At 50.2% G+C, this 128,623-nt stretch overlaps 3 protein-coding genes across 4 annotated transcripts; 2 read left to right on the forward strand and 1 right to left on the reverse strand.

Annotated features, from left to right (window-relative positions):
- Positions 1–17,148: 17,148 nt before the first annotated feature.
- SLC37A1 (solute carrier family 37 member 1) lies at positions 17,149–85,328 on the reverse strand. The gene is made up of 20 exons (XM_060098452.1): positions 84,786–85,328; positions 78,213–78,402; positions 69,839–69,920; positions 61,599–61,731; positions 60,872–60,950; positions 56,793–56,928; positions 55,225–55,301; positions 54,138–54,304; positions 49,360–49,397; positions 43,666–43,746; positions 38,636–38,767; positions 35,310–35,400; positions 33,553–33,615; positions 33,019–33,104; positions 32,277–32,325; positions 30,613–30,686; positions 29,108–29,186; positions 22,947–23,044; positions 19,172–19,236; positions 17,149–18,088 (listed from the first exon to the last, which is right to left on the reverse strand). The coding sequence occupies exons 2-20, from the start codon at positions 78,266–78,268 to the stop codon at positions 18,073–18,075; spliced, it is 1,602 nt and encodes a 533-aa protein (XP_059954435.1). The 5' UTR covers positions 78,269–78,402; positions 84,786–85,328; the 3' UTR covers positions 17,149–18,072.
- Positions 82,578–101,043, forward strand: LOC132491104 (basic proline-rich protein-like). Its single transcript, XM_060099943.1, has 5 exons — positions 82,578–82,646; positions 84,082–84,190; positions 84,970–85,134; positions 85,178–85,982; positions 100,554–101,043. The coding sequence occupies exons 1-5, from the start codon at positions 82,578–82,580 to the stop codon at positions 100,603–100,605; spliced, it is 1,200 nt and encodes a 399-aa protein (XP_059955926.1). The 3' UTR covers positions 100,606–101,043.
- Positions 101,044–106,179: 5,136 nt separating this feature from the next.
- On the forward strand, positions 106,180–117,920 carry RSPH1 (radial spoke head component 1). 2 transcript variants are annotated; one of them, XM_060099999.1, is made up of 9 exons: positions 106,180–106,233; positions 108,893–109,006; positions 109,109–109,214; positions 111,488–111,578; positions 112,063–112,198; positions 113,691–113,762; positions 115,998–116,157; positions 116,922–117,062; positions 117,868–117,920. In XM_060099999.1, exons 1-9 carry the CDS (start codon positions 106,180–106,182, stop codon positions 117,918–117,920), a joined length of 927 nt encoding a protein of 308 aa, XP_059955982.1. The 2 variants fall into 2 exon arrangements, with proteins under 2 accessions (XP_059955982.1, XP_059955983.1); XM_060100000.1 differs by lacking the exon at positions 108,893–109,006.
- Positions 117,921–128,623: the final 10,703 nt, after the last annotated feature.

A 128,623-nucleotide genomic window follows, 5' to 3' on the forward strand; every position in this document is an offset into this window, starting at 1 on the left:
CAGTCATCCTTGAGGGTCACCATCCCCTCACCGGGCTGTGTTCGCTGTGCTTGTCTATTGACCATTTGAACTGGACATAGGAGAACAAAGATGCCCCAGGGGATTAGATGGGTACCAAGCACATCTTTACATGTCACCAGCCCTACAGCCACATGACGATCAAGGTCAGTTATCCTGGCCAGCATGGTGATACCTTTCCCTGCCCGTTGGTCTCTTGGCGTGAGGAGCCCCAAGTGCTGTTGCCACCCTGCCTGTTCCCCCTGGACCCTCTTTCCTACAATTGCCAGGAAGCCCCGGGCTGCAAGAGCCTGCCCACCACCTGCCCTGTCCTACAGAGGCCGGCCCCCACGGACCACTGGGATCCCCGTGCTGGGTGCATTTCCAGGAGACCTAGAAAAAAATCAACAACTATGGCAAAAACTTGTCAATGTTTGCAATGTGGGCAATGTCAAGAGCTTTTCAGGTCCAGTGGACAAACCGTACAGGGGCAGGGCGAAGGCTGGGAATAAGGAATCCACTGGGACCCACGTGCACTGATGGGCACGTGAAGACCTCCTCCATCTCACCAGGAATCCCATCCTTTACCTATCAAATTGTCAAAGGTTGAAGAGAAGTTTGGAAACTTGGAGTGTGCAGTTGGCTTAAAAGCTTTCGAGGGCTTCCCTGGCGGCGCAGTGGTGGAGAGTCCGCCTGCCGATGCAGGGGACGCGGGTTCGTGCCCCGGTCCGGGAAGATCCCACATGCCGCGGAGCCGCTGGGCCCGTGAGCCATGGCCGCTGAGCCTGTGCGTCCGGAGCCTGTGCTCCACGACGGGAGAGGCCACAACAGTGAGAGGCCCGCGTACCACACACACACAAAAGTTTTCGAGTCTGTTTCCTGCTCTCGCCTCTCTGTGCGTCTGTTTCATCTTGGTCCCTCTGTTACTTTAACTGCCACCATTCAGTGAGCTTTGCTGCTTCTCGTTCACAAAACAGCATTCATTTCATCTGGGCGCTCATAATGCCTGGTGGCCAGTATTACACCCTTGATTGTGCTACAGAGCAGGATATCACACCGGGCAGGAGGAAGAAAACGTTCCTGATCAGAATGATACATATTGGTGGAGATAGAAAAACGATTAGTGACCAATGCAGAGATGAACTTGGCCACGGACGAGTGTGTGTATGAGTGCACGTGTGTGTGAGAGAGATCACACCCAGCCTTGGCACGGCGAGGAGGCTAAGTGGGCTGGAGGGGTGGAGGGGTGCATGGCGGGAAGTCTGGTCCTGGCGCTGCTCCCGGCTTCCTTGGGATTCTGAGCAAATCATTTAATCAGCTTCTGCCTCTGAAGCCCCTAAAACCCCTTTCAGCTCGGGCCTTAGTTCTGTTACCTTCAGGGATGGGTCAGCATTGGGACAAGCTTTGCCACAGAAGGGCTGTTCTGGGGCCTGCCCCTCGTGGGGCCCCATAGGTCATGCTGGCCAGGCTAGACCTCAGATGAAGTCCAAAGCAAGGTCCGTCATGAGGCCATGCCCGCTGGGAAGCACAGGCACGGTCACTGCATACGTGACCTCTGTCCACATGACGTCTTCCATTCTCCTAGAGTTTGCCATGTCGTTCTCAAAAACCAAACTGTCAGGGAGTAAACTCTGCCCAGACCTGCAGTGGGCCATGAATGTGGTTTTCTACCACAGACACTTTGATCAGACACCCCTGTAAACCATAAGAACACGGTTTGCAGAGAAATGCACACGGTGCTGTAGAGCCGTTGGGGGAGGGCCCTGGGCGGCAGCCGTGACCTGCAGGGAGGCTGGCTTCCAGGAGCCTCATTCCTTTACCTATAAATGGGGGAAAGCCACGCTGATCCTGTAGGGGTAGGGGCCAAGCTTGGCCATCAGGGAAGAGTTGTAAACCGCTCAGGTGCTCCAATGACCCTCCACCTGCTTACAGTGTGAGCTCCTCTTGTGGTTGCAACAAAACCAGGCAGGTTTCCAGCTTTCTAGAAAAACTGAGCACAATAGAATTGTCCACTAAATAAAGCGTAGGCAACCGAAACCTGCTTGATTTTGATTTGTTTGTAAACTGATAATAATAAGGAAAAAAACCCCAAAGCCCCAGCAGCAACACTGTAGCATGTAAATCAAATTTGATTCAGTCAAGGCAAAAACCTAAAAAATGTGACTCCAGATAATCTCAGCCTTACAGACGCCTGGTTTATTAACACAAATAGCTACAGAAGCCTCAGAGCGGCCCCTGCCCTCTCCCATTCTCTGTCTCCTCATCACTGGTCCCCTTTGATACAAGGCAGACACTGCTCTGCCCTGGAGCAGCTGAAAAAACATCCAGACTAGGATTCAGAATTGGAGGGAGAGAAAGCACTGGAAAAGTAGGACCTAATTAAGGGAATTGAATAGTTAAAGTAGAGGCACCTCAGTGACTGTCTCTCCTATTGTCTCCCCCCCAGATAATTTCACCAACTTTCTCTGCAAGCGTTCTATCCACTCTGTTACCTCTGCTGCCTGAAATGATAGAGTCATGTGTTATAACAGATGCCTTTTTACAAACTTGGAATTAGTCTGAGCGGATTCCTCCCTCTGTCAGCTATGAGCTGAGACGGGCTGCAAAGGAGGCGTATGAGATTTTATGATGAGATGAATTGTGAGTGTGGGGCAGGAGGGGTGACAGGGTGCTGGGGACCCCAGGAAGGCACAGGGCACTGGGGACCCCAGGAAGGCACAGGGCACTGGGGACCCCAGGGAGGCACAGGGTGCCTGGAGGCTGAGTGCTCAGAACATAGAGAGGTGGGCAAACACCAAAGGCAGAGTGAGCCTATTAAACACCGTCTCCTGGGCCCTCCTCCTACTTGGCAGACAGGGAGCTGTCCCATCTCTGGCTCCTGTAGTTTTCCTCCCATCTGCACCTCTGATGCTGTGACACAGAATTCATGAGGCCTCAGTGGCTCAGCCCCACTTCAGGGCTCTTGTGGGCTGGTTGTCCTACATGGGAACACACACTCTGAAATCTAGACAACCCACTGACAGGTGAACTTTGAAATGCAACCTATTCAGAGTTCTAGGTCAGCTTGTCCTCAAGCTTCTGAACTTCGTACAAAGTTTGACTATATTTTTTTTCCCATTTTTATTCAGAGTGTAGAATGACGTAGTCAGGCTGACAAAATGAGCATATTTGAAGCTTTGATCTCTTGGTGTCAGAAGAGTGAATTGTTAAATTTATGCTGAGAACAACAGTGTAAAGACTTGTGCTTCCAGGAATACTGACCTAAACAATTTGGACCAACCCTCCCTCAGAGGACAACAAGATATATTTGAACAAAATACCTGAAAAAAATTCTTGACTACCGATGGACTAATAAGATAGTAAAAACCACGAGGCCAACATCAGGGAGAAGATCAAAATTTGGAAAGATGAACCCAGCTTCTGGGGCAATTTTTCCACTAAGAATGTTTGCCAGTCATGGAAGAGGCCACTGAGAAGTTGAGCAGTGCCTGTTGCCATCCCATAGGAAGAGAGGATGACATTTAGAGTTCAAGGTCCTCCAAGTTTGGAGGTCTTAGCAAGCCTTCTTCTTTGGGCTGGGACCCCAAAGTGTTACGCCTAAGGAAAAAAAGTGAATTGGAAATAAACAAGCCTTCACGAAAAGTTCAGTCCAGTTTTCAGACATTAGGATGTCTCAGAAAATCTCATTTATTACAATTAGATTAAAATGATTCCAGATTTTGCTAATATAACCAGGAGCCTGGCAGTCACAAAAAGTTCTCAGAGAAAAATATTTTCATCAATTATTTCTATAAAATATTTTTTCTCCAAGTGCATTGTCCAGTACAAAATCTAGAATAACCAAACACACTAAGAGAAAAGATAGTATTGACAAGAACCAGCAGAAACAAAGGACAATGAAATTAGACAGACCCTCAGGGGCTCTAGATATTGGAATTGACCAGGCAAAATGTTAAAGTGAGTAAGAATTGAAAACTATAAAAAATGATATAACATAAATGAAGATAACCAAATACAAATTTGAGAATAACAATATACAATTATTGAAATAAAAACTCAGTGGATTGGTTTAACAGAATGTTCGATTACCTCATGAGAAAATGAGTGAATCTGAAACAGGTTAAAAGCAAACATCCAGAATAAAGCAAGGAGAGACACAGGACCGAACATACAAAATAGGGGGTAAAAGACATAAAGGCTACTGTGAGAAGATTTTGTAAATATTTACAGGAGTCTGAAAAGGAAGGGGAAAAAAGAATTGGCAGAAGCAATATTGAAGAAATATTGGCTAAGAATTTTTCTCATTGAAGAAAGGCATTCAAGACCCAAAATGTTTCTCTAGACACTGCTTTGTTGCATCCCACAGTATCTAAAAAGTAAGGATAAAAATGGCTTAAAACAAAAGAATGAAAAAAACATGCCAGGCAAATACTCACAAAGAGAAAACTAGTGTATATATACTAATTTCAGACAAAATTGACTTCAAGATTAAAATCACTAGAAACACACATTTTCGAATGACAAACGGGGATACTTTGATGCACCAGGAAGATATAGAAATTCTAAATTTGTATGCACTTAATAACATGTTACCAAAATATATTTTAAAAATTGACAGAATGAAAATAAGTAGAAAAATCTACAAATGCAACGATAGCGGGAGATGTTAACACACCTGGCTGGAATGTGTAAACTGTGTAAGCCCCAAACCTACGAGATGCTTCTTTTCCTTGGGAAGTCCTGCAGGTCACACCATTGACAATAGGCACATGAAATGCGTTGGTGAGACGAGAACCAGCCTCACGAAGAAGTCAGTAGCGGCCTCGTCTGTGGAACAGGCTCACCAGAGGAGGGGCCATGAGAACCAGGATCACCAAGAACAACAGAGACAAGGACATGAAAACCACAAGATCAGGTGTGGGTGAGGACCCGTCAGAACACAGGTGGACAGAATCATTGCAGAGAGCAGAAGGGTCGGTGTGGCAACCTGTGGACCTCTGAAATGGTTAATAGAGCATAGCATCCTCAGGGGCAAAATGTACATGCAGCCAACAAGGGGACCACTCAACGCAGACCATGAGACAAAAGCAAGGATGCGTATCTGGAGGGTAAAAACAGCTGCCCCATTAAAGAGTCATGATCCTTTGCCCTCTTTCCAGACCTGAGAAGCCTGGGTCCCTAGGAGAATGGACCATGTAACACACGAGCTTGTTACAATGACTTGCAGCCATTCCCTTGTGGGCGGGGGGGTCTCCAAACATTTTAAGGATCGCTAGACATAGGTTAGAATTTACTTTGGTACCTAAGGACCCAGAGCACCACAGTGGCCCCCTGTTGGGGGGTGGGTATATAGAAGCCAGGTAGCAATTATAGGTGGTCATGGCCAAGGACTGGCTTACAGTGGGTCCACTGGGTCTCTGACCCCCTATGGTCACGTCCCCCAACCCCAGATTATAATTAGGATAGAGGCAAACTTGGAGCAAGGTGTCTTTGGGTCTTTAGCCTGTGGGGTAAAAACAATCACAGTGGGACATGACAGGTGGAAGCCTCTGGAAATGCCCCTGACCCTGGTCAAGATAGTAAATGAAAAACACTCCCGGTGAGCAGATACAGGAGGAGAAGCCCCGCCCAGTTCAGGGATGGGTCCATTCCAGCCAAGACAGCACGGCTGCCACACGACAGCCTCTCTCAGGTTGCTCCAGGGAGAGGGAATGTTCTCCCCGTGGGCAGAGCTTTGGGCCCACCTGGTCCTCCGCTCTGTGTGGAAGGAGAAGCAGCCCCAAGCTTAGAAGGTACTGGAATTCACGAGCGATGGGGAAGGACTTGGACACTGAACAGAGGTGGGGAGGGGGGACGTGAAGGGGGGAACACGGAGGTGTAAGTGGAGGCATTGCTGGGTAGACACGAGTGAGCAGAAAGAGAGGCTCTCTGGGCAGCAGGGGGCATCGGCAAGGGGGAGGCAGCCAGCAGCCCAGCAGGAGGACCAGGCCCGCGTCCCAGACCTGAGGGCCGTCCTTGCTCAGCTCCCCGCCCGGGGACCCAAGGCTGTGGTCTGGTCTGCACAGCAGCTCCTCAGCGCCCTTTGCCACGTCCTTCTCCGCCCCTTTTCCACCGCGGCTCGGTCCCAAGGGAACTCCTGACAAACGCCCTGCGTGCTCAGCTCCGTCTCAGGGTCTGTTCCCTGGGAGCCCGGCTGGGCACCTAGTGGAGAGAACCGAGGCCATTGTGAGCAGCACTGACGCCCACGCATCTGCTCCACTGCCCAAGGTTCCCTCTCCTCACATTGGAAATAGCGCTCTGCCCTCACCACCCCCAGTCCCTGTTCAGTCCTGGACAAAGCTCTCCGGCTCTCTGGGTGGTGTGTGTGTGTGGGGGTCTCTGCATTGGGGGTGATGCCCAGCGGTTCCCATGGGGTCAGAGATCTGGATGAAAAGGCAAATTATCCCCTCCACATTCAATATAAAATGTCGGAACTGGGCTGGGATGACAGCGATCCTCGCACCCATTGGAAAGGGGCAGGAGGACAGGCACACAGGAGTCCCGGTGGGGTGGGAGGAGCCCCGTCCACGTGCTCTGGCTGTGGCTCCGCCTCTTGGGTGTTTTCCCTTTGCTGTTGCTGTCTTCGGTCACATCTGAACTGGACATGGGGGAACCGCCCTCCTGGGGGCTGCGCTGCTTTCCCAACCTGTCTGCTCCTATGAGAACAGGGTATGTTTAAGTCCCCATCAGTCTCAACAACAGCTGGTCCTCGTTATTTGTGGATTCTGTTTTTAAATTCATCTACTCGAGAAAATTTATTTGTAACCTCGAATCAATACTCGAGGAATTTAGGGGCCTTTTCTGACATGCACAGGGGGCAAAGGATCTGAGTGGCTGGATGTGCAAGTCCCCAGCTGAGGGTGACAGGGTGACTCTGCCTGCTTGTTTCAGCTCGTGCTGCAAACCAGCATCCTTTCCAGGGCCTATTTAGTGCCATGTTTTTCACATTTTGGTGCGTTTTGCTGGTGATTTTGCTTTTTAAATGGCCCCAAGCACAGCGGGAAGGGCTGTCTAGTGTCCTAAGTGCAGGAAGGCTGGGATGTGCCTCCCCGGAGAAAACACGTGTCAGATGAGCTTCGTTACAGGAGTGACTTATGGGGCTGCTGGCGTGGGTTCAGCAGAATCAACAGCACGTATGAAATTAGCTGTGTTTGCGCAGAAACACACACCAAAGAGGCTCATTGACTGATGAAAATGTAGTGACCAGAGGTTCGCAGGACCCTGACCCTGTGTTTTTTCCCTTTGGAGCAAAAATGGCTCAGATTTCACTAAATCTGTGTTCACGGCGACTTCGTGCAGTGTAGCTGCTGCAAATGATGAGCAATGGCTGTTTTCCTCCTGGTTTGTAGCCTCTTTGGGGGATCATCCTCTTACCCTGACGGTGGAGAGATGGCTGTGGTCTGTGAGCCTACGAGCCGACATGGGGGACACGACCTTCTCTTTGCTTGTGTCCACCTGGAATGACTCCCTGGGAGTCGCCTTGGTCCACGGAGAGGTTTTAGGAACGGACGCGAGGCTGTGCCCTGATCTCACCCTCGGAAATGGCTGAGGTTCATGCAGCTGCTGCTTCGGGAATTTCTCGGTTTCACCACTTTGCCGTTGGGGTTTGAGAATCAGTAGCTTCTTTCCGGTCCTGAGAGTTCCTGAATGTGTTGTCTCTCTGCCTTCCATCCCGCTTACAAACCAGAGAATTATTTTCCGAGCTCATCTTTTTGTATGTCTTTCCAGCAGCAACTAAACCCACACACACTAAAATCCAATTTCCAACCGTGTCCCCTAGAGCTACGGTGTCCTAAGGTGGAGGACCTGATTCCCACGGGTCACATGTGACAGTTTTACTAAACGAGTGATCAGGGTAGAGAACAGAGAGAAGACTCAGCAGTTTTGATTCCAGTTCTTAGTTTTGGTGGTGTGTTTGCAGGAGTTTTTATTATTTCTCATAACTTACAAACAATTAAATATATTCTTTTGTATATTACCTAATAATATTTTAAAAATCAAAATCCATTGTATACCAAAGATAACCCCTAGACATTAATTATAGAGAGTCCACTTTGAAACAACATATATAGTTACTCATAAATCTTCTGTAGTTGAAAGCTTTTAGCTATGAAATTCTTCCCCCTTCATATGAGGACTTTATGTTCCATAATGAAGGAAAATTGTTCCTACTTTGGGACAATTTGCCTTCTTTATTTAAGTGATACTAGTCCTTTGGCTGCCTAGAAATTTTAAAAACAACTGATAACTACATCTACTGCCTGCAAGAGAATAAAGGAAAAGGAGCATAGGAGGCAACCTCATACATTATTGATAAACACATACAAAGACAATATTGGTACAAAGCTATTTATCCATATAGCAACTCTGAATTTTATTAATAAATACATATATATATATATCAAACATTAATAAAAGAATAAAATTTAAAAAAAATGAGTGACCAAGCCCACCAGGAATGACCCTCTTCTCGCATCTGATGATGGTCTCTGCACGGCCCTCCTGCTAGCCCCTCAGCTGTGTAGGTTTTGCAGCGGGGACCTCGCCCCTGGGCCTGTCAGGGGCTCTGCTCACATCTAAGCCAGGCTCACAGAGCAGCCAGCATCTCAACGTCACCAGCCACAACGGCAGAGAAAAAACTGCTCTGGAGGGTCACACTCGGGCAGTTAAATGCTTCAGCCCAGAAGGGACACGCATCACCCCTCTCACAACATGTTGGCTGAACAGGCAGGGGACTGGCAGCACAGTGGCTGCGTGTGCTTGGAAGGGGCGAGAATATTTGGTAGAAAATGCGAATGACTGCCACAGAGGACTAAAGAAGCAGGAGTACTTTTAGGGACTCCAGGGGAGCAGACGCATCACAAGCCTGCTTGATGTAGCTTCAGGGCTGGGAGGACCAGCTCTGTAGGGCGGGCTTGCCAGGGTGGTCAGGGTGAGCACACACGGTTTCATGGTCCAGCCCCTGCTCCAGTTTGTGCTGGCCACACACGGGGCGGTGTCTGAGGTGTGGTGACTCAGCTCTCGGGGTTGGGTAAACCCTGGCACACACCCGGCCGTGTACCTGCAAGCCCTTTGGGGGTCCCTCCATGGGTCCTAGCTCAGGGAACAGGCCTGAAGTTTTGTTCCCACTTGACTCAGGAGCCCCAGAAGTACTCAGCCACCACCGTTCCTCACGCTGCATTTGCTTTGGTGGAGAGCGAGCTGATCTTTCCTGGAGGATGTCATTAACACCATCAATTTTTTGCTGAATTGCAAGCCCTGCAGTGGTTCCCGGTCCTGATCAAATCCCGCCCCCAGGCCCCTCTGAGTCACGGGTACTTGGATGGTTTCCTGGCATTTCATACGATTTGGAGGCATCGATTTATCATTTCCCCTACTTGGTATTCTAGAGACACTCATTTTTCATTTCATGCTGCGGTTTCTAAAAATGAACTTAGTGGTATCTTGAGTTTCTTACTCATTTCTCTTCCTTTTCAACCCCAGGCGACTGGATTTATGAAATCTTGGGGCCGAGGAGGCGAACGGAGGACCTAGTTACTCAGCACATGTGTTGTCACCCTTCTGCTTCGGTCCAGGTGGCACCTGTGTGGTCACCTGCAGAGGCGACACCACGTCGGTGGGGCTCGCTCCTTGCCCTTGGGGTCAGGTCACCAGCAGGACCCGTGTCCCCAGGGGTCCCAGCTCTGAATCTCGTGGACGTGCTGTGGGAAGCTGCTCAGGCTCTCGGGCCGTCAGTGACTTTGTCTGGACAGTGGAGATGAGCGTCTGGTCTTTGCTCCTACAGGACAGAGCCGAGCAAACGGCTGGTGAAGCCAGTGAAGGTGTTTGCGTGCAATATGATTCCAGATTTTACCTAAAGATACATAACGTTATAAGAGGAAAATGAAAATGCAAAGGCGGAGAGGAAACAGGAAATGCGCCGGGATGGCTGTTGAGGCCGGGGACGGGAGTGTGGAGCTTATTACATTATCTTGTCAATTTCATGTAGGCATGAATATTCCCTTAATAAGAAGTATTAAAAAAAAAAACCCATAAAACAAAATCACAAGGATTTTGCTGGTTTGCTCCGGCCTCTCTGGGGAAGGACAGACAGACGGTGAGCTGCGGGCAGACACGTGGATGCTAACCTGGCTCAGGGAGCTCGAGCAGTCAACCTGTCTAGACCTCGGTCCCTTCGTTATTTTATTAAACAAAGGGGAAGACGGGGCCTCACAAGTGTTGGGAGGAGGGGGTGGTGACTGGACGTGATGGAGCTTCCCCCCGCGGTGGAGCTGAGCTTGACAAGGTCAGTGCCTCCCAGGTCCCCCTCCGCCCCCCTTCCCCGGCTGCACCGGGCCCAGCCCCTCCCCACCGCCTGCAGGTCCAACTTTCCCCTTGCCAGGCTGGCCATCTGACACACGGCACCTGCCCTTTGGTTTCCTGTACCACATTAAATGTGACAGGGAAGCAAAACGACCCTCTGAAAACCCAGCCCTTGAGGGAAGCCTGGGGGCTTGGCTGGGGGCCCAGGGAGCCCCTGCAGAGGAGGCCCCCAGGGACGTGGCCGTACTTCCCCAGGTCCTTCTGTGACTCAGCGCAGGGAAGCCCTCTGGTGGCAGCAAAAGATCTGGGTTCTATTAAATCAGAACAAAAGAAAACACATAACAGGGGTCTTGGCCTTTCAGACCCTCAGGCTGGCAGGTCCTGTGAGCCCTCCAGCCACTTGGCTGAGGGGGAGCCCCTGGCGGTCTGTCAGTGGCCGGGACCCGTGGAGCGTGGGCGGTCCCATGGGTTGCGAGGCATGAGTCACGGCAGCCGGAAGGAGCGCTGTAAAGACAAGGGCGTCTCCGGGGCTACCGGTGATCAGAGGTCAGCTGGACTCGGCATTTATAAGGGACGGTGGGCAAAGCTCAGACCAGTGGCCGGCAGGCCTGGGATGGTCTCCACTGGGCCTCTCTTTGGGTCTCAGTGTCCTCCATCGTCAAGTGACCTCTGTCAGCTCTGAGCTTGTGATCTGTGCCCACGTCAAGCCTGCTACTCTTCACCCAGATCGGCTTTCCTTCTGGACCCTCCGTCTCTAACCCTTGTCTCCCGATCAGCTGCTGCCCAGCTTGGCCCGACTCCCCCCATGTCAGCCCCCGTTTCCGCCATCACAACCTCAGCCTTGCTGTGGCCAGGATCGCCACCACCTCCCGAGTCTCTGCTCTGAGGCCCGCTGACCACCTCCTCTGCCTGTCCGGACCGTGCAGCACTGTCCCTCCATCAGGTCCTCAGTCCCCCTACCACCCGCCCCTTCCCCCACCGGGGATCCCGTCCCCCCTCCCCGCCTCCCCCTGCACCTCCATCCCTCCTTCCCTGGCCCTGCCCGTCCTAGTTAAGGCAGCGTCCACTGTGGATGGTGCCCGCTGACCGTCCTGCCAGCTTGCCCGGGTCCCTGGATGGTTCACTCCATCCCGTCACTGAATCCTCTGCTCAAGTACCCCTTCTTCAAAGACGACCATCCGACGTAACATAACCTCTTCCCTCCGGTCCCCTCGCGCTGGTTTAGTTTCTCCTAGAACTGGCCCCCTGCGGCACCGCTGGTCTGTCTGCTGCTCTGGTCTGTGTCCCACACAATCAACCCCACGAGGCAGGGGCTGCACTCACCCTGCTTGTCACTGGTTCTCTTCAGCGCTGGGAGACACGTGTGGTGGATGAAACAATGACTCCAGTCTACCGGTCGGGCTTGACGTCATGACTCCAGGCACCCGAGAGGTGTCTTCACGGGTGTGGCTTCCCGGCCGGGGGTTCTGAACGCAGCGCTTTGTGCAGCTGGTGACATCTGATGTCCCTGAGGGTGTGGCAGGGTCCTAGGCTCCACAGCCCTGCTGCTGCTGCTGCAGCCCCTGGAAGAACGTGCTGAAACACAGCTGGCCCGGGAGACCACAACCCACAACAGTGGTCTTCACTTTCTCTCTAGTGTTATCCCTACTTTCAAAATTAACTTTATTACTTGTTCTGATTATAAAAATAAGACATGTCCCCTTAAAACCTGAAGACAAGAGAGGAAGACATTGTACAAGTCAGGGTTCCAACAGACACCCAGAACCAGTAGGGGACTACACATGCACACCCACACACAGACACACACAGACACACACCCGCCAAGCAGAAAGCCAACCATCAGAGGCGGGGACCGGCTCCAGGAGGTACTCTGCCAGGCAGAAAGAAAAAGGCCAGCAGCCCAACAGGAAAACGGGCAAAAGCTCTCAAGGGGCCGGCGCAGGTGCCCGGGGGCCGCGGACACACGACAGGAAACACACCCTCACTCGCTGCAGTACAGGAAAACTGGGAAGGTCAGAATAATGTTGACTTTTAGGGCAGGGAGGCCTGGGGCCCTCTCCAGGGTAGGGGTGACCTTCTACCTTTTGCCCTGGATCCCTGCTACGTGGCTGTGAAGTTACAGTCATTGATCAGTTGTACATGAAGGGGTGAGGGGCTCCCCTGGAACGGGGCTGGTTCTTGCTTAGGGGGTAGAGGGAAGGCATTACTGGCCTCAGCCTTTTGGGGTCAGACACGTTTGTGGAGAGAATGCTGTAGCCCTTGCCCTCTGGAGCAAGCCACCTGCTTCTCCTGCGGCCCCCAAAGCACCCGGCTTTTCTGGTGCAAATGCAACCCACGCGGGGACCTCAGTCATATCGACTTCCATACACAAAGATATGTTTTGGCCAGGGTTTTCTGTTTTTGGTTGTAAGTTTAGTTTGACTCAAAGTAGTAAAAATAGTTAGTCTAAATCGATCTATTTTAAACACTGGTGGACCCGTGCACACTTACACGCATGTGTGATGTGTCCCAGCCGGACAGTAAGCCATTTGGTGCTGTTGGGAAATCATCAATAAGTAAAACCAATGGGAAGAGGAGAGGAAATGGTGTTTAGGACACAGGTACCGAGGCATCCGACTGAAAAGGAAAGGGGGGACGAGCCCATCAAAAGGGGCAAACCTCTAGCAGCCTGCCCGCCTTCTGAGCTGCGGGACATGGCCCAGCTCTGCCCGCGGGGTACCCCCTGCAAGGGCTCAGCGGGACCAGGACCCTCCATCAAGATGTCACAAGGTCCCCATTTGGCTCGCAGGGAGTTTGGAGGTGACGCCCCTGCCTTGTCACGGAAGCATCTCAGTTGGGATGGTGACTCACCAGTTTCAGGGTCAGGCTTTGTTTGGGTCTAGGGTGCCAGCTCCTGTGCTTTATTTGGGGTGTGGGGAAGTCCGGCTCCTGGCGTGGAACCCCTTCCCCGTGGTGGTGTCACTCCCATGGGCCTTGGTAAAGCGGCCCTGGTCAGTTAGCACCCTCGGCAGTGGCCGGGTGGGAACAGGCCGGGGATGGGGACACTTAAGCACGCTTCCTTAGAAGCATATCAGGAAGTCTGAGCCTTCAGGGGACAGTGACACCAGGCTGACTGGTGAAAGGGTGACTTGAAAGGAACTGAGTGGCTCAGCTGGAGAAGCAGGTCAGCCCAGCCCCTGGAAGGACTGAGACAGGCTGGGACCCAGGACCCTTTGCTGCAGGGCTTGCACCTGGACAAACGTCTCCTCAAGCAACAAAATACAAAGAAACTATAAGGGACTAAACATAACTGCGTGCACGCACAGCTGGGGCAAATTAATGACAGCAAGGTATAAAAAGACCAAAACCCAAGTGCCACTTCTGAAGAGCCAAGAGCAAAAGCAGGGCACTGCGCATACCCCCTGCGCACACCACCACCTAAGGGGTGGGCAGACCACCTAAGCCACCCTCCGGCCTGACCCCTGGACACACCCCTCCCCTCACCCCATGTAAGGAACAGCTCGTCCCCCCTCGGGGAGCAGGCAGGCAAGGGAACCTGCGGTCTGTTGCCGATCCCGCCTGCTGCAGCAGGGGCCCCAGTAAAGCCCTGCCTGAATTTCTTGTCTGGCCTCTGATCAACTTCTATTGGTTAAGGAAGCCAAGAACCCTGGTCCGTAACAGGACGAGCCCAGAACCCGTGTCCGTTCCTGGTGTGGGGGGGTACATTTCAGACACCCTAGAGGAGGGCGCCCACAGGCCACCCTAACCCGAACGGGCCGCACGACGGGCAGGGGCCGCACAGTGGCAGGGAGGGCACGCGAGCCCCCTCCGGCTGACTCTGGCCCCGGGCTCCCCGTCTGGCCTGCAGGTCCTGTCTAAGCCTGGGTGGGGCAGCGGCATCCCCGTGATGGCTTCACGGGCCCCGGCCGCCACAGCCAAGGGCCGCGTGCATGGGTTTCCTGCTCTGCCGTTGCAGTGTTGAGCCCTGCAGGGTGTTCTCTCTGGGTCTGTGGTTTGTAGTGAAGCCCGGTGGGGCAGGGTTAAGGGGCCGTAGGGCTGGATCCTCAGCGGCCCCGGGATCCTGTCTCCTACCGCCCCTTCCCAGGGAAGAGGGAGAACGGTTCATATTCTAGTACTTTGAACAGCACTTTCTTCTGACTTCTGAACAAGGGGCCATGTGTTCCTTTCACACTGGGCTCTGGTTGGAGAAACAGAAGCCTGCCAGCCCGGCCAGTCAGCAGAGGAGCTTCCGGCACTTCCCAGCCTGGCAGACCTGGGGCGCCCCGGAAGCCAGGCTGCTGAGGCTCCTTGGGGACACTCTGCATGACGCACAGTGTGTGTCACTCACAGCAGCCCCTGCACCCCCACAGCCAGCCTCCAAGCCATCCACCCTGGAGCCCCCATCCCCGGGGTGGGGGCAGCCACGCAGCTCCCTGCCCTGCAAGTTTCCCTGCTATTCCGGGTCTGTCTGGTGGGTCACTGGTTACAGTTCAGGATAAGATGAGCAGATTTCAAAAACAAATGGATGGTTACTGAAGGGGAAACGTGGGTTGCGGGGGAGGGATGAATTAGGAGTTTGGGATTCACATACACACACGACTATATATAAAATAGATAATCAACAAGGTCCTACTGTAGAGCACAGGGAATTCTACTCAATATTCTGTAATGACCTATATGGGAAAAGAACCTGAAGAAGAATGAATGTATGTGTATGTATAACTGAATCACTTTGCTGTACACCTGCAACTAACACAACGTTGTAAATCAACTGTACTCCAGTAAAATTTTTTATAAAGGGTGAGCAGAGAGGGGAGTAAGCATTCACAAACTTCCACAGCAATGTGGCAGAGTGCTTGTATGTGTATTGAATCTAATGATAAAAATATATGACTTGTATTCTTTTTCCAGTTCATTTTTTCCAGTAATTTATTTTCATTGGATTTTACAAGCTGGTGATCGGAGGGGGTTCTGGTGTTTGACTTTGAGGGGGTTCTTTATTATGGCGAGTTTCTAGGACCAGTTTCGCTTTCCTTTGTGATTGGAGGGCTGTAGCCCTGCCCTTGGCTCCTTCACTGCCCCTGTCACAAGCTTGCATTTCAATCATTCTGGGCATTTTTTATGGATTTGAATAGGACAATCTTACTGACATATAAATTCCAGAAGGGCAGAGTTACATTTCCACATGAATACAAGCATGCAGGCACCACAGCTGGCTATCTGCAGAAGGATATTATCCCAGCTACTGCGCGGAATGAAACGATGATTTTTTTTTTTTTTTTTGCGGTACGCGGGCCTTTCACTGCTGTGGCCTCTCCTGCTGCGGAGCATAGGCTCCGGACGCGCAGGCTCAGTGGCCATGGCTCACGGGCCCAGCCGCTCCGCGGCATGTGGGATCTTCCTGGACCAGGGCACGAACCCGTGTCCCCTGCATCGGCAGGCGGACTCTCAACCACTGTGCCACCAGGGAAGCCAGATGATATATTTTTATACTGAAATCATATACTTTTTTCCTTAAAAGTCAGGATGAAACCTTCCATTCATGGATAGAGAATGCTTCAGCCAAGCTGCTTTAAAAAATAGCCGTGTGTGAGCCTCCTTTTCTAAAGGGGTCCACTCTCCCCTCCAAGGGCGTTGTTTGCTGTCCCTTTGCAGGCTCAGAACAGCTGTCCGTCTTCCTCTGTGGGTTGTGGAAGATTTTCTTCTAATACCTTAGTGCCCTGGGTTGGGAAAAACAACGATCGCCTCCTAGAAAGCTTTCTGTTGATGAACCACAGCAGAGGGTAGCTATTCTTCTGGGAAGGTGCTAAATTGAATTGGGTCAGCTCAAGGCCTCACCTGGGCATCTGAGCAGCTCAGGCCCCAGACAGAACTGTGCTCTGAGGCAGGAGCTCTGAGTCTTTTCCTGCCCTTGCTGATGCAGTTTAGTAACGAAAGAAGGACAGAGGCCGTATGGTAGCAAGGGGGCCGCAGCCCGCAGGGCACAGGCAAGCTCAGGCCACCACGATCCCTGGAGGCCAGGCGAGAAGGAGGCTTACAGCCCTTAAGGGCAGGGAGGGAGAATGACGTGTGGGCCAGAGGCAGAGGATGAAACACAGGATGCCGGAGGGACAGGAGGATGAGGCTGAGGGAACCGTGTGCGCGAAATGGTGCGGAATCCACTGGGCGTCGATGGAAATTTTATCTTTAGTGGGAGGAAACTTTCTAACTGTGTAAGTAACTCTGGTTAATGAAAAAGCAAGCTCCTTGTGAGGACCAGTGCTCAGAAGAGCCCTCACCTCGCCTGCCCTCCACTGGAGAGCAGGGACCACAAGATGGCCGTGATCTACAGCCAGACCCTGACCACGGCCCCAGGGACAGCCTGCCTTTCAGGGCACAGGTGTTAACACGCGGCACCCTGTCTGACAGAGACGTGTGTCACCTTAGAAGATGCCTGTTCTAAGAAGGACGTCTGAAAGCCTGCCCTGAACTGTGCAGTGTTCAAGTGCAGCCCTGCCCCTGCTGGTGTGACATTTCATCGTCAAGGACAAGCCTTGGGGTATTCCTTGCATCACATGATTTACAAAATCTCCAGCCGCTGGGTTTGCTGGGGCCTGGGCACGACCTTCTGTGTAGACTGGGGACTTGTCCGCAAGCAAGTGACCCCCTCTCTGCTGGAAACGGTCTCTGCTTCCAGCTGCAAAACCCCGGACTGTGTCCGACCCTAAGAAAACCAAGACCACGAGGCTCTATTTGGAAGTTTTCTTTTTTGAATATAACGGAGATGTGAGCAGAAATAACTGACATTCTGCCTGAGTTTTTTTTTTTTTAAACATTTTATTTCAAAGGTCAACAACCGAGAGGCAACACCCGAGGCAACAAGTGGTCAGAGAACAATCGGAGTTTGTCTGAATCAATAACAAGATGCCACGTATGTTCCCTAAGCTTCTGTAACTCATTACCCATTTCAATAAATAAATTCGCTCCAGTGCTGTGTCGCCAAGGACAGGCCCAGGTCTGTGCGTGGCGTCATGGGGGAGACAGAGGGCTGGGCTGGGGGCCCGGCCTTGCCGCATCCCCCCCGCGACCCCACCCGGGGCCAGTGGCTTTGGGGCCCTTGGGGCTCCGGTGACGGGAACCCCCGGGGCTCCGGGGCGGCCGCCTGTCCTCCAGCTTGTCCACAGGCTTTGACGGCTTCACCGCAGTCCACCCTGGACCGTTTCCGGGTGGGTGCAGAGCAGGGGGAAGCGCTGGGGACATCTTTTGGGTGACATGATGGGTCTGAGCTCTTTCTTGGTTTTGATGCAGGCGTCAGCTTTGTCCTCGCAGAGGCGTCTCTGCTGTCCGCACCCCGACTGCCTGCAGCATCCTGACTGTCCCCCGGCATGTTCCTGCCATCTGAGCTCCACCCACTCCGACATCCCGCGCTGAAATACCTGAGAGAGACCGAGGCTCCCCTGGGCGCCGCACACCAGTCCTGGCCGCTGACACGCAGGATGCAGAGGGGCCACCCGGCGCCCCGAGGTGCCAGTGCGTGGGGCTCAGCGGGCGGCAGCCAGCACTGCCCACGAGCTGCTCCACCACTGCCGGGGAGCTCCACGGCCCGGCTGACATAGTACCAGGATTTCTCAAAGTGGCTTGTGTGTCTTTCCCAGGTGAATGTGCAAAAGGCAAGGGTAAATCACTCTTTTCAACACAGGATCCTTTATTTGAACTCTTCCTTGAAAGACAGTTTGTGGAGGACTGGCCCAGCCTCCCTCCACGGGACTCGAGGGGTCAGTGCTCCTTAAACCTGCAAGAGGAGGGTGAAACAGCAGCTGGTCACCCAGCCTGCAGCGCTCAATGCATGCCCCAAGCGCAGAGCCTGGAGCTTCTCCCTTCCCGTCCTGAGGCCTTGGGGACAGAAAAGGGGAGAGGACACAGGAAGGCGGAGCAGAGGCAGGCTGAGCCTGGGAGCTGCTCTGTTTGTCCGAAAGCTGCAGCTCAAAGAACAGAACAAAAGAGGCAAATTTCCCACATTTTTCCCCTCCATTTTGAGGAGAGATTGCCGGGATCGTATCCACACCAGGTATTGATTAGGAAAGGAAAAATGAGCGTGAATGAGGCGTGCGGTGCCAGGGACCACGGAGGAGGTGTGGTCTTTTAGGAGAAGCAGGTGCGGCAGCAGACAGGCCGGGCTGGTGCTCAGAGGCTGAGGGGCGCAGGGCGCAGGGGGCAGGGGGCAGGGCGCAGGGGGCAGGGCACAGGGGGCAGGGGGCAGGGCGCAGGGCGCAGGGGGCAGGGGGCAGGGCGCAGGGGGCAGGGCGCAGGGGGCAGGGGGCAGGGCGCAGTGGGCAGGGGGCAGGGCGCAGGGCGCAGGGGGCAGGGCGCAGGGGGCAGGGGGCAGGGCGCAGGGGGCAGGGGGCAGGGGGCAGGGGGCAGGGCGCAGGGAGCAGGGGGCAGGGGGCAGGGGGCAGGGCGCAGGGGGCAGGGGGCAGGGGGCAGGGCGCAGGGGGCAGGGGGCAGGGCGCAGGGCGCAGGGGGCAGGGGGCAGGGGGCAGGGGGCAGGGCGCAGGGCGTAGGGGGCAGGGCGCAGGGGGCAGGGGGCAGGGGGCAGGGCGCAGGGCGTAGGGGGCAGGGCGCAGGGGGCAGGGGGCAGGGGGCAGGGCGCAGGGGGCAGGGCGCAGGGGGCAGGGGGGCAGGGGGCAGGGGGCAGGGAGCAGGGCGCAGGGGGCAGGGCACAGGGGGGCAGGGCGCAGGGGGCAGGGCGCAGGGCGCAGGGGGCAGGGCGCAGGGCGCAGGGGGCAGGGGGCAGGGCGCAGGGGGCAGGGCGCAGTGGGCAGGGGGCAGGGGGCAGGGCGCAGGGGGCAGGGCGCAGGGGGCAGGGCACACTTACAGAGGTTGGTTTCCCGTCGCCGACCCCGGGCAGCTCAGCTCCTTGTGTATGAGGCGAAGCAGGAACTGCACCCAGAGCAAAGACAAGGCCACGGTTACTGCCGGGAGACCCTGGGGGTGGTGCCTTGCTGTCACCGGGAGGGTGCTGGAGCAGCCCCAATCCCCGGGAGCCCAACCCAGCGGGCGCTCAAGGTCACTGTGTCTGCGGCTCTCCCGTGGGGCACTGGGGACCAGCTGCCCACGGAGGGGCCTCTTCCTCAGAACGTAAAGAACTTAAAAGCCTCAAGCAGAGCGGCGGGAGTGCCCCGCACAGCTGCCCACGGGCCAGGTCCCAGGGCAGGGCTGCTGGGCACTGAGTCCCGTGTGTCACTGCGGAGGCCGTGTTCCTGGGAATAAAGCCCTTAGGACAGATTCCAGCCAGAAGGATGTCTGTTTAAAAGGAAACCAGTCCAGTCATAAAGTGTCCACATGGGAAAAAGACAGAGAGTGAGGACAAGGTGACCCATGGTCACGGTGACACTGCGGGAGACTAGGGTGACGGAGGACCAGGCGAGGGTTCGCAGCCAGCGGCACCGGAGGCTGCCCGGCCACCCTTGGAGCAGCCCTGTTTCATGGGGTAGCTTCCCGGGCCGTGCCACCTCAGGGCCTCCTGGTCGCCCCACCAACTTCTCAGACGTGACAGAAGCGGCCGTCTGTGTGCACTGCCCAGCAGGGAGAGGGCCTCTTGGCCCCAGAGCCCGCCCAGGTGGCTGCAGCCCCGTGTGACGGGGGTCAGAGGGAGAGGGGAAGGCCCGGGGCTCGGAGAGCAGGGCCCCAGGCGTGATCACAGCCAGACAGTGCGCAGGCCCCCAGGGTCACCTGCCGGGTTCATGGAGGTCCAGCCTCAGACGTGGCAGGAGGTGAAACTGGCCTACTGACCCCAGAAGAGAAGAGGCGTGTCTGGTCTTTAAGGCTGAAAAGACTGTCCTCAGGGGAACCACCAGCCATCTGCTGACTGTCCTTCTTGCTCTATCTCCCGCAGCGATTCTGGCTGTAGTCTCTCATCTAACCTAGCCGGTGCCTCAGCCTCACAGTTATTGTTTGCCTGTGATGTTTTCCCTTTCGTCCTTTCTGACATTTCAGGTGAGTTTCCTGTAAGTAACTGGAGTCGGGGTTTCCAGGCCAGTGTGCCGTCCGCTGGCGACCACAGATCCGCTTGGACCCTCTCCCACACCCCTCACACCTAGCTCCTTTCTCTTCAACGACTGCTTCGACCTCAGGTTCTCCAGTTTCTTCCTCTGGGACTCCTCCTGGACGGTGCTGGGCCGTCTCATCTGAGCCTCCAATCTCTATCTGCTCCCTAGTATTTTCCATCTTTCTCTTTCTGGGCTGCATTCTGGATGATTTCCTTATACCTGTGTGTCACCAGCTCTGTCTTTTTTAGTTCTTGTTCTTTGCACATGAATTCAGGTCCTTCTTTGCCATCTTTAGTAATTTTTTTTTCATCTTTTTAAAATTGGAGTCTAGTTGATTTACAATGTGGAGCCAGTCTCTGCTGTACAGCAAAGTGACTCAGTTATACACATATAGACAATCTTTTTTTTTTTTGCAGTATGTGGGCCTCTCACTGCTGTGGCCTCTCCCACTGTGGAGCACAGGCTCTGGACGCACAGGCTCAGCGGCCATGGCTCACGGGCCCAGCCGCTCCGTGGCATGTGGGATCTTCCCGGACCGGGGCACGAACCCGTGTCCCCTGCATCAGCAGGCGGACTCCCAACCACTGCACCACCAGGGAAGCCCTAGACAATCTTTTTTTATATTCTTTTCCATGATGGTTTATCACAGGATATTGAATATAGTTTCCTGTGCTCTACAGTAGGACCTTGTTGTTTATCCATTCTATATATACTAGTTGGCATCTGCTGACCCCAAACTCCCAATCCTTCCCTCCCCCACTCCCCCTCCCCCTTGGCCACCACAGTCTGTTCTCTATGCCTGTTTGTTTCTGTTTTGAAGATAGGCTCATTTGTGCCATATTTTAGATTCACATATAGGTATTATCATATGGTATTTGCCTTTCCCTTTCTGACTTACTTCACTCAGTATGATCATCTTAGTAATGTTACAAGTGTTTATTTTTACAGTTTATCTGATAACCCTTTTGCCTGCCGCTTGGGGGTCTGTTTCTTGTGCGTGTCACTCCATCACAGCAGGCCGTTTCCTACTGTTTCCTGATTTGGGAGTGTGAGCTCATCTGCAGCTGGGTGTTAGAGACCCCATGCAGCGGGGGGTGAGCTTTGTCCCTCTCACATGGTTTGGGATTTGCTTCTGCCGAAGAACCAGGTATATCACCACCCTAGAACCAACTTTACTTAATTTTTTGTAGGTGTTATGTAATATTTACATAATGCTAAGTTAAAAAATGGGAGGTTACTGTAAGCAGGTCCATGGCTAAAAGTTCTCAGGGAAGACTTCCCCCCAGTCTGGCGTGTGGGCTGAGATGGCACAGATCCTGGCTGTCTTCTGTACCACTGTGCAAACATGCATGCTTTCACTACACGCAGGGACCCCCGACGGTCCAGGCTTGACGAGGGGTCTCCACTTCCAGCTCCGCATCCTGGGCCAGCCCAGCACCTCGCCTCTTAGTCCCAGGGCTGTGGGAGGGGAGGCATAACCATCCAGCCCCTCAATTCCTGAGACGGACGACTCACCCTGGCTGCTCCAGCATCAGCTTGGGTACTTATTTTAGTTATCTTTACATTCTGGGGTCCTGGGGATATCCTTTCCTTTCTTACGAGTTTAGCTGTGCTTTAAAAGGAAGTTTAGTGTATATATTACCTGGTATTTCTGAAATTGAAGTGTTTTCGGCCTTAAACAGCCATAATGATGGAAGTTTCACTGCTACTTGGCGGAAATAATCTGGGGACTTAATTGAAGAGCTGCTTTTAACACCTAACAGGTTCATAAGTTGAGAGTCGGTATTTGATTCTGTATGAAATGGGGGGAGCTGTGTCTTAGGGCCTCCGGGAATGAAAATATAAAAGTTTCATTTAATTGATGGAGTTGATGTTTCCAAGATCCTCAGCTCATTTGTAATGGGATCAACATTCGGTTTTCCGGGTGATGCGGAGGAGACGGTGGCTTCAGGTCTGGGACCCTGCGCTGGGTGACCAGTCGGGGGGCGCGGTGGCCACTCTTGCAGGTGGCCGCTGCAGGGCTGTGCCGTCGGGACCGGCCTTCTCCATGCCGGGGAAAGCCTCCGACCTTCGTGTGCAGGAGGGGACACACGTGGGGCGCAGAGACCGCAGTGCTCAGCGCTGCATGGGCGGCCCTGGCTCCTGTTCTGAACTCCAGCCCTTTGGGTGCGGGAACTGGCCGCTTCCCCAGTGCGGCTGACTGGGGGCAGGAGGGGTACGGGAGCAGTCGTGGCACCGGGTGGGAGGCCAGCTCGGTGCACCGTCCCCTTTAATCCCCACAGTGATCCCGTCCCTGGTGCTGTTATTCTGCCCACTTCACAGGTGGACGCTTCAGAGCAGAGGGGCTCAAGAACCCGCCCGAGGCACACACGAGCCCCCTCTCAGCCTCTTTCCCATCCTGCTGGAAACCACCTGCTGCTGCTTCGGACATCTGTTTAAACCAGAGAAAGGGCCTAGGACCACGAACATTTAGGGGTCTGTCACCGGCCCAAACTCTGCCAAGAGCCGCAGGCGTCTGCAGGAAAAAGTGCCACTGGTGTTTGGCGGACAGCCACAGAGACACTCGTGAAAGCTGCTTGGGTGAAAAGCAAGATGACTCACCACTAAGGCACAGGCGTCTGCAAACATCAGCATGTAGAACACGTTGCTCCATCCCGACGGGGAGAGGAGCCCGGCCAGCAACGGGCCCAGCGCTGCTCCTGGAACGAGGCAAAGGGACACGCGTGGTGCTGTGTGCAGAAAACTCTGGAACCGTGACTACCCAATACCCAGGCCCAGTAAATATACAGGAAGGTGCTCAACACCGTACTCCTAACTTAAAAGAGCACATTAAGGGGACTTCCCTGGCGGTCCAGTGGTTAAGACGTCCAGCTTCCACTTCAGGGGGCACGGGTTCAATCCCTGGTTGGGGAACTAAGATCCCGCAAGCCACGGCACATGGCCCAAAAAAAGAAAAACCACATTAAACGCTAAAATTTCACTCTCACCTGTCAGATTGATAAGGGATAAAAAAGCCTGGTACTTGTACTGGTGAAGGCAGAATTGGTACAAGCTTTTTTTGGACGTAAATCTAAAAATGTGTCTTCACTTTACAATAACCATTCTTTTGACCCAACAATCCCATTAAAAAATTATTATAAAGTAGTCAGAACCTAATGCACAACCTTAGACATTCTTATGCTATAAAAATATTTGGTTAAATATGAATAAGGTTCGTAGATGTTAATACTGTACCACTGTTAACTTCCTGATTCTGATCATTGTACTGGGGTTATACCAGGAATTCCTTGTTTTGGGGTAATACACGCTGAATACATAGCTATTGGTAAAAGGGGCAGCATGTCTGCAATTTACTCTTAAGTGGTTTGGGAAAAAACATGCACGTGTATATTCATAAGTATATACGCATGTGTGTATACATATGCGCCCGTGTGTGGGTGTGTATGTATAGAGAGAGACAGAGAAAAGAGAGAGGGAGGGAGAGGGAATGATAAAGCAAATGTGATTTCTTTGTACTATTTTTGAAACCTTTTTGTAAGTCTCAAATTATGTCAAAATAATTTTTTAAAAAACGATAAAACAGGGCTTCCCCGGTGGCGCAGTGGTTGAAAGTCCGCCTGCCGATGCAGGCGGTCCGGGAAGATCCCACATGCTGCGGAGCGGCTGGGCCTGTGAGCCATGGCCGCTGAGCCTGCGTGTCCGGAGCCTGTGCTCCACAACGGGAGAGGCCACAGCAGTGAGAGGCCCACGTACCGCAAAAACAAACAAACAAACAAACAAAAAAACCCGATAAAACAAAAGAAAGCAAATATTCCTCAAAATATCCAAAGATATCCGTTTAAGAGTGTTTGTTGCAGCAGTTGTTTATTTTCCTAAGAGAGACTGGAATAAGTTATGAAACGCGCGTAGGATGGTTCAGTGGCTTGCAACAGGAAGAAGCACGGAGAATTCACACCAAGTTACTGAGATTTAACTGCTGAGAGACAGGATGATGAGGGTCTTTCCTATGTTAGACGTGCTAGTGTTGTTCTAAGTGCTCACACAGCGTGCTTACTACTTTTACAATCGGAGAAGCAATCGTGTTTTTTGAAAGTCACAGAAGGACTCCAGGTAAACGTGGATTGTTCACACGGCTTATCTCTTCCCTCCTGAACACCCCAGGATGAACCATAGCTGAGTTAAAAAAAATTAAAACCCACAAGGAGACGGGTGGATGAGAGAAGGCACTGCTTTTGAGGATGGGATTTAAAGGGCGTGACTGGCACGGTTTTCCTTGCTCACGAGAAGGGGCCGGGGACTCCCAGCTCAGAGCCAGACTGCCCAAGTGCACGAGGCAGGGGAGGGGGGTCAGGAGGAGAAAACAGGATCTGGCTGAGACTCTTCTATAATGAACTGTTAGATACGACCCTCTGGCCCCTCTGATCCCAGGTTTCTCCTCCTCAGCATCACTACACAGTGATCACCCCCGCACACACCCACCCCCCAGGAGAGCAGAAGCTTAACCTTGCCTCCCAGTGGCAGTGAGGTCACATCCCTGTGGGTCCTGGGGGGGGTCTCCTCCTCCAGACCCCAGTCGGACCCCGAAGACCAGCAGTTGACATGCCCCCCGTGCAGAAAGGGCTTCTGACGAGTTCTTAGTGGCTCCGTCTTAAATATGAATATATGACGGGATGGCCAAGGTTCACCTGTGTAGAGGAAAGCCTCAATGTGAAAGCAAACAACCTGGGAGGAGGAGGAATCTGGAGGAAATAAAGAAACTGTGGAGAAGAACATTCCCAGGAAAATGTCATACCCTCCGAGAACTAACAGAAAAAGAAGTTGAGTCATGCGAAACTCCCACTTTTGTGTCTGAAAACCATCCAACTTCAGCAATTTCACAGCATTCAATCTCACAACACCGCATCCAAGAAGTAAGAACAGGATGCACTAAAAGGGCAGAATGACACTAAGGAATATAACATTGTGATGCCTGAACTAAAAAGTTCAGTACGGAAGTTGGAAAGGAAAGCCAAGAACATCTCTGAGAAAGTAGAGGACAACCTCAAAGACATCGTCAGGCAAGGAAAGAAGAAAATTGAAGGATGAATCCAGAAAGTTAAACATCCAACAAATAGGTTTCCTAGGAAGACAAAAACAGTAGAGGAGACTCGTCAAAGAGAAAACACAGCACACTTTCCCAGGGATGCAGGGCATGTGTTTCCAGACTGGGTGGGCCCCAGGCGCCCAGGGCATGGGGGATGCAAAGAGGCTGCAGAGGTACAGCGAGCCCGGGGGCTTCCAAGAGGAAAGACCAGAGGTCAGAGGTGGAGGCCTGGGCTAAGGGTGACAACGGGCCTCTCTGTGGTGACTACGGGAGCTAGAAGACACTAGAATTCTGGAGAAAAAGGACGCTCAGCTAGAATTCTATACCCAGACTATCCACCAAGGGAGAGAACTGAATCCAGACCCCACAGACTCCCGAGCTCTCAAATCTGCCTCCTGCAAACTATTCCTCGGAAGCTACTAGGAGACGATTTCCACCAAAGAGGAGAAGTAAACACGGGATCTAGGAAACAGGAGTCCACGGTGGGCAAGACATGAAAGGGGCTTGCAGGAGGGCGGTACAAGCAGCGCTGGGATGAGAGCCGTGTCCTAGGCAGAGCACAGGGGTCACGTGGCTGCAGAGCCCCTCACAGGCTGCCGGCCATGCTGGAGAGGAAGGAACAGCCGAGACAGAAATGTAAACAAAAGGGAAAACAGGACATTTGTTACTTTGGGGAAAAACAAAAATGTGCATATTAAGGGTGTGCAGTTAAAGTTTATTTCTGGGCTCAAGAGTGAGCGAAGTGAAGCAGTCAGGATGGCTGGGGAGGGGGAGAGGAGGGGCTTGGGGAGCAGGGTCCCCAGCTTCCTCACCAGGAGGACAGCAGTGAAGGTCGAAAGGTGATGGATCAAGAAACCTGTGAATGTGTATGTGGGGAAGACTGGAAAGAATGGTCGAAAGTGGTGGCTTCTAGAAAGAGGGGGCGGAGGGGGCGTGGGCAGGGGCCTGGCATTTTGCATTATAGCAAGTTTCTAAGACTGCTATCTGGTTTCTAAAGTAACACTGTGTGTTACTTTGAGAAAATAAAAATTAACTTGAAGAAAGTCAGGGCTCTCTTTAATCGCTCTGCATAAACATATAGAAACAGCTAGCCTTGCAGCCCACCGGGATGCCGTTCTCAACCCTGCGAACGCACCACACACATGAACTGGTCTCCCTGCAACCGTCTGGCTCTGGTGAATTGCGAGAAGGCACCAGCTTGTTCACAATTAGTCGAGCTGTCTCCGTCGGAACCAACATTTACAACATTTAATAAATACATCAGGGTAAACGCCTTGTGAACAGAATTTCTGCTGGAACAGTGTGCATTCCCGCTTGAGCCTGGCTTTGCTTCCATCTACTTGGGCAGCACTTAGGCAGAGAAACAGTGGGGGAGACACAGTGGTGTCTGCATGCCGTTTCCATGGCGACCACCTCCCCTGTCCCGGTGCACTGGGGCTGCCAGAGCCCATGGAGTCTCAGTCTCAGCCAGACCCCGGATGCAGGACCTGCAGCGAGCGCAGAGGTCAGGGATGGTCTGAGTTAGCCTCTGCCCTCCTTCTGTGAGGGGTGACAGGCATCCAGAGCTGGGCTTTGGTGCCTCCTGCAGCTCAGAGCCTGCCCCCGATTAGAGACGCAGAGATTCTGCCCTGGGCCAAGGACTTCTGCTTCCCTCTTGTTTTGAGAAGGAGATCAAGAAAAATGTATTCTTTAGGCTACTTCATAATTTCCTTCTTTTTATTTTTTTATTTTATTTTATTTTTTTTTCTTTTTTGCGGTATGCGGGCCTCTCACTGTTGTGGCCTCTCCCGTTGCGGAGCACAGGCTCCGGATGCGCAGGCCCAGCGGCCATGGCTCACGGGGCCAGCCGCTCCGCGGCATATGGGATCCTCCCAGACCAGGGCACGAACCCGTATCCCCTGCATCGGCAGGCGGACTCTTAACCACTGCGCCACCAGGGAGGCCCGGTAATTTCCTTTTTTTTAACCCCCCATCTTCTGCTTTAAAATGCAATCAGGGCTGCTGGCCAAGCTCCCAATTTGCTTTCAGAAAAGGGTGTCACAGTGGACGCTGGACTGACTCAGACAGAGGCCTCTGTGGACAGAAGGTAGAGAGGATGCTGCCGGGTCACACAGCCCCTCAGAGCCGTGCTCAGCCCAGGAGTCTCCCGACGGCGCATCTTCCAGGCTGTGGGAAACTTCTCAGGGGCCATGTGAGCCCGAGGGGGCGTGCTGGCAGGCTGCGGACACCCGTCACACGGCACGGCCCCCTGCCCCACCTCCCTAACCCCAGACCTGTACCCCGATTCCCAAGAGGTGCCCCCAAGGGGATGATCTCACCGAGAACATCAGAGTGGTGACCACTGTCACAGTGCAACACGAGCAGGGACTGGGGAGGCCCCGTCCCACGGAGCCGTGCAGGCTGAGGCCTCTGCTACCCGGCCCCGCATCTTCGAACCCGACAGCCTGGATGGGAGACCGCCCGGCCCACTTGCGATCTCCTGTCTTAGAGCCACCGGGCAATTCCTTCCTCACCCACTTACTGAGTGCCTGCTCCATCCCAGGCACCATCTCAGGACTCAGAGTACAAACGAGAATGAAACAAACTCCTGTCCTCCTGGGGCTTCCATTCAGGTGCAGGGATTGAGGACAGTACAGAGCAGACAGGTGGACGGTGCTCCAGAGGAGGGTGGGCCAGCGGGCAGAGGCCCTGAGCCTGGGCAGGGAGGGGTCCGCACACCCCAGACAAGGTGGACCGAGGAGGGCCCATGGAGAGGCCAGTATCAGGTGGAACTGTGCTTACAGAGCCGCTTTTGTCCGGGAAGCGCTTGGTTTACTGCTACAAGGGTGATCCAGACCCCCCAGGGCCCCTCCCCACCTGGCCTGCCCTCTCATTGTCCCCCTACTTCAGGGGCCTGGGGCAGTAGGTGACACATCAGGATGCAACCGAGATCCTCCGCAGCAGCCATCGGGGCCACTCCAGCCCATCTCCCAGCTTCAGTTCCCGTGTCTCCAGAGAGGGGCCCTCGCCGACGCAGGAGCCCGGGGCAGGCAGCTCTGGGGTCTTGGCGGGAGGGGTCCCGCGGTCTGTGTGCTCCTCCCAAGAGGCTCAACAAAGGTCAAGGACGTTGCTGTCAGCCTTCTGACTCATGGATCAGGACGGGCTTGCTGTTTACCAGCTCCCATCTGCCCAGCTCAGAGCGGTGAGTTGCTCATTTTGCTCCTTTTCCCTCCAGAACATTCTACTGCATTCTCTCCAAGATCCTTAACGGGGCTGGTAACACTCGGAGGCTTGTGTGCCATGGGACCCACAAGTTCACCTGTCACTTATATTGAAATAAGATTCTATCTCCCTTGAAATGACTGTGATAAACAGTCAGTGGCCCAGCGGCCCATGAGCCATAGTCTGCCCACCACCGGCTTGGAAGAAAACCTGGGTCCACCTCCTTTCAGACCGAGGAAACCTTGTTTTGCCAGCCACGTGCACAGGTCTCCTCTGGAACCATCCGAACAAAGAGGATAGGCAGGGCCAGCCACCTGTTTGCTCTGGGTTTGCATGTGCTTTTGATCTGCTCACCTTTTAAGAAGGCCAGCTGATCCTGATATCACCAAGGCAACTGGAATCCTGGGCGTCTGTTAACTAGGATGTGACGATGTGTCTCCCCTAGGGCCACAATCATGGGCTAAAAGCATCCACGTACCTACAGACCCAGTTCCGTCAATGATGGCGGTCACGGTGGCCAGGGCGTGGGAGTTTCCCTTCAGACTTTTATGAGTCCCCTAGAAGAGAGGGAAACACAAATGTGAAACACGTCCCAGCAACAGCAGAGCAATTGCTCATGATTTTAGATATGCTTTTAATTTTAGAATAGTCTTAGAGTCACGGAAAATTTGCAAAGAGAGAGCAGAGTGTGGCAAGCCCTGCTCCCACTTTCCCCCGTGTTAACATCTTACACCTTTCGGCTGTGTTTCTCATGGTGAATGACCCACTACCGAAGCAGTACTCAGGAAAATCTACACTGTATTCAGACCCCCTGGGTTTTTACCTAGTGTCTAATTTAATCTCTCTCTGTCCCAGGATCTCACCCAGGACACTGAATAACATTTAGTCGTTGTGTCTCTTGGGGCTCCTCTTGGCTGTGACAGCTTCTCAGACTTTATTTCTGGGACTTTCCTTGTTTCTTGTGATTGGATGGGGTGTGGGTTCTGGGAGGGGACCACGGACGTGAAGGGCCGTGCTCATCACCTCTTACCCGGCATCCGTGCGTCAGTGCACACCTGCTGGTGTTGATGGTGACCCCTGGCGGAGGTGGGGCTGTCAGATTTCTCCCCTGAGAAGTTACTCTATTTCCCCCTCCCCACGCTGCCCTCTGTGGGAGGACATGCCTGTGCACAGCCTGCCCCTTAGGAAAGGGGAGGTGTTCTTCCTCCCCCAGGGCAGAGGACCTGCATAAACCCTTCTGTGCAGGACACTTGCCTCTTCTCTCCCATTTATTTATGGAAACTACCTTCTAACAGGGGATTTTGTATTTCAGTGCAGTGTGTCCTTCAGATGTCCGCACGTGGCCACCGCACGAAATGACCGTCTTTCCTATCAGGTGGATGAGACAGCCCTGCTCTCTCAGGGCCCCTAAGGTCGACAGTCAACTGTCATCTGTAAGAAGCCTCCCCTCCAGGGAGAACTGGTCAGGAGCCCCCATGGATTCCAAGGCCCTGGGTGGCCCTGCCGTGGCATTCACAACCCTGTACCTGAACTACTTCTTTACCATGTTGGCCTACTACCTGGAGTATGTCCTCCCAGGGCCAGGACCCCACTGGGCTTGTCCCTGAAGTCCCCAAGGCCAGCAGGGGGCTGGGCACAGAGGGGGCACCCGGGATGGGCTGGACTCTGCTGAGGCCCCGAGGCGGGGCTCTGGGGCACACGGCCACCAGCCTCCGGGGCTGCCAGGGCAGCTCAGAGGAGCGAGCCAGATGCTGGCTTCGGACCTCGGGCCTCAGACCATCTCAGCCCACTTGTTTATGGGATGGGACTGCCATGTCCCCTTATTTACTTCAGAAGACTCTTGGCATCCTTACTGGTCATCTGCAAAAGAGTGCTTATAGAAACAGACCATTTAACTAACAGAGACCACTGCGTCATGATGGAAGGGGCGGCTGCCCCGGGCAGCATCTGGCCCCGGCTCTGCGCTGAGCTGCCCGCACTCACCAGGTCGGCGGAGACGGCGGTCGTGATCAGTGCGTACGGCCCACTGACCAGGGCCCCGCTGAGGAGCAGCATGGCTGAGGGAAACAGAAACCGGGAGCGGGGATTCAGCCAGAAGAACAGGGCCCTGCGGGAGAGCCTCTACCGTCTTAGCTACTTCCTAGGTGGGCACCCCGGCATCACACACGGGTCGGGACACAGGCCGGTGCGGGGAGTGGCCACTGCTGGGGCAAGCGTCACAAACATCTTCCTTCAAACTTGCCCTGAGGTGTCCCTAAGTCCAATCACACTTTCCCAAAGATCCAAGCTCTGTTCAGAGGACCTGGTCCCTGCCTGCTCAAACCTGATGGGCAGCAGCTGTTGTCAAAAGCCAAGAGGGGGCTTCCCTGGTGGCGCAGTGGTTGAGAGTCTGCCTGCCGATGCAGGGGACATGGGTTCGTGCCCTGGTCCGGGAAGATCCCACATGCCGCGGAGCGGCTGGGCCCGTGCGCCATGGCCGCTGAGCCTGCGCGTCTGGAGCCTGTGCTCCGCACTGGGAGAGGCCACAGCAGTGAGAGGCCCGTGTGCCACAAAAAAAAAAAAAAGAGAAAAAAAAAAGCCAAGAGGAACCGAGAGCCCCGGTGCCCGGGCACAGACGGGACCACAGACGTAACCACAGACATGACGCGGGTGAGCGCCTGGATGCCACCACCAGCCACAGCCTCGTCTGCAGCAGACAGGGCTTCCTCTCTGCACCCGCAGCTGCACAGCCCAGCTCCGCCTGGGCGGGGCCACTGAGCTCATAACCTGTCCCCTGGGCTCACTTTCCCAGACCATCCTCTGGTTCACATTCCTCTGTGCGGAAGCTTCTGGACTGAGGGGTCCCAGGAAACTCCATGGTCTCCTTGGATCAGGAACCTGCCCTCTGGATGACTTTTTTTTTTTTTTTTTGCGGTATGCGGGCCTCTCACTGTTGTGGCCTCCCCCGTTGCGGAGCACAGGCTCTGGACGCGCAGGCTCCGGACGCACAGGCTCAGCGGCCATGGCTCACGGGCCCAGCCGCTCCGCGGCATATGGGATCCTCCCAGACCGGGGCACGAACCCGTGTCCCCTGCATCGGCAGGCGGACTCTCAACCACTTGCGCCACCAGGGAGGCCCTGGATGACTTTTAATGGGATCCCTGCCAAGCCCCACTGATGTCATGTGACAACAGAAGAAGTAGTTACTCAGGGTCAGAGCCATAATTTGATAGCGCTCCTTGCAGGACGTTAAAGATAGCAACTGTGCCCAGAATGGCAGCTGACAGAGCAGCTAAGAGGGGACGGTGCCCCTGGGCTGGTGATGCTGGGGGTGCAGGTCTCCGCAGCCCCGCCTGCTGCCTTCCGAGGCATGTGCGGCTTCTCTGAGTGCCTCCTGCACTGGGCACCCAGAGCTTCTCGCCGCCCCAGCCCAGGGGCCTGCACCCTCCCACGCTGGCCCTTAAACCTGAGGCCTCAGGTCCAGGAGCAGAAGTCTCTATGGTCCCCTCCCATCTGCCCCCCCATCCCCCAAAGAGGGACACGGGGACAATTTTAGCCACATCGCACAAACTGCATGCTTCTTTGTTGATTTTAAATTTCATTTCACAAGGCTGTGTGGACAAAAAAAAAACTGTGTGTGAAAGAAAAGAAAGGCCTCATAGACTCACCGATGGTGGCTTCTAGACCCATTTTGCTGATGGCAGAAAATACGTAGAGCTGTGAACGGTGTCAAAACCAGAGAAAGACAAAGGTTTACGACAACTGGCTGAGAGGTTACCCAGGAATCTGTATTTCTGAAAAGTGATTCTCAGGCAGCCAACCAGACAGTGGAAACCCCGAGAAAGGAAGGAAGGCCACACCGCCCTGGCAGGCTACCCAAAGACGGGCATCCAGAGTGCTCGGTAAACTGTCCCCAGGCTTGTCTCAGACACACAGGGTCTGATCACCCTGTGAGCTGGGAACCCAGGGGTGTGTCCCCACTCTGAGCTCCCAGGGGAGGGGCCTGGGTTTGGGGCAGCTCCCCCTGAGCTCCGTGTCCCCTCCCAGGCTGTCTGTCCTGAACACCAGGGCCTGGGTGGCGAGGGGGCCACACTCAGCACTTCTGAGTCAAGGTTCTTTGAGTGTCTGTGCTGGGCAGTGTCCAAGGCCCCAGGACTGTGCAGGGAGCAGTGTGCAGGGAGTGTGCAGTGTGCAGGGAGAGTGTGCAGGGAGCACTGTGCAGTGTGCATGGGGGAGGGGGAGAGTGAGAGGGGGCGGGGGGCACTGATTGGGGCTGAGGTGATGCCAGTTCCCAGAAACCAGAGCCCTGAGAGGAGGGGGCCCGGGCAGCTGGCGTGTGTGCTGGGGGGAAGACAGAGAAGCTGTTTCCAGAGGCACAGGGGCCCTGATGAGGTTGGGGGCTGCTCTCACCGTCGGGGCTGCGAGCAGCAGCATCAGGCCGCAGGTGGAGGCCCTTTTCTCCAGTCGATCGGAGATCACACCTGCCAGGATCCCACCTGCAAGGGAGAGGGAGGGTCCTGAGGGGCGTGTGTGGCCAGGGCAGGACCCCGTGGAGAGGGAGCAGGACCCGTGTTGCAGCAGCGACAAGAAGAGAATGAGCTCCTCTCCAGACCCGTTTCCAGAGCCCGTGAGCAGGAAGCTGCCTCAGCGCTGGCGACCCGTGACCCAAGGGCACCTAGGTCCAGGGGTCGGCTTTCAGGCTGGCCTCAAAGCCCCTTTGCCTGTGAGGGTCCTAACACCGCCCGTCTGTCGCCCACGTGAGGCGTGCCCTGGTCCCCAGGGAGCACCAGCTCACGGCCCAGGATGGGGAGGGACCTGCCCTCAGAGGCCCGGCTCGGGGGCCTCCCAGTTGGAAGTCCACTCAAAGAGCGTGCGGGCCACGGGCCTTCTCGCAGCACCGCAGTGGTGAAGGCTTTAGTCAAAGTACAACAAAAATGAACTCACCGAAGATCCCGCCCACATCAAACAAGGTGGAGAGCTCCCCGGCCTTCTTGGCATCGAGGTGATCTAGTCACGGGACAGCAGGGCGTCACCGCAAGCAAGTTGCAGCAGCGCGCGAGCCTCACACAACATTCTTTTGTTTCAGAAGCGTGATTTAAACCAAGCAGCAGTTATTAGATCCATTATCAGATTAGAGTCAAGGTAGTAATTACAGAGGAGAAGGGAGAAAAAGAGTCCACTCTGCGGGCAGACACACAGAAAGGATGGAAACCGAACACTCTTAACCGTAAGGTGAGGATTCCCCGGCTCGGTCTAAGCATCACCCCGCCTTTGCTCAGGGTCCCCCTCGGGGCAGCCGTGAAGTCAGACACGGCCCGAAGGCGAGGCAGGGCCCGTGGGGCACCACCTGGGGAAGGCGCTGGCCTGCAAGAGCGCTCTGGACACGGACCATACGACCCCCAGCGTTCAGGCCGGGGGTGGGGGCGCTGGAACCTTCTCCTCCAGAGGAGGAGACCGAGGTGTCCTCACGCTCAGCTCAGGATCCGTCGCTGTACTTAGCACAAAGCCTGAGCTTCAAGCTGGATTCCGGCTGGCCAGCGCCTGGAGGTTTGGGAGCCTCTGGCCTGTGAACCAGGTCGTGCCCTTCCGAGAGGCCCGAACGGCACGTACTGGGAACTCCGCTCCTTTCAAACAACCCCTCAGATGGTAAATGACGGTAACTCATGATGTGAGCCCTTCGCAGCCACAGGAGACTGCTGGGGTGGAAGGCGCAGGGCCGGCCTATCAAGGGCCCACGTGTCTACGCTGCATGTGCCTTGCCTGCGGTAATGAGTGGAGGTTGCTAGCCCGGGAAGGAAGCTCCGAAGCCCCGCCTTGACCGGGTCCCTGCTAACACAGGGTGGTCCCCTCACCGCCTCCACAGCCTCCATCCCCGAGAAACTCAGCCCTCTGGCCTCGGGCTCACATCCACCTCTGCTGGTCCTACGACACTGCCAGGAATTACTGGTCTGTACTCTGGAGCCCCCATGTCCCACATGTCTCCTCTTTTCACGTTCGCTAGAGCCCACTCCTCCTGGGGACCCTGGTTTCTTTGCTTTGTCCTCACACTCCCTGACCCCGGGGCCCAGAGCTCGGGGCCCTCCTTGACCATCCCTGTCCCCATTTAGCCACGGCTGCAGCCCCTGCACAGGACCTCTCCCTGGAGGAGCTGCTGGTCCCTGCCCATCTTCCCGTGTGGTCACTCACGGGACAGGGAGTGGGCGTTACTGCGGGGCGAGTCTGCTCTGTCAGAATCTCCAGCTTCAGCCCCTGCTGGACTGGAAATGTGAGACAAACTGTCCGCTCCCCAGAATTAGAGCTCATCTCCAAGAAGCAATTTCCAGGCCAGTTCCTCAGCCTTTCTTATCTCAGATCCCTCAGGCCTCTGCTCCTGTTCACCAGCTGCTGTGACCCAAAGGCCGATGCAGCCTACATTTAAAAGCACGCTGCCCCAGATAGGAAGAACCCCGTGGAATTTGTAGCCACAGCTGGGATATACCGTGTCAACCCTTCACACCCCATCCAGGTTATCATTACGGCAATGAAACGTGGCTGTCTGAATTCTTTTTGTCTGTACGTTTCTACTAATCATGTTGTTTGATTCAAAAGCATCATGCATCCCTTTCCTTTCCAAGACTGTAGACACCAGTGGATAAAAGGGAGTCCCGATCACAGACCCTGCCCAGAACCTCCCAGCTGTGAGGCTAGCCGCAGGTACTCACCTACATTTGTGATGTACAGTGGAAGCCAGAAGAGGAAAGTATAGCTGACCAGCTTGGCAAACAGCAGACACAGAGAGAACTCGATCACGCCCTGAGAGAGAGAGAGCAGGGGTTCACCCCGGAAGTGGACTCAGCAGGTTTGCTGAGATATGCAATAGAATTACACAGCACTTCATTCCCGTAAAAACAGCCCTCATCTTGGGTCTGGTTTTAGCACCTCCAGATGCACGGATACTGTATCGCTGTGGAGGACGTGCGGTAACTGGAGAACTGACCGATACGGACTCTTACCTTTTAAGGTTGAAATTCAATGTCTTTACATCGGATTAGAGTCAATAAAAATACTACTGGTTTAATTCTCACCCCACATCTCTCTGAAACTTAGCTATTAAAGGGGTTCTCAAAGGGCACAGATGTTGTGCAGAGTCATCTAGTTACTGAGTATTTATTGGCTATGTCTTTTTCCCCTAAAACTGAAATCACTACAAAGGATAGAGATCTGGAAACACACAGCACAAACAATTCCGACTATTCTGTAAGATACACAGGCTACCCCCACCTGCCTGGGACTAAGCAAACGAGTGGGTGTTGGGGAAACACCCAGGGAACCAGGCAGAATCCTGTAACACCCCCTCCCCCTCCAAGTACAAAGGCCCCTCCATGCCCCTGCCTCTTGTTTGTGGAGAAGCTGAAGTCTCCCAGGCCTCCCGGAGTCACAAGGGAATAGGCTTGAGCAGTTAATAACTAGGATAACAGAGTCACAGAATCTTTCAGTATCTGATGCATATTCCTGAGTTGTTTTACAGATACTGTAACTGCCACCGGAGGAAAAAGCTGACTGCATGATGACCAGACTGTAGCCATGACAAAGCTGCTTCATCTTCAGCAGTACTGGATCTATGGTTAGCACAGTTCCGAGAACTGGCCTCAAGAGAACGGGATTAACACTATCGCACATAATAATCTCTGTCTTTGTGGGCATCAAAATATTGCATTGACCAGAAAATTCATTTGGGTCTTTTCGTAAGGTGTTATGGAAAAACCTGAAAGAACTTTTTGGCCAAGCCAATAACTGTAGCTTGTTCTGCCCATGAACATAAGCAGGCAACTAAAATTGTCAGCAAAGAGGTGCCCCATGTCAACTTCTCCCACTCCGAGAATATGGCATCCTATGTCAGCATGAAGAAGTTATAGAAGATGGACCTTCCCCCATGAACCCACAGAAATGGGATGATGCTCTGACAAGGGGGCTCTGTCAGCAGCTTTTGGAAGGAAAGAGCTCTCTGCAGGAGATGCCCCGTCTCTCGTCACTTTAGCAGAGCTGTACTGTAACTAACCTTAAACCAGGCACCCCCATGGTCTACGCGTCTCTGGCCTAAGCACACCTGTCAAATCTTTTGATTACACAATACCTTGCCTAGCCTGTTGGTTCTTTCTTAGATCAAAGAAGTAAATATGAAGAATAAGTAATTAATATCGATGGAGGACCAGATCTCTTCCTTAGCTTCCCTGTCAGTAAGCCTGTGAACAAATTGTGTGAACAAGAGAGCATCTAAAGAAAGACCACAAGAAGTCAACAGGCCTGCACACAAGCCTGCACACACTGGGGGATGGTGACAACTCGGACCCCTTATCTCAATGATTAACTGAGATTTCTTCTCCTTTTCTCTTTAAAAACTTTCATGGCCGAGCAGAATCTTTGGAGTTGGTTTTGGGGACATGAGTCCGCCTTCTCCCCGGGTTGTCAGCTTTTCTGATTAAAGCGACTTTCCTTTCTAACCGACACTCGCCTCTTGAGTACTGATTTTCGAGGGTGAGCAGCAGGACCTGAGTTTGGTAACGCCCAAAAGGGAAACGTAGATCTTGATGAGGATACTGAGGTTTGGAGTCTCACGGCTACTGTGAAATGCTTGTGTTCCACCTTATGTCTGCGTTTAGAAAGAGGTGGCCCTTGTGAGACAATAAGTCCAGATATCACTTGGGAAGTTTGAGTGAGAAATTGGATAACACTAAGGTACTGACCCCCTCCCCTGCTACTCCCAGGTTATACTGCATAGTTACAAACATCCCTCAAAACTAGGCAAAGCACACAATATGCAATTCATGTCAGTGCCTTTGAAATTAAGCAAGTTATGTTTTCACAGTCAGAGCCAGTATGAGGGTGTGTGTGGGTGAGGTACTGCATGCTTACCATGTGCCTGGCATTGTGCTTATTGTGTAGTTAATGATCTCATTTGATCCTCAGAGCAGCATTAAGTAGTAATTCAGGTCCTGAGCCTGTGTTACGGCGAGGAAGTGGAGGCCCAGAGTGGTTAACACCCTTGCCAGGCACACCCAGCTCCTCTGTAGCAGGGCCAGGTCAGGCCAGGCCAGGGCTCTGAAGCCTGTTCTCTCCACCACCCCACTTCTATTTATAGTGTGCACCCTACTTTTTAGCAAAAGTATTTGAGGTGGCTACACAATAAGGTACAACAGAAAAGTTACTTCTTGTTATTAGCAACATTTAAAAAATAACTTCTTAATTTAGAACCAGCATGTCCTCTGGCCAGCCCACAGAGATCGTTTTTAGTGACCCCAGGAGTCCAGGCCTGGCCTTCAACATTCTCTTCTGGCAAGAGACCGGCAACAGGGTCCTCCACAGCCCAGTTTCATCTGGGTGCTGGCAGAAGTTTCTGTTCGAAAGCCGAGGTTCTCAGTTCTTTCACTTCTGGGCCATGATTCTAAGGCTCTGGGTGCACTGTTTAGCTTCCAGCTCCCACATGGTCGCTACGGAGCCTCTGGGTTCTCTCGGCTGGTTTTCCCCGAGGCCAGCATGAGGGAAGCGATCTTGCTGTATGAGACCCACGTCTGTTCCCCTGAATAGGACCCAAGGGCAGGAGCCCAGGTGTTTCTGAGTGTGGCCCATGGGGTCGTCCATCCCGGCCCCCAGGGGCAGGGTGTGCTCTCTCCTCTCATCCTGCCTCTGTTCTTGGCTCTGTCTTCATCGCCCTCCACGGGCTCCCCATTAGAAGAACACAGCTCCTCAAAGTCCTCTGCATGGCTCCCCAGAGGCTCTGCTGAGGGAGCCCGTGAATTTTGTATACATAATCTACATATATAATATATTTTATAACTATTAAGAGGCGAACACAACTCTGCAGCCTTATTCATTCCTGAGCTGACCTGTCGGCAACTTCTGGTTCATGCTATGGATTTCTAATTTATGGATTACGTGATCCGGAGAATCATGGATTTCTCTTTTTAAGCTTGATTATCAACAGGCCAGTTTCTGTTCATAGTAAGCATAAATGCCCCCGTTTGAAACTCTCCTGGGCACGTGTACTCACGGGAATTTTCAAGGCCCCTACGAAGCTGATGGCCGTGACGCCGCCCCCGCCGTCTGCCGGGAGAATGACCACGTGGTTCTGGTGGCCGGAGCGCTTTCCATCCGACAGCAGTAAGCACTGCATCTCTGGGTCCTGGAGACAGATCCCGTTGAAAAGATAAAAGAAAAGAAAAGAAAAGGTGTCACCAGGTAGTCTATTTGGTCGAGGTGTGGTAAGCTGCTCCACTAAAGGTCTTGGGGAATGGCTTGGATAACACCCTCACTGTGGCCATTGCTTTATGACCATTAACATTCACGTGGTTTTGGGAAATACTAACTAAAAACACACAAAATCCTATCCTTTGATCCAACAATTCTAGGACTCTGTGAAAAATAATTTGGGAAGTGGAAAAATACTTATATCATAAAATTAATGTCACACCATCACTGAGAAAAATTGCTAAAGTACATCCATATAAATATCTTGCAGTTGTAAAAAAAAAAAGTTTGTGAGATTTGATGACATGGGAAGGTGCTTACGATACATTAAGTAATAAGACATCATTCAAAAGCACATTTTCATTATGATCTCAAAGAATGTTTAAATATGTACCTATGTAAGTAGGAAACTAAAGGATTTATTTATAGGAAAAAAGAAGCTAAATTCTAAACCGACAATGGTTATCACTGAATGGTAGAATTACATGTAATTTGTATGAAATGTCGATAAATTCTTTCCATGATCCTGTATTTTTTAAGGAGTTCACAAAGGACATATACGATCAAAAACAATATTATTTTAAAATTCATAAACCAATTCCACTATTTCATAAATTCTGATTCTGGACATCCCTAAAGGACAAAGTTTATCTTCATTAGGGCTTCCCTGGTGGCGCAGTGGTTCGGAGTCTGCCTGCCGATGCAGGGGACGCGGGTTCGTGCCCCAGTCTGGGAGGATCCCACATGCCACGGAGCGGCTGGGCCCGTGAGCCATGGCCGCTGAGCCTGCGGAGCCTGTGCTCCGCAACGGGAGAGGCCACAACAGTGAGAGGCCTGCGTACCACAAACAAACAAAGTTTATCTTCATTAAAACAAAGAACAGTGGTCCTCAACTCTGGGGGGGATATCAAGTCAGAGCAAGGATGATCATCTAAAAGTGTCCTTCATGAGGGCACTATATAGGTCAAGGATTGAAAAAGAAATGTTTCTATGTATATTGGACTTACCACAAAACCAAATAGGTTTTATTGTACTTATCTCACTGTAATCTACACGAGTTAGATTAAAAAATGCAGTTAAATTTAACAAAATAACAATGCATTGCAGTATCCCACTCTTGATATTAGAATTCTCTTCTGGTGAAAGACAGAAATTGGGAAACGGGCTGGCAGGCTACAGCAACTGCAGCCCTATGGGCACTGAGCACCCAGCGCCTCACCTCTCGGGCAGCAAGGGCTGCATCACTGAGAAGCCCAGCGCCCACCATGACTCAGGCATCGAGAACTGGCCTTTGGTGAACATGGTCGCAGGTAACCACGTGCCCTGATGTTTCAGGATGCAGACAACAAACCCCCGTGTGGAAGCAGAACATCCTCCTGACGACAATTCCGCAAAGGTATATGAAGACAGAGAATTATGATTTGAGTTTGGAAATAAAGTTTTCTCTCGTGAATTACACCGGCTGTCCAGTGTAGGAGACGAAATCTTTAGTTCTCCACCCTGGCATCTCCTGGGGGCTCTGAGAGACCCTGGTGCCCAGGCTGCACCCCAGACCGAACACTGCAGTCTCAGGGGCAGGCCCCAGGAGAGCCCGATGTGTACTCAAGGCTGAGAACCACTGGAAAGACTTTTTTAACACTAAGTGGTCTGACTGGTGGACCATGAAACGCAGCCAGATAAAGAGAAAAAAGAAAGTGAAAAGACTCTGCTCAGCCAGGACAGTAGTAATTGCAGGTCCAGCACAGAAACCCACCAGGTCACAGCCCGGGGTCAGCACCTGGCCCTTCCTTGTTCTGTAAACTGGGCTGGTTGGCCGTCCCAGCCACCCAAGTCCAGTCTTTTGCAGTGCCTGCAGGAGACAGAGGGATGCGTGAGGTCACGGCGGGTTTTCCAAAGCAAATGAGGAGAGCAAGGCTGCCTCTTCCTCGGAGCCAACAGAGACCTGCCGGGAGGACAGGGCAGGGGAAGCGGTGTGCCTGGAGCCCCCAGGGGATCTGCTGGGGTGGGGAGCCCTCAGTGGGCTGGGGGCTTATTCAGCTGGGGACCCGCCTCTGAGGTTTATACATGCACAGGGTGAAAGGGCTCCGTGTGATGAGAGCAAACGCACACAGGGAGTTTGCACGGATGACGGCTTGGCCTTGCCTCACACGTGCTGGCCTCACACGGAGTCGCGCTGGCACGCTGGGTGGAGAAACCTTCAGCATCAAAACACCCGCTCAGCGGTCTTTAAGTGGCCGCTGAGCCACAGCCAATCAGAAAGGCCCTCAGAGGGGTGGGAGAGGGTTGGACTGGGAGGTTGGGGTTAGCAGGTGGAAACTGGTATACAGAGAATGGATAAACAACAAGGTCCTCCTGTAGGGCACAGGGTACTCTAGTCAATATCCTGTGATAAACCATCACGGAAAAGAATATGAAAAAGAATATATATGTATGTATAACTGAGTCACTTTGCTGTACAGCAGAAACTAACATGACATTGTAATTCAACTATATGTCAATGAAAATAAATTTAAAAAAAGATAAACAAAAATAAGAACACAAAATGGAAAGAATGTAAAAAGAAAAAAAATAAAGAAAGACCCTCAGAGAAGCCAAGGATGACATGAAGGACATGTGACTACAAAGACGACAGAGGTCGACATCCCCAAGACGACATGATAAACACCCACGAGGGCTGGACGCAGGTCCGCTGCGTGGCAAGAGACCCCGGAGCCTCTTTCTCTTTGTTCACATTCTCTTCCTTGACCACCCCCTTCTTTATGTATTTCCCCACGAAGTCTAAGAACCATGCCTGGCATAGAAGGGAATTAAGCAGTCCCAGCTGAAAAGCAGTCGTGATCAGGGTCCTGGGTAAGGCTGCACTCTGAGCCCATGGATCTGAGCCAGGTCACTCTGGGAAGGGTGACACCAGTGTGTCTTGCCAAACGTGTGGGACATCCTGCCTACTGACCCAAGAGCCACCTCCACCACGTGAGCTCTCCACGCTACAGAAGGGCAGGGACCAAACAAAGCCTGGTTAGCACGCAGGGGCCAGCTGAAAGGGGACACCCATCCACTGCGGCCAACACCTGCCCGGTCATGTCCACATCAAAGTCAGCCTGCGGCGTGGCCGGGCCTGAAACAGGACGTACGGGGGCCTCTAAATATGTAACTGTCTCTTTGGTGACATGTTAGTAAACAGACTTTAATAGAAGGAACCGAAAAAAGGAAGAGGGAAGTTATGCTCAGAAGACAGAGCTAGCTTTACTGGTCAGTAACTACATTAGAACACAGGGCCTGGCTCTTGCCTCAAGGAAAAGATAAGTCTTCAGTAAGAAGTGGAGAGGAATTAGAGCCATTTGGACATTGATTAAGACCTGATGCTGTGGACTGATATTTGCGTTCCCCACAGATCTGTACGTTGAACCCCCATCTCTAATATGATGGTACTGGGAGGTGGGGTCTTTGGGAGGTAATGAGGCCATGTGGGTGGAGCCCGCACGGTGGGATTAATACCCTTATAGGAAGAGACAGCAGAGAAGTTGCTTCTCTCCCTACTCTGCCACCTGAGGATCCACAGAGACGGCGGCTGCCTACCAGCCAGGAAGAAGGCTCTCACCAGACATCACACCTGCTGGTGCCTTGATCTGGGACTTCGCAGCCTCCAGAAACAAATGTTTGAAATGCGAGAAATAAATGTTTACTGTTTAAGCCACCCAGTCCAGGGTATTTTTGTTACAGCAGCCCAATCTAAGACACCTGCTTCTGATGTACACTCAGAAGTGAGTAGAGATTTTAAAGCATTTCAGTTGAATTTCACTAAGATCTAAGAACCAAGATGTATGAGACACCATTTTTCCCTCTTCCATTCTTTCAACCACCAGAAATAACTTCCTTGGGCAATAAAGAAGAAAAAGTAAGAAGCCTGTTTAGTACATGTATCCTTTAAGCTAACTGATTTAAAAAGAAAAGAGAATATCTTATACTTTCAAGAATTAAAACCAAACCTAAAATGCCCTTGCGGCTCCATGTGGTCAGCTAGGCAGAAGTAATGGGAGGAATTTCTTGGAAGGACAGTCACCCTTTGGTACCTGGGATCCGCAGGGGATTGGTCCCAAGGATCCCCCGCCGAGACCAAAATCGGCAGATGCTCAAGTCCCTTACGTACAATGGCTTAGTACAGTCAGCCCTTGTATGGGCGGGTTCGCATCTGTGGATATGGAGGCTGACTGCATCTTGAAAGGAGAGGGAAGGGTGAGCCCAGCGCCGGGGAAGAGCCCTGGGCTGCATCCTGGCCTCCCCACTTGTGAAGAGGACCAGGCAGGGAACTGAGCATCTCCGTGCCTCAACTTCCTCTTCTGTACAACGGAGGGGCAGTGAAGGGGCGGGGGGCTGGAAGTGGACTTTCTATGTTGCCTTCGGGTCGCTCTTCTTATTCCCAGACCACCCTATGCTCTCTCCACCTGAAACCCCCTTGGGCCACGTGTGTGCACACTCACTCCTCACCTCCTTGACAGCTCCACGCAAAGCCACCAGCTTAGGGAAGCTCCCAAGACCAGGCCTGAATGAGTGCCTGCTCAGTCCTCTCTGGGTGGCTCTGTGTGCTGGTTTTCTCTCTACCCGACACTCGTCCCGCCCCAGGATGTGAGTTCCACATCCTGGGACTGATGTCCATGGCACAGGTGCTGCAACCCTGAATGCTGCAGACAGTTGTCGGATGAATGAATCGCTGACAAATTTGATTTACAAACTAACAAAGGCAAACTGAAGAAATACAAGACCCTGGATGTCTGTGACAGGTGTCACCGAGGCAGGACTCTGCTTTCCTGCCAAGCGGCCTCGTGTGCAACTCACCAGAGGTTTGCCCCTCTCCTCGGTTAGCACCTGCTTCTGCAGCCGAAATCTGTGCGTGCCGTTCTCGTAGCCTTTTGGATGCTGGGAGAAAAACATTTAATTAGAGCAATTACCGAATCAATGGACAGAAATTACACCTAAACTCACTGCAGCAAGGACACTAAATATCTTCACAAAAATGCTATCAAGGGAAAATAAGACAAATGATTAAAACAAAACAAAGGCTAATCAGTTTAATCTCAAGGCTCCAGACTCTCAGACAACAGAGGGTGAAAATAAAATCCTTTCCTGAAGAATAATCCAAGACTGAGGAATAAAGAAACGTAAAACTGCCGATTAAGGCAACTTAAATTTCCTTAACGGCTTTGACATTTCTAAACGACTTTTCCTCTAACCAGTGAAAAACAGAGTCCCTTCCTACAACAGCAGATTGATTCAGAAGGAAGAAAACACCCTCCATATAGAAGGAAAGCATGGCTTGCCAGACAAGACAGAGATTGACCACTGGGGCCACGGTGTGTGTGTGTGTGTATGTGTGTGTGTGTACAATGAACGTATGTTTTAATTTCTCTTGGATATACCTAGGAGTGAAATTGCTGGGTCATATGGTGACTCTATGCTTAGCCTTTTGAGGAATTGCCAGACTGTTTTCCAAAGTGGTTGCACCATTTTAACACCCCCACCAGCAGTGTATGAGGGTTCCAGTTTATCATTATCTGTCTTTGATTCTAGCCATCTTAGTGGGTCTGAAGTGGTATCTCATTGTGATTTTGATTACATTTCCCTGATGGCCAATGATATTAAACACCTTTTCATGTGCTTACTGGCCATTTATTTATCTTCTCTGGCAAAATGTCTCTTCAGATCCTTTGCCCCTTTTTAAACTAGTTTGTCTTTTTATTACTGAGTTCTAAGTGTTCTTTATGTATTCTAGATACAAGTCTTTCATCAGATATATGATTTGCACATATTGTCTCCCATTCTTTGGGTTGTATTTTCACCTTCTTGATGGTACCCTTTGAAGCATAAAAGTTTTGAATTCAGCGAAGTCCAACTTATCTATTTTTCCTTCCACCCCTTGTGCTTTTGGTGTCGTATCTAAGAAGGCTTTGCTTAATCCAAGGTCATGAAGATGTCCTCCTATATTTTCTTCTAGGAGTTTTATAGTTTTAGCTCTCACATTTAGGTCTTTGATGCATTTAAATGTTGTGTACGCAGTGACAAACAGTTCCAAATTCACTCTTTGCCTGTGGATACCCAGCTGTCCCAGCACCACATGTTAAAAAGATTATCCTTTCCCCACTGAATGGTCCTAGCGCCTTGTCAAAAAACAATTGACCATGAGGGTTTAATTTCTGAATTCAGTTCTATTCCATTGATCTGTACGTCTACCCTTACGATAGTAATACAGAGTCTTGAATACTGCAGCTTTGTAATAAGTTTTGAAATTGGGAAGTGTGCATCCAACTTTGTTCTTTTTCAGAATTCTTTTGGCTACTCTGGATTCCTTGAATTTTCATATGAAATCAAGGATCGGCTTGTCAATTTCTGCCAAGAAGCCAGCTGGGGTTTTGATATAGATTACACTGAATCCATAGATCAATTTTGGGCAATACTGCCATCTTGACAGTATTAAATCTTCCTGTCAGTGAACACAGGGTGTCTGTTCACTTATTTAGGTCTTCTTTAACTTCTTTCAACAATGTTTTTGTAGTTTGCAATGTATCAGTCTTGTACTTCCTTGGTTAAATTTATTCCTGAGTTTTTTATTCCTTTTGATGCTGCTGTTAATGAAGTTTTTTTAATTTTCATTTTTGGATTGTTCATGGCTAATGTATAGAAATATAATTGATTTTTATATACTGATCTTGTATCCTGCAACCTTGCTAACTTTTTAATTAGCTCGAATAGGTTTTTGGTGGATTCCTTGGGATCTTCTATATACAAGATCATGTCATCTGCTAATAGAGGCACTTTTACTTCTTCTTGTCCAATCTACATGTCTTTTATTTTACTTTCTTGCCTAAATGCTCTGGCTAGAACCTCCTGTACAACATTAAATAGAAATGGTGAGAGCTGGTATCTTTGTCTTGTTCCTGATGTTATGGGGAAAGCATCCAAGCTTTCACCATTAAGTATGACATTAGCTGTGGCTTTTTATAGATATTCTTTATCTGGTTGAGGCAGTTCCTTTCTATTCCTAGTTTGTTGAGTGTTTCATTATGAAGGGGTGTTGGATTTTGTCGAACGCTTTTTCTGCTTCTAATGAAATGACCCTATGGTTTTTGTCCTGTATTCTATTCATGTGGAGTATTACATTAATTGATTTTCAGATGTTTAACCAACTGTATATTCCTGGAGTAAATCCCATTTAATCATGATATTTAATCCTTTTTAATATGTTGCTGGATTAGTATTTTGTTGAGTTTTGCATGTACATTCATAAGAGAGCTTGGTCTATAGTTTTCTTGTGATGTCTCCTTTCGTTATCAGGATAATACCTCAGAGAGTGAATGGGGAGTGTTCTCTTATTTTTTGGAAGAGTTTGTGAATAGTTGGTGCTAATTTTTCTTTAAATGTCTGATAGAATTCACCAATGAAGCCATCTAGTCCTGGGATTTTCTTTGTAGTCAATTTTTAAATTAATAATTCAGTTTCTTTCCTTGTTATAGGTGTATTCAGATTTTCTATCTCTTGAGTCAGTTTTGGTAGTTTATACCTTTCTAGAAATTTTCCCATTTATTCTAAGTTATCTAACTTGTTAGCATACAGTTGTTCATAGAATTCCTTTATAATTCTTTTTCTTTCTGTGAAGTTGGTAGTAACGTCCCCTTTCTCATTCCAGATTTTGGTAATTTGAATCTTTTTTTCCTGGTCAGTCTAAAGGATTGTCAATTTTGTTGATCTTTTCGAAGAACAAATTTTGGCTTGTGGACAAAAAATGTTGTCTGCCGTTTCAGTAAGCAAAGAATATTGCTGCCACCAAGCTATCAGCCACTGCAGTTCCCACCTCAGCCCCTCCCATCTGTGTGCCCTGAGGGGAATTCAGGAAGGGGAGAAACAGGACACTGGCCCTAGATAGTTAAGATGCATATCTAAGGAATAATTTCAATGAGCCCAGACCCCAGCATCTTCCCATACAGAGACAAGCAATAAAATCATTAACTTGAGATGTCTGTTTTTTATGATTAACAGTAATCTTTAGATGTTTGACCACATGGCTTTTTTTTTTTTTTCAGCGAAAGCTCCTTTATATCCTGGCTCCTACCTTACCTCTTTGGAACAGTTCCTCAGAGCTATGGAGAGGCTATCTCCTGGGATACAGTCCTCAGTAAGGTCCCTGAATAAACATTACTCACAACTTTTAGGTTGTGTGTTTCTTCAATTGTCAGGCTTAATTGATTATCTTTATTTTTTTTTTTCTATTCTTTACTGTTGGTCTTTAGGTGTGCTAATGGTATGGTAATGTTTTTTTGTTGTTTGTTTGTTTTTAATAAAAGAATCCTTAAGAGTTTAGAAACATATACTGAAATAGTCGGAGACAAAATACTACGATGATTGGTATTTGCTTACAAAATAAATCATGAGGAGATGGAGGGAGTATTAGAAGGGGTACTGGTGAAATAAGACTGGCAGGGTGATGGGTACACGCGGGTTCATGATACTATTCTTTTTACCTTTTTACTTGTTTTAAAATTTCCATAACGAAAACTTCAAAGAACTGGAAAAGGTAAGAACTTGATGCTGAAAATAACACCTTCAGATGGGAAATTCCCAGGACAAGGCTCTACTTAGAAGTCAGCACCTGTGAAATGTCTTGCAGGTGCATCCGGCTTTGCACAGAAGCTCTGCTTATGATAAGGGGGAGGTGCAAAAGGACAGAGCAGATAGAGAACCAGCCAAGCTTGCCCTCAGTTCCCCAGGCTCTGGGGCCCCTCGAGGAGGTCCTGTGACACGGGTCTCTCCAGGGCCCTACAGGAAGTGAGTAGAGTTCCTGTGGGAAAGAGAACTTTGGGGCTGTGGTAGAAGCTGATGAAACGCCCCCAGAAATCAGTCCAATCTCTCCCTCTGACCGGCCCCTGAGAGGAAGAAAGAGGAAGAGGAGCCCCAGCTCCGTGGGCCACCCCGCCCCATGTCTCCTGGGGAGGCTCAGTGAGCTGTCAGGGAGGATTCAGCAGGGGAAGATGACACAGCCTGGGCCCCAGGTCACACACACAAGTGCAGGAACACCTCTAGCACAGGTATGCTTTCCTGTACGTCTGAAGCTGTGCACAAGGATGATTCCATACACACATGTGCACGTGCACACACACACACAGAGCTGACGGGCCTGGTGATGGATGGGCCACGGGGCTGACGGAAGGAGGAGGTGGGATGAGTCCTCTGGATCCAGCCTGTCCAAGGGGCGGAGAGCGGTTCTCCGACTGACACAGGGAATGCCAGGGGCCTAGCAAGTTTATGGGGTGAAAATAAAGAGAACATTCTGGTTGTGTCAAGTCTGGCAAGACACACAGACGCCTCTGTGGGGATGTCGGGTGGGCGGTGTGACCTATGACCACGGAGCTCAGGGGGGAGGACCATGCTGGGGACTCCACATCAACGCACACAGAGGTGCTGTGAGGATGCTGAAGGCCCCGCCCGCACAGGATCTCCTATGCTGAGCAGGAACGAGGGGAGAAGGGGCCAAGGACCAGGCCGGGGGGCTCCCACGTTTGGGGGTCTCGCAGAGTAGGGCCAGCAAAGCGCTCTGCATGTTACCAGAGAAGCAGCAGAGCGTGTTACAAGCCCCCAAAGGGAGCCTCTCATGGAGGGAGGAGACCACTACATCACACGCTGGTGACAGGCCAGGGGTGAGGCCAGAGTGCCAGCCACACGCGGCCAGACCATGCTGCTGGGGGCCCTGGCGGGTGGCTTTGGCAGAGCGGGGGAGGCCGGAGGACAGGAGGGGAGTCAGGCAAGGGCAGTCAGGGAGCATGACTCGGGGGGTCTACTCTAAGGTAAGCAGGAAACCGGGTGCGAGGGCGACAGCCATGCTGGGATCGACAGAGAAGACAGGGCAAGCCAGAGGCCAGGGGAGGGGACTGCAGGAGCAAGGCCCTGAGGCCAGGGGCGGGGAGCTGGCCTGCGCAGCTCCCAGAGTTACTGTCACCTGGGGGTAGGCAGAGACCTCTGCGGACGCTGGCGGGGTAAGCGCCCTTCCAGGGCCGCGAAGACCACAGGGTCGCTCACCAGCTGGGCATGAGCAGGTCAGGAAAGGGGTGGCAGTGAGCAGTGACAATGACCCGGGGAATGTGGTCCTGGTGCTGGGCGATCCTAACAGGCCACCTGCCAGGTGTGGACGCCAGTTTCAAGTGATGTCAGCCAGCTTAGCTTTGCATCATCCTGTAGTCACACCACGACACCCGCCCAGGAAAGGTATGATGTCCCCGCTCCTTGTGAGGCCCGGCCGGTCCCCAGCTCCTGGTCACTCTCTGAGTCCTTAACCCAGACCGCACCAAGCTTCTCGTCTGGTTTTGGTTGTTCTCATTATGATTAATCTTTTTCTAAAACTGCCGATATTTTGAGGGAAGGACCTGTGCCCATACTTTGTTACCCACTGACAGGACAGACAGGGCCAGGATGGTGACAGTCATCAGACACCTGGCAGACGGCACACCATACTGAAGACACGAGAAGCAGGGAGCACGTCCTTACCGTGGCCAGGGAGGAAGAACAGGCGATGTCCTTCGGATCTGAAATACCAAACACGAAACAGTGTGAACCACGGCTGGGTGTTTCCTCCGACACAAGAAAGTAAACCAAAACAAGGCACCCTCTGATGCTTTTACTAAATTAGCAACAATTTAAGAAAAAAGGCAATGCACGAGGCAGCATGTTTGGTGGGGTGAAGGCGCAGCTCGGCCACCCCTGCGAGAACCCACACGCACCCCTTCCCTCACTCGGGCCCCGTGACTGCCTGATCCCCACGCGCTGAAGCCAGGAGAGTATGAAACCAGCACCGACAAACGCAAATTGTCACGAATATGAAGCTTGCTTTCCAATATGGAAGATAGTTTACAAATAAAAATAAGCAGAGCATCAGTACACTATGGTGACAAGCCATGTAAGATACATTTAAAGGGTAAGTATCAGAAGGAACTAGAAAAACATGACCAGCAGATCAGAGTAGTGGGTTCTGAATAACATCTGGGATGTCACTTAATGTTATGGAATTAACTAGAAATAAAATTAGCGGGCACAAAACATCTACCTTGAAATCGAACAAAATGCCTTTTACCTAAATGCAAGGCGGTGTGAAATAAAATTCATGTTTTACAGCAAGACAAGGAAAACTTACACATAAAAATGATTCTCTGCCCTTTGGCGTCCTCTCCCCCACACCGTGCATCATGTATCCGCATTAGGCATCAACCCAGCCTCCCCCGTGAGCAGGAATACCTGTGCAGCCAAGAGGAGCAACATTCTCCCAGCATCCACAAGACAACTCCTTAAAGATCACAGTCCTTCCTCATCTTGTAAGGGGTCACATGACCCACCACGATGCCACTTAGACCTGGATTAGGTAAACTGTCAATAACCCCTCGGGCTCAAGAACCTTACATAACTGTGCCTTGACTTCTAATGGGCGGAACAGTCCTCAGAGCTTTCTGCGATGCTCTTCCTGGGTTAGAATCCTCAAATTTGGCTTGAATAAAATTTTCCCATTTTTTCTTACATCCACTGCTTAACTTTTTGTCAACAGAGGGAAGGACATGAGGAAGCGAACAAAACCAGAAGCTAGGCTTTTTTCATCTTCGTACTTTTTTTTTTTTTTTTTTCCATCTTCGTACTTTAAAATCACGCTGGTGTGACCCGGGAATGAGAGCCAGGCTTAGGGCCACGAGTAGCCCTGGCAAGCAGACTCCACTTCTTGAGGATCTAGACAGCCGCCTTTTAACAGCTTTGCTCCTTCCCCATCACCCAGAACCCGGGTCTTTTTTATAATTTTTGGTGAGACAGTTTAACCGCCCTGAAACACAAACCGAGCCACAGGGCTTTAAACTTCCCACAGCGGCGTTCCCTCCCGCGAGATACAGAGGGTGACACCGCGGAGGGGCCCCTGGACCACATGTGCTCCTGGGCTGGAGGCTCCTCCCCGCTGCCCTCTGCGGAGGGTGGGCCTGGGGAGCCCTGATGGTCCCGATGGCCCTGGGGGTGTGCAGTGACATCAGCAGTTCCCCAGCCCGTGGCTTTCCCCAGCTGTGCTGTGAGCCCCAGGGTCAGTCTCGATGGGGTATGGCTGGTCCCCAGGACATGGCTTTTCCTGGGCTTTCACCCTGCAGGACATTAGTACCAGTGACCCTTGGCTGGGACACGTCTGAGGGCAGCTTCCCAGGCAGCCCTGGAGGGGCCTGTGGATGGGGTGCCCTGTCCCTTGGGCCCAGCCCCGGCAGGAAGGAGGAACGGGTGAGCCGGTCCCTCACTGCTGGTCACGAGAAGGGGCGCTCCTGGGGCTTCCCCGCGCACCCTGCAGTAGGGGACTGGGGACCGGGAGGGAGCCGAAGCAAACCACCGAGATGCACGTGGCTCCGGTCTCCCCTCTCTGCAGTGTTCTGCCCTTGGACACAGGATTTGCCGGTCACTGCCTGCAGCTGGCTTTCATCGTCACTCATACAGACGCCACCTCCTTGTCACCAGGGAAGTACAGGTACCAATCCCCTCAGCAGAAAGGGCCCGGCGGTCTGATTCTCGTTCTGCCGTGGAGGGTCTCTGTTAGAGCAGCAGGCCTGTGCCTGCAGTGGACTCAGGCTGACAGGCGACGTCGGGCCCAGGAGGAGGCCTCGTTCCCACGGGCCCGGCTCGTGCTGAGCGAGGAGGAGTAAGGGTGTCCGAGCCTGCGAACCGGCTTCTCTCCGTTCGCTGAGACACTCGTGGACACGGGGCCCTGGGTGCCGGGTCCCAGCGTGGGAGGGTTAGGGGGCCACAGAAATGCCTCCTCCCGTTGAGGCCGGTTGCAGGAGCTGCCCCCAGAGGGAAGCGTCAGAGGCACGGTCGGCCGGCGTCCTGTCCACGTCATGTGCGCAGAGCAGTGCCTCCAGGGCCTGAGCTCAAGAGGAAGACGTCCAGAGGCAAGGTGGAGAAACGCGAAGTCCGGAAGGTGCCCCAGGCCGCACAAGCTGGGCCCTGGTGACCCGGGCGGGGGCCAGGCAAGGACAGAAGCAGCAGCCGGGGGCGGTCTGACAAAGCCGGCCAGCCCCGGGGAGAGGTGACCGGCCCAACGCAGAGACAGCGAGGACCAGGTGACTGAGTGATGCTCGCGGGACAACAGAGGGCCCTGCCCCAGCCATGGGGAGAGCGGGAGGAGGGCGCAGGCGTGAGGGCAGGAAAGGAGGCCCAGTGGGAGGAAATCCTTGGCGGCCTCGTGAGGAACGGGGACACGGAACTCAACGGACGATCCTGCACCACCCTGAACATATTGACCTTGAACACCTGACGGCTAAAGGCTAAGACCCCAGGTAAAGAGAACCAGCACGGCCCAGGGGAATGCGATGGGCTGAGGGAGGAGGAGAGAACGGCCTCTGTGGCCCGGACCTCAGCCCACAGCGCCCTCCCCGCGGCCCCCAGGGCCCCGTCCGTCCTCACTGCCCGCTGAGGCCGGCGGCCCACAGGCCAAGGGGGGGCCCGAGTGCTCATCTGTCCTGAGTCAGTACCAGTACATCTCCCGGGAACACCTTACAGTCCTGGGGGAAGCTGGGCGAGTGCATTTCATCCCAGAGTGGGCCTGGGCGGGGCGGGGCGGGGGTGGAGGGGGGAGGGAGGCAGAGCCCCACGGTCACCATGGAAACAGGAGAGGGGGTGAGAGGATGGCCGGCTGTGGGAAAGCAGCCTCGCCCGCCCCCTCGGAAGCTACAAGAGCGGCGGCTCAGTGGGGAGGATGCTCTCATTTTACTACAAAAGACCAAACCAGGGCTTCCGCGTTCTTGGAAATCCTGCCCCGCCCAGGATGACTGAGCCGAGTGGTGTTCGCGCTGAGAGCCCTGGCCACAGCAAACAAGCTCCCGTCCAGTGCCATGCCCTCCGTTCCTTGTCACTCCGCCCCTTTATCAGTTGAGGAAGAAAATAAAAGCCACCGTGGACTCTGGACCTCAGGCCGAAGGCACGCCGGGGCGGCGGGGGTGGGGGCGGGGGGGTCCCTGCCCTAACATAGAGGAAGCGCGTCGTTGACCAGGTGATGGTGTGGAAGCAGCCCCTGGAGAGTCCAGGTGACACGATGATCCTTCCCGGAACTCCGGTGACTCACAAGCGACAGTTAATGCCACAGGTCGGCATGTCGGCAAGGAAGTCACAATACCCACCCTCCCCCCGGCCCCCTATCTGTTTAACAATTCACTTGTTTGGGCCATTTCGAGATGTGGCTAAAAGCTTACTGGGCCCCCGGAGAAAACGGTGAAGACGGGAGCTGAGCAACCCCGTGCCCTCTGCTCACACCCAGGGGAGGGGGGCGTCTGAGCCCTCATCTAACCTTGGCTTCCTTCTTCACTGACAGGACACACTGGCCTGAGAGCCGCACGTGTGCTCCACTAAATGGCGGTTATTTTAAAAATGAAAAGGTTCGCATTAGCAACAAGAAGAAGGAAGTGAGAAACTTCACAGTGCCTTAACCTTTTGGATGATAAAACCGGCAACTCCGCATGCAAAGCTGAAGCTACAGTTAACGCTCCCCAGGGATGAAGTCATCTGAGTCCGGAGCATCCCTACCTGGGAGCTGACAGTGGGAGCTACCTAGTACCAAATGGTTTTATTTGGCTTTAAGCCAAATCAAAGAGGCAAACGCGAAATGTAACTCATCAGAGTAGCTCGTGGGTTTAGAGCACCCTGACATGTAACAGCTAAAGCAGCACCTGCTTCTCTATCATTAGCGTCATTGCTAGGAATGCTTGTCCTGCCGATCTCTATTTTAAAAATTAATTTAAAATTCAATTAAAACAAAAGTCTGGGATTGAGTCTAGGATGGAACAAAGGCTTGGATTTTCTGGTACAACACTACCTAACTAAGGTATATGATCTTAAGTCATGTCACGGTTTTAAAACATTGTCGAGGATATATCTTATCAGAAGGCAAACAAGCTGGTGAGGCACATTTCAGTTTGTGACGGCAAGACTGGCGTGAGCAGGTGCCGCCACGTGGGCTGGGCAGTGAGCAACGTGGCGGAAGGCCATGCATGCCCAGTGCCGCGGGGCCAGAGGACAGGGCGGGAGGAGTTTCAACACTGGTTACTCTAGAAATCAGGAAACAGCAGAAAATCCAGCAAGACCCGGAGAGCAACGGCTCATCAGGGAAGCCTATACCTAAGAAGGAAGTCTTTCTGGCAAGGGAGAGCTGGACAATCCCAACCCTGCCTGGGACGCAGCAGCAGCAGCCTCTTCTCCTAAGCTCGCCCCCCCCCCCGCAAAGCCCTCCCGGGGAGAGGTCATCATCCACCGGTACTTACGTTCTATGAGAAAGAGAAAGCACACTATCCCCATGGCTGCCACGATGGCCCCGGGCACGACGAAGGACAGGCCCCAGCAGGTGGACACCCAGTAGCCAGCGATCAAGGACCCCAGAATGTTGCCCACAGAGGTGTGGGAATTCCAGACCCCCATAATCAAACCTCGCCTGCAACACAGCAAAACACAAGGTGGCAAATGACGCCTCGGGGCTTACCTGGATCAGTACGTGAGGTTACAACGGTGCCTGCACAGCGTAAGAGCTGGTGTAGAAATAAAAAGGGCAACACGCCCCCTCTGCAAGGCTTGGGACCAGGGGTGCTTACACGAGGACAGTATCTTCACTTACCTCCGGCTGCATAATTACATCTCTCTGAGCTTACTCGTTCTATGATTAAGAGAAGAAAGAGGCCTTTTCCTAGAATTCTTGGAAGGCCCCCAATTTAAATTTGTGCCTTTGCAATCTAAATACAATCATTTGATGAAATATCCCATGAACCAAAGTTCACGTTGAAGAACCTGCCAGATGAACGGGGCTTAATAAGACTGGATGAGTGAGTTTCCTGTTTTAGTTTCCCCATCTTGTCCGGCATCTTGGACCACTTCCTAACCGTGGGCCTGGCCGTGCTGCTTGTCACACAGACGTTACGATGGAATCTGACCGCAGTGAGGTCACCAGAGGCTGGGTACAGCTCTGCTACCAGGCCCTGGGTGACCTGGACAGGTCACACTTCCCTGTGTCTTTCAGTCCTGTGAAAATGTAGCTTCTGCTTCGAAAGGCCTGGGGCAAGGCCCTGACTGCATTTCTCCCAGGTTCCCAGGACGCCAGGTGAGGCCCGGGCTGCTGGCTGGCTGCGCAGATGACCCAGACTCCACCCTGCCCACAACGGGGGCGCATCTCTGGGACAGAGGCCCGCCTGAATTTTAGACCCTCAAGACCCAGAGGTTTCAGTCATCTTATTTCATACAGTAGCCTGACGTGTTTTTTTTCTGTAATGAATCTAAAGAAAAACTAAACATAAAGCGGTCTGCTTTTCATCAGAATCTTCTGGAAACGAACGCTGCTGGAAGCAGGGCTGCCTTCCTCACCTCCCTTTTCCAAACCAGTTGCCGAGGCAGGTGACGACGCTGGGCCAGCCGGTGGTCTGTACCAGTCCGTTGATGATCTGTGACAGAGGGCAAAGGAAGAGACCACTGAGGCGGGGACACCCACACCCGGGAGCCTGGCCTCAGGGGTTTGGGCGCCCAGTGGGGACTCTCACAAAAGGAAGGAGCAGAACCCGATTCGATATGAGCCTCGACAGCCAGACGTGTATTTTAACAATATACGCAGACATCTTACCACGAGAGTCGTACGTGCCTGTTGTGAAATTTTTAGAGTAAGTAGAGAAAAAAAAAGAAAAGAAAATCTCTTGCTCGGAGATGAACTACTGTTAACAGCTTGGGGTCAAGCTGTCCGCTCTCTTTCCAAGCTAAAACTTTATGAAAAGAGAAAAACCCTCTCCTTTTTACAGAACTGTGATGATACCATAAGGGTGGCTTGTAAATTGCACGTTTTCCCTTCTTACGTCGTGAAGAAGGTACTGTTGCTAAGGATCCACCGAAGGGAGCAGAACCTTGACCTAGTGCCTAGAGAAATGATTTCTGCAACTTGCCAAGAGCCCCCGGAGCTTTTGTTTGAAGAAGGGATTTAGGAAGTGTATCAGCAACTGGCTCTGCTTTAGCCTCGGGGGCCTCAGGGGCAGCCTCCTCCAACTGCCTCCGGGAAGGACCAGGCTCCAGAGGCGGACTGGGAGACGCTGGTCCAGCCTCAGGGCCAGCCAGGCTCAGCCTTCCCTCCAGGAACGTGCTGGGACTCTGGGAAACAGGTTTTTCCTTCTCTCTGATTTTCTGTATCACCATAAAGTGTGCATCGCTTTGGTAATTAAAACAGCCAAACTCTTTCAAGTCCTATGGTGAAAATTTTACAAGCGAATTACATACAATTTGCCCTGATGACCTTGCAACATCTCCCTGGGCTGTGTCTGGAGAGCCTCGGAAGCTGAGCATTGTTTCAAGTCATTTCCCATTTCTAGCCAATATTATCCACAGGGCTGTGGGGAGGGGCAAAGCCAAGAGTTCCAGGAACCGCTGGAAGGGCCGGGCCGCATGCTCGTCTGGCCCTCACTCCCCTGCAGCACCCTTAGGCCCTCGCCTTTCCCTCCCCCCGCCCCGCTGACTGCCCCCAACCCTGCCCGACTGCCGACTATCCCCGAGTCCCCTCAACCTCCTCCCCTCACCACGCCCCTCATCCCCCCAACCCCAGAGCGGTCAAGTCTGACACAAGACAGAACATCTCAAATGCACCCAAATTAAGGCAGGACTCAGAAGGGCCTCCTGCTTCAGTCCCCCTGCTGGGGTCCCAACAAACAGGATTCTTTAGGCGGCAACTCCTGAAACTGAGAAGCACTGCGCGGCTGCTGGCATTTCAGAGCAGAGCAGAGAAGAGGGGCTGGATGTGCCAGCGCTGACCCTGACCTCAGCCAGGACACAGTTCTGCGCCCACTCCCACCACCTGCCACGTTCTCTCTTGGCAGAGCTGGGGACCCGTGACATTAACACCCCGTCTGGCTCATCACGGAAATCCCATGCATGGTGAGCCGTGGACCAGACCTTACCTGGGTCACCACGTAGAATCCAAAACTGTGGATGTTGTAGAAATACCCTACCCCAAACAGGGCAGTAAAAGTACCACTGGCCACCATTCCGAAAGTCAGGTAATACCTAATTGACAGGCGTTCCCCTATTATGCCACTGAGGAGGGAGAAAAAAGAGAGACAAATATGAGAAGACAAACACACCCGTAATGTAAATGACCCAGCGATTCCTTTCTGGATGCTTTCACGTTCTGAGCTTTTAGAACCTGAAAGCACTCCCATTTCCAGTAAATTTTAATCGCAATTATTTTCCAGTGGAGCATTTATTAACCAGAAACTGGCAACACCTTTTAAGACTTTCTATTTCTAACAAAAGTCACTGTTAAATAATAAAACTGAAACGCTCTGACATATATGATGCCTGCCAATGAAAAAAACAAAACCCAAAACTTGTCCTGCTAGCTGATCCTGTTTTTTGTTTTTTTTTTTAATAATTAATTAATTAATTAATTTTGGCTGTCTTGGTTCTTCATTTCCGTGCGAGGACTTTCTCTAGTTGCGGCAAGTGGGGGCCACTCTTCATCGCGGTGCACGGGCCTCTCACTATCACGGCCTCTCTTGTTGCGGAGCACAGGCTCCAGACGTGCAGGCTCAGTAGCTGTGGCTCACGGGCTCAGTTGCTCCGTGGCATGTGGGATCTTCCCAGACCAGGGCTCGAACCCGTGCCCCCTGCATTGGCAGGCAGATTCTCAACCACTGCGCCACCAGGGAAGCCCTGATCCTGTTTTATATAAACAACAGCCCGTGAATGTAGAGAGTATTTTAAGATTTCCACTGTCGAACTGTAGACAAATATGAAAAGGGGTCACCTGTGACCTTGAGCACGTCTCTTGGCCCTCGGGCTGGCATTAAGCCGCGGCATCAGCGGCCAGGCCAGAGGCTCTCTTGCCGACGACCCTCTGGCCACAAGCACTGTGATCTGGTTTAAAGACAGAGCCTTTTCCTTAAGGTAAAGTCTGAAACGTGGGGCAAAGCCTCCATGCTTTCTTCGAACAGCAACGTGACGCCATAAAGAGCTAATCCCTCTGGAGAATTGCTTCCTCGAGCTGCCCGGGCGCTCAAACGAGATAAGTTCGGTTAAGTGCCTGGCAGGGAGTGGGTGCTCAATCAAACGGCTCCAGTGCTGCCAGGGAGGGCGAAAATCTCCAGTTTCATACTGGGACATACAGTCAACAGGCCTTTACCACCATCACACCTCACTACCCAATGCCATATGAAATACGTCCTTTACTGCCTTGGAGGACATGTCACTATGGAACAGCTTGACACTGTGACTTATTGAGTGAATAAAGGGCTGAAGAACAATCACAAAGGACTGTGAGCCTTTTGCAATCCTTACATACACTCTGTGGGTCTCGTTTTCTTCCACATAATCATTCTAGGAGTCAGATAAATAGGAAACGTAATGAAGGATGATGCCTGCCTGTCCGTGAACAGTACTCTGGGAGCCAGCTCCAAAATTCTGGTCTTTCATCTCAAGAACAAATACCCCAGAGAGATCTTCCTTCAGAATTTACCAAAGAAAAAGAAGATCAACCTAGTATCATGCAAATGACCTATTAAACACTAAAGCAGGAAGTAATTTAAAATTGTAAACAGCATTCAGGTCCAATTTTAAGCTGAGTAGAAATTGATCACATACAAACTCGAGAGCATTCCAGAGCTAAAGGAATTATCTATTTCATCTTGCTCAGGTCAGAGAAGAGGGAACGTGTCCCAGAGGAGGTCGCGGACCTGCCCAAGGTCACGGAGTAAGTGTCAGAGTCAGATGGGCCTCCTGCAAGCTAGTGCCATCGGCTGGGGCTTACAAATGTCCTCTAGTCTCGCTAGACAATACTGGGACTCAATTTGGTCTCTATTTTAAAGTTTTAAAGAAAAGGCCTAACGGAATGGACAGCATTCCACATCGTATCAGGCTCCTACAGGTAAGAAAGGCCACGCCACACCTGCTTGAACCTGCCGGCAATGACCTGGGTTAGCGAAGGTGCCACCACGTCTGAGTTATCTGCTACACTAACACCATCCATCTCGCTAGCAATGTGTCATGATGTCACTACGAAGCCATGCAAGGAAGCATGCAAGGAAGCAGGGTACACCCTCATCCCCGTCATGAGTCCACTGCGGATTTCACATTAGGTTATTATGAAATAAATAATACTACTTCATAATAAAATAAAATTATTTAATAAGAACGTTCGTTGGCGAGTTGCATGAAGAATGATCTTTGCCAATAAATAAGCACTAAAAAAACCACTTTATTCAAACCAGGTTTCTTAGCCTCAGCACCCTTGGCGTGTTGGGCCGGGTAACTCTTTGTGGCGCGGGGCTGTCTTGTGTCCTGTAGCACACTTAGCGGCACCCCGGTTTCTGCCCACCAGATGCCAGTAGCAACCCCTTCTCCGGCTGAGACGACCAAAACCATCTCCAGATATTGCTAAAAGTTTCCTAGGAGACAACATCACTCCCAGCTGAGAACCACATTTAACTAGTGTTTTCTAGTAACTGAGAAAAACACACTCCAACCTTGGGGTCTTTTTATATTATTGATTATTGGTGTCCAGTAAAACTGCGGTTTTTAGAACATAAATATTTGACCACAGGATGGAATACAGCTGGCGGCCGGTTGCAGCTCACGCCCTAAGTCGCCTGAGGCTTACACCGTCCTTTTCCACAGCTGGGCTCCCATTCTGTGCGGCATCCGTATGATTCATTCCGCACTCAGACAAACCCTGCAGCTCTATGCAGATGTGCAAGTTCAACAAAGGGGTGACAGCCACTCCATCAGCAGAAACCGCCTGTCTGGGTACCAGACACCCAGACGGTCCTGAGCTGGGGAGGGGGTCCAGGTCTCGGTGATAACACAGTCTGGGTGGATCTCAGGGAAGAAGGTAAACATTTACAGGGATTCCAGAGATTCCCAAAGCTCTAAAACTCTGTGTCTCTGAACAAAGCCCTCTTTGGATTAAAGGCCTTAGTCCCTGTAAGTTTTGTTTTGTTTTTTTTGTTCAACCTGGCTGGACTGACACCATAGCAGTTTTTAACCGGCCGACTGCATGTCCTGTTATTACCCACTAATATTTACCACCTCCCTAGGCCAATTCAGAACTGGATCAAGAATGGGGTAACTGGCTTCCGTGGTGGCGCAGTGGTTGAGAGTCTGCCTGCCGATGCAGGGGATGCGGGTTCATGCCCCGGTCCGGGAACATCCCACATGCCGCGGAGCGGTTGGGCCCGTGAGCCATGGTTGCTGAGCCTGCGCGTCCGGAGCCTGTGCTCCGCAACAGGAGAGGCCACAACAGCGAGAGGCCCGCGTACCGCAAAAAAAAAAAAAAAAAAAAAAAAAAAAAAAATGGGGTAACGATCGTATGTAACAGACGCTGGGAACACAGCACGGGCCAGGCCCTGTTCCGAGCATTCTGCGTGTACTAACTCATTTAAACCTCACCACACTCCTGTGAGTTAAGAACTACTGTTTCTCCCATTTTGCAAAGGGGAAACTGAGGCCCAAGGAGGTGTGGTAACTCGTCCAAAGCCCCCCAAGCGGGCAGTCAAGCCGGGATCAAATCCCAGCAACGTGCCTCTGGGGTCCACACCTCCCACCGCCAGGCAGGACGGCCTTGGCGCTCAGGGGAAGCTCTGTTCCAGCCTGGCGGGGCATCCAGGTGGACATGCCAAGCACCCGCTGTGTGAACTGCTCTGATGCCAGGCGGGGCTAGGAGAGAGACGGCGGCCCCTGAAACCAGAGGAGAGGAGGCTCTGCCGCGCTCGCCGGGTGGGGAGCTGCCAGTGCCCTGCTCCTGGGTGACCGGGTCCCGGCAGGGCTCACGGTGCATCCAACCCCGGGGCCAGGAAAGCCGTCTGAGGACAGTCTGCCCGATCAGCAGGACACCCGGGCCGTGCGCTGGCTTCCATCTCATCCTTGTCTCTGAGGAGAGACTGGAGGACCAGCCACCCGCGGACGGGGCCGCGTCTTCAGCGTACCTGAGCCGCGCTCTGCATCCAGCGGACCACCTGGGTCTTGCAGTCTTGGCCAGACCTACCTCAGGTACATGCCAACAGCGTACGCACACAGGAAAGAGTAGTCCAGGGCGCCGAGCAGCTGCTGGTAGTTTTCCTGATCTACACGGGGCGAAAAGCAACAGGAAAAGGAGAGTATTGTTTACTCTTCACTGAATACCAATTTATGTCCAGGAGAGGTACAGTGACATACGAGGCCTCTGCCCTCTACGTCTGGGTGGCGTCCTCAGAAGGGAACACAGAAAATACAGCAACTGGAAATCGAGTCACCATGTTTCCAATAATCGCTACATAAACATTACTCCCATTAGGTCAGATCCCCATTGCTGGCGGTGAGCTTGTGGGTTCTGTTCTGTTTCACATGTTACGCCGGCTGTGGTCCGGGCCCCCCAGGCCAGCCCCACACCACAGCTCGGAGATTGCTCTCTTCTTTCCACCCACAGCTTACGCTCTGTAAGTCCTAACTTCCAGCTTGGACAAATGCAACCTGCAGATGACCTTCAGCAGATCTGACCACTGAGCGACACCTGTGCACATGGGCACGGGAAACGTGCGGCCGCTGAAGGTGCGAGGCTGGTTTGCTGGGAGGAGAGGTTAGTTTGCACCTGGACGCGCGGCTGCATCTGACAGCATCGTCACCGCTGCTGAGACCAGCCAGCCGGCTCGGGGACTGCCACCTGGGGAGGAGGCCTGCAGGGATGGCCAGCTTCGGCCACGGGAGGAAAGCAGGGGGACGAACGGAGAACTCACCAAATGGGGCCCAGCCGCAGTCGGTCCCGTTGTCTGGGAGCTGGTGAGTGGGGGTGTCCCCGGCTTTTCGGCTCTGGCTGTTGAATCCGACCTCCCCCTCATATGAAGCCGTGCAGTAGCTGTGCAGCTCACCCTGGGATATCCATGGGGAGGACAGAAGCCAGAGAGAGAGAGTGCACTCAGGTGGGGCTCAGCCGCCCCTCTCCTTACAGCTGTCCTAGGGTGACTGCGTTCTAGGGGGATACGGCACCTCTAGGGCGGTGTGTCTAGGGGACCCACAGAGTGCCTACCAACGAGGATGGTTTCTCGAGCTCCCTAGTGGCCGTCCCCTCCTGAGCACAGACACAGCCGACGCAGCCTGTACCGGGCCACCCAGAGACGACTGCTCAGAGCAGCTGGGCAGCATGGGGGACCAGCTGCCCAGAACGGAAGAATGGATTCATCTTGCTGGATTTATGTAACTGACTACAAGTTACAGGTCCACACAAGGATGAGGACGAATCTCGAAACAAAATAAGCCTGACACAAAGGAGCACAAATGGGAGGACTCTGTTTATGAAGCTCAGGAGGAGGGAAATAAATCCAGGTGACATTGGCGAGAATGGTGGTCACCTAGAGAAGGGTAACAGTGACGGGGACCAGGCACAGGGAGCTGGACAGGGACCAGACCTTAACCTAGGTGATTTCCCAGGTGAGCATGTAAATATTTGCCAGGCTAGACACCGCAGATCTGTGCACTTTACTATGTGCAAATCACATGTCAAAACTCCCCCTAAAACTAGCTCAAGGTGCTCCTTAAGGAGGCATCCACACTTCCAGAAAAGTGCCGCAGGGCAGCCGGGGCTGTCCTGTTATGGGGACCTGAGTAACAGGTGACTTGTTCCTTAAAATACAAGGGGGGCTTCCCTGGTGGCGCAGTGGTTGAGAGTCTGCCTGCCGATGCAGGGGACGTGGGTTCGTGCCCCGGTCCGGGAGGATCCCACATGCTGCGGAGCGGCTGGGCCCGTGAGCCATGGCCGCTGAGCCTGCGCGTCCGGAGCCTGTGCTCCGCAACGGGGGAGGCCACAACAGCAAGAGGCCCGCGTACCACAAAACAAACAAACAAACAAACAAAAAAACCAACAAAAAAGCAACACAAGGGGCAGCAGACAGGACTCCATGCGCCTGCGGTGCCACCTGGGGGTCACACGTGTCCCCTCCCAGGTGGCCCCGGGCTCCCACTTCTCCCCTGCTGGGTGCTTTCTGAGGTTTCCGCTACACGGGGCTCAGACGAACCCATCCATCAGGTGTGAGCGAGGGCAGAAAGGAGGCTTCCTCAAGGTCAAGGAGGTGGCCCTCAGCGGGAGCAGAGGTCCTGAAGGGGCGTCCTTTAGTGAGCTGCGACCTGAGAGAGGGCCTGGGGGGCTGTGAGGAAGGCTGGCCCCGGAAGGAGCATCTACCCCGGGGTCAAGACACAGGGCAGAGGGCAGGGAGCTGCACCCCAGTCCACCAGGTGGGGGGCAGCCAGAAGGCCTGTCCACCACCCTCGCTTTGTGGGTACCCCGCCTCTTCAGGAGGGGGTCACTAAAGAGGCTGATCTCCTTTAAAAGGCCGCCTTGCTAGGGCTGTGGTCAGCCACGGTGGGACACCTGATTTTACATGGACACACGCCCCCGAGACCTGGCCTTGGCACACGGGACCCAGCCACTCTGTGGTCACGTGGCTTTGTCATCATCGCTGGGCTGCTCTGTTGTAACTTAAACACAAGGTTCCGCTAAAACTAGCCAAGGTTCCGCTTTCCAAACTCAAAGTAACACTTTGCAAATAGCTTTCCTCAGCCCAGCTCACACTCCCCAGTGGTGGAGGCCGGGCGCTGTCATCCTGGGATCCTCAGAGCCCCTTGCCTGCCCGCCTGAGAAACTGTGGACGTGGCTGTGAATTTGGGACGGGGACACGGGGAAGCCCTGCCTTTCTGCTGGATTTCCAGCACTTCCCCCCCCGCCTGAGGTGATAATTTCCTTCTCCTCTTTGCCTTCAGAAGTCAGGTGTGTCCGCCCACCTGTCTCTGCTGCTTCTCTTGGAAGCCAGCCGGGCCCGGAGGCACCAGTGATGCTGTCTATTCACCTTTCAATACGGGAGCCACAGGCAGGACGCAAGGACCCCCACGGGCTGAGGGGGACCCCCTAACACACGCCTTACATGGAAGCCCGGGAAGAGGACCGTTAGGGACGCGGCTCCCACTGGCAGGTCCACACCCTCCTTCACCATCCACGGGGGATATAAAGGATTAGAAAGCATCCCTTCTTGTTTCATAAACAAGCAGAAGAGGCTTTCTGTTTTGGTTTGTCCCGGGATGAGAGGTGCCGGTCAGGGACACGGGCTCTGAGCCGGGATACTGGTGCTGCTGTGCTGGTTTCCAACCTCGGCCGACTCACGGGGACTCCCCATGGCCCCTTAAGAAGCCAGCACAGTGCGGCCCGTCCGGCGCTGCTGTAAAGATGAGCACGTGGAGGTGTGTGCAGAGAGCTCCTGTCCGGGTCCCTTGCCCTCAGAAAGGCTCAGCGACTGGCAGCTGTTTGGGGTGCACACACACCGGGGCACCCCAGGGCCTCCAGCTGGCCCTAAGCTCATTCAGCTCCCTTCTCCCCCCAGCCCTCCTCCTTCATATGAGAAATGCAATCTCCAGCCCACTCCACTGAAAAGCGGAAGCAACAGCAATAAAATACTTAACATTACTTGAGCATAAAGAGTTCTGAGGATATTTAAAGGACCACATGTTAGCTTTTAATAAGACTGCCATATTTTAACTTTTCAATGAGTTTTATTCCCCAAACCTGGTGTTTGCAGGAAAATTAAGGATTAATGAAACTAAGATAAACTTAAGTTTGTCAGACAGAAAACTCACCAGGTGAACTGATTCTTACCATGTTATAAAATCATTTCGGGGGTGGGGAGCTAGTCCTTTGCTTTCATAAAAGCAGTCTCCTTTGCACATTTCTTACACGTGCCTTTCCACAGATAACACATAAAATTAATCAAAATACACCAGGCGTGATTAAAAGTCGATCAATCAAAAGACAATGTGGCAGCCGAGAAACACGGCTGTGAAACGACAAGGGGGGAAGAGCAGAATGGAACATTCCAGGTGCCTGGGGCTCGTAAGTGTTTAAAAATGTCTGTGTAATACACAAAGCAACGGCAACAACACAATAAACCGCAAGACACCAGTGACTGGAAGGGGGGCGGGGGGGGGAGTGAGAGAAGACAGGTGTGGACACGATGGAAGGATGCAGAAAACAGCCATGACGTCACGAAGCACCGTGTGTGGGGAGGGGCAGGGACACGGGGGTGTGCACTTACCTCCCATCTACAGATCCCCTCTCTAGCGCCCTCCACCCCCAGCGCTGGGCAGCTGGAGCTGCAGCAGACATGTTCCCCGTAAGCTCCACACACACCAGCCGGTGCAGTCACTTAGGCACCAATGTTCTTATATAAATGTACATTAATGAAGACTCTACACGCTAAACTCTGAACTTGAGCAGCTTCACCCTGAGAAACTCTTTATTCGCTCATTCATTCCAAAAACATGGGCTCTTCGGTTCCCTGGCCAAGGCTACAGCGAGCTGCTCGTTGCCTGTGACGGAGGAGACAGCCCGGTGGGAATGGGGAAGGGGTCCAGAAGATGCTGAGAGGTGACAGGGAGAGGGGCAGGAGATGGAGAGCCGGGGATTCGGGCCTCATCAGGAGGAGAGGGGTTGTGTCAGCTTCACTTCACCTCTGAACGACACACAGAGTTTCGTGTGTGTGCACGTACGTGCACGCGTGTGTCCGTTTGAGTGTGTACATAATCTATACAGAGTGCATATGTTTAGTAAATTTTCTAGGGTTCCTTAGGTTGTGTGGGTCCATTTATTTTAACTAGTCCTTTAGACGCCTTTTATAAAGCTCTGGGTTGAAAGAACTCTCCAAAGCATTATGCAAAAGAAGTCCTAGAAGAGAAATGAAAGTTCTGGTGCCGGCTATGCTCTGAATGCTGGTGCTCCCACAAAATTCATGTGTTGAAACCGAACCCCTGAGGTGACGGTATTAGGAGGTACGTAGGTCATGAGGGTGGAGCCCTCATGAATGGGATTAGTGCTCTTTTAAATGGACTCCAGAGAGCTCCTCAACCTTCCTCCAAGTGAAGCTACAAGGAAGCGGCCGTCTGCAAGCTGGAAGAGGGCCCTCACCAGAAACTGACCGTGCTGGCACCCACCCTGATCTGGGATGTCCAGCCTTCAGAACTGTGAGCAACAAACGTCTGCTGTCCACAGCCACCCAGTCTATGGTATTTTGTTACAGCAGCAAGAGTGGATGAGACGGTGCTCAAAACAGGAAGAACAGACAACCTGGGCCCCATCTACAATAGCACCTGGAGGTGGTCAGTTCACAGGAGCCACATGAAAACAGACCAGACACACACCTGCATATGCAAAGGTACACCCACTCACAAAGGTGTACAGAAATACACAGGGAAGCTTTTGGGTCACTGTCTATTTTTTTTTAATAGGATCATTCTACATGGACTTATGTCCACCTTGACTCTTCTTACTCAAAAATACCTGCTGGGAATCCTTCTGAGTCAACTGGTTTGGCTCTAATGAATTCTTTTAAGTAGTTGCACATATCAGAATATGGATGTGCCATAATTTATTCAAACTTTCAGCTGCTGATTAAGTTCACATAATAGCCAGGTTTTTTTTTTTTCCTTTAAAAAAAATTGCAGACAATGCTACAAAAAAGATGCTTACGCAAATACTCCTAAGTGCTGGCGCTTTCATTTTTATGGACAAGATTCCCAGAAGCAGGACTGAAGGACAAGCATCTTTAATTTCAACAGGTGTTACCCAGATGCTTTCCAAAAGGCCGTAACGCTTCACATCTCTATCACCCACACCTGAAAGTCTTCTCCCGCCATCACTGACAGCAACAGGGGCTATTACTCTTTTAGGTGTTCTGTCACTTTGTGGGTATAAAGTGGTATATCCCTTGTCTGTGAACTGCCTCTTCACCCCCTCCGCCCATCATTCCTTTGGATTTCCCAACTTCATACCCCTAAGATGGACATCATCTTGTTCTTGGATTTTTACTTTCTATTTTTTACATTTAGATCTCTAATCCATCCATCTATTCTTTATAAGATCGGGGTTCAACTTTATTTCTTCCAGATCAATCTGCAGTTGTGTCAACACCATTTATTTAGATGAACTATACTTTTCCCATCACCTCTGTCAGCCATTCTACTGTATGTTTCCACAATATTTTCTATACTTTTCTACTGACCTCTTTGTCTATCCTCATGCAATACCATAATAATTTGATATAGTGGCTTAAAAAATGTTCCCTTTTCCACACTTTCCTTGGTAATTAATTCTTGGTCATTCTTTTCACATAAACTCTAAGATTATTTTATTCAGTTAAAAAAGACATTGCTGAGATTTTCATTGGAGTTGTGTCCTATTTAAATACGAATACTGGGAACAGTAGAACTTTCCAGATAGCAAGTTTCCCACCCAAAGCCAAGGTACGCACTTCCAGCCTTTCAGGCTTTGTTTTCTGTCCGCCACTGAGGATTTCACGGCTTTCTTTTCCTGGGTCCTGTGTGTGCAGAGAGGGCTGGACGTTCACACTCAGGCCGGTCAATGGGACGGCTCCTCTCGGGGACCTTGGATCCCCTGCAGCTCAGGCTCTTCCCGAGAACCCTCTGCTTTCAGGCTTTTGTTCTGGCCCACCCTGGGGGTGGGGGGCCAGGGAAGAGCCACCCAGTGTGTCCCTCGGGCAGCGTGCAGACCCCACCTGCCCATTGGCCGCCAGTTAAGAGGCAGGGCTGGGGCTGGAGCAGCTCTCAGAAGAGAGCGGGGTTGGAACCCCACCTCCTCCCAGCCCTGTTTTCATCACTATCACTTATTTTTCCTTTTTGCTATATGCTAAAATCAGAGAAAAATGAAAGGTTTCATCAGTGGTTAAACTAAGTCTAAACAGAGTAGCCTCATGCCACCACGACATGTCACGTCACTGTAAGTGACACTAAAGAATATGAATCACTTTATGATTCGTCACCCCTGGTGATCAATTCCAGGTATGCAAATATATTTTGTTTTGCTCATAATGTGCTAATAAATATAGGTTATAGATAATTCAGACTGATCCTTGGGTCAACAGCACCATTACTACTTCTAGTTTTATAAATAAGATGAGCTAAATAAAGCATGTGAAAGCCTTGTAAGGCATTACAAAGAAAGTTATCATATGTAGTGTGACATCTTATTTATCTCAGAAGGCAAAGAAGCCCCGGGGTTCTGCGTCAGGCCAATCCACATCCAGACACGTCTAAGGTGCTAAGTCAGACAATCTGCGCATTGAAGAACATCTGGGTGTGATGCTGCGACTGTACCCAGCTTCTTACACCTGCCCTAGAGACCCTGTGGCAGGGAGGGTAAGGGTACGGACCTTGGAGTCAGCCCGACCCCGTGGAATTCACCTGCGGTGGCCCTGGCCTGCACAGAGGAATTAGGCTCCAGAGTCTGTTTCCTCAAAAGGACACTCATAGGACTGCCGTGACGATGATATTAAATAAGGGAGGCGTGCCCCTTGTCAGGCGCGGGGCTCGGCCAGTGGCAGTCACCGTGACTGATGAAAACTGAACTAAGAGCCGGACCCCTCATCACTAAGCCCCAAGCCCCCGATGGGGAAGCCGGGAGAGTGGCCTGGAACGATGCCGCCTCCCTTCCTGGCTAAATGGGGACCCTCGTGACCACCAGAAGGAGACCCTCCAGTGGCCAGCCCCCCTCAGCATGCTGCCTTGGTCCCAACACGGGCCCTGCGCCTGTCCGGCTGCTGCAGCACCGCGATGCCCCCAGCAGGCCAGGATTGGCCCCAGGATCCACGCCCAGCCTTCCAGGATCCATCGGAGCCTCAGGAAGGCTCCCAACCCCGCCGGCTCCTTCAGTTCTAGGCGCTTTCTAAGGTCCCTTCAATGGTCTATTTCCTTTTCATAACTTGCCTTTTTCTTGAGCCATATGTGTATTTCCCTAACCAGGAAGACAGGAATTAGTAGTATTTAAGTTGACAGGGGTGGGTTGGTCCTTGGTAATGATATTAGAGACACTGGTCAAGTGGATGAGGGCCCACCCTCTCCTGTCCCATCCTTTTCTCTTTTTTGAAAACTGCATTGTAAAAGGTCTGCAAAGATTGCCATAGTTATTCAAACTTTGTACATCAAAAAAGGGAGAAGTTTACAAGCGACTTGAAGGGTCGGGGAAATTCCTCCTTACTAGGGGTCAAGGAGGAATTTTAGGATCCTTGGAGTAGACAGAAGATGTTTCACGCCCACTGGGAGTTACTAGAGACCGGGGAGCACAGAACCGTCCAGAGAAGCAACAGCCTCGGCACTGCCTCTGCCACCCGCCGGGAGCCCGAGAGGACAGCTGTGCAGCAGTCGGCCCCTCCTCCCCACCCCCGACCCGGGGAGCACAGGAAGCAGGGCTACAAAGGTCAATGGAATTACAGTCCTGGACCTGCGTCCCGGCCAATGAGGAGAAAGTGAGGGAGGGGCAGTGGGGCTGTAAATGAACTACCTTTGGCCCTGGACGATGTCCTCGTCCCTTCTATAATAAAGGCTCAGCAGCCCTTCAAGCCAGTTGACAGTCTGCAGGCAAAATGATGGCATGCCAGTGAGGGTGAGAAAACTACTCTGCTTTTTCCCAGGGTACAACTGGCTACTACGTAGGATTGTCTCCTTTAATCTTCTTTTCCCCAAGTTAAATGCCTGCTTAATACCTTCCTGCCCACCCATGACTCACACAGAAACTCAGTGTTCTAAGAATAATGGAGAAACACCACCACGGCCAGACTTAGGATCAAAGCCTAATGACCGTAGAAGCGATTTGGGGAACATTTTTAGACTGGATATATTTGGAGGGAAAGTTCACACAGGACAGAACAGATATTTAATTAAGCTTTAGAATTCTGAAACAGTCAACGAATATAACCGAAAGTATACTACCTCTGAAATTATAAATCCTAAAACCATTTTAAAGCTATTAATTTCAGAAAAGAGAAACTAAAAACCAAAGCAGCAAAATACCTTGCTTCTCAACAATCCAGTTTCTCCATTTATCTCACTGCTCTCGCCCAAACTCCCCTTCCCCCAGCCGGCTTACTAGTTCCTTACAGAGATTACAGGCAGGAAATGACAGCGAGTGCTTTTAATGATTTCTTACCTTAACTATGCTGATAGGCTTTCGAGATAAGTGAAAACTTGCATACAGCAAAAATGTCAAAATAAAAATGAAGGCTCTGTACCTGAAACACAAAACAGTGGCAGGGGTGACATAAAATAATATAAGATGCCATATGATCCAGCAATCCCACTCCTGGGCATACACCCAGACAAAACCATAATTCGGAAAGATACATGCACCTTATGTTTGTTCATAGCAGCACTAGTTACAATAGCCAAGACATGGAAACAGCCTAAACGTCCATCGACAGATGAATGGATAAACAAGATGTGGTACATATATGCAATGGAATATTACTCATCCATAAGACAGAATGTAATCATGCCATTTGCAGCAACATGGATGGGCCTAGAGATTATCATACTAAGTGAAGTGAGTCAGAAAGAGAAAGACAAATATCATATGATATCACTTATATGTGGAATCTGAAATACGATACAAATGAACCTATCTGCAAAACAGAAACAGACCCACAGACATAGAGAACAGACTTGTGGTTGCCAAGGGGGAGGGAAGCTGAGGGCAGGGATGGACTGGGAGTTTGGGGTTAGTAGATGCAAACTACTACATAGAGGATGGATAAACAACAAGGTCCTACTGTATAGCACAGGGAACTATAGTCAACATCCTGTGATAATCCATAACGGAAAAGAATATAAAAATGAACATATATATGTATAACGAACATATACATGTATCACTTTGCTGTACAGCAGAAATTAAACACAACGTTGTAAATCAACCATACTTCAATAAAAAAAAAGGTGCATTAAGAATCCATTACAACAGTATTCTTAAATTTCCTTATGCCGTATGTTTTTTACTCAGTGCTACATCAAAGATCAATCCTGTTTATAACACCACTACAATATTTTAAAAATGTGCCACTTTTATTTTGTTAATTGAAACTATTTTAAACCATCATGAGAAAAACTAATCAAAGAGAAACCTGGGACACAGATGTACACATGGGTTTACAAAGCAGACAAAAAGGAATGATGATTTAGTTTGTAACAAAATCAACTGCAAGTGACTTATAAGCCTGCTACCCTGGGCATTTAAGATCATATTTATTTTTTACTTTTTGGAAGGACACAAGCAAGGCAGAAATATAACTATTTCACCGGCCTCGGTGAGAACAACTCAGTGACGCTGACAAGCTATGAATAAGGCCAATGGCATACAAACTATTGGCCCAAAGCCCTGCTGCTGCTCTTGGTTTATGAGAAAAGCAGTTCGAGAGGAAGTGCTGAGGTGTGTGGAGACTACAGACAAGAAGATACTTTAGCAAGAAGATGAAAGTTCATTCAGGTCTAAATGTGGTTCTAAATGTTTGAACCACCCTATAGAAAAGCGGCCCTTCGGGGAAGACAACGGGTCAGGAGGAAAAAGTCCTTGGCAAGAGATGATGACAAGCAGTACCCAGCAGGAAGGCGGGCCCTCTGCGTCCTGAGGCCCCGCCCCTAACCGTGAAGACCCGTCCTGTTCTGGTCTGGAAAGGCCAGTGACCTTCCAACTGCGTGCGGGCTTAAACCCGTAATGACCCAAGGCGGACGCAGGGGCCACGGAACAGACAAGGGCTGCAGGGGGCCACGGCCCCCGGGGACGCAGCTCATTCAAGACCCTCGATGAGGAGGGGACCTTCCTCCTGTCTCCCACCCACATTTCCAGTGTTGTGATTTACTTCTCAAGGGTAGCTTTCTGGACTAACACGAGGACTCCTGAGGGTGTCTGGCTCCCTGGCCACCAGAAAAGGCAGGAGTCAAATAAATATTGCCAGCTTTTTAACAAAAGGTCATAGTTCAGGTGGGAAAAAAGGCTTGGTAGTACCGTGGGACTCAAACCTTCAACCTCTGGAACACCTGCGCTTAGCGAGGGCACACCACACCGACTTCATCAAGGAAACATTTACTGATGGTTTTCCTAGGATTCTTTGCTCTTCGAGCCCCTGCCAATGAGCAGGTAGGAAAAGAGTGAAACTATAACCAAGTGAGTGTGTCGTCTATCGCAAAGAACACAGACTATGCAAGTACGGCAGACCTGTGACAAAAGTCTAGGCCTCTGTCCTTGTGTTTCTGAAAGTCACCCGTTTTGGTAGGGGGTGGAGGTCTCTCAATTCCTTGCTGGAAGCTCTCCGCATCCCAGCCCCTGCTCCCCTGCACCAGCTTATGAAGGTTCTAGGCCACTGGAACTTTCAACACCCGAATTTCCAGCCCATAGCTAGACTCACTGGTTGCTTGATGCCCACTTGCTAGGGCTAGTGTGGACTGTGGGGGACCCCGATCGGCCCCCATCTGGGTACAGAGCTCCCTTTTCCCATCTCCACAAGGAGTAAGAAAATATTCTCAGTCTGAGTTACCTCCAGCCCCTCCCAAATCAGAGTCCGAGAGAAGGATTTGGAGCCCTCAAGGATGCTATATACAACCAGCTTACAGGTGTGCCATCGGCCAGGAGACTCTGAATTTCATCATCACCCAGCTCACAAGGATTTAGAAAGAGCGGGTCTACATAAATGGGCCTTGAGGGACTTCCCTGGTGGTGCAGTGGTTAAGAATCCGCCTGCCAATGCAGCAACACGGGTTCGAGCCTTGGTCTGGGAAGATCCCACATGTCGCAGAGCAACTGAGCCCATGAGCCATGGCCGCTGAGCCTGCACTCTAGAGCCCGCGAGCCACAACTACTGAAACCCGCGTGCCTAGAGCCCGTGCTCTGCAACAAGAGAAGCCACCGCAATGAGAAGCCCGTGCACCACAACGAAGAGTAGCTCCCGCTCGCTGCAACAAGAGAAAGCCCATGCACAGCAACAAAGACCCAACGTAGCCAGAAATAAAATAAATTAAATAAATAAATTAAAAACGAAAATGGGCCTCAGGTTCATGGTCTCCACTCTCTACCCAGAACATTCCACTTATAAATATTCTAGTTTTATTAAATGCATTTAATATATTTATTAAATAGAATAAATAAACCCCGAAATAACGAGCTCGTCCATATGCCTCGATCAGGTCTGAAGACCCCTGGGGCCCTAACACACCTGCATTCATTCCTAGGCTGTCAAGCTGTCCAGGTTATCGGAACCCAGCAGCCGTTCCTGGGCCCTTGTCTTCTTGTCTAGCGGGCGGTCTTGCATGTGATGCTCCCCTGCCCAGAGCCTGCAGGGGCGGAAGTAGCTCCCATGACCGCCCCGTGCTGGGGGATGCCACACGCTGGAGCACAGCCATGGAAGCCCCGAGAACACCGAGGGCTACAGGGTGGAGAACTTGCCTCCAGACATTTTCAGTTTAGTTTTGGGTGGAGGTGAAACACCACCTTGATGAATCAGCCCCTTTGGGAAGAGTACCGGCCTGCCGGTTAGCAGGGTTCTCGGAGGGAACCTGCTCTGCAGAATCAGGGCAAAGGGTCAACCTACCCTGCAAACCGGGAGTTTCCTAGACACAGAATGTATGTCTCCTAAAGAGGAACCCGATCTTTCATTTCACCAGTATCAGGCCAACCCTACTCCCTCTGTTTTCAAATCCTTCCTCTCTCTTTCCTCATCTTATTACGTAGGATTTGAGGAGAGGGGAAGACCCCGCAGCTAGAGGCTGAGTTTTCCACTTCTGGAAGGCCTAAACACAGCCCCAATGGTCACTTTTAAACCACTGTGGGGCCGGTGCCTTCCCAGTGGCCATGGCAATACCCCCGTCCTGGAGAGCGAGCAGACTTTTTACTTCTGCAGGATCACCCTGGGTTATGAGGACTAAACAGCCCTCCAGAAGCCCTTCCCCATCTTGTAATTCTATCCTTGTCCACCTTCTTCCTTTATCACCTGTGAAGCAAGGACTTTGGATAATATTTGTTTCCTTTTATCCATCTTGCAGTGGGTTGAATACTGTCCCCCCCCAAATGGATGTCCACCATAAATCTTAGAACGTGGCCTCATTTGGAAATCGGGTCTTGCAGATGTAATTAGTTATGCTGAGGTCATACTTAACTCACGTATGACCTAAAATCCACTAAGATCCTAAATCCAGCTCCGTGTCCTTATAAAAGGCCATGGGGAGACACAGAGACAGACAGGGAGGAAGGCCATGTGGTGATGCAGGTAGAGCAGGACAAGGAGCACTGGGACGGCCAGCAGCCACCAGAAACGGGGAGAGGAAGGAAGCATGCTTCCCTTGAGCCTTCCGTGGGGGTGCGGCCCTACCAACACCTTGATCTCAGACGTCTGCCTTCCAGAACCGTGAGAACATTAATTTCTGTTCTTTTGTGTGTGTGTGTGCGGTACGCGGGCCTCTCACTGCCGTGGCCTCTCCCGTTGCGGAGCACAGGCTCCAGACGCGCAGGCTCAGCGGCCATGGCTCGCGGGCCCAGCCGCTCCGCGGCATGTGGGATCTTCCCGGACCGGGGCATGAACCCATGTCCCCTGCATCGGCAGGCGGACTCTCAACCACTGCGCCACCAGGGAAGCCCAATTTCTGTTCTTTGAAGCCACCCAGTTTGTGGACTTGTTATAGCAGCCCCAGGAAACGAATATAATCCGATACTTTAATTTCTGCTTTGTGTTACATTTAGGCTTATGAATATTAAGCAAATACAATTAAATATGAATTAGTTAAACCCTTACTTCATCAGTGTTCCACTTACTTTCTGTAACAATAGATAGCATTCTCTGTATCCACCAATACTACAAGAACAGTGTTTGGGTTAACCCCAAGTTTCTCACAAAAAAAGCCTATCTCAGGGGCTTCCCTGGTGGCGCAGTGGTTGAGAGGCATTCCCAGACAATTCAGAGACTCAAGGGAGAATATCATTTCCTTATTTGAGTGTTATTTATCTCGGTCATATGCAAATAAGAAGTAAAAAGTTCTTTAGACCAGAGTTACTAAACGGTGTCATTTGGCACAGAAATTAGTAAGAAGACATCCCTAATTGAGGAACAAGGAAACGAGGCATTCTGTGCTATGAGTCTCTCCAGAGCGCCCTAAAGGAGGGTCACGACGTAGTAACGTTATCACTGACCGCTTGGTTCAGGGGCTTTCTGCCTGGTCGCCCCTCAGAGAAGCTACAGTTTTCCCCTCTAGTACTCAGGAGTTTGTGGGTACGTACTTTGAGGTTACATAGATCTCCTGTTCCTCTAACCTTCCCCCTGTCGTGTGTGTCCACTGATGATCCTTGCCTAAACCAAGCATCCCTGATGGTCTCAGATGGCGATGTTCCAGCTTGGACACTCCTGCTCTACTTAGTGGCTGGCATTCCACTGCGGGAAAGAGCTTTCCTTCCTCCCATTTATGCATTGTTTAGTTAGAGCAGAATGGACTCACTGGATTCTTGTTTTATTCAATGGGCTATAATCCATTACTGGTATTGTTTATTTAAAAACTCATCCCAGATCGGGCCAGGGAGTGCCCCTTCGTTTTTAAGCACTTCCTTATTTTTTGGCACAAGATATTCCAGGCTCATCTCACTTTCCCTTCCCAGTGCTGACCCAGCCTCCAAGGATGCCTGACTGGCTCCTTCAGTGGAAAACGTTACAGAGAAACTGAGATCCAGCACCGGGTGTGCTCACTGCTGCCGGGGTGTTACTGTTCCCAGGGCCCCTCAGCGGGCAGAGAGAGGGCATTTTACATACACACACACACGACCCATACACACAAAACACACACCCACATACACTACATACACACACATCACACACACACGTATTTCTCCCCCCACTTCCTCCCCAGTTCCTCTCGACATCTTTAATTCCAACCCAACACCACATGATTCATTCTGTCTCTCCTCCCCCCGCCACCAATACTCGTAACTCCTTTACCATCAGCGAGAAGCTGTCTCTCTTCTGTGTTATTCTTGACAAAGACGCATAATCTGAATCTAACCATGAAGAAATGCCAGACACACACAAAACAAGGGACAGTCTATAAAATAAATGGCTTGTAGCCTTCAGAAATGGCAAGCTCATGAAAGACAAAGGAAGGCCAAGAGACGGTTCCAAATTAAAGGAGACTAAACCCACAGGACAACTAAATGCAAAGTGTGGCCCCAGACTAGATCCTGGCCTGGGGAAAAAAAATCTATAAAAGACATGATTGGACATTTGATATAATTTTGAGTATGGACTGTGGAGTAGATAATAGCATTATATCTGTGTTAAACTTGCTTATTTTGATTTTTGTGTGCAGTTATATGAAAACGTCTTGTTCACAGGAAGTACACACTGAAGTATTTAGAAATAAAAGGGCATAATGTCTTTAACTTGCTTTCAAATGGTTCAGGAAAAAATGTGTGTGTGTGTATATGTACATCTACACACACACACACACACACACACACACACAGATGAGAGAAGGTAGGGGGAGAAGTAGATGAGGACAAATGCTAAGAATCTGTCTGCCAGTTGAACCTGGCCCCCCACGGCTGGACCAGAGGTGAGTCACCATTTCCTCTGCCCTAGGTTCACTCAACTCAAGACAGAAAGTCCCAGAAGAGAGAGGCCGGTAGCCCACCTTAGGTCCTCTTCTGCCTCCTGCTGGACCTGGGCTATGGCGGAAGGGCACGGGGCTGCCATAATGGGATGGAAAATCCTGAGACTCACCTACCTACACACCTGCACATGAAGGAGGGAAGTCAATTCCCCAAAGGAAATCAAAGTGCTGTTAGGAAGAGGCAACGCATGCTGGGTAGAAAAACATAAAAAATGTCCTTCGCAGGAATGTCAGAAGAAAAGCTAATTCTCTTCTTTTACAGCTAAGGAAGCTGAGGTCTAGAAAGGTTAAATAACCTTTCAAAGTCAAAGAGCAAGTATGACGTAGACATGGAATAGAAATGAAGACAAATATGCTATCTCCTTGCAACGCACAGTGTGGTCTATGGACACAAAGCACCGCATCACCTGGGAAATGCAGACTCTCAGGCACCAGCCAGATCTACTGAGTCAGAATCTGCATTTTAACACGTTTCAGTTGATTCCCATGCACACTAAAGTGTGAGAAGCACTGTTCTATCTCTGTAGGTCTCAACCTTAAAAAAAAATAGAATTTGTGATTATAAGAACTCTACAGGAGCTCCTGGTAACATTCTTATTTTCTGCTGTGAGTTTGAAGTTGTATCAAAATGAAGTTTCAAAACAAGGGAAAGATAAACATCCACTAAATAAAAGGGAACCACTTGTGGCTAGATTAGCAGTAGACGGGAGATGAGTGGACAAGCGAACTGCTGTGGAAAGAGCCAGATGTCTGAAGTCACACCTGAGACCCGGTGGGCGCTCCACCCACCAGCCTGGGCTTGAGAAGCTGCACAAGGTGCGGAGGCCAAGAGTGCGCTGGTGAGACGGAGCTGAAGGGATTCAGAACACGCTGCTGCAGCGTCAACGTTATTTTGAGCAGAAGGCACGTGAGTCCTGAAATCTCTTATCTGCCTAAAAGCAGAGCCTCTGAGAAAGAACTCAGCTGTCATTAACCCTCCCCTGGGAGCAGCTGGGAGAGACTGAGTCTTAATACCAGAAACGGGATGTGCCCACATCGCACCTAAACAGACACTGTCACAACGGTATCCTAGCTCTCAACTAGTCTCCTAAGGGCACATTTACCTTTCCGAAAAGCTACCTGTTTTCCCAGAAGTGCCCTTCCCTTGCTCCTCTTCCCCTATTAAGATGGTATACAATCCCCCAATTCTAACGCCCCCTGGAGTCACGTTTTTCTGTGAACTCCCACACATATGTGGTTAAATCTGTCTTTTCTCTTGTGAATCTGTTTTTTTGTCAGTTTAATTCACATGCCCCCAATCATCCAACCTAAGAGGGGAGAGGAACAATTCTTCCTTCCCAACAGAGATCAGCAGGGGAGAAAACCCACTGAGGGTGTGGGTTAGAGACTAGACAGCCCAGCTCTGCACTCCACCCTCACCATCCGCCTGTTCCAAGGAGTGTGGGATTCACGAATCTCCTGTGAGAAAGATTCTCAGAGCACACCAGGTGCTCTCAGAACAGAAAGTGATCTGTGTTTAACTTGTTCAGATTTCATTTTCTCTCTGAAAGTCCTGACCCAGCGAGGCCATTCACTAAGCTCAGAGTTAATATACTTATTTCACCCACAGCCATTTTACTATCCTGCCAGTAGTCAGTGGTCATTTTTCTGTGGGTGGGGACCAGGATTATCTTCAGTGGACCAGAAACCACTGAAAACCTTGAAGGTTTTCGGTCTGTCACTGCCAGAACCAAAGATGGACAACTTGGCCGTGTTGCTAGTCACCGCTTCCACCACCAATAAACCATTCAACAGTTATGGGGAGGCTGGTCATCCACGTGTGTTTTATCATGAAACTGGGGGCAGGGGGCACTGGCTGCACAGAGGCACCGTGCCCAAGGACTTACCACTGATCCCTGGAGAACGAGACAATGAAGCGAATGCCGGGGGGAAGTCGGGCCATTTACGTCTCACTGACCGTGGAGCTTCGGTCACGAAATAAGATGCTTCATAAATAGGTTCTTAATCCTGGGAAGCATGCAGGGGTGTCTTGTCGGGTCTCGCCTCCTCTCTTCCTTCCAGCAGAGGCTCGGCTCTCTACAAGGAGAAGGAAGGGTGGAAACGTCAAGTGTTCTGACAATGGCACCGTCGGAGGCCCTGGCAGAAGTAACCGCACGTGGTGTGGTCACCCAGCCCACAGCAGAGCTGGACTTCCCTGCAACACGGCGCTCCCACCACAAGAGCCACCAGGTAGGGGTAGAGCATCCGTCCTGGGGTGGGGTGGGGGGCAGCTTGTTCAAAGGTCACTGAAATGAACTTCACGTGATGTGTAAGAAAGAACCACTGATTAGAGAAGAGCTAACACCTATCCTTCTCAAACTCTTCCAAAATATAGCAGAGGGAGGAACACTCCCAAACTCATTCTACGAAGCCACCATCACCCTGATACCAAAACCAGACAAAGATGTCACAAGGAAAGAAAACTACAGGCCAATATCACTGATGAACATAGATGAAAAAATCCTCAACAAAATACTAGCAAACAGAATCCAACAGCACATTAAAAGGATCATACACCATGATCAAGTGGGGTTTATTCCAGGAATGCAAGGATTCTTCAATATACACAAATCAATCAATGTGACTCACCATATTAACAATTTGAAGAAGAAAACCATATGGTCATTTCAATAGATGCAGAGAAAGCTTTCAACAAAATTCAACACCCATTTATGATAAAAACCCTGCAGAAAGTAGGCAAAGAGGGAACTTTCCTCAACATAATAAAGGCCATATATGACAAACCCACAGCCAACATTGTCCTCAATGGTGAAAAACTGAAACATTTCCACTAAGATCAGGAACAAGACAAGGTTGCCCACTCTCACCACTCTTATTCAACATAGTTTTGGAAGTTTTAGCCACAGCAATCAGAGAAGAAAAGGAAATAAAAGGAATCCAAATCAGAAAAGAGAAGTAAAGCTGTCACTGCAGATGACATGATACTATACATAGAGAATCCTAAAGATGCCACCAGGAAACTACTAGAGCTAATCAATGAATTCGGTAAAGTAGCAGGATACAAAATTAATGCACAGAAATTTCTTGCATCCCTATACACTAATGATGAAAAATCTGAAAGTGAAACTAAGAAAACACTCCCACTTACCACTGCAACAAAAAGAATAAAATATCTAGGAAAAAACCTACCTAAGGAGACAAAAGACCTGTATGCAGAAAATTATAAGACACTGATGAAAGAAATTAAAGGTGATACAAATAGATGGAGAGATATACCATGTTCTTGGATTGGAAGAATCAACATTGTGAAAATGACTCTACTACCCAAAGCAATCTACAGATTCAGTGCAATCCCTATCAAACTACCACTGGCATTTTTCACATAACTAGAACAAAAAATTTCACAATTTGTATGGAAACACAAAAGACCCCGAATAGCCAAAGCAATCTTGAGAATGAAAAATGGAGCTGGAGGAATCAGGCTCCCTGACTTCAAACTATACTACAAAGCTATAGTAATCAAGACAGTATGGTACTGGCACAAAAACAGAAATATAGATCAATGGAACAGGAGACAAAGCCCAGAGATAAACCCACGCACATATGGTCACCTTATCTTTGATAAAGGAGGCAAGAGTATACAGTGGAGAAAAGACAGCCTCTTTAATAAGTGCTGCTTGGAAAACTGGACAGGAACATGTAAAAGTATGAGATTAGATCACCCCCTAACACCATACACAAAAATAAACTCAAAATGGACTAAAGACCTAAATGTAAGGCCAGACACTATACAACTCTTAGAGGAAAACATAGGAAGAACACTCTTTGACATAAATCACAGCAAGATCCTTTTTGACCCACCGCCGAGAGAAATGGAAATAAAAACAAAAATAAACAAATGGGACCTAATGAAACTTCAAAGCTTTTGCACAGCAAAGGAAACCATAAACAAGACCAAAAGACAACCCTCAGAATGGGAGAAAATATTTGCAAATGAAGCAACTGACAAAGGATTAATCTCCAAAATTTACAAGCAGCTCATGCAGCTCAATAACAAAAAAACAAACAACCCAATCCAAAAATGGGCAGAAGACCTAAACAGACATTTCTCCAAAGAAGATATACAGACTGCCAACAAACACATGAAAGAATGTTCAACATCATTAATCATTAGAGAAATGCAAATCAAAACTACAATGAGATATCATCTCACACCAGTCAGAATGGCCATCATCAAAAAATCTAGAAAGAGTAAATGTTGGAGAGGGTGTGGAGAAAAGGGAACCCTCTTGCACTGTTGGTGGGAATGTAAATTGATACAGCCACTATGGAGAACAGTATGGAGGTTCCTTAAAAAACTACAAATAGAACTACCATAAGACCCAGCAATCCCACTACGGGGCGTATACCCTGAGAAAACCATAATGCAAAAAGAGTCATGTACCAAAATGTTCATTGCAGCTCTATTTACAATAGCCAGGACATGGAAGCAACCTAAGTGTCCATCGACAGATGAATGGATAAAGAAGATGTGGCACATATATACAATGGAATATTACTCAGCCATAAAAAGAAATGAAATTGAGTTATTTGTAGTGAGGTGGATGGACCTAGAGTCTGTCATACAGAGTGAAGTAAGTCAGAAAGAGAAAAACAAATACCGTATGCGAACACATATATATGCAATCTAAGGAAAAAAAAAAAGGTCATGAAGAACCTAGGGGTAAGATGGGAATAAAGACACAGACCTACTAGAGAATGGACTTGAGGATATGGGGAGGGGGAAGGGTAAGCTGTGACAAAGTGAGAGGGTGGCATGGACATATATACACTACCAAACGTAAAATAGATAGCTAGTGGGAAGCAGCCGCATAGCACAGGGAGATCAGCTCGGTGCTTTGTGACCACCTAGAGGGGTGGGATAGGGAGGGTGGGAGGGAGGGAAACACAAGGGGGAAGAGATATGGGAACATATGTATATGTATAACTGATTCACTTTGTTATAAAGCAGAAATTAACACACCATTGTAAAGCAATTATACTCCAATAAAGATGTAAAAAAATAATAATAATAAACAGATGGACATGGAAAAAAAAATAGAAAGAACCACTGAACTCCTCTTTATCTGGAAGCCCTCCTGAGATCACCCTGTTCACTCTCAATCACAATACTCTGCACAGCTAACATTCATATTCACAGGAGACCCATATGTGCCCAGTGGTCGCACCAGGTGCTCAATCACCAGAGTGCCAGGGAACTGGCCGTGCTCCATTCCCCCAAGCTGTGTCTCGGGCTATGTCTGAGCCACAGTAACAGAGAAGAACATAGGCCTGGACAAGGTGGCAGGTCATGAAGCCCATCATTTGACTGTGGCTTTGCAATGGAGTCTAAATGCATGTAATGCCGTGGGAATGAACTTCAGCTTGTCTGTGCCACCTCATTTCTCACACCTGTGGTCACCGCAGAGGCCTTGGAAAATGGCCCCATTCTGCACTCAGGGCTGAAGGCAGAGCCAGACGGGGAGGAAGGCGCAGGGAGGCCTGGTCTCCTGTCCCAAAGCCAACCTCATGACTTGTGCTATTCTTCAGTTTTTCTCCTATGTTCGGTGACAAGGAATCTTTGGGACCCATGCATTAAATCACACAGCACACAGTGCATGCAGAAGCATGCACTGTTCTACCTTAATACTTATCGAAAAGTCACAGGTTATATAACGTTTTTAAAGAAAGCTACTTTTGACTAAACATTTACCTCAAGTTAAAGCTGAAATGTATTCAGTGTCTTTAAACAACTTCCTTGAGAGAACAGATTAGTAATAGCAAATAGTTCCCATTTAGAAGACCTAAACTATTCCTCAGTGCCTGTGTCTTCCCAATGAAAAGAGTTTCCCCATGTTCGTTCCCGCTCTCCCTGCAGAGTGAGTTTTCAAAGTGCACCTTGCCAAGCTCTCACACCCTCCCCAACCACCCCCATCTCCTCTCAGTGAGGCACTGAGGCCCCCCTGCTCCAGCCAGGGGAACTACACCTTTGCTCTGGACAGCCAGCCTGGCCACTCGGCCTGCACCCACACCCCACCGGGGCCCTAACTATGTCACAGCCGCAGCTCTTCATCCCACCAGAGTGCCACCTGCCCCGACAGCTGGCCCTGGGCTGGGGAATCCCAGGCATGCCACAGACTTTCTGCTCCCTCACCTTCCCCAGCTAAAAAATAGGGATGATGGCACCTACTTAGGGTTCTTATAAAGATGAAATGAGTGATCCACGGACAGCCCTCAGCACAGAGCCCGATGTGGACGAGATGCTCAGTAAACAGCAGCTGGTACCGTTCTCAGTAGAAATCAGGGGAGGATGGCCCAGGGCTGCAGGCTGCCGCCTGGTCCCCATCCCCTGGTTCAGAACCCAGCACAGAGCAAGCGGACAAGAGACACGCTGAACCAAGCTCCACAAGTGCTTCGCAATGTTTCTGCTCAAATCTCTAGATTTCAAAAAACCGTTTTACTAAAATTCTGCTCAAAATGAGTGGGCTCCTGTTTGGGCCTAAATATACTTAGAGAAACAATCTTTGAGTGATTCCTTTAGAGTAAAGGATTTGGTCTAAGTTTTACAGCACCTGGAAATGGATGGTCAGAGTCAAGTTTCCTCCTCTGTCCAGACACTGCTTCTCTAGGTACCTACAGCTCATCTGGAAATAGTCTATTGCCATCTATTACATCAACTAATCAAAAAATCTCAATTCAATTCTGGTAAAACCTGTAATGTTAAAAAAAAAAAATCCAGAAGACACTGGAAAAGTCAGCAGGAAAAGAAAAAAATCTTGATTTCCTTTTAAAACCATGGTTCTTACCTCTGTAAAATGGGTTAACTCAAGTGCTATAAGTTTTCACTCTAAGTGCAATTAAGATGTGTAAACATAGAGATTTTACACGTAGGACATTAAAAGCTCGATTTAATGAGGCCCTTTCCTCCAAAGCCTGGACGGTGCCCACTGAAAATCATTCCAGCGAGAGCCGGTCAAGACCGCCAAGGTCATCAGTGACAAATTCCGTGCTCTCCTGTGAGCCCCACTGCCTTGTCGAGGAAGAGGCCCGGAGGCTGGTCCGGGTTGGCTGGACGCTGTGGGGCAAATTCAGGTTGGTCCAGTTTCCCTCAGTGCCCTCCTCCCTCCAACCTGCTTCCTCCGGGCAGGTCTCCTCCAAAGAGAGGGCGGCAGAACTGGAGCATATCACTTGGTTTAAGCCCCATTTTGGGCACATAATCCAAGCATATAAAAAAGAAAACGTGGGCTTCCCTGGTGGCGCAGTGGTTGAGAGTCCGCCTGCCGATGCAGGGAACACGGGTTCGTGCCCCGGTACGGGAAGGTCCCACATGCCGCGGAGCGGCTGGGCCCGTGAGCCATGGCCGCTGAGCCTGCGCGTCCGGAGCCTGTGCTCCGGAACGGGAGAGGCCACAACAGTGAGAGGCCCGCGTACCACAAAAAAAAAAAAAAAGAAAGAAAACGTACTTTAAAAATAACGGATCTTAATAGGCACCCTTGGAACTCACCACTCCAGTAGGGAAGAGTGTCAGAACACCCAGTTTCATTCTACTGTCAAAGACAGCAACTTCAGAAACACCCCATTAGAGCATCTCTCTTACTATCTAAAATGCACATTTTTATACCCATGTTCCGGAAGTGCTCAACCTAGTCTATAAACTACATAACTATAAAATGGGATGACCTGAGGGCAATACGCATTCTGGAGCCCCACCCTCAGACGCACTACCTGGGGAACAGTTCCGTGTACTCGCTGGAGACGAAAATGAGACTCAAAAGCAATGATGCGCATAACACTGAAAGGGTCTTCCCACAACTGAAGCGCTGTGGTCAGTAATCAAAGCAGCCCCAGGCGCATCTTAAAGAATCTACTTAAAGGCAAGGTTTTTAAAAGTAGATCTTATTTTAAGGCAAATGCAGGGGGCGGGGGGAATGCATGTCCCCCAAACAAGTTTTCAGACATTTTTCTTTTAGGAGAGAGACAGAGAGAGAAACACAACTTCCTTTTCCGAGAAAACACTTTCTATGGTCTGTGCTTTAAAGGCTGTAAGCAATATTAAAAATGAATGACAATAGCCAGTATTTCTTTCCTGGGCTTAAATACAAAAAGGAATCCTCTACCTGTACCACTTTCTTCCACCAACAAACAGAACCTCAGGGTGGCGGGTACAACACAGAACCTGCAAATGCCGTTCCAAAGCCACATGGTGAGACACTGGAGGTCTAGAGCCCTGGGTTCTCAAGGTTGACCTTAAAAGACATTAAAGAAGGAGCCATGGGGGGAGGGGGAGATCTCATCTAGTTACCAACTCGAACATCCTCACACAATTCAGATTCAAGGGCAGGTGGGCACTTTCCAGACAGAAAGCTCAGGGAGACTAAAGGAAAGGCGGGCTTTGGAATTCCACCCGGAGAAATTCAAACCTGCGGTGTGCAGAGGGGCCTTCCAGGATCCTGGTCGCAGTCCTAGGTCGCCAGGTCCCCAGGATCAGCAGCGTGGCTGCAGAGGCTGGGAGGGCCGGCGGCGGCGGCGGGGGGGGGGACTGGAAAAAAGAGCCTGACGGTCGGGGCCCCGAGGCCGGGTGACTTTCTGGGGCTTTGAGTCCAGTAAAATCCCTCCAGGAGGCTCACCGGCTCCGGGAACCAGCTGCTCAGACCAACAATCAGAAGGCCCAGGGTGCCGGCGCTCCGAGCCTCCCGAGCCTCCCGCGGGCTTTGGCGTCGGCTCCTCCCCGGCGGCCCGTCCCGGAGGAGGACTGGCGGGCACACCCACGTCCCGCCGCGCCGCCCACCCCGCGCGGGGCTCCCCTCTTGAGCCCCGGGCTGGGCTGTCACCGCCGCCGCGCGGGCCGGGGAGAAGGCCCGGAGGACGGCTGGGCTCGCCCCCGCCCGGGTCTCCGGTGGGCGGCTGACGGCCCAGCCACCGGCTCCCCGGGCTCCGCTCGCCGGGTCCGGTGGCGCCCGGCCGCTCCTCCAGCCCCACCCCCGCCCGCTGCAAGGGCCGCCCCGGGCCCAGGGCACGCCGGACGCCTCCGCCCCGGACGAGCACAAAGACGCACGCACGGCGCAGGGACCCTCGGCCTCCCCGCCCGTCGCCGGCACTGACAGGTGTCGCTCGGCCGTGGCGCCCGAGTCCCGCGGCCCGGCCAGCGCGGGAGGTAGAGAGGGGGTCCACGCGCCGCCCGCTCACCACCCCCGGCCCCGTCCCGGTCCTCGCGTCTCACCTGCGCCCCCAGGCCCAAGCCCCGCCGCCCGGCCCGGCAGCCGCCGGCGCTTCCTGCTCGCGACTTCCTGGGGCGGCGCGCGGAGGCCCCGGCGGCCCTTTCACTTTCCTGAGGCCGCGGGGCGCCCGGCCGGGCGGTGGCGGCGGCGGCGGCAGCGGCTCGGCCCCTCCCCCTCCGACTCATCCCCTCCTCGGTCCTCCCGCGGCCCCGGAGCGCACCCGGGGGCCCAGCCAGCCCCGGGGAGGCCGGGCGGGGGCGCCCCCACGAGGAGACCCCGGGCCACCGCCGCTCAGGAGTCCTCCCCGCGGTCCCCACTCCTTGCACCTACCTGCGGGCGCCCGGGCTTGAGTTCGAAACTGGCCAAAGAGGAGCTCCCCAAGGACCCTTTGTCCTCAAGGTAAGTCCTCCCCGACAGCAGCGGAGCCGGGCTTCCCGAGGAAGGACCGGCACTAAAGGGGGCCAGCCTTGGTCTCCTGGACATATTCTTATTACCTCCTCTCAGGGGTCAAACTCATGAGACTAGCCTCGTATTAAGTGAAAATGGGCCCACGATTGGCTGTGGTGAACCATCTTTGATCACACCTCTGTGTGTGTGTGTGTGTGTGTGTGACACGCCCCTCACGTGGCTGTGCTGGAGAACCTCACTGGGTCTTAGTCACCTGAACCAGACGGACCCTCCCCGGTGCCATAACAGGCTTCCCACCTCACCCAGGAACAGTGTTCTGCGAATCCCACGCTCACTTCTTGCCCAAAATTGACCTCGGGCACCGCCCCCCACAAGCCTGATTATATTCCTGGGGTACCTGCAAAGCACCCGCGGTAGATACATGGCATCTAAATCCAGCCCAGGTGCCCAGCTCCCAGGAAAGCACCTCCCTGGAAGGGCCCAGTGAGGCAGAAAGCATGTTTTGCAGAAGAAATTGCAGGAAGAAGTCTTCCCCTGGTTAAAACAATGCTTAAAGTTAAAACCAACCCAAGCCGGAATAAAGACGCTGACGTAGAGAATGGACTTGACACAGGGAGGGGCAAGGGTAAGCTGGGACGAATTGAGAGAGTGGCATGGACATATATACACTACCAAAGGTAAAATAGATGGCTAGTGGGAAGCAGCCACATAGCACAGGGAGATCAGCTCGGTGCTTTGTGACCACCCAGAGGGGTGGGAGAGGGAGGGTGGGAGGGAGACGCAAGAGGGAGGGGATATGGGGACATATATATACATATAGCTGATTCACTTTGTTTATAAAGCAGAAACTAACACCATTGTAAAGCAGTTATACTCCAATAAAGGTATAGATAGATAGATAGATAGATAGATAGATAGATAGACAGATAGACAGACAAAACCAATCCAAGGCCTGGCAGTAGCTGCCCAAAGAGGTCAGAAGGAGAGCGAGCACAGCCTCCTGGCAGGTACCCACCTCCCCTGCCAGGCCTGCGTTTGGGGACACCCTGCTGTGTTTGGGGACACCCTGCTATCCTTTCCTGTTGGCTGAGTTGCATGTCAAACGCTCCGCTTCTGTAGGCCTTTGAGAAGCGTGCTCAGTGCAGGAAGGAGACTGGCCAGCTTCACTGTAGCCCTGAGGTTCAGCCGCAGGATGGCTGCTGGCCCCTCACCTGCAAGGGAGGTGGCCCTCGCCTCCTGCTTTCTCCCTCCCCTTGGCGAGGTCTCTTTCCACAGACCTCCTCTCAGATAGTCCTCCTCCCCTCCCTTCCCCGACTCTCCGTTCATGGTGATCCAAGCCTGCCCAGCCTGGCACGTCTCTCTCTCCAGATCACCCTGCTGTGCCCCCGCCCCAGGCTCTGCTCTGGGCTCCTCCTCTCTCCCTGAGCTTGTGCATCAGCCTCCCTGCCTGCCCCCAAATCCACTCCTCCAGCCCTTCAAATTGCCCTCCTAAAGCAGATGGGACGCTGGCGTTCCTGATGAGAACCCTTCAAGATCCCCCTCCGGGTCAGGAAAGAGCCTCAGTCCTTAGTAGCTGGAAAACAAGACCCTAACCCACTCTTGGCTTCACGACCAAAGCTTAGGACCGCTCTTTTAGTTTCCAGGACTTTCTCACACGTTGAGTGGCTATTTCTGCCTTAGCCCTCCAGACCCCGGCTCTTCCTAGTGAGCTCGGACTGAGAGACCCAGGTCAAGTGTCTGTCTGTTCTCTCAGGCCATCTTCACTGCTTTCCCAGGGCACTGTAGATACCTCTTGCTCCTGACAGCACACCAGACTGGTACTGGTTCTTTCTTTTTTTTTTTTTTTGCGGTATGTGGGCCTCTCACTGTTGTGGCCTCTCCCGTTGCGGAGCACAGGCTCCGGATGCGCAGGCCCAGCGGCCATGGCTCACGGGCCCAGCCGCTCCGCGGCATATGGGATCCTCCCAGACCGGGGCACGAACCTGTATCCCCTGCATCGGCAGGCGGACTCTTAACCACTGCGCCACCAGGGAGGCCCGGTACTGGTTCTTTCTGATTCTATCTCCTGGCCCCTAGCCTGGGACTGGAGGGGTTCTCGGGGCCCTGCCCGACTCAGAAGTTCTCATCCACGTTTGCCAACTGCATAAACAGGTGCGGAAGGACTCAGCACAGGGATGCTCCACGTTTCCACACTGTTTCTCACCTAGAAAATGATGATGTTTGTATGGCACACTGGGGAAAACCAGACGGACCTGAGGTGGTCTATATAATATTTGCCAAAATATTCATCTATTAATTTTACAAAGATTAAAATATTAATCTTTTAGAAAACATTAATTTCTATATTAATCTTTTGTATGATTGTAAGAAACACCTAAACATGGATTAGGGGAGTTAGTAAATTTGTATGAAATCTCCAAATAAAACAGTTCACATTTGAAATGAAAACATGTGATTGCTTTGATGATCATATCAGGTGTCATGCTTGAAATGGCTGCACACAAGCTCAGGACGGGGGCACAGCTGGGATGTCACCCTGGAGACACTTTTTTGGTGCAGGTAGATGATAACTTTAAAGTCTTTTTTACAATCACACAAATTTCACAAAAGTCGAAATTATTTTTAAGACTCTGACACTCTTCCTTTTCTTTCTACGTGTAATATTGACATTTCTTGTGCGAATCAATAAATGAATTTCCAACCCAGTTGAACTTTTCATATCCAGCATTTCGAACTCATGACACAGCGTGGGGACCGGTGGCGGTGTGCCCTCAGGCTGCCGCTGCCACAGCCCATGGCCAGGCTTCCAGAGAGATGAGTCCAGGGTGCCCAGACCTGGGGCTGCCCACTCAACACACCTGCCTGGCCGGGCCTCTGCTTTAACTCGAGACTTCCACGCTTGCTTTGAATTTATTTTGATTTTTATTTCAGAACAAGAGGAACAGACCAAATGAGAGGCACATTCACTCTTATCCAACAGATGTATCTTGGGTGCCTATCGGGGCCAGAGCGTGCCAGGCACTGAGGCCTCAGTCAACAGGGGCCTTGCCTTTGCAGAATCCACAGAGCAAGAGGCTTGCGGTGAGAGCGGGTGGTCACTGATGCGAGCGTGAGGAAGGGCCTTGGGTTCATTTCCTGGGGCGGCCGTAAAAAATGACCTCTGACTGGGGGACTTAAGACAATGGACGTTTATGGTCTCACAGGTCTGGAGGCCACAGGTCTAGATCAAGATGCTGGCGGGGCCGTGCTCCTTCTGAAGCCTCCAGGGGAGAATGGGTTTCGTGCCCTTCTCTCAGCTTGCAGCGTCGCTGGCAATCCTGGGTGTTTCTTAGCTTGTAGGTGCATCGCTCTAATAAGCCTCTATCATCACCTGGCCTGTCTGTGTTCACATCATCTCTCCGTGTGTCTGTGTCTCTGTGTCCCCCCACTTGTAAGGACACCAGTCGTGTTGGATTTAGGCTGTACCCTACTCCGGGAGGACTTCAGCTGACCTGACTGTATCCGCAATGATCCTATTTCCAAGTAAGGTCATGTTCAGAGCTTCAGGGAGGGACATGAGTTTGTGGGGTGGGGTGGGGCGGGGCAGGAGGGGGACATTATTTAACCCACTACGAGGCTAAATAAGTCTGAGCAGGTGGTGGAGAAGGCACTCCCAGGCCAGCGGCATCAGGAAGTTGGCATCCGAGGCCTGAAGAGGCCCAGGGAGTGAGCCATTCCTGGAACCCAGGGCGCTGAGGCTGAAGAGGGACCCCCTGGACCAGGGCGGCGCTTTGGCAGAGAAGCAGCAGCGGGGAAGAAGCAGAGAGTCCACAGCCCCACTTCCCCTCCTGCCCTCCAACTGCCCTGATCTAGGAGGGGGGCGGAGGCCGGGGGAGCCCCCTGACGCAGCGCAGCCCAGGACAGATGTGGTCCTTCCCGTCAAGAGCTCCCAGCTAGTGGAGAGGTCAGACGACAGGGCACCAGCGTTCATCACAACACTGTGTCACACAGTGCAGTAGGGGACACAGGGGTGCAATGGAGGGTCACCTGACCCAGACTTGATGGTCACAGGAGGTGACATCTCTGCAGCATACAAGGAGTTGGCCATACAGGTCTTTTGTCTCCTTAGGTAGGTTTATTCCTAGATATTTTATTCTTTTTTTTGCAATGGTAAGTGGGAGTGTTTTCTTGATTTCACTTTCAGATTTTTCATCATTAGTGTACAGGAATGCCAGAAATTTCTGTGCATTAATTTTGTATCCTGCTACGTTACCAGATTCATTGATTAGCTCTAGTAGTTTTCTGGTAGCATCTTTAGGATTCTCTATGTATAGTATCATGTCATCTGCAAACAGTGACAGCTTTACTTCTTCTTTTCCCATTTGGATTCCTTTTATTTCCTTTTCTTCTCTGATTGCTGTGGCTAAAACTTCCAAAACTATGTTGAATAAGAGTGGTGAGAGTGAGCAGCCTTGTCTTGTTCCTGATCTTAGTGGAAATGGTTTCAGTTTTTCACCATTGAGGACGATGTTGGCTGTGGGTTTGTCATATATGGCCTTTATTATGTTGAGGAAAGTTCCCTCTATGCCTACTTTCTGCAGGGTTTTTATCATAAATGGGTGTTGAATTTTGTCGAAAGCTTTCTCTGCATCTATTGAGATGATCATATGGTTTTTCTCCTTCAATTTGTTAATATGGTGTATCACGTTGATTGATGTGCGTATACTGAAGAATCCTTGCATTCCTGGAATAAACCCCACTTGATCATGGTGTATGATCCTTTTAATGTGCTGTTGGATTCTGTTTGCTAGTAATTTGTTGAGGATTTTTGCATCTATGTTCATCAGTGATATTGGCCTGTAGTTTTCTTTCTTTGGGACATCCCTTGTCTGGTTTTGGTATCAAGGTTATGGTGGCCTCGTAGAATGAGTTTGGGAGTGTTCCTCCCTCTGCTATATTTTGGAAGAGTTTGAGAAGGATAGATGTTAGCTCTTCTCCACTGATGGAAGCAATTAAAGATGATACAAATAGATGGAGAGATATACCATGTTCCTGGATTGGGAGAATCAATATTGTGAAAATGACTCTACTACCCAAAGCAATCTATAGATTCAATGCAATCCCTATCAAACTACCACTGGCATTTTTCACAGAACTAGAACAAAATATTTCAAAATTTGTTTGGAAAAACAAAAGACCCCGAATAGCCAAAGCAATCTTGAGAACGAAAAACGGAGCTGGAGGAATCAGGCTCCCTGACTTCAGACTATACTACAAAGCTACAGTAATCAAGACAGTATGGTACTGGCACAAAAACAGAAAGATAGATCAATGAAACAGCATAGAAAGCCCAGAGATAAACCCACGCACATATGGTCACCTTATCTTTGATAAAGGAGGCAGGAATGTACAGTGGAGAAGGACAGCCTCTTCAATAAGTGGTGCTGGGAAAACTGGACAGGTACATGTAAAAGTATGAGATTAGATCACTCCCTAACACCATACACCAAAATAAGCTCAAAATGGATTAAAGCCCTAAATGTAAGGCCAGACACTATACAACTCTTAGAGGAAAATATAGGCAGAACACTCTATGACATAAATCACAGCAAGATCCTGTTTGACCCACGTCCTAGAGAAATGGAAATAAAAACAAAAATAAACAAATGGGACCTAATGAAACTTCAAAGCTTTTGCACAGCAAAGGAAACCATAAACAAGACCAAAAGACAACCCTCAGAATGGGAGAAAATATTTGCAAATGAAGCAACTGACAAAGGATTAATCTCCTAAATTTACAAGCAGCTCATGCAGCTCAATAACAAAAAAACAAACAACCCAATCCAAAAATGGGCAGAAGACCTAAATAGACATTTCTCCAAAGAAGATATACAGACTGCCAACAAACACATGAAAGAATGCTCAACATCATTAATCATTAGAGAAATGCAAATCAAAACTACAATGAGATATCATCTCACACCAGTCAGAATGGCCATCATCAAAAAATCTAGAAACAATAAATGTTGGAGAGGGTGTGGAAAAAAGGGAACACTCTTGCACTGCTGGTGGGAATGTGAATTGGTACAGCCACTATGGAGAACGGTATGGAGGTTCCTTAAAAAACTACGAATAGAACTACCATATGACCCAGCAATCCCACTACTGGGCATATACCCTGAGAAAACCATAATTCAAAAAGAGACATGTACCAAAATGTTCATTGCAGCTCTGTTTACAATAGCCTGGAGATGGAAACAACCTAAATGTCCATCATCGGATGAATGGATAAAGAAGATGTGGCACATATATACAATGGAATATTACTCAGCCATAAAAAGAAACGAAATTGACTTATTTGTAATGAGGTGGATAGACCTAGAGTCTGTCATACAGAGTGAAGTAAGTCAGAAAGAGAAAGACAAATACCGTATGCTAACACATATATATGGAATTTAAGAAAAAAAAATGTCATGAAGAACCTAGGGGTAAAACAGGAATAAAGACACAGACCTACTTGAGAATGGACTTGAGGATATGGGGAGGGGGAAGGGTAAGCTGTGACAAAGTGAGAGAGAGGCATGGACATATATACACTACGAAACATAAGGTAGATAGCTAGTGGGAAGCAGCCGCATAGCACAGGGAGATCAGCTCGGTGCTTTGTGACCACCTGGAGTGGTGGGATAGGGAGGGTGGGAGGGAGGGAGACGCAAGAGGGAAGGGATATGGGAACAGATGTATATGTATAACTGATTCACTTTGTTATAAAGCAGAAACTAATAATAATAATAAAAAAAAAGGAGTTGGCCAAGCGTTCGGGGAAGAGAAGGGACATGGTCTGTGCAGAGGGAGCACAGCGTAGACAAAAGCCCGCAGGCTGGTATGGGGAGCGGGGATGGAGCAGGGAAAGGGAGGCGGGAGGGCTGAGGACCCTGGCAGCAATCTAGGCCCGAGGATGGTTGTCTGGGAGCGCAGACTTAAGGAAGGCCCAAGAGGTGAGAGAAAGCAGAAGAAGCTGGGATGACACCCAGCTGTCTGGCTTGGGCAGCGAGCTAGATGGTGGCATCTTCGTGGAGAGAGTCGACAGACAAAGGACCGACAGACTTGAGGGGCAGAGTGCGGGCAACGAATTAATTTATACTTGTTGAGCGTTTGGTTCCCGTGGGGTGTCTCAGTGGGGCCGTTGACTGGGGTTGGATGTGTGAGTCTGGAGTCTCTGGAAGATTCCGGGTGAGAGAGGCCTGGTACAGACAGCGGGGGAGGAGAAAGCTTGCCCGGGGCTGGAGACTAGGGCTGAGCCCCCAGGGGTGCCAGTATCTAAGGGCCAGGCAGGGAGGAGGGGCTGAAAGCTGTGGATGGAGCTGAGGGAAAAGCCAGAAGAGTGTGATGTCCAGGAAGCCCCAGCAAGGCAGTGTTTGCTGATGGGGAGGGAGTGGGCGTGGAGCTGGAGGCTGCAAGGAAGTCATTGTCTACTGGCCTCACCCTGAAGGTCGTGACTGAAGCTTCCTGGGCCGGGGGGTGGAGTGGGCGGAGGCCTGAGTGGTGGTGAGGAAGGAGAGCAGAAAACCATTTCAGGAAGTTTGGCTGCGCTGGGGAGAGGTGAAGGGCCCAAAGCTGGAGAAAGACTCAGGGGGAGGAAGGACATTTCTTAAACGCAAGGACATTTTCTTTCTTTCTTTCTTTCTTTTTTTTTAATATTTCTTTCTTTATTTAGGCTGTGCTGGGTCTTAGTTGCGGCGTGCATGGGGGATCTAGTTCCCCCTCCAGGGATTGAACCCCGGGCCCCCTGCATTGGGAGTGTGGAGTCTTACCCACTGGACCACCAGGGAAGTGCATGTACGTTTTCAAGCGTAGACAGAAGTCGAGAGAACATTATAATGAAGCCCCAGGTACCCATCGCCTGGCTTCATCAATGATCAATGCACCAATTTTGTTTCCTCTCGGTCTTGACACACTTCCTGCCCCAGGATATTTTGCAGAAAATCCCAGACATTATATTTCACCTGTAAAGTTTCAGTGTGTATCTCTAAAAGATAGTTTTAAACATAATCACTCTAACATCATCAGGGCTCCCCAAGCAAGAATAATTCCGTAATAGCATCAAACACCCAGCCCTTGTTCTCACTCCCCTGAGTGCCCTATAAAGGGTCTCTCTCTGTCAGTTTACTTTCAGATGGGGACCCAAACAGTCCACACATGTATTGTCTGATGTGTCTCCTAGGTCTCTCCATCTGGAGATTCCCCTGCGTCTTTGTCCGAAGCAATTTCTTGCTGTTGTCACGGAGGCCAGGCCATTCTTCTTGCAGAGTTTCCTACACTCTGCATTGTGCTGACCCCATCGTTATGATACGGTCGAACATATTCCTTTTTTTTTTTTTTTTCTTTTCTTCTTGCTGTACGCGGGCCTCTCACTGCTGTGGCCTCTCCCGCTGCAGAGCACAGGCTCCGGATGCACAGGCTCAGCAGCCATGGCTCACGGGCCCAGCTGCTCCGCGGCACATGGGATCCTCCCGGACCGGGGCACGAACCCGCGTCCCCTGCATCAGCAGGCGGACTCTCAACCACTGCGCCACCAGGGAAGCCCCCGAACATATTCTGTATGTACTTCCTGTGTACTACCTGAAATTGGCAAGGAGCTCCCGAGGCTTGATCAGATTTGGGTCGATTCAAGCCAGTGAGGCATCTGGCATCTGGTCATCTTCTGCCGTATTTAGATGTTCCTTGCCTAAGTTCATTAATTCATTAGAAGTAGAATTCATAGTTGTGAAATGGTGACATCATAATTCCATTGTTTCTTTTTTATTTGCTAGCCTACTTCTCTAAAGAGAAACTTTCCCTCATCAGTTACTTAGTTAACTCTGAAGCACAGTTCATATAGGAAAGGCAGGATACATGTGGAATTCCTTTATTTGCCTCTTGTCAAAGTAATGAGTTGGCTTTCTACTATTCTTCAAAAGTTAGCCATGAGTTTTCCTTTGTTCTGCTTTTTTATTCTCCGCACTAGTGGGCTGAGCCACAGTTGCTGGATTTGTATCCATTCCAGTTACTCTCCTCGTTGAATCGCATTGGCCAGTGAGTCCTTCTGACATGACCCGGGTACCTTTGATAGTGTCCTTGCTTTCTAGGGTGACAAGATGTCCTTATGAGCTCATCCCATGCACCTCCTGCCCCAGACCTGGAAATTAGCCCCTTCTCACAGGAGGCCCAGGTCCCAGAGCAGCCAGAAGGGAGGGTGGGCGTGGACACGTCCAGGAAAGGGAGCTGCGTGCTTGAATGACACATGTCCCTCCAGAGGCGAAAGACAAGGAATCCAGAATACGTGAGGAGGAATGAGCCTCGGGTTGGAGAAGAAGAAACGATGGGAAAAGGTCAGAGAGCCGTCACTTTGCCGGTGGGCAGGTACGAGGGGAGGGTGCTTCACTCAGTCCCCTTTGTCGCAGAAGGGAGTCAGTTGTGAAAGTGAAGAGGGAGGTGTTTTGGGGAAATGGAGAGGGTTCTGGGGAACCATTGGGGACCCCGGGGAGGGGACAGCAGGTGTGGCCCGGAGACCAGACGGAAGGTCACGAGACAATGAACTTCTCTCAGCGCCGCTCTGGGAGGTGGTGCGAGCGTGTCCGTGAGCCCCAGCGGCACTGAGAGAGGACAGACAGGTGGACAGCTCCACTTGGAAGGGTCGGCTTTCGCCGCCCCCAACTCGCAGGGAAGACTCACTCCTTTTCCCTGGTCTTAAGAAAGAGGTCACTCTGACACCTGCTGGAGGGTTGGGTCATCCATGGTGGAGAGGCACTAGGAATGCAAACCTACTATGTGCAAAACAAGCTCTGTGCTAGTAGTGGGCATTGCCAGGAGAAGTAAGACTGGAAAAAAGGACCTTCTGCCCAGAAGCTCTGTCTCTGCAGGGAAACCACGAGGCGTGTGCGTCCAGGGAGGAGCAGACATTGCCTGGGGAGGGCGGAAGCGGGCCGAGGGCTCCCTGTAGGGAGCTTTGAGGATACTGGGCTTCAGAGCTCGTGAAAGTGCCTCCAGCTTAGAAAGCAGAAAAGCATGAAATATTATTAGATAAGGAAACAGAACGTGTTTCCTGACCGTGAAGGAGTTTCATTTTACCTCCACTGATCAAAAAGCAAGAATTTTAGCAGTACAGGGCACTCAACCGGTGAGCCGGGGAGATTTTTGGTTCCATTGCTAATGTGGTTGGTAAAGAACAGGATGAAGAGCCTCCCACTAGAAGCACGTCTTGTGTTCCAGGCAGACAAGAGTCCACACACCAAGGAGCCTGACCAAGAATGGAAGAGCAGGTCTGCTGGGTCCCCAGGGGCCCAGAGAGGAGACGGCCAGGCCTCCGGCCGCCTCGGGCTGCAGATCTCTTGATTCGACCCTAGTTGACTCGCTTATTCTGTGAGTCACCCCTTCTGTCTCCACCCAAGGCTCTCCTCCTGGATGGGAAAAGCCCAGGCAGCAGCCTTAACAGCACTTAGAATTATCCTCGGGGATGTCAGACAGCTAGATCTCATCTGCAAAGCAAGAGGTCGAAGCTGGACAGTAAAGTCGCACTGTACTCATCGTCTTTAGAAATGTGGAGAAAAGGCTAAGAGTAGAAGGCAGTTGCCTCTTGGCTGTGAGAAGAGGCACAAAAAGGACAAAGCCGTGTATTTTCAAACAAAATAAAAATAAACATTAATGTTAAAAAAAAAAAGATAGAACGATGTGCTTAGCCTAGGCAATGGCTTGTTAGCAGTAGGATTTTAGACCCCGTGATACCCGAGTTAGGACGCACTTTGGGGAGAGGAGCTTTGTAAGTCCTATGATAACACTTAACACTTGAGGCAACTGCCATTTGCAAGGGCGGTCCTTGGCAAACTGCTCGTGTAAGACAGGTGGGCAAATGTCCCTGCTTCCAGGGCCCTGGCAGGTTTTCCTAGTTGAGAGCTTTCTTGCTTTTCTTCTGTATTGGGGTGAGGGGAGTGGTCGCTGGAAGGTGCCTGAGTGCCTTCGGCGTAGCTGGACCCTGACTCCAGCGGGGCTGCTAGAGAGGCCTGCACTGAACGCAGGGACTTTTGCTTCCATCAGCCAAGTGTTCCTGGCAGTGGAGCTCTGCTCTGGAGCTCACGTGTTGCCCGAGCCCATCCGCTGTAAATTCCTCCTAGTTTTAAGCCTATAAGGTCATAGCAGGTCAGGGAAAGGGAAATAGGAAGCTGGTCTATCAACTAGGGAGTCACCCCTCAGCTGAGCTAGTGCAGAGAAATAGGATAACCAAGTTGGAATATTTTTATAAGGTCTTCAGCAAGGCTCAATACTTTTCAGCCTAGGTGTGGTTTGGTAAAATATGTGTTATAAACCAAGGGACTGTACTTTAAAGCTCCCTCTGGGCCTGTATGTGGTGCTTTACGCAGAGAGGGTACTTTTACGTGAAACAACATGTTAACAGCCTGGTGGGAGAATGCAGTTACAGTGGGCCCTCTGGATCCTTGGGTTCTGTATCTGTGGATTCAACCAACCGTGGATGGAAACCATTCAAAAAAAAAAATTCCAGAAAGCTCCAAAAAGCAAAAGTTGAAGTTGCCGCACACCAACGACTTTTGACACAGCACTGACATTGTATGAGGTATTAGAAGTCATCTAGAGATGATTCAAAGTATATGGGAGGATGTGTGTAGGTTATATGCAAATAGGCCATTTTATATAAGGAACTTGAGCATCCTTGGAGATTGGTATCTGCGGGGTGGGCATGGGGGGGAGGGTACTGGAACCCCAACAGAAACCGAGGAACAATTGTCCTCCTGTTCTCTCTACCAAACCTTAGCAGTCTTGCCTGCCCATCTTTTCCCAGCCAACATGGAGCCTGGGAAAGTCCGACCTTGCACGGCGAGGGTCTTTGCCCAGTCAGCTGAGTCTACCAGGGGGTAGACAGGGGGTGACAGTCCACAGAGGCAACTCCTCCTCACAGCCTCCACTAATGACCTCGGTTCTTGCTGTGGTCCCAGGAAGGCTTGGCCCTGGGGTCCTCCAGGTGCTACATTTCCTAGCTCACCCATTGTTTAACTCCTATGGTTGAAACCATTAGTTTTTTTTTTTTTTTTTTTTTGCGGTATGCGGTCCTCTCACTGTTTTGGCCTCTCCCGTTGCGGAGTACAGCCTCCGGACGCGCAGGCTCAGCGGCCATGGCTCATGGGCCCAGCCGCTCCGCGACATGTGGGATCTTCCCGGACCGGGGCACGAACCCGTGTCCCCTGCATCGGCAGGCGGACTCTCAACCACTGCGCCACCAGGGAAGCCCTCCCATTCATTCTTTTATCAAATCTTGATTGAGTCAAGATAATTTTGGTATATCCTTAAGGTGACATACTTTTCAGTCTTTTAAACACTTTTGAAGAAGTTTGGACATGTCACCCCATAATGGTAAGTGATAATGGCAAGTGATAAATAAAACGACTTCAATTAAGTACAAACATTATATATACCCATTCAAAACGCCTGGGGGGACACGCACCAGAGGCCAGCAGTGGTACCTCTCTCTGGGAGGTGGGGTCAGTGGTCATCTTTACTTTCTTCTTTATACTTTACTGTATTTTCCCAATTTGCCAAGAGCGTTTAGTAATTTTTAATAATCCGAGCCTAGGCTCTGCACTAGACTGCAGGGGCCAAGGCCCTGGGGCCCTTAGGGAGGCCGACCCCGAAACACAAGTCACAACTATGCGAGAAGGGCAACAGGCACAGCCAGAGGGGTGGTCAGAGGGGCCTGAAGCAGTCGGGAAAGGCGTCCCCAGGAGGTGACATCTCAGTAAGGTATTAAAGTTGAAGAACTATTCCCCAGGTAGAGAAACAAGACCCAGGTAGGTCTTGCGTTTCAGAAAGAGAGAACGACATACACGGATCTCTGAGGGTGTCCTGGAGAAGTGTGATCTAAATAGTTAACAACAGCTAATGTAGAAGAAGAACGAGCCTTAGGGGAAAGTGCTTATCTTCACAAATAATCAAGGAAATACAAAGTAAAGGCACCAGGAGACGCTGTTTTGCCCAGCAAATTAGCAAAGAAGAGAAATGACTTACAGCAGACCAGGAAGCAGCAGGAATCAGTCACTCTGCTGGGGAGAGCGGGCCCAGGCCGGCCGTTCTAAAAGGCAAAGTGGTAGTGGGTATTTAGTCTTAAGGTTCCTTCCCACCGGCCCAGTAACTCTTCATTCTCTATAACCAAATTCTACAGAGTCGGATTTGAGATGTGGACAGAGATCTCTGTACTCAGATGTCCATGGTGATTCTCTTTATTTCTTCATTCATTTCTTTATTTGGGGAAGTAGGTTCCCAGGTATTTGTGTGTGACTTTGCTACATCACTGACACGTATGAATATGTATTCTTCTGTATGCATCAAATATTGTACAATCAGTGAATTAAAAATGTGAGTTAAACTTACACATTACATTTCTCCAGCATCTGCCGTTTCCAGAGCATTCTCATCCTCACCGTCTTATTTGGTCCTTACGACCTCCTGCAGGTTGGGTAGGGTGAGCCTGACTCTGGGGAGAGCGGCCTGCTCCTTGCTCAGAGAGACTGATCCATCCTTAGGCCTGGAAGGTGCAGCCCCTTGTACCATGGGATCTCCCACCACCTCTACCACTGGCCAGAGCAAGGTGACAGGTAATATCAAACATAGAAGCAACCTTCCTATCCACTAGTCGGAAAGGACATCCATTCTAGGTTGAGGCACTAACATGTAGCCATCAGATACCATAGTTTTGGTAAATTTTTAAATAGCATGGATTCATGTCAAACTTGCCCCAAACGGGTCTGTACCTTTTCTTCCCTCATTTCCTCATAACCCCTAGTATATGACCAGGGACCCAGCACACACTAAGCCATAGTTATTTAACTCACATACTGAGAGAGCCCCTGGAAAATGGAATCTGATTTAAGGAGAATAAAAAAAAGATATGATATGAGCTAGAAGAAAAAAAGAATGAGAAAGAATGAGAAATTGATATACTTTACCTTTTTTTTTTTCTTTCCCAAGTGTTGCATAAACTACAACTCTGTTACAAAATGCTACCTAACACCACGATCACAAGCTTCTTTGATTGAGGGCTTACTATGTGCCGGGCACTGCTACGAGGGGGGTGAGGGGAGCACAGGTGAGCACAGGTGAGCACAGTCTGTGCCCTCAAGTTGCTGCCCCACATGAACTCCAGCTGGCCCAACTTCCTGATGTCTCCTGGCTCCACCCTGTCTGACTGCATGAACCCGTCTGCCCACTGCTGCTGCTGCTGAATTACTGAATAATCCCACTACCTGGATGGAAAAGAATTTACTTCCTTTCTGGACTACAGCATTCTCAATATCCTTCCATGAAACCGAATACCTCACGTAGGTGTGTAGGGGTGTGTGTGTGTGTGTGTGTATATCTGTTTACTTCTTCCTTGTCAGTTGTCACCTTTATAAGAGACATAACCTCAAACAGTTAAAAGAGTTCCTTTTATGTAAGAATCTACGCGTCTATATCTTTCTAGAAACTTTGGTCTCTTCCCACCCTCATGTGTATCAGTGCTAATGGATATAAGCATTAAACATAATCTGTTTTTCACAGACTAACTTCTGATTGTCACGATTACCTGGTTGAACCATCTTTGGCAGTTTGATCCTCTCCGGGAAGACACAATTGAAAATGACAAGACAACCCGAAGTCAGAACTTCCCCAAAGACCTACGGATAGACAGAACGTGCTTGGTTACTATATGAGTAACCACAGAGTAATTATTTAACAGTTACTAAGTGCTGAGTAACAATAATGCAATTATTAATAATAATAGCTCATATTTACTAGGTGTTTTACTGTGCAAGGCCCGTGCTAAGCTCATTATAAACATCTTATTTAGACCTCACAACAGCCCTAAAAGGGCAGTGAACTATTACCTCCATTTTACAGATGGGTAAATTGGCTTCAGAAAGAAGCAAACAGCTAGGATTTCAAACCTGGGTCTGACTCCTACCCACTAAATGCCATAAAAACTCCATTTTAAAAAAGAAGTTACAAGGCCTGTGTTTTTATATCTACCTACAGATATACCTAAAAGTGTATGTTTATAAATGTGTATATATATATATATATATATATATATATATATATATATATATAATAGTTCCATTCTCAAGAACACAAGTATTTTAATAAACAACCGCACATTTCCACACTGAAGATGGGCCTGAATTCATTTTGTTGAAAGTCCCTGCTTTTTATCTGAGCAGTTTGTAAACAAACACAGAAACAACCCTGTTTGCATTTTGCCGACTCCCCTCTGCCTTGTCCTCAACGGTCCAGAAGGCACAGGCTCGGGGCCTCAGCCTGTCGCCATGGCAACTGCCAGGCAGCCCCGACCCAGCTCGGAGGTGGGTCAGAAAGGTGTGGAACACGGGCAGCGGACCCGCAGGAGGCCTCCAAGTCACCTTCCTCCCCCGGGGCGGTCCCACCGTAGAAGCCGAAGCCACTAGCCCCAGCCCCTCTGGGCAGAACCGTGGATCGGGTTTCCTTCACTCCTTCTTTTGGCGGGGGTGGGAGAAGTAGAGAGAGGAGGGTCTCATTATATTTACGAAAAGCAAGAAGATAATTTCTGCCTGGGGGAACGGAGCTGGGAGGAACCGTGGTCCTTCTCCTCCGCTCACCTGAAGCCCTGCCGCTTCGCCCCTCCCTTCTCCACGGAGGGCTCATCTGCGCACGCTCCCTGCGGTGGGGGGAGGGGGGAGAAGCTGGGAACCCCCTCCCGGGGGGCGATGGGAAGGGCCGGCTGGGGGAGTAGGGGAAGTGCCTGCCTGTCAAGGTTGAGAAGTAGGATTTCCTCCTTTTTCCAGTGAAGAAACTCCTCCTAGTGAGGCCTCACCTTTTTGTCTCCGGGAAAGGAGGAGGATGAGCTATGCCACAGTTTCGCAGGCCTTCGGGTTTGGAAATCGCTGCTTCTGTGATCACCAAGTACTTGCGTGTCACGCGGGGCTTAAAGGTCAAGGAGTTTGGGGCTGCCCGGCATCAGACTGGCCTAATGAGGTCTTTCTGGACTACGCAGGTCTCATAGGGAGAGGGTAGGTGGGGCTTTCTACCTGCCCTGAGCGGGGAGCAGCCTCTTTCTGGAAGGAGTTTCTGGGCTCTTTGCTGCAGGAGTCTGGGAGGCCGGTCCTGATGTTTACCTGATCTTGCTTTATTTGGACGATTGCTAAACCTGCAGGGTAATGAAATTACTGTAGATTGACTGAAAGATTTGGGTGGGTGGGGAAGATTCTGACTGATTTGCATAAACCATAAATCCAGTTGTAAATTTTAGGATCTAATCATTCAATGGCTAGGCACCCAGCTGCTTATGATGTGATCCAGGGCAGGGTGTGCTTAAACCACTTTCTGAGACTTTTAATCCAAGGCTCTCGGAGCCAGTGGTTCTCTGCTTGGTAGATGGTTAAAGTAACTCCCAGAAAAGCATAGTTATTCCTTTAAGTCAGAGATCTGGGGGGCATTAGGGTGTAGTGATTTACAGCAATAGCTTGAGTCAGATGGCATGGTTGGAATCCCACTTGCTGTGTGATTCTGAGCAATGTCTTTACCTCTCTGTGGCTCCCTTTCCTTAGCTGTACGATGGAGAAATGACAGTGAGGATTTGTTAAGATAATTCATATATAAAACTCTTCATACACTGCCAGCACAGTCAGGACTTAGCAAACATTACTCACTGGCATTTTTAGAGAAAATTTGAAAGTTGAATTTCTGACATTTATTTTTATATGCAAAAAAGCTAACATCTGGTTGCATATTCTTGATGGTATTACCATTCCAGATCTCTAATATTTAAAATATTTTGAGGTATTATTATAAAAAGACACACCCCATTGTAGTAAATGTGGCAACTGACAAGTATGAAGAAGAAAATCATAGTCATCTGTCCTTCTAAAGTCCCCACTTTTTCCACAAGAAAAACTGTTAATTTGGGGTGTTTACAATCTTTTTATCTTTGCAGCTAACAAACAATATAATTGTAGGGTCTTGTGTGTTAATTTGCTTGTACACTGTTTCTTTTTTCAGTAAGTGATGGATTGGGGCCTGAGATGTGGTTAAGATTGCAACCTTCCATTATGCTATTGTTTCAGAGGGAAACGTTGGCATGCTTTGTGTGTTCTGGAAGATCTGTCGATTATTCAGCTATTCTCCTCATGGATTTTGCCTTTGTGTTTACTCAGGCACTGCTACCCTCCCCCATCTCCCCATCCCCCAGCAACATCACACAACACAGGAGGGGGGTGGGTGGGTGTGAGGAGAACTTTCTATTAATAATATGTGATTTCTTTGTTAGATCTTCATTGATGGCATTATATAGCTATCATAATAAATAACAATACATTAATAAAACACCATTTTTGATCCCCAGGGTAGCTCTTTGAGTTTGGAAGGGTTTATTCCCCTCAGTTTACAGAATAGGAAACTGAGGCTCAGGGCAGGTGAGTTGCCTGAGGTCACCAAAGCTAATCGGCCGTGGGAACCCAGAATTTGAAATTGGGCATTCTGGCTCTAGGTGAGTAATATTTCCACTAAATGATGATGACTTTAAGACCTGTTTTCCCTCCATTTAGATCAATTTTTTTAAATAATTAAATATTAGATTTAAATAAATAAAAAGTTGGGGTTATGATTTTTTGTTGAAGGTATTAAATCTCAAAAGCAACTAAGAGCACCATGCAATATTTAGATTTAAGATGAAACACAGTTATTTGTATAATTTGCAAAAACACCTTAAAATTGGATATACAAATGTACGATGGCCAAACCATATATAGAAATAGAACTCTGACCCACAAGTTGCAGCAACAAGCCCAGGAAACCAACCCACTATCTACAGTAACCATTGCAAGAAGCCAGCCTACTGTAGGCCAGACTGGCAGGAAGTCAGTTGCTAGCTCTACTAACTGATCCAGGAACAAACAATAACCCCTTTAACAATCGGCTCCAAACGGCCAGGACTTGCTTATAACTGAGAGGCACCCTCATTTTTGCCCCCCCTTCCCCCTTAGGACCAACCAGAGAAAGCTGAGTTTTTACCGTAACCAAACACATGGGATGTCTCGGTTCTCGTGAGCCCTCTGGCAGCTTTCCCACAGCCACAGCGTGCAATCAGGGCACCAACCCCTTTCCTTTTTCCCACTATAAAGCTTTCCCACTCCTCTGCCTGCCTTTGGGTCTCTGCCAAAATGCAAGTGATGGTGGCTGAATCCCTTGCTATAGCAAGCCGCGAATAAATAGTCTTTGCTTGTCCTCATTGGGTGGTCTTTGTTTATTTCCACACACAAAATAGAGATTCTTTTAAGTAAAAGTGATAAAGGAAAAACATATTTCTATCTCACCAGGGGATCTAAAGGCCCATATGGACTGGATTTCCTTGGGTTGGTTGAGCATCCACTGTGTGCAAAACGTGAGGGGCTGAGGGGGAAATGAAGATGAGGGCGGCATGGCTCCTGATACCCAGAAATCAGACAACCACCCAGATGACTGTCACATGAGACAGAACTTGTCTTGTGTATTTGATGAAGATGGTTAAAGGTACGATGGGAATTAAGAGAGAGACAGTGAGCACAGCTAACTTGAAGGATCAATAGAAACACAGGAGGGAGGTGTCCGACATTTAGAGCAAAACATTAAAAATACAGAGAACTATGGTTAATATATACTAATAAAAACTCACTACTTAAAATTAAATTTTGCATGTTGTCACACTCAGACCTTTAAAATATATAGGTAGATGGATGGATGATAGTCAGATCGATGATACAGAGAGCTGAAGTCCTTTCCTCTTTCTCTAAGCCCCATTCCCCTCTTCCTCCACGAGGGCACCCTTTCCATGAATTTGGAGCTTTTTCTGGAAGTGGTCTCTTATCCAGTCTTTGATGAATGGCTATGACTTTTGATAGGCAAGGCTGGGGGAAGGAAGACTTTCCAGGGAGAGAGTCTGGCACAGGCAAAGGCATAGAAGTGGGGAAGTGAAGGATGTACTGCGGCAAGTGCCTGTGGTTTTCTTTTGTCTGAAGCATCTAAACCAGTATAGGAAGGGGATGGTGGGCTGTGAGGCTGAGAGGACGACTTAGGGCTTGAACGTGGAGGGACTGAACGCCAGTGGATAAGGCTGGTCTGCATTTGGGCTTCAGAGCAGAGGAGGAACGTGAGGTGGCGGAGAGTACCGAAGGCTGGAGATAGAGAGGCTGAATTAGAGGCCATTGCTAGAGCTTACAGGCTGGGATCAGCGCTGGTGACAGACGAGTTGGGAAGGAGATCATGAGGGGCCCTGGGCAGGCCCGAGGGTCAGATGACCAGAGGGAAGCTAGGAGGAGGGGCCCATTAACGAGTGGGAGTGAGTGTGAATGTGCAGGTGTATGTGCGCGCGCGCGCGCGTGAGCGACTGTCTAGGCGTGTGTGAGGGAGCGAGCTCCATATGGGAACCCCAGGGGGCTGGACTCACACCCAGGGTGGAGGAGAGACGTCAAACCCTGACGGGCACCAGGGTAGATTGCATCTGCTAATAGGTCGGAGCCGACTCCTTGAGTCAGGAGGAGATGTTTACAAACACGAGAAAAGATCTCGAAGAACACATCTCTGTGGACCGCCAACACCGAAGGATCAGAAGAGCTCAGAAAGATGAAGAGGGCCTGCCGAGGGACCCGAGGAACCAGTGGCCGGGGCTCGGAAGAGGCAGTGCCCAGCCCTAGGCAGGGGTGAAGGCCTCAAGAGAACTGGCCCGACGGGCTTCCTGCACCCCTCCTCGTTGCAGCATCACCCAGAAGCTGGTTAAAGAGGGCCAGCCACGTGGTGTCCAGGTTAGCGAGCGGGTGGGTACCCAGTAAGCCACAGGCCCCGCCCCCTCCCTCCTCTTGCGCGACGATTGGCCGAGGCTCCCCTTTTCGTTGCTATGACAGCCCCCGAAGGCTGCCATTGGCTTCTCCCCACGCCTTCCCGCCCCAGGCCCCGCCTCTCTCCCGTCCCAAGCGGCGATTGGTGGATGCATCCCGTTGCTATGACAGCATGCGTCGGTTAACGGTGATTCCTACCCCCACCTTCCGGCTTCTACGCCCCAGTTGGGAGGGAGGCGGGCCTGGCCGCGTCTCCATGGCGACGGCGGACGCGGTGCAGGCAGCTGGTACCTACCGACTAGAAAGGCTCAGACTGCAGCCGGGATCCAGACTGGGGCGGGATCATGTCGGACCTGGGCTCGGAAGAGTTGGAGGAGGAGGGAGAGAATGATCTTGGGGTGAGATCTCCGGGTAAGGGGGCGGTGTCCCAGGGGTGCGCGGACCCTTGGAAGCCGGTTTCGGAGAGTGGGGTGGCCTGGAGGCCAGCCACAGTCCCACTGGGAGGCCCAGCCAAGAACAAGGACCACGCAGGCCACAGCGGGCGCTGCGTCCTGCAAGATGGCTGTGAAAGGTGAAACGTTACGACGTCCGCCTGCCGAATCCCTTCTCGCTCCCCCTCCACCGATTCCTCCTACCGTTAAAGGCAAAGATTTCCAAATCCAAGGCTTTGGAAGCGTCCTCCACCCTGCTGTTACCTTCCATCGAGGCAGTTTCCTTGGATGGTTGGGTCATCCCAAGCTACCATACTATTCTTTTTTTTTTTTTTTTTTTTTTTGCGGTACGCGGGCCTCTCACTGTTGTGGCTTCTCCCGTCGCGGAGCACAGGCTCCGGACGCGCAGGCTCAGCGGCCATGGCTCACAGGCCCAGCCGCTCCGCGGCATGTGAGATCTTCCCAGACCGGGGCACGAACCCGTGTCCCCTGCATCGGCAGGCGGACTCTCAGCCACTGCGTCACCAGGGAAGCCCTACCATACTATTCTTGAATGTATTTTTGTATATTATTCTGAAACTATTTCTGTAATGGAGCCTGGCTCCTCAGGATTAAAGGAAGATGAAGGAGGTCCCACGCTCAGCGAAGTCTTCTTGAAGTATTACCATACAGGCCTGTAATCACATGTGCTTTCTTCACTCTTGTTGGAAATGACCCGGGTCATTGGAAATATTTCCTGGTTTAGACCGCAGAGAGGAGGTAAGGGATGCACATTCAGTGATGTGAGCTGGGCTCCATGTGGGCATATTTGTACTGCCCGAAGCCAGAGGGTGGCTACTGCCTGCCTGGCAGGTTGGGAACCTCATCCGCTGTGTGTGTGCAGGGTACAGAGTTGAAATAGTTTCAGAATTACCTGAAAAATCTAGCACCCCTGCTGAGATAGATGTGCTTGCTCAGACCTTTTTACTAGCTCTGCACACCCATCTTCCAGCTTCTGCTTGATTTGCTGCTCAAGACAAGCACCTCTGTGCACTGGAGCCACCTGGCCAGTAGGGAGCGGCGGAAGTGCCTGGGATGTACGCATCCCGGGACAGCCAGCAGCTAGTGCTAAAAGGCAGGGCAAACTGCAGTGATCTACACTCCAGAACCCCCTGTGCGATGAAGCTGAGTCTGGGACATCACCCGGCATCACCCGTGCTTGGCAGCCGCCTCTTTCACGTCTGTTTTCACACCCCCTTTGCTGGTTTCTCCTGGGAGCACTTAAAAAAAAAATCTCTCTCCATCCAAGGTCTGCTTCTGGGGAACCCAAGCTACATCACCTTCCCAGTAAGCTTTCTAGTTCGTCCCCTCAAATGGCCCTACTGATCTGTAACTTTTTAGTGCCCATAATTTTCAGGTTCGATTCACAGTTGGGGTCATTTTCAAGGGTTCTCTTCCTATTCGGGCACCCCAGTGTCTCAGTACTGGGTGTATTGAGAGGTCTTTGGGGCGGGAGGAGGAGCCTTTTGTACACTTTGACTTAGACTAACCCTGAAACAAGTTTGTAAGGTTATAAAGTTCTGCCTTATAATCTGAGCATGAATTTCTGAGCCAAACAGTGCTAGAAAAGCACAAGAACTGCAAAAAATGTTTGTTTCTGAAGCCCTTGACTTAATGTGTCTGAGCTTGTGTGTAATGTCCATCCAGATCCAATGCCATGTCAAATCATTGCTGTATGCCCTCGCCATTTCATTATTCATTATTTGCACTCTACACTCATGTATTAGGTGCTTGAGAAACGTATATTTCATGAAGGATCAAGAAAATAGGGAAGCGACGAGCTTGTATTATGTTTTTTATTGATTTACTTTTAAGATAGATTAATTATCGATCTTAGCTATGAGTGTTTGAACCTTAAGTCTCTTGATAAGGAGTTTAAAGATAAGATAAACTAAATTGAGTTGGGAGACTCAAGTTGACAACTGAGCCCAGTTTATTCCTCAGCTCCCCCTACCCCTCTCCCACCATCAGAGCTTCCTTGAAGGTCAAAGGTGTCTTCAGGCCACAGACACCCCAGGGATGATTTGCATTTTAAGTTCTGTATTATTGGAGGAAGGTGGGTTTAAGACATGTTCCACCCGCAAAGGCTACTTCAAACGTGTTCCTATAAAGAACACAACTTGGAGCACCTCGCATTTTCCTCAAAATGGTCAGTTTTGTTTACAGTGTAAAGGATTATCATAATACATTGGAAGGAGGGAGTGAAAGTCCTACCATGGACAGGTACCAGCTGTGTGACCTTGGACGGATGCTGCATGTCACCCAGGTCTGGTACCTACCTCACCTGTAAGACAAGGCCAAGCATTGGGAGGATGCAATGGAATACTATTTATAAAATGCCTAACACAAAGTTAGTGCTTTTATTTATTTTGCTCATTTTTTAAAAATTTTATTTTGGCTGCGCTGGGTCTTCATTTTGGCACGTGGGATCTTCCTTGCAGCGTGCGGGATCTAGTCCCCCAACCAGGGTTCAAACCTGGGTCCCCTGCTTTGGGAGCGCAGAGTCTTACCCACTGGACCACGAGGGAGGTCCCTGGTTAGTGCTTAATAAATGGTAACTGTGATCGTCTCGTTTCCTTCGGTCCAGGAATACGAAGGGGAGCGGAACGAGGCAGGGGAGCGGCACGGACACGGGAAAGCAAGGCTGCCCAATGGGGACACGTATGAAGGGAAATACGAACATGGCAAAAGACACGGCCAGGTCAGAATCGGTGACTTGAGTGGGTGGTTTACTCAATTTAATACTCTGTTAGCAATTCTTAAATTCAGGATTGATATGAATTATATAATCAATGTGTTTCAGGGGACCTACAAATTTAAAAGTGGTGCGCGGTACATTGGAGAATACGTTAAAAATAAAAAACACGGTCAAGGCACTTTTATCTATCCAGACGGATCAAGATATGAAGGTAAAATAGCACCACAGAGCAGACTTCCATGTTGTGGAGGACTTGGGGCTGGAACGTCTCTGTGGATGCTGAGACACACGTGAAAGCTTCAAGTCCCCCAGTCATTCAACAAATACGAGCTATGTTCCTGTGTTCACAGGGTTGATGCACAAACCAGAGAGCCTTGTAATTAGTGAACTGATCCACAGGGGGACATGTGACTGTCCCTGTGACCTGCACATTCTCTCCTGGGGGCCCATGTGCTGAGAGAGGCTGCTGGGCGAGCACGGACCTCGGGGAGTGGGTTGGACCCAGGTCAACTGGTGCTCAGTGGGTCTTCTCCTTGGAGCTGTTCTTGCTCTCTTCAATTTCTTTATTATTATTATTATTATTTTTTTTTTTTTTTTGCGGTATGCGGGCCTCTCACTGCTGTGGCCTCTCCCGTTGCGGAGCACAGGCTCTGGACGCGCAGGCTCAGCGGCCATGGCTCACGGGCCCAGCCGCTCCACGGCATGTGGGATCCTTCCGGACCAGGGCACAAACCCGTGTCCCCTGCATCGGCAGGCGGACTCTCAACCACTGCGCCACTAGGGAAGCCCTCTCTCTTCCACTTCTGACCAGACCCTCTTGTGATGAACACACTGTTGGTTTAGATGGTGGTTCCTTCACTGAAGGCTTCTGATCTGGGAGGCGTTCTGCCTCGTTAAACTGGCGTTCTTACCTCTGCCGCCGTGCGTTACGTGCCAGTGTTATATGGCTCAGGAAGATTCTTGTCCCCTTATTTCCAAGAACTGCAATGCCGCCCCACCCACCATTGTCACCTGGTGTGACGACGGTGTGACGTCTCACCCCAAAGACCGGTGAAGGCCATTCCTAACCCAGGGAGAGAGACGAGTGGGGGTGGGTTGTGAGCCTCGCAAACGGTGTGCAAAGGTTATGTTCTGGGCTGCTTTTCTGGGAAGAAGTTATCTAGTTTTCATCAGATTTCCAAAAAGATCTGTGAGCCCAACCCTGGAACTGGTGTGACAGTAGGTGTGACCTGGTTCAGGGGACCCCATCCCTCCCTGCCTCAGCCTTCTCCCCTGCAGTGCGAGGATCAGATGAGTGAACACACGTGAGATGCTCAGAACCAGACCTGACAGATTGTATGTGTTCAGTAAATGTCGGTGGGCGACAGTGTAGCTTGTGTGATAGCAGCGCTTCTTAGCACGGATTCTTCTACCCTCTGAGGGTGTGGGCTGGAGCTGCCTGTCCGGTGGCCACATAAAACCAGAACCGAGGCACCCTCAAACAGGGCTTCTGCTGGAATCCGACACCTGGGTGGACAGTATCACTGCTGTTCCTACTAGAGATGGAATTTCCCTTTGGTTTTGTTTCATAAATCTTAGAAGCCTGGCTCCAGACGTAGGACCCATCTGCTTTTTAAATCAACTTGACACAATCTAATTTAGGATTTAATTCTTTCCAGATTCTGATGAACATAATTTCATTATTGTCATTTTGATTTCAGCGTAGATGTTAATCTAATTTGAACAACATATATGTTATGTATGAGAAGATATATGCATATGTGGAGATACATATATACGCACTCAGAATAGGGGATTGAAGGAGTTTTTACTGTGAACGTTAGCTAACATATAAAAGTTGTAAGTTGTCGTGTCTCCTTAATGGGTGCAGGGCGCAGTCACTGCCCAGGGATTTCTTCTCTGAGGTCAGAGGCTAAATACTCATTTTAGCTCAGTAAGTCAACAGTCTTCCAGCCCAAAGCCCAAGTTAACATGAGACTTCTTTGCCACTGCTTTGGCCGAGAGGGGCGCAGACAGGCTTCTGGCCACTTGGCGAGGATGCTCAGCATGGGTGTGCAGGTGGGGCGGCCCCAGGCGCTGGAGCAGGTGCGAGGTGGGAAACAGATTGAAATGCTGGCAAGTGGCTGAGAATAGACCACGGAGGCTCCAAGTTGTTGCTGGATCACTGAACGCACGCAAGGCAGCAGGAGTGTGGAGCTGGGGCCACTGTCCATAGGGCAGCAAACCCTGGCTTGAAGCCTTGCTGTGCCGCCGGCCAAGTGGGAAAGCTGCTGTTAGCACTTGCAGGCGACAGTGGCCCAGTACATACACCTGCCAGCCCGTCCCCCTGGAGGCCCGGCTCAGCCTCCCTCCGCCGGCTCCCCGCTCCGTGTGTCCATCGGCCCGGCCGAGAGGCAGGGATGGAGGGGGCTCAGAGTGGGCAGGGGCAGCGGTGAAGGGCAGAGCTGTTTCCTCCTGACCCCTGCTTTTGTGTGGCCCTTCCAGGGGAGTGGGCGGACGACCTGAGGCATGGCCACGGAGTGTACTACTACGTCAACAATGACAGCTACACCGGGGAGTGGTTTGCTCACCAAAGGTTCGGTTCTCTCCCTGGGCCCACAGATCAGTTCACGTCATGAGCACATGACGGTGACTAAGCAACAGAATCATGGCCGGAGAGCCCACTGGCCAGCCCTGCCCCACGGTTCATGGCTTTAAGGCCAGCATGGGAGCAATGTACTGCTGCGCAGGCGCAGGTTCCCGGGAACCCACCCAAGGGCCCCAGGCCACGGAGGACCCAGGAGAACCTTCTGGGGGCTGAGTTGCAGCTCCCAGGAGCCCTGCCTTTCCCCCAAGCCAGCCAGCTGATAGGCAGGAGGCCGCCGCTGTCCAGCAGGGATGCCTGCTCTCAGCTTGGGCCACGAGCAGGAGGTGTGCTTCGATTGGGCCCAGTTATAGAAGCCTCTTGTGAGCCCGCCTCAGCCTAGGCGCCCCCCCTTGATTTAAATGTGTGTCTCATAAACCTGGAAGGGTTTTCACTGCAACGGAACCAAGTGCCTCGCGCTCCTCATCTTCACCAGGCACGGGCAAGGCACCTACTTCTACGCGGAGACGGGCAGCAAGTACGTGGGTTCCTGGGTGAACGGCCGGCAGAAGGGCACGGCCGAGCTCATCCACCTGAACCACAGGTACCAGGGCAAGTTCCTGAACAAAAATGTAAGTCAACGGGCAGCGATGTTTGCCAATGAAGTAAGCAACACCCTCCTCCCCGAGCCTGTGTGAATGTGTGAGCAGAAAATAGGACAAACCCAGGCAAACCCTCCCACCCCCTCCAGATAGGGAAACGGGGCAGCCGTGCTGAGCTCCGAGCCTCACTGATACCCACAGAGGGCAGGGCGGGGGCGGGGGAAGCTCAGCCTGTTTCTCTGCATCTCAGTAACATCCATGCTCTCTCCCAGCAACGGGAATCATTATAGCACTGGGGGCATCTTGCCCTTGGCCTCATGAGTAAATCGGATATGAAATACGTATTTGTCTGGAACGACTGAGCATTTCCTGCAGTTGAGCCTGTGGGTGTTTTGACTTTCTTTCCCCTGGGAGGCCCGCAGCTGGAGCCGCAGGGAGGAAGACCCACCAGGTCCTCCCTGGAGCCCCACACCCACCCACCTGCTCCAGGTGGTGGTGGGACTGGAGGCCTTGGGTCTGAAGGTTTCCGGTTCGCAGTACCCGCGATGGGTCATTTCTGTTTGGAGGACTCTGTGGCCTTGCGTGGCCTTGTTGCCCGAGCCCTGATGGGATGCAGAGAAACCCTGAATAATTTGGAACCTACCTACGACCCTGCATTTGCCATGTAGCCTTGATCGGGTTGAGCAGAAACTTTCCCCAAAGAAAGTTTTCGGACGAGAGGCTCTTAAGTGCTGCTGTGGGAAAGAAAATTATTAGAGCCTTACTCTGGTATATATATATATATATATATATATATATATATAAAACACATACTTTTGTCCAGAAATTCAACTTCTGAAAATTTACCCCGAGGAAAATGTCAAGGGTGGACCTAAAGATTTAACTCAGGGTATGTTTACCATAGCACTTTTTGTCAAAGTATCAGCATACCAAATATCAACAATAGTAAGTGAGTAAAACAGATTATAATTCTTCGATGAAATAACATACCAGGTTGACAACTGATGTTATGGAAGAATATCTGTGATATGGGAGGTCATTCATGCCCTATTTCTAAGTAAAAATAGAATAAGAGTCAGCACGTGTCGTTACGGTCAGATTTTTATTTAAAAAAAATCTCTGTATTAGAAATAAGGTTACAGAGACTACATCAAAATATTAGTAGTTCTAACACAATATTGTAAATCAATTATAGATAAAAATTTTAAAAATATCAGTAGTACTATTTTTAGCTAGTTTGACTGTGAGGGTGAACTAAGTGAAATTTTTGTCATAAATACATTACTTTTATAAAGAGATAAAATGTAGTTCAAGTTTTTTTAAAAACAAACAAAAGGGGACCTATACTTTGCATTCCATTAGCCATTAGTTCACAAAAGCATCTTTAATCCATACTGAATTTTCCCCAGTTCCATGATTTGGAGTAGGTTTTATGAAAGTCACGTTTATAAAGCATTTTGTACTTTCTACTGGGTGTTGGCGCTCAAGAGTGAAGTATTTCTTGGTTTCTCTTTGCTCGTAGCCCGTTGGCCCTGGAAAGTACGTGTTTGATATTGGCTGTGAACAGCACGGGGAATATCGCTTAACAGACGTGGTAGGTTGCAGAGTCTGTATCACTCCTACGTTCATAGGCCAACGAGCTGCTCGGTGATACTGATCCTACAGATCTGTGTCGGGACCAATTGCCCTACGGGAGTATAGGAAAGGGGGTTGGGCAGAAGGGGAAGCTGGGTTCTGACGGAACCCCATGGGAGCTCTGAAGTGGGATGACCCTTCAAAGTGTCCTGAATGGAGGCCAGGACCTTTGACCTGCATGTGGACCAGTCACCGGCTGTGGGCTGCCCGTGGACAGGGGCATGAAACCTGGACGATGTGGCCTCCTTTGATGGAGGGCAGTTCCTGGGAGGAGCTCTGTTATGAGCAACCAGCTGTCAACACCCCCAGCAGCTGGAGGAGTGAGCGCCTGAACGGGGGCAGGGTGGGGGAGATCACGTGAACACATAGGAGCCAATGAGAGAGCAGACACCCCTCGGGGTGGTTCTCAAAGCGCAGTCCTGGCGGCGTGCAGCTTTGGCCCTACCTGGGAATCTGTTTGAAATGAAGAGTTTTGGGCCCCACCCCATCCTTCCTGAATCAGAAACTCAGGCTGGGGCCAGCGATCTGGACTTCAGCAACCCCTCCACGGGATTCTGGTGCAGTTCAAGTTTGAGCACCACTGTCCTGGAGAAACTCAGACATTTGGACACGGAGGAGAGCAGTGTATTTCTGAGTGACTCAATGGAACTAATAGGCAGGGGTCTGTCACTCTTTGTCACAGGTATTATCATCTTTGCGACGGTGAAGTTTTCCATATTTATAGATTGATGTTCAATCTTTGGAGTTTTGTGATAGTTACAAAACTGAGAAGTAGACCAGTATGCTTGGTAAAATTGACATGTGTTGGCTGTTAACCTTTGTCGGAATTATTCATTATTATAAATTATTCCACATTTGGAACTGATGAACTTTGTCTACTTTCACTGCATTTTATTTTTCTCTCCATAATCCTTGAGACTAGAGCTTCAGGGTTTATGCCCTTCCACGTCATTACATGGATGTCTTTGGGTGTTTTTAGGCCTTTTCTTACAATGATGTTGATACCGAAACTTGGCCTCTGTACACCTGTGCTGAATCGAATGTCGGAGACAGAGTTTTGGGTGAAGCAGAAAAGAACAGCTTTACTGCTTTGCCAGGCAAAGGGGGACACAGTTGGCTAATGCCCTCAAAACTGTGTGTCCCAACCTGGTGGAATTTGGTGAGGAGTTTTACAGCAATGTTTCAAGGGAAGGGTTGCTGATAAGGATCAGGGTGTGTTCAGGGCCTGCACTCCTTTAATCTGGCCTCAGGCGGTCTCCTGATGAGCTTCTCAAGGTTATCAAACTGTGACCTTCTCTCTGGAATGAGCAATGTTTCATCAAGTAGTTAACATCTTCCATTTCTTGGGGGTTTCAGTTCTGCAGAAGAGCTCAAAGACATTGTTTCGTGTATCCCTTGAGGCAGAAGGAGGACCCTGCCCCAAGGCTGCACCACTGTTTCTTGGTTCCTCCCCCCTTATCTCTGCATCCCCTCCCTTTCCTGATTAGTAACTGCTTGAACCTGCCCTTTGGAACTTAGGGAAGGTGTTGTTTTAGGGGCCTATTCCCTAAAACAAAAAATGGGGGACACAGAAAGGCTTTTGTGTCCAGGAGCTTCACAAGGTCCTGCTCAGTTTCAATGTTTGTTTTGTTATGTTTAAAGAAACTTAGAGCTGAAATGTGGCTGAGCAGCTGCAAAGGGCACTTAGTCCTGGTCATTTCTTTTTCTTTTTTTTTTTTTTTTTTTGCGGTATGCGGGCCTCTCACTGTTGTGGCCTCTCCCGTTGTGGAGCACAGGCTCCGGACGCACAGGCTCAGTGGCCATGGCTCACGGGCCCAGCCGCTCCGCGGCATGTGGGATCCTCTCGGACCGGGGCACGAACCCGTGTCCCCTGCGTTGGCAGGCGGACTCTCAACCACTGCGCCACCAGGGAAGCCCAGTCCTGGTTATTTCTTAACCAGGAAGCGTTACGTCTGAGAGCCTTCTGTGCTGTCAGTGGAATGAGCACAGGAACTGTGTTGCCCTCACCTTCGTGTCTCATCCTCGTTCTCTCAAGATTCATTTGCAGCCCTTGGATTATACTATGGAGAGTTGGCAATTACTCTGATCACTGAATCCTGTTATAAAAATGCCCAAATGCAATTCAAAACCTGTCCCGTCTCCCCTCACTTTAAATATCCCACGCATGTTGGTCAAGTTACATTTTTTAACTTAGGAAAGAGGAGAAGAGGAAGAGGAGGAGGAGACACTGGAAACTGTCGTTCCAAAATGGAAAGTGACCAAAATTACAGAATTGGCCTTGTGGACCCCGACCCTCCCCCAGGAGCAGCCCGCTGGGGATGGACCAGGCCAGGGGGAGGCCCCAGGAGCTGAGGGTATGGAGGCCCTGGGGGTCAGATGGAGTAGGGCTCCCCGGGAAGCAGGCTCTGAGTCCCTCCCCTCTGTCAGTGATTGGCCGTGGGTGTGACCTGGGCAAGGCTCCGACAGCAGCTGGGGTGACAGGTCCTTCCTAAAGGGGATCTGGACAGCATTTCTCTGTGACCCTCACAGGGGGCTTCCTAAGAAGTCCTCAGGGGGCTGTGGAGTGTCCAAGGGTACACTGGGCAGGAGCCCTTCTGTTGCAAGTGATTGAAGACCAATTCCAATTGGCCTAAGTGGAAAAATACTGATACTGACTCATTGGTTCATACAACTGGAGCGGTGGGGGTGGGAGAGCCTCAGGTGTGGCTGGATCAGACCTCCGCACTCGGATCTCCACTCTCCTGTGCACGGGCTCTGCTCGCCAGCACCCTCTCCCCTTTGGCGACCAAAGCTCAGTGACTTTATCAGATTGCCACCCAATCCGCTCAAGAACCCTAGGGAACAGAGAGCTTCTTTCTCCATACGCTCATCAAAACCCTTGGGCTATATATTGTACACTTAAAATAAAAAGCCCTTGGGAATTAGCGGTTCAGACCAGTGATGCCCATCGCTGAACCTATCACTGTGATGGGATGGGGATGAGGGCAGAGGCCAGGCCTGGGTGGAGCTGTGACTCTGAGCTGGGGGGTGGTCCCCTGATGGAGAAGCGCGCACTGCTGCCAGCAGGGTGGGTGCGGCAAGGCGCCTGCTGATACCGTTTCCCTTTGTTCCATCTCAGGCAGGGGAGAGCCGGCGGAGGAGGTCCAGCCTCTGACCGACGTGTCAGAGGGGGAGTTAGATTCAACGCAGCCCGGAGAGGAGGAGGGAGACGCCAGCAGGGAGGATGGAGAGGAATTCCGCTACAACAGCTTGGACCAGGGTGAGCCTGAGCTCTGGGGGCCCGGAGGGCGGGAGAGAAGGAGGCACCAGGCACACCGGGGTGGGCGCAGGGTTTTCTCTGCCTTTGACCTAGGCCGTCCTTGGGCCAGGCCTGAGGGATGGGACGTCTCAGAGGACCTGCCCTGGGAATGTCGCTCCTTCTTAGGTGTCCTGGTAGGGACAGCCGTGTGATGCACGTTCTCTCTAACTCGGTCCTTGCTAATCTGCATTTCACCAATACGGCACGCCTTGGGCCTCAGGTCCCAGTTGACTGATCCCATGGCTTCATTTTACTACATGTTTTTCACCTTTATAACGCTTTATAATAACGCATGTATAATAATATAGAGGAAACACCTTCAAAATTTAAACCCTTTTACCATTTAATTTTTCAGCATTAATACACACAAATGCTCTTACGGGGGTGTGGGAGGAGGGTGGGAAGTGTGGAGTACAGCTTCCATAGAGATCAGAGTTTCAACAGTGTTACTTATAAATTATAGTCCAGCAATTTTATTCACTGATGAGTGTGCACAGGCAAAAGATAATGCTGGACCTTTACTCTCACTTACATGGATATTCTTTGTCTTAGCATTTACTCTGAATAAACCTTTTGCTTAGTTTATTACTGGTACCAAAAGAAAAACTATAAAAGTCTGTATAAGATAAAATTTAACATTCCATGATTTTGCCTGATAAATAGAAACGTTTAATATTTATAATACCTATTGCAAAAGATCTGCTAGCAAATCATGCATTTTTAAATAGAAAAAAGGTAATACACTCACATTTCCTTTTTCTTCCAGGAAACATTAATTTTGAAGAACAGGAAGTCAGACAGCCAGAACTGCTGGATTAAGATGAAGCAAAAGCCAGAGTGGTAGGAGATTGAGCCTTAAAGATGCTTCTGTTACCAGGGTAGTTATTACTAATCTATCGCTAATCTTTCTTACTTAGTTGTTTGTTAAGATGTTTTACAATTGCAAATAAATTTCTTCACTATCCTTTGTTTATGAAATAGCCTCTGCTTCCAGTTCTTTAAAAGTTACCTGGTTGGGACTTCCCTGGTGGCACAGTGGTAAAGAATCTGCCTGCCAATGCAGGGGACACGGGTTTGAGCCCTTGTCCAGGAAGATCCCCCATGCTGCCGAGCAACTAAGCCTGTGTGCCACAACTACTGAGCCCGCGTACCACAACTAATGAAGCCCGCGCGCCTAGAGCCCGTGCTCCGCAACAAGAGAAGCCACCAGCCCCTGCTAGCCGCAACTAGAGAAAGGCCATGTGCAGCAATGAAGACCCAACGCAGCCCCAAAAAAAAAAAAAAAAAAAAGTTACCAGGTTATTTTGCCATGATTTTTTTAGTGCCGTTTTCTCCTAGGAGAAAGAAAACTATCATACGACTGTAACTCTGCTGAAGATGGTTAATGGAAATGGATTCTAGCTAAGTTAGCTGAGTGACTAGATAGTGAAGTCCCTCTCTCAAATTACCCTCAAGCGAGCCAGGAAAACACCTAGAAAATAAGAATTCCTGTGTGCAATGCTCATAAAACACCACGTAATAAATACATGTCAGGCTTGGGTAAGAAGCCCTCAGGTGCCGCTGGAGGGGGCACTCCCATCCGTTCTGCGCCTTCGGCATCTCGGGGTGGGCTTTGGGGCTCCCTGCCGGGAGGTCCCCACAAAAGGCTGAGGGGCAGGGCTGACCACAGGGATGGCTTTGGCCTGTGTGTATGCTCTTCAGGCCTTCTGGTGGGCTGGGGGCTGACACCTAGGTCACATCCAAGTTCCTTGACTACGGGCCCACCTTGTTTTATGGTGTTTTGCTTTATTGCATTTTGCAGATGCTGTGTTTTTTTACAGATTGAAGGTTTGGGACAACCCTGTGTCAAGCAAGTCTATTGGCACCATCTTTCCAAGAGCATTTGCTCACTTCACGTCTCTGGGTCACATTTTGGTAATTCTCACAATATTTCCAACTTTTTCATTATTTTTATATTTGTTGTGGTGATCTGTGATCTTTTTTTTTTTAAATGAAGTATAGTTGATTTACAATATCATGTTAGTTTCAGGAGTACAGCAAAGTGATTCATATATATATATATATATATATATATATATTACAAAATATTGAGTATAGTTTCCTGTGCTATACAGTAGGTCCTTGTTGGTTACCTATTTTATGTATAGCAGTGTGTATCTGCTAAACCCAAACTCCTAATTTATCCCTCCCCCGACCTTTCCCCTTTGGTAACCATAAGTTTGTTTTGTATGTCCGTGAGGAGTCTGTTTCTGTTTTGTAAATAAATTCATTTGTATCTTATTTTTTTGGATTCCACATATAAGCAATATCATATGATATTTGTCTTTCTCTGACTTACTTCACTTAGTATGATAAGCTCTAGGTCCATCCATGTTGCTGCAAATGGCTGATTTCATTCTTTTTTTATGGCTGAGTGATAATTCCAGTGATCAGTGATCTTTGACATGACTATTGCCATTGTTTTGGGACACCCTGAACTGCACCCATATAAGACGGCCAACTAAATGGATCAATGTTGTGTGTGTTCTGACTGCTCCACTGACAGGCTGTCGTCCCATCTCTCCCTCTCTTTGGGTCTCCCTGTTCCCTGAGATACAACAATATTGAAATTAGGCCATTTAATAACCCTACAATGGCCTCTAAGTGTTCAAGAGAAATAAGAGTCACATGTCGGGCTTCCCTGGTGGCGCAGTGGTTGAGAGTCCGCCTGCCGATGCAGGGGACGCGGGTTCATGCCCCGGTCTGGGAGTGTCCCACGTGCCGCGGAGTGGCTGGGCCCGTGAGCCATGGCCGCTGAGCCTGCGCGTCCGGAGCCTGTGCTCCGCAACGGGAGAGGCCACGACAGTGAGAGGCCCGCGTACTGAAAAAAAAAAAAAAAAAAAAAAAAGTCACATGTCTCTCACTTTAAATCAAAAGCTAGAAATGATGACGCTTCGTGAGGAAGGCATGTTGAAAGCCGAGACGGGCCAAAAGCTCGATCTCTTGCACCAAACAGCCAAGTTGTGGATGCAAAGGAAAAGTTCTTGGAGGAGATTAAAAGTGCTGCCCCAGTGAACACACGAATGATGAGAAAGCGAAACAGCTTTATTGCCGGCATGGAGAAAGTTTTACTTGTCTGGAGAGAAGATCAAACCAGCCACAATATTCCCTTAAGCCAGAGCCTAATCTAGAGCCAGGCCCAACCTCTCTTCAATTCCGTGAAGGCTAAAAGAGGTGAGGAGGCTGCAGAGGAGAAGTTTGAAGCCAGCAGAGGTTGGTTCATGAGGTTTAAGGAAGAAGCCGTCTCCTGACATAGAAGTAGGAGATAAAGCAGCAAGTGCTGATGTGGAAGCTGCAGCAAGTTATCCAGAAGGTCTAGCTAAGAAATTCATGAAGGTGGCTACATCTGTTCTCCAGCATAGACAAAACAGCCTGCACTGGAAGAAGATGCCATCTAGGAGTTTCATACTAGAGAGGAGAAGTCAGTGACTGGCTTCAAATCTTCAGAGGACAGGCTGACTCTCTTGTTAGGGGCTAATGCAGTTAGTGACTTGCAGTTGAAGCCATGGCTCATTTAACATTCTGAAAATCCTAAGACCCTTAAGAATTATGCTAAATCTACTCTGCCTGTGCTCTGTAAATGCAACGACAAAACCTGGATGACAGCACATATGTTTACAACGTGGGTTACCGAATATTTTAAGCCCACTGTTGAGACCTACTGCTCAGAGAAAAAGATTCCTTTCAAAATATTACTGCTCATTGACAAGGCACCTGGTCACCCGAGAGCTCTGATGGAGATGGACAATGAGATTAGTGTTGTTTTCATGATTACTAACAGAGCATCCATTCTGCAGTCCATGCATTAAGGAGTAATTTCAGCTTTCAAGTCTTATTATTTAAGAAATACATTTCGGAAGGCTGTAGTTGCCATAGATGATAGCTCCTCTGATGGATCTGGGCAAAGTAAATCGAAAACCTTCTGGAAAGGGTTCACCATTCTAGATGCCATTCATAACATTTGTGATTCATGGGAAGAGGTCAAAGCATCAACATTAACAGGAGTTTGGAAGAAGTTGATTCCAGCCCTCATGGATGACTTTGAGGGGCTCAAGACCTCATGGAGGAAGTAACTGCAGATGTGGTGGAAACAGCAAGAGAAGTAGAATTAGAAGTAGAGCCTGAAGATGGGACTGAATTGCTGCAATTTCATGATAGAACTTAATCAAATGTTTAACATCAATATAGCCATTCCAGCTCTATTCTGAATAGAGTTAGCAGGGTATATCTTTCTCCATTCTTTTACTTCTAATAATTTTTAAAAATAGGCAAAAGAGGTTTCATGTAGGTAGCATACAGTTAGGTCTTGATTATTTATCTTATCTGCTGATCTATGCTGTTTAATAGGTATGTTTAGACTACTGATATTTAATGGTATCATCAATATGACTAGGTTTAAATACCAACTGTTATTTTATTACCCTCTCCCTCCTTTTTGTCTTCTTTTAGATTGTTTTTATGGTTCCCTTTATCTCTGTTCTTGGATTATTAGATATAAATCTTTGTCTTCTTTTTTAGTAATTGTTTTAGGGTCTATAGTACACATATTTAGTTCTTCACACTCTGCTTTCAAGTGATAGTATACCAGTTCTTGTGTAGTATAAGAACCCTATTTCTATTTCTCTGTTCTCAGGCTATTGTTGTCCTATATTTTAATTTACAGATATTATAAACCCCATCCTACATTGTTATTATTTTTGTTTATATATTCCATAGTCTCTTAAAAATAACAATAAGAATAAATATTATATACTTATCCATGCAGTTAACATTGCAGATGCTCTTTATTCCTTTGTGTACATTCAGATTTCCATCTGGCATCATTTTCCTTCTGATGAAGAATTTTCTTAATATTTCTTGTAATGTGAGTTTGCTGGTGATAAATTTCTTTAGATTTTTATATTTGAAAAAGTTTCTGTTTCACTTTTATTTTTGATGCACATTTTCCCTGGGTATAGAACTTTATGTTGGCAGTTTTTTCCTTCAGTACTTAAAGATGTTGCTCCACATTACTTGTATTGTTTCTGACAAAAAGTCTGCTGTTATTCTTAACTTTGTGTCTCTGTATGTTCTGTATATTTTTGCTCTCTCTGCTTTTAAGATTTCTCCTAATTCCTGGTTTTGAACAACCTGATTATATTTTTTCTCATGTACTTTTCATTATATTTCTTGTGCTTGGAGTTTGTTGGGATTCTTGGCTGTGGGTTTGTAGTTTTCATCAGATTTAAAAATATTTTGGCTATTGCTTTTCAAAAATATTTTTTCTTCCCCCATCCCTTTCAGGGACTCCAGTTCTTCATGTACTAGCCTGCTCAATATTTTCCTACAAGTCACTGATGTTTTGTTTATTTCATTGTCGGTCATTTTTCTCTCTTTTCAATTTGGTTAGTTTTCATTGTTATGTGCTCATATTCACCAATCTTTTCTTCTGCAGTTCTATCCAATGTGTTTTTAAGTCTCAGTCATTATAGTTTTCATCTCAAGAAATTTGATTGAAGTAAGTCCTCTGCTGAATAATTGAAGTTTACCATCCACATGTCCCTGGAGCTCTCTCTGTGCCACTCTCTTGTCTGGTACTGGTGAATCCCTGCTGCCTTGTCTCTACAAACTCTCACCCCTCCTCATCTACTCAGGCAGCCTACTGGGCTTACCTAGGTTCTCCCTCTCTGTACTCTGACCTGGAAACCCTCTCTTCAGGCAGTAAAATGGACAATTGTTGTACTGCCCATTGTCCAACATCTGAAAAAAACCTGTTTCATATATTTTTGATGAGCTTTCTAATTGTTCATGGTGAGAAGGCAAATGCCATAGCAATTACTTCCAGGACCCAATTTCACTTTTGATACTGGATCTAAATGTTTCTAAACCTGTACCCATCTCTTCTCACCTGGGCTCCAGCACTTACGAGGTATTTGACTTGAAAAACCACACCTTTTCACTAATACTGAGATAGTATTACTCATCCTCTTATAAAGTGTTAAAAGCATAAACTGAAAGAATAGAAAAAGATTCAAGAAAATAAAAAGCATTCTGTAGAAGCTACTGTTATTTGGCATCTGGCTCTTTTCAGGAGCCATTTTTAGAATTGCTTTTCTCTTCTAAATTGCTCTAACTTTCTGATTACAGCAAATTACTACTTTACCTTTTTGTATATAATTCTTTAAAATACAAGTGCATAGAAAAATTGATTTAAATCAATTTTCTCAAGTTCTAGGTCCTGCTTCCCTCTCGGTTCACAATACCCCATGTAAATATCCCTTAAACACTCCACGTCTAGGCTCACAGGGCCAAAGTGGAGGAGGGAATCTAAAAAAAACCTGAATGGTTTTATTGGTAATCAAAGCTACGATATAAAAAATGACAGAGCTTCCAACACAAATTGAGATCACTGTGTTCTAGGCATTATGCTAAATATTTTATGTAAAGAACATCGGTTAGCTTCACCTCACAACAATCCTATGAAGGAGGTACTAACATATGTCCATTTATTAGGTGAGAAAATAGAAGTTTAGAGAATTAAATGACTCCAGGTCACAAAGTAGGTGAGTGTCAAGTGTGCGCTTAACTCAGAGTTTTCTGACTTAAAACTTGTGCTCTTTTTAGCTTTTCTGCACCACAGTGACCTAATGACCAGATTGGGCCACTTCACATGCTCTGACGTCACCCACACCAATCATGGCTGCAAACAGTCCACAGAGGTTCCCCAGCTCCAGTGTCCTGCTCCATGCTCTATACAAGCGAGATGGAACAGGAAAATCAAGAAGCATAGACATGGCAAGATGATTTATGTCCACCCCAGATGAGGTCCTGGCTGGGCCGTGGCTCTGCTTTCCTCTCTTGTCCCCTGGGCCTGCTGGCAGGGTGGCTGGTGGCCTGGATTGTTGCAGGGTGAGAGCCCAGGGTGAGCGCTCCAGCCCCGGAGCAGGCCTGGCCCAGCTCATCCACCCATCCAGCCCACAGGTTCCAGTCCTTCTTCCTGAGCCTCTACAGGAGACTGTCAGGTATTAGAACCAAGCCCCCGCCCCCTGCACTGCTCCTGAAAGATGTGAGTCCATCCACCCAGCAGGGCCCAGGACCTGGTTGGGTTTACATCCTGAGTCGAGAGCCAGTCTGCTGTGAACAAGGACTGCTTGGTCCATTTTTCTTTCTTTATAACCCCTGGGGTGGACAGCTGGACTCAGTTCACCGGGGTTCAATTTGGGGGCCGGCTCTCTTTTTGAGCTTCATTTCATCTCTAGCTCATATGAAGTAACCAGTGTTTTCTCTCAGCCTCGTGGTTGGCTATCTTCCCGCTGCTGCTCAGGCCTCCTCGGTGGGGCTGGGCTGCAGAGCCAGGGGACACGACCGGGATGACGTTTATGTAACAGTGAATGGGCACTGGAGATGAAGGCAGACTTGATCAGGTGAGGCGGTCTCCTTGGGGCTCCCCAGACCCCCGCACGCCCCGACTATGTCCCATCGCTCGCTCACCCATGCATGTCCTGCGCACGGCAGGAGCTTCTGCGGGGCAGGGACTGAGTCTAAGTTTCTGTCTCCCGGGCCTCCAGCTGCCCATGTAGATGATGCCCATGCTCATCTCACATAAACTCTGAGGCTTCCGAGGAGGTCTTAAGGGCGGAAGAAAGCTTTCCCTCTGGTGGTAAAATATTTTTATTTTAAAATAAAAAAAATAAAAAAAGTGGTTCACTTTTCTTTTTTTTTTTTTATTGAAGTATAGTGGATTTACAATGTTGTGTTAGCTTCAGGTGTACAGCAAAGTGATTCAGTTATACATATATTCTTTTCAGATTCTTTTCCATTATGGGTTATTACAAGTTATTGAATATAGTTCCCCGTGCTACACAGTGGGTCCTTGTTGTTTATCTATTTTATATACAGTAGTGTGTATCTGCTAATCCTAAACTCCTAATTTACCCCTCCACCCCTTTCCCCTCTGGTAACCATACATTTGTTTTCTATGTCTGTGAGTCTCTTTCTGTTCTGTAAATAAGTTCATTTGTATCGTTTTTTTAGATTCCACATATAAGTGATATCACACGATATTTGTCTTTCTCTGTCTGACTTACTTCACTTAGTGTGATCATCTCCAGGTCCATACTTGTTGCTGCAAATGGCATTATTTCATTCTTTTTCATGGCTGAGTAGTATTCCATTGTGTACATGCACCACATCCTCTTTGGGTTCACTTATCTTAAGGAATAAACAAAGGAAGAGGACTAGTTAGGAAGATGTTAGAGTAGTCAACTGGGACCTCAGAGGGTCAGGACGTGGGGATGATGGCACATTTCTATCACACATGCTGTGTCACCATCACTGTGTTCCCTTCTCTGCTGTGTCCCTGTTCATCTTCTCATGGCACGTGACATAGTATATTTTCTTCAAGGCAGACAGCACCTCTTCACGTTCACTTCATGCAGACCCGCTGGGGACTGAGTCAAAATGCAGCTTCTGACCCAGCAGGTGAGTGAGGGGCCTGAGACTCTGCATTTCTAACACTCTCCCAGGTGATGCCCATCCCACTGCGTGTTTGAGAAGCAAGCTGATAGATGGCTTATTCAGGGTTCCTTGCCTTTCCTCAAAGACTGGTTGTGTTTTCCCAGATAATAAGCTCCGGGACCCCCGGGTTTTAATAATGTCGACGTGAGCCAGGGTAGAGGGTCCGCCCTTCCGTCAGCACCCCGAGCGAGGAGAGCAAGATGGTCCAAGGATCACTGAAGGCAGTAAAACGTGTACTTTCCAGAATCAACCACTAAAATCAGCTGGGCTGCCTTTCTGGGAAGGGTTTTGGGGGAGAGCCTACCTGCAGCTCACTCAGAACATTTCTCCTTTGGGATTTATGTGCTGTAGCTTCTTTGGAAAACACTTTGGCTTATTGCACTAACAGATTCTCACCTTATTGTGAGGGGAACAGAATGAAAGATAATGAGTTACTAGTTGAAAGAAACGCTTTTGGAGGGAGACGGAGAAATCTGACATTTCCAGATCCTTCATTTTTGGAATGATTTCTTCAAGAACGTCTTTGCTCCACTGAGAAGATCATGTGTGTGTATGTGTGTGTGTGTCTAATTCTTAGCTTTTTGGGGGTCTTCAGTTTTAGAAGCAAATGATATTCAACAGCTGGAAGTGGCATTTACTTGGACCCAAACAGGGGTGAGAAGCTAAGTATTCTAGAAATTTTCTGCGGAGACTTGCAAAGACCTTTTGACCCAGCTGGGTTCCTACTACCCTTTGTGATGGAGCATCCTGTAAAATCTGTGAAGTCTGTAAAAGTCAAGTTCAGCTTGGTAGTTTGCCATCTCCACCCACCCAGACTTTACGCAGTGCGTGGAGTGTGCAGGCTTTGTCTTGCCTTGGAGGAAGTGTGTGGTTTTCTCGTGTGTGTGGGGTGGGGGGACAGCAGGTCAGGAGGGGTTGGAAGCAGGTGGTGCCCAGTTGAACAGGGAGACTGGGTACAGGCAAGCGGTGGGGCTTCCTCCAGGCAGGGTCCAGGTGCCAGAGCCGCTGGTTGGACCCGGAACCCGGAAGAGACACAACCTTGGAAGGATCCTAGGAGCCAAACGTCTGTCCAGAGCCCAGCACACAGCATCTCACTTGATACCCCCTGGCCCGGCTCTTCTGCCAAGTCTTTCCTCCCAGCCCAGGGCCATGGTCTCCTCACTCTCCTGATCTGGCCCCCTCCTACTGCCCTTCCCCCTCTTTGTGAAACAGGCTTGTTTTCTTTAGCAGGAAGTGGGCACCAGCCCGAAGCACATGGCTGCAATGGTGCCTGCAGGCCAGTGGAAGCCCCTCTCACTAAAAATGTCCACCTCTCCCCACAGAGCAGTGGTGGGCTGGAGCCGGCTCACACCAGCTCAGGAGAGCGGCTTTTGAAATTCTCAGGCATTTTGTAAATCAACTGTTAAAACGTTGATGGCTCAGAATCAGCCACGGTGGGAGGAGCATTTGCATCATGGAAACTGGCAAACGCCACAGACACCCCAGCTCAGCCCCCCAGTGCTCACTGCTAAGAGGGTGACACTTCCTCCAGAATAGAGGGTAGGATGCTGTTACCCAAAGCCAGGTCACAGTGGCGCACGCAAAACACACAGAAATGGTACCCGAGGTCACATGAGTAAAAAGTTCGGTCTCCCAAACCCGGTTTAATTCTGTTGGACAATGCTGGTGGTGACGCTGAATAATTACTGTCTCCTTCATTATTGGAAACGATTTCTTGCAATTCTATTAATTTTGTGTGTATCCATTGTCTGCTGGCCCTTGGGGTCTGGGGGAGGGAGGAAGTACGGGATAGGGATTGAGGAGAAGTTTACTCTGATTTGGGACCGTGCACTGTGTCCAGAGGCTCTACAGCCATTGGGCGTTCATGGCAGGCTTTCATATAGTATCACTTATAGGTGGAATCTAAAAAAAGGATACAAAGGAGCTTATTTACAAAACAAACAGACTTAGGAAACAAATTGATGGTTACCAAAGGGGAAAGGTGGGGGGATGGAATAAATTAGGAGGTTGGGATTAACATACACAACTACTATGTATAAAATAGATAAATCAACGAGGATCTACTGTATAGCACAGCGGACTCAATACCCTGTAACAACCTATATGAGAGAAGAATCTGAAAAAGAATAGATATATGTATATGTATAACTGAATCACTTTGCTGTACACCTGAAACTAACACAACATTCTAAATCAACTATACTCCAATATAAAGTAAAAATTAAACAAAAACAAAAGCAAAAACAGACTTTCAAGTTCTAGAATTTGGTTGGGGGACTCGGTCAAATGGACTAAAACACTAGAAACAAGGCTGGGTTGTCACCAGGTCTCGGCCACCAGGACAGAAAGACCCATTTGACAGAGCTCTCCCCTGCTGGTCTTGGCCACCCCTTCGTGCAGCCCCCCAGGCTCACACAGCTGTGCACAGGTACCCCCGGACTTCCTCTGTCCTGTAATGCACAAAGCCCTGCCCTTCAGAGCAACACAAGCTGCTCAGCTCAAGATAGGGACCTATTGGTTAAGGCATTTGTCTCCATAATAGCACGTGTACCCAGCAGGGGTTCCACCGGCCCACGTGTGTGGGTCCTGGGGAGCCCGGGTGACTTCACGTGTCATCACCTGGGGACCGGGCTCTCGGCACCTCTGGGAAGGGGATACATCAGTGGTTCTCAACTGGGGTGATTTTGCTCCCCTAGACACATTTGGCAATGTCCAGAGACATTTCTGTTTATCATGATGGGGAGGAGGGGTGCTTCTGGCATCTTACTGGGTCCAGACCAAGGATGCTGCTGGATGCCCACAATGCACAGGACAGCCCCCACAAGAAGCAATTATCCCTCCCCAGTGTCAACAGTGCCGAGGTTGGGAAACCCTGGACCACATAAATGGAGCAGGTTCGCAGATGAATCACTGTCACAGAGGTGACCGGGTGCCACTCCCTGCCCAGGTCCTAGGCTTGTGGTGAACTTGGCACGTGGTCACTGTTG

The sequence above is a fragment of the Mesoplodon densirostris genome, chromosome 5 (assembly GCF_025265405.1).
Source record: "Mesoplodon densirostris isolate mMesDen1 chromosome 5, mMesDen1 primary haplotype, whole genome shotgun sequence".
In the NCBI taxonomy this organism is placed as follows: Eukaryota; Metazoa; Chordata; class Mammalia; order Artiodactyla; family Ziphiidae; genus Mesoplodon; species Mesoplodon densirostris.

Excerpts from the sequence above, each read along its gene's own strand:
- SLC37A1 (XM_060098452.1), bottom strand. The coding sequence starts at position 78,268 with ATGGCCCGACTTCCCCCCGGCATTCGCTTCATTGTCTCGTTCTCCAGG. Across the intron at positions 54,305-55,224 it reads AACTGGTTTGGAAAAGGGAG|GCGAGGTTTGATTATGGGGG; the intron begins GTGAGGAAGGCA and ends GCTGTGTTGCAG. Across the intron at positions 32,326-33,018 it reads TGCTGCTCGCAGCCCCGACG|CTCTACGTATTTTCTGCCAT; the intron begins GTGAGAGCAGCC and ends CACCGTTCACAG.
- LOC132491104 (XM_060099943.1), top strand. The coding sequence starts at position 82,578 with ATGAGTGATCCACGGACAGCCCTCAGCACAGAGCCCGATGTGGACGAG. Across the intron at positions 82,647-84,081 it reads TGCTCAGTAAACAGCAGCTG|ACGCACTACCTGGGGAACAG; the intron begins GTACCGTTCTCA and ends CCCCACCCTCAG. Across the intron at positions 85,135-85,177 it reads GGACTGGCGGGCACACCCAC|CCCCGGGCTGGGCTGTCACC; the intron begins GTCCCGCCGCGC and ends TCCCCTCTTGAG.
- RSPH1 (XM_060099999.1), top strand. The coding sequence starts at position 106,180 with ATGTCGGACCTGGGCTCGGAAGAGTTGGAGGAGGAGGGAGAGAATGAT. Across the intron at positions 106,234-108,892 it reads AGGGAGAGAATGATCTTGGG|GAATACGAAGGGGAGCGGAA; the intron begins GTGAGATCTCCG and ends CCTTCGGTCCAG. Across the intron at positions 113,763-115,997 it reads AATATCGCTTAACAGACGTG|GAAAGAGGAGAAGAGGAAGA; the intron begins GTAGGTTGCAGA and ends TTTTTAACTTAG.